The following is a 144,179-nucleotide window of genomic DNA, read 5'->3' on the forward strand; positions in this document are numbered from 1 at the left end:
GATGGAAGGAAAATATTCAGCAGTTGCACATTGAACAAAGCACTTTAAGTATATTAATTAACACCTATTAATGATTGAGTTAGTGGAAATCAGCAGAAAAAGTGTTACACAAGTAAGAACTAACTAGGTTTACAATGCAGTTATCTCCTTGCAACATTGAGCCTAGCATATTAATACAATACTTTTCTAAAGTATCGTTAGAAGTACATAGAAGCATAGATAAAACATACTCCCTTATGGAACAGCTGAAGCCAATTTTACTGTTAGTTCTGTCCGGTGTACTGTAGAGTCGTGTTTTGTTTACATTTCGTTTCTTGCTATTTCAGTAATCTAAATCCTTAACCAAATAAAACTATCTAATCGCAAACAATAATTTGTCCACTATATAAGAAACTGACCCTAAAACAAAATAAACAAATTGTAAACAAAACACGACTCTACAGTACACCGGACAGAACTAACAGTGAAATTGGCTTCAGCTGTTCCATAAGGATGGGAAACTACTAAGGGAGTATGTTTTATCTATGGTTTTATCTATGATAGAAGTACCATTGTATATTAGGCTAATACAATACTTTTCTAAAAGTCTCAAGAAAGTACATCTGTTTCTCGAAAATGAGATATATACACTTTCAGTATCCAATAACAACTGATACTGCCTATTTGCAGTATCCAAACTCAATGGTTCACATTAATGGAATTACTACTTTCAGTACCTATTCAAAATCTGCATTAATGGAACGTCTAGTTCACAGAAATTTAAAGTCTACTTGCAGTATCCAAACTTAATGGTAGGCCTATATTTTTACTGTTTTATTGTAAAATTATCGGATCTAAAATGCATATCGTATAGGCCTATAATCGGATGAAAGAAAAAGGTGGTCACGTGATTGTCTACAAGATGATTTCCCCTATTAAAACTGCCACAGTTTTTCTCTATGCGTTTAAACTTAGCCGTTTTCAATTATATCCAGTTTTAATCGGCTACTTTGCTACTTTATTCCCGTACATAGGACGGGCACACAGCTAGTTTTGTAGTAAATTATGCTCAATGATATTAATCTTATTGTTCTACCCCTTTTCTCTGTATGGTATTTGTAATGTGCTATTTTAGATTATTCGTTACCTAACATATGTTGTGACTCTTGTTTACCGTTTTATTGTTATCTCGCAAATAATGTCATGGCAACCAATTAACCCATAAGGCCCATGTTAAATTTCTAAAACTTTAAATTCACGTAGGGAAAAGCCCTGTGGTCCGATTTGTACCATTCAGATTTATACCTTCCCATGGTTGGTTACTATGACTGGGCTGAATTTCGTGCAGATCGCTTCAGCCGTTCAGGAGGAGTATTTGTAGAACAAAAACAGGAGTGTAGTATAAAAGACATAACTCAATAACATCACTTAACACAAGGCACACCAACACTGTATTACCAATACCATTGAACCTACTCTAAATCAGGAGTATGATAAAAATTATTGTGATGATAAAGCACATGCTAGTACAACATTGCATAATTCTATTATGGCTAATACAGATGCATCTTGAAGTGATATTACTGATGGTAATCAACTGTATTTGTTAAGGTATTTACAAATAATTCCAAAATGGCTAAGCAATGGATAATCTGGGTTATTGAAAGGAATGATAATGGCCGAAATTAAGTTTTCAATAGATTTTATTATCTATTTTACAATAAAACAAAAATTACAAAAATGTGATGAATAATAGTATGCCTAATAACATTAAAAATAGATTCAGTATCAAAATAACAAAAAATGCTAATTAAATGATAAAAATTAGGAAGCTGTAACGCAAATTATATAAAAAACATGTAGAGTTTCAAAATGCATTGAATCAATCAAAAACGTACATTCATTATTTCAGTTAAACACTTAATAGTACAATGCTATAAATATAGTTCTTATATTCGAAATGCCACCTGAAGTCTGAATATATCCTAGTCATCTAACCAACACTTCTACATTGTACATGACAATTTTATTACCGGTACATATATATAGAGGAACTCACTAATTCTTAAGTTTGAAAGAAAAAACATTTCAAATCTCAACATCTAAACATTAACTAAAACATAATAAATATTCGTAATTTATTCAACAATAGCTATTTGAAATATTCTACTTGAATGTATGATATAATAAGTGTAAACTATGAATAAAAATCACCTTTAACGTTAGAACCCCTCATAATACTTGGATGTTGGACCACATTTAACACAAATGCATAAAAATTAGCAAAACACACAACAAAATGAGGCTACAGTATGCTGAAAGACAAAATACTATGAGAAGAGTTTTTGACTCAAGTAAAAAAAGATGCTTAGGTGGAAACTGAAACACAGTTAAATGGTTGAATATTCTGGTCATTCAGATGACTCTATAAATCCTTGGTCGGATAGCGAGGAGCTCTAGCCATTGAAATGGATTCAAGTAAATGGAAAATTTAACTTTCATGCAATCTTTGATGCCTCCAGTACACTCTCGCCGAGACGCTCGCCGAGTAATTCAGGCAAGAACTTATACGAGGTAACTGTGTACACTCTCGCTTTGTCTAGCAGTCAAAATGGAGGCAAACGATGTGGAAGTAGCGCTCGCCACTCGTGCAGTCTCGGGTCCTTTGACTCGTGTCAAAAATCCGACTCCTGACGGAGTGCCAACGAGCACGAGGCTAGGCAAGGCGAGGCGACCCGAGTCAAGGCGAGAGAAGACGAGCGCACCGAGTACACTCTTGCATTAGCCAACGCTCGCCTCGCCTCTGCGAGAGTGTACTGGGGGCATGAAAACGATAACCAAAAGAAATAGTTCTAATGTAAAAACTCAAATTCAACACTTATTATCTGATTATTGCTTAGTACTTGTAAAATCACAGTCAACTATAAAGATGGACATCGAACAAGCACCGATTGGAAGACGGAACTTTATATACAACACTGGAATGAGTAAAAATGTATAAGCACATAAAAATATTAACATATTGCAACTTTTGTAACTAAGTCTTTGATTAAACCATAAACGACCTTGCTGAGAACTTATTTATAACTGTGATCACATAAAATGATTTGTAAATCTGATGTTACAACAGAGTTTACAACAATGTGTTTAAAACACAGAATGATGTAAACAAAAGTCTAAAACATTTTGTTGTCTAAATGTTTGGAAAAATTGTTGTTAGGAAGTTTGTAAACTTGATATCAATTTAATCAATAATAGAGTTTTGACTTTAATAACTTTACCGTGTAATAAAGTGTTTATGCGTGTTTTATATTTGCAGTCTCTATAATTCAGAATTTTAGATGTGTCTTTTTCATTGGTATTTTTTGCACTTTTAACAAATATTTGTTGACACTATAAACTCAGATGTGAGAGTTTAGATAAACAATATTTTCCTGGATTTTATGGATTTTATAAAAGTAATATTTATAATGAGTTACCAAAACAGAGAAATGTGAATTCACTTACTTGGAGGCTTCTAAACAACAAACCTACAAAACATAAAAAAAACATTGTGTGCAAAAATTAAATACCTATGAAACGATGAATTTAAAACATGTAAAATCTAACAAATAATATCAAACTATCTCAAAATTAACAATCGTAACGCAATGAGGAACATATTGAGTGAAGAGTCAAATAACCAAGCAGTAGCCTACCAATCATATTTCACCATTTATAATATTCTAGTAATTCAAATACTTAATGTAGGAAAATCTTGTTAGAGTATTATTTTGAACAAAAATTGTCATTACGTAAGCATAGCAATAGAAAAGACACCGAACTTTAAATTACACTACCTATTAAACAAAATTTAAAACTAAAATCTGTAAAATTCAGTAGCTATACTGACGTAGAAAGAAACAACAAATCAAAATAATCTAACATTAACAACAATTTAAGTACCCTAATTATTCTTCAAGATTATGTGATTAAATATTTTCACTTTGGCGTAAAATTGAGCGGCACAAAGAGGTAGTAAGACCCCAAGTGATGCATTTTAAGCTAACAATAACAATCGGCAAGGAAATTGACAACCTTTTATCTTACGTTTTAGTTAAAAAAACAACCTTTACACAAACTAAACATATGATATTCAGAATACAACACTGACAAAAGGTTGCAAATTGATTGAACAAATTATTACTTTAAAAACTTAAGTAAAATCAGTGGTACATAAGTAATTTTTCATTGACATATGTTTGCTTTGTTTACACCCCAACAATTAGATAAACCAGTTCAAAAGTAGTAACAACGTCCGATTCACAAGTTCAGAGAGCAAATCCCACATGATTGTTGAGTGCAGGGAGGATGGGAGGTTTCATCTGTAGTCTTCTCTAGCAGTAGTCGATGTACAGGAGCACTGGTCATATACAGGGTGTGCCAAGATGTAGGATACTGCAGTAGTGGTGGAGGATTGTCTCCAGCCACTGGACCTGTGTGGCATACACTACCTCCCAACCTACCTCCACCTATCACTCCACCACTCCCCTCCACTCACATCACCTATAGACAGACAATCAGTTGTAGTTATATACAGTAGAGGTGGAGGATTGACCCCGTATGCGTGTACTAGCAAAATCCCTCTTGCTTGGCCACCATCTGAAAAGAGACTTGATGACTGACCTCGCAGCTGACTTACACAATGCAAAACTTCTCCGTTGTAAAACTTGTTTATTTGCTATGGGAGCTCTATTGAGATTTTAATTCACAGATAGCCCTCAACAAACTATGTAGTTCAGGCCAGGGCCCGGGGCAGGTTTTTTTTCAGGCCCCACCCAAAAAACCCCATCCCCACCCAAAACAGGGTTGCGTGGCTGTCTGGGATACCAATTTACGTGAGACATAATCATCGTTTTCCACAATTGCAGCAAAATCCTGAATACCCCCGGGTCACAAAAAATTCCTTCCTCTTAAGTGATAGCAGTAAAATCCTGAATATATCCATCGGTAACAGGAATATTAATCATTTTCCTCCACAATCATGGTCAAATCGAGATTACCTTCTGCAGTTCTATGGACATCATCATTGTCTTATGTGATTTTGACAAAATCCTTAATATATATTTATTGATAGCGGAAATATAGTCACCATACGATATCCGCGATAGTGGCAAAATCATACTATTCTCTGCAATTGTGTCAATTGGTCTTCTGCAATTGCGGAAAAAGATTATCTCCTGCGGTCGTACATTTTATCATCACCGTCTGCCGCGAACGCGAAAAAATCCTAAATATCTCCTGCTGCCATGAAAACATCATCATCGTTTTCTGCGCCCAAGGCAAAATCCTGTATATCTCCTCTGGTAACTTAAATATAATCATCATCCTCCGCAATCGGCGCCAAATATTGACCATCCGCAACAGTCTCACAACATGATCTTCCACGATCACAGAAATGTTAAAAGCTCGAGCTAGATATTTTGACTTGGCGCTTGATCCCTCGAGCTTATACACTAGGTTCTGCTTGGTATAAAAATCTAGCCGCTCACACACTTAATACTATTTACGTCTATTTTTTTTAAACGTCTGGCCTACTTTTACCGTGGGACCCCCTAAAGCTGCAGCTTCCGAGGGGCCCTTCCCTCGCGCACCCGCCCCGGATCCCTACCCACGCGATGGCCCTGTTGTAGTTCCACTTAGTGTTAAACTAACCAATTGTCAGCATTCATTGATCCTGAGATTTCAAAGAATAACACTTCCTAGTAAGATTTGTGTTCTAGTCAAAACAAACTATTGAACATTCACTGATTGAAACGTCTCTTCTTTTTTCATGATAGCTTTTATCCACCATCTTCAATCAGAAACTTTTAATATTATATAGGCCTAGAACACTTTTTTAAACTTAGTGTTTAGTACTGAAAAAGAGATACATCTACACAGGCATTTTAAATTTCAAAAAGATATAATGTTGAAAGAGCAAACTCAGTATTATACCTGGAGGATTTGACTGGCCTCGAAGGCAGTTCCTGGCAGAAGCACTACTGGACTGGACACATGGCCAGCCTCTACACACACCATGTTGGGGAACTCATCATCTCCAAAGTCACTGAGCTCCTTGCTCTGGTCCACCCAGGGGTTCCATATCACTACAACAACAATCACTGTTACATCAGGGTCCCCACTTAAACAACAAAATTAGATTCTCAGTTTATCACAATTTTTACATGGTGAAATGTGCATATATTTTGTGACATTGATAAGGGTCAAGAATCTTTGGCCAGATACAGGCAAATTGCAACAAATCGTATGGGGCAGTAGTGTAGGGTCACCTAGCCAAGCCTAGCCCAAACACTTGGAACACCAAGTCAGAAAATTTAAGCTGAAATAAGAAGGAAGATGATGTGCATGCTCCCGAAACTGTAGATGTTCACAATTTAGCTTCGAAAAGCAGAAGACGACGATCCCGCTAGGACCACGGGAGATGGTCTTAATTTAGCTGCCAAAGCGGAAGTTAGTGCTGCGATTTTTGAGATGGATGTCTTGGGATGTTATAGCGATCTTGAAAACTGTACAGTTTGATCATATACTGCACTGCAATCGCAATATATGATCATGATTTCACTATGACCTAGCAGATTCTAGAATCCTTATTGAATCCATAGTCACTGAAGCATCAAGAATTGACAAACTTGATATCACCGATACAAAATGTTTTTAGGGATAAATTCTGCTCATCTTAATTATTAAGTATTTATAATGGTTTAAATACCTGCATTCAGTAATCCATTATGCTGCTTGTGGCAACTATAGTTTCGGTTCACAGGGAACCATCTTCAGGCCGTACAAGGCGTCGTTATTCACTTCCATATATGAAGGTAGTCATAAGTACATAGAACACGAACACACGAAAACACACATTGACACGAATATTTAACATTAAAAATACCGAGTACTCGGGAACACGAGACAGGTGACGCGACCGGGTGGAAGTTGTAGCTCGAACTCAAAGTTTCGAGTTACTCGAACTACAGAGTTCGAGCTACAACTTCCACCCGGTCGCGTCACCTGTCTCGTGTTCCCGAGTACTCGGTATTTTTAATGTTAAATATTCGTGTCAATGTGTGTTTTCGTGTGTTCGTGTTCTATGTACTTATGACGACCTTCATATATGGAAGTGAATAACGACGCCTTGTACGGCCTGAAGATGGTTCCCTGTGAACCGAAACTATAGTTGCCACAAGCAGCATAATGGATTACTGAATGCAGGTATTTAAACCATTATAAATATTCAAACGTAATCCGGAGGCTAACAACTCTTAAAAATTAATTATTAAGGTTTAACAGTGAAGCAATTAAAGGTCTTAAGGTTTTCTTACGGTAGAGTGAGTATCCAGTACATGTTTGACGTACAGAAACATTCCATGACTGGACACATTGCTACACAAACCTGGTTGGAATCTTGTCATCTCCGATGTCACTGTGTTTTTTTTATTCCATTATTACTAAAACATAATTTGGACTATTGAATTGACTATTGAAAAAAAAAACATTCTCAATAATGTAGGAGGGTCATTTGTTTTTAATTTGTTTATCAGTGGCTATATGCAAATTGTCTAAATAACATAATACGTAAAAAAAGCTTTTTTAGAATGAGTGCCAATCATTCTATAGAAAATCATCAAAGACATAAAATTCCAAGTAAAGAGCCTTATTTATTTATTTATTTATTTATTTATTTCCCAACGGATTGCACCTTTTTACAAAATATGTGTATACAATTTAGATGGCATTTGCAATTACTATCTAGAAAAGTAATAACAATGGTAATAACAAAGTGATAATAAATAGTAATGGAAAGTAATAACAAATAGTGATAACAATAGTAATAACAAATAGTGTAACAATAGTAGTAACAAAGTAATAACAAATATTAATAACAGAAGAATAAACTAAAAAGAGTATCAACAAAGAACATGAACAGCAAGTTTAAGCGATGAGAAGACAAATGTGCAGATGTGCTGGAGTGTGGTTGCTCAAGTGATCAGGGAGACCTTCTTTTTGAACCGGAGGGGCTTCTCGCCGAAGAAATCCAGTTGAGCAGCCGCCGTGCTACCAGCCTTGAGTAGACGGCTAATTCCGCTGTTGTAAGAGTAGTAGGCTGGGAGAAAGCGTCTGCTGAATATAGTCCTGGAGCGGGTGCCTCTGGGCGTGGTAATGTCGATACCACTCAGGATGTTGGGACAATCGACAAACCCGTTAACCAGCTTGTAGAGCATGAATATGTCGGCATGATGACGTCGGAGTGACAAAGGCAGAAGATCGAAGGACTTCTCCACATCGTCAACCGGGGTAGTGCGGTAGGTAAAACCAAGTCTCGGTCCAAGCATCCGTATGAAGCGGGTTTGTATGCTCTCCAGTTGGCTGACGTGGTTCTTCTGGAAGGGAGACCAGAGCCTACGTACAACAAAATTATCAGCGACGAGTATTCCTCGGTTGATTCCCAGCATAGATCCTTAAATGAAGACAGCTATTTCAATTTGAAGATAAAGAGAATTTAAGCCTCCTACATTTAGTGACTTACCAGTATCAGGAAAGTTGTATTTCTGTATCCTCATTTTGCGTCCAGAGACAACATTGGTTATTATGTGTTCCTAAAAGAAATACAATTAGATTAGAAAATTAATTGGATTTAATACTGGTTAGTATTCAGGTAAGGTTCAATATTCAATATTCAATGTTCAATGTTCAATATTCAGGTAAGGTACAATTCAGACTATTCTAAATAATAAACAAGTTTTAAGACCTGAAAACTCTCAGTTTATAATTCTAGTTTTATGCGGGATTTAATAAGAGTTACAAACTCTTTTATGACGCGTAGCTTGATATACCATCCATTTCTTCAGCCATCTTTTATCAAAATTGGAACTTGAGATTGAATGGAAATAATCTGAATTTCAAGTTGTCTAAACATACCTGCTATTTCACTACCATAGTGTGATATTAAAAACATTGTTTTTATTCCATTGTTGCTTATAACTAAAACAAACTAATTGTAGCCTCGAAGTATAAGGTGCGAGTCACCTGTTATAATTTGAGATTGCCACAATATTGCACAAATATTTTACAACAATTACAATTATGGCTTTTTTTAGCAATACTAGTTTAGCAAAGCCAACCAAAAATTACCTGTGCTGTGTTTTGGTAGATTCGGTCTGTCCACTCGTTTATGGTAACTGCTTCCCTCCCCTCTTGGTACATGGAGTTTTCTCTGGTCTGTAGAAAATATTTTTGTCATTTTAAAAGCCGTAGGTTTACCAAGTTGAACACTATGTAAACAAATTCACATGCTTGGTTATGTTTAAGTTTTTTTATGTGCAATGACATGATGAAAAAGATGGGGATATTACATCGCCTGGCAGGAATCGTTCCCAAAAGAGATAGCATATGAAAGTAATTAGAAAATTACAATCTGGAGGCATATTGATTCCCAAAAAATGGGCACACATTTAAGACTTTTCCATGAGTGGGTCTATAAAAGATTCTCAACAACCCTTTAAAAAAAAAAAATTTTACTGTGCATGTCAACTTTAGTTGGCATAACAAAAATATGAAATAGGTTTGAGTAGAAAGGGCTTATTGCCTGAGAATAAGGGAGACAAAGTCCATTGACAAAGTAAACATACATATGAACCAATCAAAGAAAGTCAAATGTTTTACCTTGTCAATGAATGTACAGCCATGTAGTCCAGTGATCTGACACCGTCGTACGTCTGGTACCTTGAAGTATGTGTGCAACAACAGGTTGAAACTGAACGTCAGATCCTTGCTGGGGTTGTACACTCCGATGTTGAAATGCAACTCTTTCTCACGTAAAATCAGTCTGTAGGTCAGTCGGAACCTGTACAAAACACACAGCAATGATTATTAAATTAATTCTTTGAAGTTTATTGTTTGTGAGAAGTTTATGTTACTTGATGGATTATTGCAGGCACTTTTAACACCCAGTTTTGATAATTTGGCATCTGGAATCTAATCCCGTTTTCTTGGTACACAAATCCAGCTTAAGCTGGAAAATCACAAAAGAAAATCCTCACAGAGAACTGTATAGTATACAGGATACTTAGAGTACAAAGTAATAAAATACTAATAATTGTGATGAAGAATTTCCACACAAATCCTTATAATAACTGCACATATATTTGGTTACTAATACATTATTTCCATTGACTACACATAAGAATTCTTAGCGTGAATTAACAAATACACTACCGGTACTAATACAGTTTAATTAGGCTCTAAGCAGTCTAGCTCCAAAGATAGAAGACACCCTGGAGCACCGAGAGATCCTTGTGAGGCTATTAATGGACATACAGGATTCTTTAGATAACGTTCCTACAACTGCATAGCAGATGCAGTCAGGAGCAAGGACATTCTTCCGGATATAGCATATTGGATTGTTGATCTTCAATAGCAGAGAAGTCAGCAGAGATTGGCGGTAACTCTGAAAAAATCGTGGCCATCTTGTTCTTATGTGGGGGCTCTGATCGTGGATGACATCTTGAGGGATCCCGAATGCAGGGACATTGACCTTCAAGCTATTGAAGTTGACTGCTTACTGTCAGAGGGAAACGTGCAAACACTGTGAAGAACCTCACCCGGACAAAACTGGGCTAGTCTCCTTCGCAAGGAGAGTAAACCTGCCCCAGAAATTAAAGGAAAAAAGGTGAATACTGTGAAGGAAACAAAGTTCCTAGGAGTCTTCCTCGACCTGAAACTCAAATGCCACCTCGACCATCTTAACCATGCCGAATAATGAATAATGAAGTTTATTTCCCACAAAAAAAAAACACAATAGTTCAGGAACCTTTGGAACCTGTAGAAGAACCTGGGGTCTGTGGGACCATGAAACCATTCCTGACAGCAGTGCTGGAAGCAATCTGAGCATGCTTCTGTTGGGGCAGGAAGTCAAGAAACGTGCTGCCATAACATCCCTCAATATGAGTAGCAGTGGCGAGTTAAATCCTCAATGAGGGACTGGACACTTGTCCATACCAATGGCTTTCCCGGGTTTGGATATCGAACTAAAAAAACAACGCCAGGAATGAGACAGGAGCAACTGGCACAGAGTGACCTCAAGATGGCCAGGGCATGCCTTGTATACTACACAGAGGGAAGTCGAAAGGATAGGAGATCGAGGGTGGGGGGTGTATGGTAACAAACCAATATCTCCCTAGCCCTGGGTAGCACATCAACAGTCTTTCAATCAGTGGTCCTGGCAATTGAGTGCTGTGCAAAAACCATCCTAGACCTGAGCAATACTGATCCTCTCAAACAGCCAAGTCGCAATCAAGGCAATTCTGTCGTATGTGACAGAGTCACAAACAGTAAAGGGGTGCAAAACACCCTCTAAAGCAAGACCACATGAAGTTAAGATTGAGTCAAGAAAGTTGATGCCCTGGCCAGGAAGGGTCCAGATAAACAGCTTACGGGGCCAGAATCCTACTTTGTTACTAATGTTAGTTTGGGAGATACCAAAGTTCATGAAGTTCCAGAAGGCAGAGGCCTGGAGGACTAATACCGGCTTAAGGTCCTCAGAAATACTGATAGACCGTCAAAAAAAGAAATTGAAAGGCATACTGAGCCAAAAAGGGCTAGAATACTTATCCAAGGAAACACTTAAGAACTATTGGAAAGTCACTGACATATCAATGCAGATTCTGCAAAAACAAGGTGGAAAAATCTGTACACTTATAGCTGAACGGTAGGGCACTGACTCAAAGAAAGTTAGAATCTCAGGGAAGGCCACAACTCGAACTAGGAGAGATGAGACGTTTGGGCGTCTTTCAGCTGCTAGACTTTGCCAAAAACCTCAGGCTGCCCACTACAAAAGAGTCAGGCTGGGCAGAGGGGCGCTATAAAAGATCAACAGATCAAAGTAGTTAGGGGTAGGACTACCCCAACCATCCTGCCCCACAAATACAAAATACAATTGTATGCCCAAAAACAGTAAAACAGAAATTGTAAGACCTATAACTGCATTCTAGCCTAGCCTATGAAAATATTTCTGCACGACATCAAATTTCATGAGACCATTTTCAAGCTGTCTACTTTAAAACACACAAGCCAATTAAAGTCCAGATACTTCTAAGAAGGGGTCATGACTGGTATGTTCTTAGATTGTGTCTCAAGAAGCTTTAACCATATTGATATAAAATGCTTAAAAATCATACTAGTCATCATAAAATTAATAATGTTTTTAATTTAATTAATAATTTGCAAAACTTTTCCAAAATTTGGTAATTTACTTTTCTATTCTTTAGGTGCAGTGGTAGAACATTATATGGCTATTGTAGCATTTTATACTTATATGCCAACCCCATACGAAGGATGGGTACTCTGCTAGTACGTTTATAAATTTATCTTATACAGCTGGTTATGCTAGAAGCCTACATAATATATGATTGGCGATTTAATACCTTCAAAGGTAACACCTCCCACCAATTATTTTCACTAAGTACTTTTATAAGTAAAGTATCCAAGATCACGAACCCCAATAGTTCCTAACAGTTCTACTCAAATTGCGCCAAAATGCCAACTGTCTGCTTGTCACCAATCGCATGAAAAAACTCGTATTTGCATTACTTCCACCCGTCCAAAAATCTATCTATTTAAACTCCAAATCCACTAACGAGTATTATCTATTTGTTAGCTAGAATCTAACTGAGTATAAGTTATTTACAGTAAATTTACAAAATTAACGAACATGATTGAAGTTAGCCAAAAAACTAATGAATATCACAAATTGTTAGAATTTCTATTCGTTATTCCCAGCTATGGCTACTGGGACTACTCGGAAAGCAGGAAAGGTTTTCCCATGTCATATCCACAAAGATTTCAGTGCTTTACTTCTTTCTCTCAAAAGCTTTAGGGATTTTTTGCATTATTCCTTTGGTGTAAGTGCTATGATAGTTGTACTGACGGATAGTTCCACATGGAGCGTGTGAACTCATTGTCCATGATAGAGAAGATGGCTTCCACATCTCCACTGGTCAGTCTCTCAGGAGCTTTCTCCAAGTTCCACCTCATGATGCGAGCGAAGCCGTGCTGCGGGCCGAAACTCCACGGGCCGAACTGGGCTGTGAACGTCAGTAATGAAAATGGTTAGTTTTACAAGATCAATACAAACTAAATTTATAAACTGGTATCAATATAAACTATTTTATACTTTCTAGTCCACAAAACAAAGAGTTCATTTAGACCTTTAAAATTAAAGGTTTAACCAAAACAGCTGTTATGCTGAGGCACATTCAAGTTGCCTTTTGATGAATACTCTTCCAATGAAAAGTATAACTTCACTTTGACGTTTTACATAAAGTTAATTCATTTTATACATTGATAGATGCACTTTGATTTAATTCCCAAACATTTATCTTGCCAGTAGTCGGTTTATGCCTTAAGAACCTAAAATAACATCACTGCTTTGATATACTAGCCTAGTAAACATTGAACAAAAATTTTTTACTGATTAAGTCATTACGAAAAAGACTCATGTTACAAATTAACAAGGGTTAAATGGTCAGTGTTTTTACAAAGATTAAAAAAAATTTAAGCACCAAAAGACTAAAATTGTAAAAAAGAACCAAAATTATGGGTTTTGAAGTTGCAAAGTAGACTGATAATTTCCACAATAATTAATATGAGTAAATAACCCATTCATTTCAACAGCAATGTTTACCTAAAATAATGTAGCTTTTAACAAAAACTTAAAAAAGGCAAGATTCGATTTAAAATCAATTATTTGTTATAGGCCTAACAAACAATGTAGTAAAATACTTTAAAGGATTTTAAAATGAAAACTATTAAAAAGTTTATGACAGCATCAAAAGAATCTGAAGATGTTTAAAAAGTCGGTTCATGTAAAAAAGTACTTACGAAACACAAAGGGAATGCCTCCTCGAATAGCTTTCTTGCCATCGAACAAAGCCTGTTTGCTGAAACAAAAACACTCAAATGTAGCCATTTAGTTGAGAAAACATAGCTTAAAAAGGTAACATTTTAGCGAAAGAGTAAAACAATTTCTCAGCACCTGCACAACTTCACAAAAAATACTTTAGGCCTACTTGAAACAACCACAGATAATTCCTTTGGTGAAATATTGTTACTCCAGGTGCTGTACCAATCTGAACAATTACTCAGCCATTAAATGTAAAAATAAAATTATATTTTATACAAAAATTCCCTGATATAAGTTGTAATCTTTGTTTGTAATAACTTAGATTCCATAGCGGTTTTGCAATCTTGCAGTAGGACTAAATCTCTTATGGCAGTCCATGCCAAACTTAAGGGTAAATCTACTTCAATTCATCATAGCCTAAGTCATTATTTCGCCTATTTTTTAATATTAGGCTACATACAATGGTTGTAATGATTTAGATGTTTAAAACTACTATGTTTTTGATTACTTTTCACTCTTACATTGAATATTAGTTCCCCTTTTTCATTTAGACATTCTGTAATGACCAAACGTCTCTATGAGATCATTTTCTTTAAACATTAATATTCAGGAATAAAAGTCTATGGTCACTCTCTAGTAGCCTACTTATAGATAGCATAAATTATTGATATGTACATTTTTTTGCATTTATTAGTAAATACAATCCCAGGATCAAATTTTCACGATCAACAAAAACAAATGTATAAAAAACCATTTAGGTTAATACTTGTAAAAAATGAAATTGATAGCGAGAACAATGATTGGACAGGAAAGAAAAGAGAGATTACATAGTCAAGATTTCTTAGGGTGGGAAGTAAATCCATAGCAAATTTAGATAATGCGAGAAGAAGTAAAAACTGCTCGGTTGGCTAACTTCTGGACCACCTGTGTGGTACACTGTTATAGTGTAGCTATACAGAATAGAAACTAGATATTGTAGTTGAAAACAATATCAGTGATGTAACTAGGGTTTTTAATTCCTCATATTGACTACCCAAAACACTACCAGCTTATACAATGCTATATAATAAACACTATCAAGGTTACAAATAAAAAAATGAATAATAAATTAATGTCTTTCAAAAACGAAAGCAATTTTGATCATAGCTGGAAATAATTATAGACAATTTGTTTAATTTTCCTCAAACTAGTGAATTTTTTGGTTTGTTGGTGGAGCAAAATAAAAAGTATTTAGTTAGCCAGTACTTTTGCAAAATAATGGTAAAAATATAGCTAACGTTTGCTAGATTGTTATATTTGCAAATATTAAATGTACCTACATTCTTGTAATCATTATTAGTAAGCAAATTTTAGAAATGTTTCAGTTTTATATTATTTGCCCACAAAACAATTTTCAACATTTTAAATTCACAAAAGAGGATATCTTCCCAAAGCTTACTTTTTACCTCGCCTTATTAGCATACGATATGGAGAAGGTATTGTGTTAATATTGCTTTAGAATTTATATTTGTAGAAACTGTTCCTGAATATATTGCTGTGGTTGAGACGTTTTTAAGATTCTGAAAATGTCTGTTTGCTTGAGGGTGGTATTTTAATTTCCCAAGGACTAAGCTCTATAAACGAATTTCATAACAGAAAACCATAAACATCATAAACAATATTAAGGTTCCAGATAGGGCTACCATTTTAATAAAAGTTTACAGATAAATGCAAATAAGTGTGAGAAATACATTCTCCAAAACTAACAGAAATACCAACGACAAAGACGGAGGAAATAACAAGATAAAGATAATTTTAACTCTTTATCAGTTACTAAAACTTATTTTCACAAGTATGAAACTATAAATACAATTGACCATTCGATATGCACTATTGTGCACTGTGTAGATGTGCAGATGTGCGTTGTGCGGTGGATAACTAATTAGTCATAATGAGAGTATTGATCGCAGCAGAGCGGGCGGCCCGGCCGCGCACAAAAACGTTTGGCGGCAAAAACGTCGCAGCGGCGGCGAGCTGAGCCGGGCTGCCGCGCTTTTTGTCGACCGTGATGAACGAGCGAACGGAGGGCGCAAAAAGCGCGGGGCAACAAACTCAGCCGCCCCGTGTCGTCTGCTGCTTACACTGACACTATAGTCGGTGCACTGGCATAATGTATACTGGTGCTGTATAATACAGCAGTGTAATAATACAATGCAGTATGAATGAATGCAATTTTTTGCTACCGTTATCTAATACGCGAGATTTGCAGAACTATTGGAAACTTGCCTAATAATGAATTTTCTAAATGCAATTGAGAGTGAAGTACACCGATGTATGAATTTGTTAATGTGTTAATCACAAACGGTGTATCTAGAAATCAATGTCGAAAGATTCTATTTTCTACCTAAATAAAGGTTAGGAATATGTGTAACGTACGATGTCCCGTGTATCAGTTACTTATTATTTACATCATATTCGAGTATGCGGTGGTTTTATAGAATTAGTAATATCTATTCGCATCTATCACAAACACGAAACTATAATAATTACTTCTTGAAATGAGTCTTTATTAATAAAAGATAGTATTGTTTAATCTCTAGCCATATTTCGAGATTAGCAATCGTCATTAGATTTCGCGATATTCTCGGCCTATTTCAGAATTGTTTGTTTGTTGTGCATGGTTTTAATCCGATTTATTTAACTTTTTATTTTGTCTGCTGGTAGACTTTAAACTAAGCATGGTTTCATTGTATTGTTAACCAATCTCTGGTGATGATTGTATTTTTATTAATGGAATTATGTATATTAGACATAGCCTATTATGTAATGTTTAATGGCCAAATACAAAATTTGAATTTTAATTAGGCCAACTTTCATTGGGGAAGGCAATAAATATCTTTAAACTTTTAATAAATAATGAACAACTCTATATATTTTTGGGATTTGTTGTACACAAAGATATCGCACTAGCGCTGATATCTAAAGTATGACTACATCGCGGTTTTTAATACTTCAGCCGTTGCTTGTGAGCAAGCCCTTATTGCTGCCTTAATGTTTTTTCCCTACCTTCACATCTTAGGACACTAGGCTAGGTTCTGTTTGATTGGCGGAATTTTAACCCGGTTCCTCGAGCTCCGAAGCCCCAAGCTCTACCACTAGACCACTCAGCTTGTCACTCAGCAACAATTAAACCTGAGAAATACGACCGTACGAAGAGAAGATACATGTATGAATTGCAATTCGATGTATGAGTGATGTCTGTAAATTTACGGTTTCCATCAAGTTCCCGTCGTGGCCCTGCAGACAGCTGATAGGTCTTTGTGTGTACGACCATAGATAAAACATACTAACGATTCAATAGATTTAATTAGAAGGGAAACGTTGAGAATATATTAAACAGAAGAAAATGGTAGCATACAATCTATACTTATTTAATACGCAAGCACGATTTTTGTGACAATTACTCCTCCGAAACTACTGAACCGATTGACATGTTTTTGGTGTCATTGGAAAGAGGGTAACGTGAAGTTGTGCAGGAAACTTTCTTTTTAGGGAAATAATGAGAGATTGAGGCCCTGGAGCCCTTTAAAGTTTCATATTTCTCCATAAGGATAACATGGGAGATTTTTGGTGTCATTGGAAAGAGGGTAACGTGAAGTTGTGCAGGAAACTTTCTTTTTAGGGAAATAATGAGAGATTGAGGCCCTGGAGCCCTTTAAAGTTTCATATTTCTCCATAAGGATAACATGGGAGATAATTTTTATTTACAGAAACATATGTTTGTTACTTGAAAATAGTCAAAGTCTACTACATAATAATTGCTGTGTATTATGACTCTTAATGTATACCTACTACATTTCAATCAAGGATTGTGTACCTTAAAGTTTACCCATAATGGATCTTACTACTTTATTTTAATGCTGGGAATAGTAAGATTTAGTGGAGAATAAGTTAGGTACCATGATTTAAAAACTTTACTATGATAATTTATGTATTTAAATCACAAATCTTTGACATTATTAATTCATTTGAAACTAAACAGCTGATCGACAAATCAAACATATCATCTACTTCATGTGAATAATGTTATTACACAAACATAGTTTTTTTAACCAATATCTTGATTCTTTTTTACTTGTGGGTGTATTTTGAGTTTGCAGTTATGAAAGCACCAAGCCAAGTAACTTTTTTCAAATTTTCTTTATAAACTAACAGTATTAATGAATTACTACATGAACTTGACAAGTCAGGAAATTAATTGTCAGTTTACCAAGGGGAAGAAGAGTGGGTCCTTGAAACAGACGAAGGCGCAGACACCCAGTGGATTGCCAAGACACAGATTAGACTAATAAAAGGGGGCAGTGGTTTTATTGATGAGGAATATCAATACATCAAAAAGGGCCTTATTAATGGCACAAGGCTTTGTGATCAGAATGGTTAACAACTTAAAAGAATGTAAAGTCTTAACTGGAACAAGTGAGTGGGGACATATTTTGATTTCGAGGATAAAAATTTACCCGTCTGAAACAAACTTACCTTTTAAAATGGAAAGATGCTAATTTCTGTTACCTTTGGCATTTGCAGTGCTGTTCTCACCCAGACCAATTTTAGTCATGAGCAACTATATTATATGTTGTTTTAAGTAGGCTACATCTATTAATAGGATAAGCATATTCGTTAAGGAAAACTCTGACCAAGGTAATCTTCCTGAAGGTAACTTTAAGGCTAAAATCGTAGTATTCATGGAAGTGCTTTTGTGATAAAAATATTTTTTTTAGTGTTTGTTTTCTTCAAGCAGCATTTTTATGACCCTCAAAATATGCTACATAGGCCTATTGGTTTGATATGATAAAATGTTTTTTTTTTTAAATGTGTTATAAAATCTTTAAAACATAACTACCCTATAACCTTGCTCGCTGCCTATAACATACTTGAACTTGAACACTTATTAATTTACTAAATATAATACACATACAGCTAGAAAATGGCTGGACAGCTTCCCTTCCAAGGCTTCATTATTATTGTACTGTATTTAATTTTCGACGTCGAGTCAATATATGATACGATGAATTTGTTTTCTAAATGCATATGTTATTTTGCGGCGCATTGAGCCGCACAGGTTCACTAGTAAATACTAAATTCAACATCAACCTACACATGATACTATTTTAACCCAACCTGCGAATTGATAATGGATAGAACCGTTTGTAAATAGTACCTCACTTTAAGCACGAAAACGTAATGTTTTATACAGTAAGAAATATTCAATAGTTAAGAAACATTTAGTTTACCTTCAACTTGTGAAGTAATATTCTCAAAACGGTTTGCATCACGTTTTCACATAAACATTTTAAACAGTACCTACATTATCGTTTGTTTCACCCAATGTCTTCCCCAAACTTTTTACAATATAAGATACCAAAAATTTCGTATGTTTTCTCGTACTCTCTACACGTACACTGCATTATGTACAAATTACTATACATTGAAATTCGTGAGTTGGTGTTAAAAAGTTGATGGTAATAATAACAACGTGGCGGCGCAGCTCAGTAACGCAAAGCTGATGTGATGTGTCGAGGCAAAAACAGCGTTTCTGATGAGAAGCTGTTCCCCCCTCGCCCCCCCCCCCCATTCACCGTAAAATCCCCCGAACCCCTTCTATCTCCTCGCACAGTCCCGACAAAACAGCCGCATTAGTGTTAATTGCTTTCTCAAATTTGTTTTTTCGCGACCGCAGCTTTGGGGATACGTTACAGAATATTTTGCGAATGAGAAATGTTTATTAAACAATTTATAATGCATTTCAAAAATGAAAAACTTATAAAAATACATACTATGTAATGTCATGAGTTACTTTCATTATATTGAGCCCATTAAAATGGGTTTGCAAAATTCATTTTTACTTTCTCAGCTACACATAGCGTATATGGAGAAAGTATTAATTTATCAAAATTTTTGAGTTTGAGCTTTGAGGATAATTTGTCGATATATCCGTTTTGGGCCTCCCTGAACTCAAAAAAGTGTTTTCAAAGTGATATCTGTCTGCACGTGTGAGTGTCTGTCTGTATGTGTTGATTTGTACAGAGTTACACAACACACCTGTAGTATGATTTTGATTTAAAAATGTCAAAGTTTGTCACCATTCAGAAAATAAAACATTTTATCAGGAAGAAAAAGGTAATACTGTATATCAAACTTAGTTTCTCATACAATGTAAAGCTAAGCATTCAGTATTACTGTACAAAGATACAAAGATCTGCCTTTCAAAAATTTCTGCAAAATAACAAAAAAGTACCTAAAAAAGCATGAGAAAAGGCAGAAGGGAAGCAAATTGTATTAGGCTAAGTATTTATGCTGCTTTCACATTTCACTTGCATTCATTTATTACTTTTCATCTCAATCTTTCAATATTGTATCAATATCAACATGTCAACCCTGTAAAAATGGTGTAACCGTAAAATAAATAAATAAATACAGTATGTGAAACTGAAACAAGTGCAATGCTTTGGAATTAGACTGTAAAACAACTGTAGAGCTCTACAACTCCAGGTTACGCAACAGTAGTCCATACATGTTAAAATATTTCACACATCGGGGTAAAAACAATAAAATCACAAAAATGTTTGACAATAAATATTAAGTCCTAGTAACATTTAAGACACTTTGTACAATGTCTAATATGCAATCATACTGGTCGCTAGGACAGCCAGTTTGGTGTAGAGAGATATGAGGTGAAGGTTACATTGACCTAGTCCAGTTATGCAACTGTGAGAGAGACAGGTGACAAGTCTCTCACCACAACCAGTCTGGAGAGTAAAGTGACAAATAGAAAACCTACATAACTTCCTAAGTAAATTATTCCATCAAAAACTATACATGAATTCATTGTCTTTAAATCTGTTACAAAACGGCGAGGTTATAACCACTTGATCTTCATTGTTGATTTAAATTTGCGTGTTTTCATATTTATTACGTTCTTTTAAAAATCACAAAGGAATTTTTCAACGGCTGCCACTCTTGACTAAGTTGTCTGCTTGAGCTCGGGTTTGCGGCATTGTACTTTACTAACAAAGTTCTTTAATTTCATGTCTATATCAACCTATGCTTAAGTTTAAGATTCTCTTCTGACTCCTCCCTAGCTAGCCGCCCCCCTGAGTATGTGGCGTATCACCGAGTAATGTTTTAAAATACAGTAATATTTATGTCCAGTGACTTCTTTCCAAATTTGTAACTCTATTTTTATTAATTTTTTGAAATATTTTATCCGTCCAGGGACATTTAACGGGACTTTCAATTTGTTAAAAATGTCCATTTTTTACTTTTTGTAACTTTGTAAATGATTTACTTTAACAAGACTAAAAAGAGGACAGTTCTTGATGGAAATTTATCGTACATCATCTTTAGAAATTAATTTGTTTGTGCTAAACCTAATTGATTGTGAGGTATTTATTAACAACAAAAAAAAGAAAACTACCAACTTTAACCCCCTCCTGTCAATCCTAATGCTTAAAATAGTGTTATTTTCTACCATACAATACAGGCACTATATTATTAACCAGTTTGGAGTCAAAAGTTAGCTTACACTTTTGGATGAAGTGTAGATCTAATTGTACCTTACAGTAGTACAGGCTTTGACAGAGCACACTGATTACCGTACTGATTTCTGTCAAGCAAGCAAACTTTTTAACCAAACCAATAATTTGAAATTACAACTTACTGCAAACTACAACCACCTTTATTTGTATCTTACATCAACGATCACAGTAATAATAACTAAAGGAGAAAATATAATTTTTGACTAAAGCACTATCTGTAAGTATGGCTCATTAAACTATGATTTTGTCAAAAAATAATAAAAAAAACCAGCTGTTTTACAGATGGGAAGAAGACTACTTCAGTATTCAAAAGACAATGATAAAATTAGGGATGGACGGGTCCCGAAATTACGGGAATTTTTCGGGAAAAAAATATTCCCGATTATCGGGACGGGATTACATTTGACTCGGGAATTTTTCGGGACGGGATTTGGTCCGATCGTCGGCGATTTTTCCGCTTCGCGAGTGCCGATAACGCCGTTATTGCGAGCGATAGGTCCGCGAACGCAGGAGACGAAGTCATACCGACGATCGCGCCGTGACCGCGGAGTCCTACCGACGATCGCGCCGTGACCGCGAGTCATGACGACGATCGCGCCGTGACCGCGAGTCATGACGACGATCGCGCCGTGACCGCGAGTCATGACGACGATCGCGCCGTGACCGCGAGTCATGACGACGATCGCGCCGTGACCGCGAGTCATGACGACGATCGCGCCGTGACCGCGAGTCATGACGACGATAGCGCCGTGACCGCGGAGTCATGCCGACGATCGAGCCGTGATCGCGAGTCATACCGACGATCGCGCCGTGACCGCGAGTCATACCGACGATCGAGCCGTGATCACGAGTCACATCGACGATCGCGCCGTGACCGCGAGTCATACCGACGATAACCCCGTGACCGCGGAGTCATACCGACGATCGCGCCGTGACCGCGAGTCATACCGACGATCGCGCCGTGACCGCGAGTCATGATGACGATCGCGCTGTGACCGCGAGTCATACCGACGATCGCGCCGTGACCGCGAGTCATGACGACGATCGCGCCGTGTTCGCGAGTCATACCGACGATCATGCCGTGACCGCGAGTCATACCGACGATAACCTCGTGCTTGCGGAGTCATACCGACGATCGCGCCGTGACCGCGAGTCATGATGACGATCGCGTTGTGACCGCGAGTCATACCGACGATCGCGCCGTGATCGCGAGTCATGACGACGATCTCGCCGTGACCGTGAGTCATACAGACGATCACCCCGTGACCCGCGAGTCACAAGTTACTATAGGTACCTGTAAATTGTTACCCATTTTTTGGTTTTTATAGATCAGTGCCACAAATGGTAAAAATTGATTTCGTATGTCTTTTTTTGGTAACTGCAATACAGTACTTTCTTTTTATGTACAGAAAAAAAATCCCGTCCCGTCCCGAACTAAAAATTCAATCCCGTCCATCCCTAGATAAAATGTAACGAAATGTCTGATTTGAGATTCAACTTCCACCCTAAGCCATTACTACGGATCCAAGGTGTCTCTTTCACATGTGAATTCCTCAGTTGCACACCAGAACAGACTGAAACGCCTTACACCAATCGGCCAAGGCCTAGCAATATATTTGCAGTAACACCACTTGTAAACCAAAGCCCCAGCGTAGTTTGATGAAGACTATTAAGTAGCAACATATTCGTATTGACAGCTTTTAGTTGTATTCATTAAGATATGTACTCGCACATATAGTTTGATAACTTTTTACCAATAAGTCTTTGGGGCTTAAAGAGTTAAACTTTAAATACTATAATTGATTCCACTAAATATATTTATGTCTGAAAACAATTCTCTCATCTAGAATCTGGAATATCATATTACCGTATGTTTGGTAATTAAGTACAAACAAATGGTACGTTTACTCGATTCTAGAACAGACTTCACAGGATAATCTACACTTTAAAACAATATTAAAGCTTTAGCTAATAGTACCCTGGGACCGAGCCATTGCTCGTTGTAGTTTATTTCCATTTTAAAAGCAATATAAACTCACATTTTATTTACAACTAATTTTGGCTTTCATTAATTTCAGTTTCAGTGGAATTTCAATATATTCTGATGGGAATTTTAACCTGGCAATTTACAACGCATTAATTTATTTTACAGTAGACGGTGAAAATCACTCGTTTATAAAAATTTCCCCAGTACTTCAGGGATTAAGTTTTGGTAGGAGAAAGCCAAGTAAAACAATCAGGATTTGATCAGAACTATTTTCACCTAGGCTACATTGAGTAATCTTCAGTGAAATCTTTGCTCAATAGTAACAACTGATGTTTTTCACTTTGTACTGTATTTTGTAATTGTTAAGGTAGACTTTGGATGGCTGTTATAAATTCATGTTTCAGGTCTTTTGTCTACTTTTTCCTCGTTATTTTGTTCAACCAACATGGCAACATATAGGGCTAATGTAAAAGATTTTTTACTTTCAATTTCATTTTTTACATAATTAGATTTTTTGGCAGTTTACTGCCAAAAATACAGTTAAAAGTTAGTGTTTACAGCAGTTTACTTGTTTTCAGGCCAGATTATTTACAACATTTGAAGGAAATTGTCGAAGCTGTTTTTTAAAAGATCTTTATTGAAGCATAGACCTAAATGTACATTCAAGCAAACATTGCTCATCTAGCCCTTTCGCTGCCGGCATTTTTTCATTCGTATGATCGAGAACCGCCGAGTCCATTTTGTACTTTAAACGCGATGCTTATATAAAATGGCTATAACTTTTTAATTTTTGCAAATATTTTGATAAAACTTGTTTTTCTAGAATTTTGTAATAAAATTACCTTTATAAAAATATAATATTAATTTATAGCCTAAAGGTTTGAATGGATTTTTTTTTTTTAGGTAGCCTACTAAATGTAAGTAAACAAATTTAAAATAGGGCCTAAATAAATAAAAACTTTGAGTACCGGTACCTACCTACAACCAAGAGATTTAACTACCTATATGAATAAAAAATATTTTATCAATATTTGTGTTATTTTTTATTACTAATGTGTATACACACATTTGTTAGTAAGCATGCAAAATTTGAAAGTCCTACCTTGAAAAATAAGCTTCTTTTTAGGGTTTGAAATAAATTGTCTTAAGAGCGTTTTCATGTGTCATGTCACTCAAATGCACTATAGGCCTATAACATCTAATGCTATATTATGCAAAAGAAAAGGAAACTTTATGCCAAAAAACAAAGATGGAACCAACTATTTATAACATAAAACTATACATTTACACTTAGCCTAAAAAAGTAAAATGGTCTAGCACCATCTAGCACCTATGTTGGCCAAAACACACAGCATGCGTGACCTTTCTGGCACTATAGTGCATATATGGTTCGGGAGACTACAAGATTGCGCCACTCATCCTACACTCATCTCCATTCATACTTGGCTTAAAATAGGTACCGGTACCTACTTTGTACGGTCGCCATTTCATTGAAAAGTATATTAACGTATTTAAGATTTCTTTCTTTTTTCACAGCTGACTGCAATAGCCGACTGATAGGGCTAAATACACAGCAGATTCTCTCTAATTTATCTGGTAACGTTTCCATTCCAAACTGGTCATTTTGCCGCTGATTGCCTACTCCTGCCATCCGCAAATTGTCTCCTCCCGCTAACTGATACTTATGGTCAAGCCACTCTTTTGACATATACTGTCAAGTATAGATAATGTGAACTGAAACCTAAGTTTATTCGTGTCTTTTCCACTATGGTTTTCCTTATATATATGAAGTACAAGTTCAAAATCATTCTCGAAAAAATGTGTAGCTTAATACAACCTTTTTTCTAATAGGCCTACTGAACAGTCTGTTGCTCATCATAGGTGTAGCCTATAACATCTGGTTTGAATGGTCAGTACCTCTTCCCATGAAGGAGCTATACAAATCTATTAATTTATCTCTGGTTTTTCTTTTACAATTATCTCATTAATTCTTACTACTTGCCTAATATGCAGCAGAAACAGTTAAACAGTTTACTTTACTTTGAAATGGCGATTAATAAAATAACTAGGCCTAATGATATTTGAAGTTACCTATACCGGTACCTCATTATTTAGGGCCTACCATCCAATAACATTTAATAGAAGTTTAAAATGGTAGAAAGCTTCTCAGATAAATATTCAATGATGTTGACTGCAAATTTTGCAGCTCTTTCCAATCTATTTCGCACAAATCGGAATTCAACTTTAGCCGGGGATAAGCAGCAAAATTAAACTTAACACGTTTGCTACCGCAATAGTACAAAGTTTTTCATTTATATGGATCAGTGACGCACATATGTAAAGGCTGGTTTCTACCCATAGACTGCCGTCACATTTATGCGACGGCTAGTCACATTAAAATAGACTGACGTCGTATATTTGCGTCGGTGTTCCAATGTTATCAAAACACTTATATCTTTGTAACGGTCTATTTGAAGGCACTGAATTCTCTGCAGTGGTCTACAGGAATGTCTGACGCACATTTGCGTCGCTTGGTATATGGATATGATGATTGGCGACGTCTTATGATAGTTGGAAAAGCTGTTCTTTACTTAGCTGCATCATTGTGTGCTGTATGTATGCTGCATTATTCCATATAGCTTCTATATTTGTTCAATAATCAACTGTTCTTGAAAAATCTGTTTTTTACACTTAAAAACATAATCAAAAATGAACTGTAGCATATATGCGGCGCTTTGGCTATTTCAAGAAAAATAATAATTTTCAATATTGTCTTTACTATAGACTGGTTTGCGACATTAAAAAAGGTTATAAAAATATAAAAAAAACAAGGATATATTATTTACAAACAAGATTGCAGAGTATTACAAAGTAAATAATGACTGTGTAACAGGTTTTCGCCCGTGGTCTGCGTGTACTGTTAACCAAGTGACTGCCAGTCTATGTGCAAGATTAAATTAGGCCTATAGGTATACCTCGGTCCGTGGCAATGATCGTGGCGTCACATGCTCGGTATCAAACGTGTTAAAAGGTTCAAATAGGTAGTTTAATCAATTGTTATTAATCCACGGCTGCCGATAAGTAACAACATTAACTTATAGAAGGAACAACAACTTAACTTGATTGATTGTGACCAAGTTTCAAAACTTTAGTTAAGTTATTGGAGTGTATAAATTAAGAATTCCTAGATTAATATCTTAAGATAGAAATAACTTGCTTTGTCATGAAAGTGCCCACCAAAATTTAGGCCTAGCTTATCTTAACATACTTTCTAACCTACAAATCATTAACTTAAAATGGACTAAGTTAGGCCTAAATAAGTTTATGTACTTAACACAAGTTGTGATAATAAACTTCTTACCTTACAAATAATTGTTCTTGATTGTTCACCCGCCACGACACTACGGTTGCGCCTGAAATAAAATGTTGTTTTAATTCAAGCAATAATAGACCAATCCATCAGCATGGGGAGAAACAAGTGGTTGAGATAACCTCATTTAAAAAAAATAAACTCATTTTACTTAATATTAAACCAATTAATTTAATACTTATTGATTAATTTTTTGTTTATTGTCATAAGCAAAAGTAAAAACTATAATGATATTAAATTACCGTGTAAATTTATAGTGCATGTTGTGTTATTGCCTCTATCCAGTACCACAACACTCGTAGCAGCTGCCATGTTTAAATGCGAAACCGCCTGTTTTCACACAGCCCCGTTGTTGTTGTTGAAGACGCTGATTTCTGGTTGGTGGGGGGTTATAAGAAACACAGTGTACGGCGAATGCGCGGGTTTTTCAGCCCATTTGGCCCTAAAATTATAATACAACTTTATCATAAACATCATATTTTTACAATTCACGATACTAACAATATTCCATAAACCTTTCACTATTTTCCAGGTATTATTTGGTTTAAAATTCTGTTTTGTAGAGGGAAATCAATACGATTTTTTCAAACAAGATTTCTTATACTGGCCTACTACGTTAGACTAAAGACACTTTGTGTTTATAAAAACAGTTATTTCATCTAAATTCTTCTCGTAAATAAAGTGATTGTCAATAAGTTTTCTAAATTGGTCAATATAGTTGATTAATCTTTGATTTGCAGTTTGTTAATAAAATATAATTCTTTATGAAGTGATGCTAAACACTAATTTCGGTCGTTGATGGGTAGAAAAAATAAGTAACAAATTATATATATATATTTTATTACAAAATAAATAAAAGCTATTTATTATTTATTATAAATATTAAAAGACAAATAAATCTAAATTACATATATTACTAAACATTTTGATTCTTTCAATATATATGTTGGATGCCTGCTCCAACTTCTATATTCTCTAATCTATAAGCAAAGAGGATGTTTGTATATATATTTGTTTGTTTGTTTGTTTGGCAGTGATAAACTCAGACACCGCTGAACCGATTGCCACAAAACTTGGTACATACATGCAGAATGTCATGGAATAGGTTTATACACCATCAATTTCGTGATCCGTCCAATCGGCTCCGCCCCAGTGGCTCTGGAGTTTCCCTTATGAGAAATGGAATTAATGAATCTTAACAGCTGTTTCAATTAAACAAGTTGGTTCTGTTCTATGATGTTCAATAGCATTAAAGTTACAAGGATTACCAACAGGGTGCAGCACTATTATTTCTTTAACATTTATGACAACAGCTAATTTGCAACCAAAAGGTGAGTGAGCGTAGCGAACGAACTTCAACCTGGGGCCCGTTTCATAATAAACTACAAGTTACAACTTGTAACTTGTAATTTCCATTAGATTTGCATTGGGCGATCAGCTGATTTACTAATAATATTAGTTTGTACTTTATTATGAAATGGGCCCCTGGAGGCGAGTTAGCGTAGCGAACGAGCTAACCTGAAGGCAAGTGAGCGCAGCGAATGAGCTCCAACCTAAAGGTGAGTGAGCGTAGCGAACGAACTTCAACCAGGACGTGATTGAGCCATGCGAATGAGTGAATGAGATCATCTTGAAAATTAAGAAGTTAAACGGGGCAAAGCCTGCGGGATTATAAATAGTCAAAGGCAAGACAACGTCTGCCGGGTTCAGCTAGTGTATTATATTATTTAAAGTGAATTTTCCTTATTCTGTATCAATATTGTGTTTATTTACTTTGGAACTTTTAGATTGTAGTACATACGTGGTACATACGGTAGCAAATGAAATAGGTAAACAATACAGACATTCTTTGTATTTTAATGGCTCCCAGATAGCACAAAACAGGAGTGTTGTTTCCAATACATGGTCCTGGCTAAATTTTTACTGGACTACAATAGACACAGATTCCAAAACACGCATGTTTCAAAATAAGGGGGGCTATAATAGCCCCTGCATTGGACCGGGACCCTAGGCCCTAGAAAAATAAGTTGAAACACACATTGATCCTAAAAACATAACAGAGAATTTTGGACACAGTTCTAGACATTAAATATGGCTATAGAAAGCCGCAAAAAAACAGCATGAAAATACCAAATTTTTGAGGGAGGATCCCTAGACCCAAGATGTATGGAGTAAAAGTATACAGTATGTAAAATAAAAGTATAAAAGTAGGTATGTATAAAAGATATATGGAGTAAACTTTTACTCCATACATCTTGCCCTAGACCCCCTTCCTTCTTATGGAGGCGTGAACCCCCTGGTAGCCGCTCTTTACAAGGTTGATGAACCACCATGCTGACAGCATTTTATAATTGTTTCTTCATCCTCTTGACCTATTGATATGTAGTAAGAGTAGGGGGCTGCAAATCTCACCTTAAAATAACCCGCACGAGCAAATACAATCAAAATAAGTTACAGCTTACATTTTTTATATAGTGTGGTGAATAAATGCCATTTCCACGATTAAGAATTCTACATTTAAACGGCTTTGACTAACACATGTTTTCAAAGAGGCACACAGAAACAGAACACAACCGAACCAAACCAAACGTCAAACTAGATTTAGGTTTGGAAGCATCGGGTGCAGCTGAAGCTGAAAATGCTTGTTTTGAGTATGATGAATGAAATAGAAATTATAGTTATGGGTAAACCGTTTTAATAGTTCGTTAATAACCGCGGGAACTGTTCTAATTTAGTTTTAGTACTTAAAGAATTGCAACTTCGTTGGTTGATAACTGTTTCTAAAATGCTGAAATTTGGAAGTAAAAGTGATGTAAACGTTACCTTCAAGTGCACAGTTCGGTTGTTAGAAGATACTGAAATTGTTGAATGTGAATTTCAGGTGAGTTCATAAATTTTAATCACGGTTATTGCAGTGTTTGCTTCCTCTGTAATCTTTTGTAATAACTTTAGTTTCTCTACTTAAACATAATGCATGTAAAAAGAAATCAAGACACATACCCTAAGCTTTTCTTTCACCATGCCTTGATTACAACCCTATGTAGCCTTTTAAACATACTATTTCAAACATAGACCAAATAATGTACACCTTTTTTCCTAGAATGGATAATAAAAATTTTTTTTCACATATCTTTTATGCTGGAACATGCTTCAAGTTCAACCAACCGTAGAATCTATTAGGCTAGGCCTATATCAGCAGGCCTAGTTCTGGAGCGTTCCGTTTAGTCTCTATGTTTAATAGACCTACATGAATAAAAATGTCTGTTTATTCTGCCATCTGAAGGCTGGCTGGTTTAATCCCAAATGGGGTGTAAGTGTCCTTAACTTATGTCAAGATTCCAGTTGTCATTTGGCCTTCAATTAAGCTTTAATGGGACCATTTAGTAACATTTGGACCTAATGATGGACATAATAATCAATGCTGTTCTTAAGATACAGCTAAACAAAACCTGACCATTGCAAATAAAAATTTGGCCCCGTTAAGCATGGGTTCTGTTGGCCATTGTTGTCTTTGAATTTCAAATCACTTTAGATAAGTTAAGGAAGATCTTGATTTACAATTTTAATAGCAAGCGGCTCTTTACATTTAATGTCAGGTGGACCTTTATTAAATACAACCAAAAGCCAAGGAAAGAGGGATTGGTGTGAAGAGTTTTGTCTTGCACCTTCATTGCCCAGTTTAGTTGGACGACGATCTCACGACCATTTAAGCGCATTTAAGCATTTAAGTTTTGAACAAACAGATTAAAAACCAAGGAAACATTTTGCAGCACTTTTGCTTTTGCTTTGCTAAAAAAATTCATCTCAGATTTAATTATTCTTACAGGTTCTAGTTAACCTGCGCAGTATTTTTGTAGGTTGGCAGATAATAAGTTTGGGGAAGGGGTAAGGGGTGGAATATCCAAAGAAAATATATTTTTTATCTTTGATACTGAAACTCTGAACACACTGAAAGCAAGCGTTTGTTGTGGTCACAAGTAACTTATTTTCATCGCTTGCTCCAAGCACTTGAGAATTTTCTTCATCGAATGACTACGTACGGTCATGGACACACCAAAATTACAAAAAACACAATCTTACCTTTATTAATCTTGTAATTCCTCCTTTCATCTCAAAACGACCGGCACTACAATCCTGACGTACACCCCGAACTAATTTCTAAAACCAACTGACTCCATCGACGCCAGGCTTGCCACTGTCGTGCTCCAAAGTTGAAAATTTTTCCCAAATGGTCGTGACGCCAAATCAAGGGACAGACTTATTTTGTCATGGTAGTCAGTTTGCAATGACAATAAAATTATAATATGCTCCTTTTAGCGAATTTCCCATATAGGGAATAAGCTATTACCATAGGTCTCATGGTAAGACCTAGACCCTGGACCGATTTACTTTTTCGTTTTGAGGTCCCCAGAGGCCAAAAACACCATCCGTTCAAATTCATATATATATATGTATATATATATTTATATATGTGTCCGTTAGCGCGATAACTCGAGCAAAATTGATCCGATTTTGATGAAATTTGGTACAAACGTGTAAACCTACATTTATTCGAACGAGTTCGCGAACCAGCATAAGCGGACCATGGGATCAGGGGTTTATGGGGGGTTTTATGGGGTAAAAATGGGTTTTTCTCATTTTTGACCCTAAAAACTTTAAATTTCTAAATTTCTCTCTAGACCATTTTGAAGAGCTTAAAAAAACAAATAATTTAGTATATTGAAGTGTTTTTGAATGTTCATTGACTACGGAGAAAATTCAAAAAATTGTAAATTTAAAATTCCCATGTTATTCTTATGGAGAATAAATAAACTGTTCTAGTTTGCTTGTTTATGGATATATTTTAATCAAATTTGGCAATTTGGTTTATTTCATACTAAGCTATCAATATTTCAATTGAAAAAACACACCTCAACATCTTCCCCGTAGCAGCAAACCTAACTACTCACTAAAATTAATGTTATTTAAATAGGAAATAAATCTGAAAATTTATAGGGAATATTTTAGTAGAAATCAAGCCGGGTAAATGGAAATTCGCTTAGTATGCAGGTTTGCTGCGACGGGGGTATTTTGTAAGTTTAATAACCATTGATGACATAAAAATATGGCGTGAAAGTTGGAAAATGTACCCTAGGGACATGTCATGGTCGTGAATTTCGAGACTTTATAAATACGAAAAAATACCTAGAACCTATTTAAAACCAAATAAATGTGTGTAACATGTTGCCCCCGTCCCAAAAAAAAAATGAAAACACATAATAATAAACTACAAATCCAGTAGGCCTATCTACGAAGTAAAAGGCCAGGGACATGAAAACGTACGTTTTTAAATTTTCACTCAGGTATGAGGGGTTGATAGGTAGATAGGCCTATGTAATGGTGTGAAGTGTGCTGCAAAAGCCTGGCGCATATCTAACGAGTATAGACAGGAGCGGCAGAAGTGGTCGTTTAGACGTAGGTATACTCACTATTGTACAGTTATTTCTAAGTTTCTTAAACTAAATCCGATTCAGCTTGAACTTGGTCCTTATGGGCTGTTTTTGATGTTTCTTTATATTATTCATATTAATAAGTTTTATGCAGGTCAAGATTTTATATGAATAACTAAAAAAAATATTTTCATCATTCTTAATTTACAATAACCTGAAGTGTAAGAATAGGTTAATTGTTTTGTAATACCCCATGGAGAAAACGTGAATACAATAGAATGTTTTGGGAGCAATAAATTAAGCAAGAGTCTACATTTAAAAGCATTGCGCTAGTTTGAAATAAAGTCTCCTACAATTAATTAATGTATTGGGCCTGTGTTTTTTCTGTAACCTTCTTTATGTAAATTGTGACTATAAATAAATTTTAATTTATAAGTCCAATTTGGAAATATGAACCAAAATTGACATGTGGAGGGTTTATTGTCTTATAGCCTACTATAATATCATTCTAGCTGTCAAGATATAATTGTATTAATCCATTTAGAACCTTCTTAAGATGAGAGGTTAGGGAACTTGAACCACTTGAAAACATCTGAGTTGATTGATAAACAATACACAGCCAGTGTGGAGTATGTGAAGTACTGGTACTTTATTCTCATGTAGTTTATGTTACACTGTGGTCAGCACATTTATTTCCAATTTTTTTTGTTAGAGTTGCCAGACTGAGATAAGTATTTTATGAGGTCACAAAAGACTCTTGCTCCCCCCCCCCCAACCCCACATCTGTAGTAAGCTGCATCGGAACTTAACATCTACTGTAAAGTCTGTTGTCATTTTCTTCCGCTGCTTTAAACTCCTCTTTTGTCAGGTTATTTTAAATACATGTTTTGATAATTTCTGTTGAAGTGTAACTAAGGAGTTTACTATCTTTATTGTGATAATATTTTTATACATATGAACTGTTATTATTCCTTACTGTATTTATGAATTTATTTATTGTCTCACAGTTGTTCTTTGTTTACCATTTACATTTTGTATTTGTATGTTGACTTCAGAGTTTATTAACCCTTTGAGTGCCAACGTCCGGGGAACCGGACGTTTTTAAAACGAGCCAAAAGTGCCGACGTCCGGACGACCGGACGTTTTTAGATCGAGCCAAAAGTGCCAACGTCCGGCTAACCGGACGTTTCGTAATGATCGAACAGTTGTCATAACAACCGAATGGATACTCAGATTCTTTTAACCCATATATTAACATTGAGTCGAAAGTTACTAGATGCGATACATCGATTTTCGTTGGTCGAAATATCAAAAATTCGATTTTTACGAAATTTTAAGCTAAAAATCGCCAGATCGAGCTCGGCATTTTTAGCGCGACCTTCGGGAAAAATCATCGGCATTTTTTGAGCGTTACTTTTATTTCTCGCCTGGCACCCTAAGGGTTAAAACCTATCATTAGGTCTATTCATAATGAGTTTTATTTGCACTTCAATTTAATAAACTCTTTTCACAAGTCATGGACAAACTCCTCAAGCCTGACCGATTTGATGTAGAGCCAGAAAGTGATGGTGCAGAAGAACAATGGCTGCATTGGTACCAGACTTTTACCAACTTCCTTGAGGAATGTGACTCTAATGCAACAAATGAAAAGGTAAAACTACGTTTACTTGTTAATCACATTAGTCCATCTGTCTACAAATACATCTCTGGAGCTACAAAATTTGATGAAGCTATAGCTATTTTAAAAGAACTCTATATCCGTCCTAAGAGTGAGATTTATTCCAGACATCTTCTAGCAACTCGTTTTCAGAAGTCAGGGGAATCAGTTGACCAATATTTACAAGCTTTGAAAGATTTAAGTAAACCTTGTAATTTTTCCCAAGTTTCTGCAGAACAAAATAAAAATGACTATATTCGTGATGCATTTATCAGAGGTTTGATTTCCCCAGTTATCCGACAAAGACTTCTAGAAAATAAAACATTAACTTTGAATGAGGCTTTTGAGAAAGCTAGAGTTTTGGAATTAGCTCAGTATCAATCAGAATATTATAACAAGCAACATTCTCAATTAAATTGCATACAACATTCTACTACTTCAGAACCAGAATCTGTCAAAAGTAACATGTCCTCAAATAATGCAGAGGAAACTTGTTTATCAGCCACTTCCTGGAAATGTTATTTCTGTGGTTCCAGTAAAAAACATACTAGAAGTGAATGTCCTGCTGCAAATCATATTTGTCATTCTTGTGGCAAGAAAGGACATTTCATGAAGGTTTGTAAGTCAGGAAGTAATTCATTACCTCATACAAAACTTGACTCTAAAAAAACTTTTAGCAAAAATCCAGCTACATGTGCAGCTGCACCTAAATCTTTATCTAAATCTACTATTACGATTGAAGTAAATGGGATTAAAACTGATGCCTTAGTTGATACTGGTAGTTCGGAAACATTTATTAGTAAATCTCTAGTAGAAAAGAGGGGAATAACAATCTTTCCCACCACCGTTAGTGTTACTATGGCTTCTACTTCTTATCAACCAGTTACAGCTGGCTACAGTCTTGTTGATTTGTCGATTCAAGGTCATATTTACAACAAAACTAAACTCCTTGTTTTAGACAGCTTATGCGCTGATATTGTCTTAGGACATGACATTTTCAAGGAACACTCAAGCGTTGAAGTCTCATTTGGCGGTAAGAAACCTACGCTGAAGGTGTGCGGACTTACAGCAGCTAAGGTTGCACCCGTCCACTTGTTTTCAAACTTAACTCTTGACTGTAGACCTATTGCAGTTAAGTCACGACGTTATTCAGAAGAAGATTCGAAATTCATAAAAGAAGAAACTGAACGCTTGTTGAAAGAGGGTATCATTGAACCAAGCACTTCACCTTGGAGAGCACAAGTACTTGTAGTTAAAGGTGAAACAAAAAAGAAGCGAATGTGCATTGATTATTCCCAAACAATAAATCGATTCACTCAACTTGACGCCTACCCACTTCCCAGAGTTGAAGATGTCGTTAACAAAGTTTCAAAGTTCAGTGTTTTTAGCACTATTGACCTTAAGAGTGCTTACCATCAAATACAAATTGAAAATGAAGAACGAATATATACAGCATTTGAAGCCTGTGGGCGCCTTTACCAATTTTGCAGAATTCCTTTTGGTGTTACGAATGGCGTCTCCTGTTTCCAAAGAGAAATTGATTCAATCATACAAAAAGAAGGACTTGAATGCACTGTAGCTTACCTGGACGATGTAACAGTTGGAGGGAGGAATAAAGATGAACATGATACAAATTTGAACAAGTTTTTTGATGTAGCCAAGAAGTACAACTTAACTCTGAACATGGAAAAATGCTCTTTTGCACAAGACAAAATCCATCTGTTAGGATATGTAATAACAAAGAACGAAATCCGTCCTGATCCAGACCGTCTTCAGCCGCTCTTGAAACTACCACTTCCTCATGATGGCCAATCATTGCGTCGAACCATGGGCATGTTCGCTCATTATTCAGACTTTATCAAGAGTTTTTCAGAGAAGATTCAGCCCCTTTCATCGACTAAAAGTTTTCCATTATCAGAAGAAGCAATTAACTCCTTCAATGAATTGAAAAATGAAATAGTAACTGCAACTAAAGCCCCAATCCAAAATGACATACCATTTACAGTTGAGACCGATGCATCTGAGTTTGCAATCGGCTCAACCTTGTCACAAGCAGGACGTCCAGTAGCTTTTTATTCAAAAACATTATCAAAATCTGAAAAGAACCATTCTTCTGTTGAAAAAGAAGCTCAAGCAATCGTAGAATCTCTTAAGAAGTGGAGACACTATCTTATTGGCCGGCCATTCCTACTCATTACAGACCAAAGATCAGTTTCTTTCATGTTTGACAATAAAAGATTTGGAAAAATAAAGAATGAAAAGATACAACGTTGGCGTTTAGAACTGTCTTGTTTCAAGTATGATATCGTATATCGACCAGGCAAGGAAAATGGAGTTGCAGACACCATGTCACGATTGTGTGGAACGATTTGTGGTCGTCCAAACTTAAATGATATCCACACGAGCCTGTGTCACCCGGGAGTGACAAGATTTTACCACTGGATTAGATCGAAAAACTTACCTTTTTCACTGGAAGAAGTTCGTCGTACTACAGCTCAATGTCGAATTTGTGCTGAACTTAAGCCTAGGTTTTGTAAATATGAAGGTACGTTAATCAAAGCTACAGCACCTTTTGAGCGACTAAACTTAGACTTTAAAGGACCAATTCCAAGTGCTACGCAAAATAAATACATATTAACTGTTGTAGACGAGTATTCACGATATCCATTTGCTTTCCCCTGTAGAGACATGACTTCCAGTACCGTGATTGAGAAACTGAAAGAAATGTTTACAATTTTTGGTATGCCTTCATTCATTCATTCAGACCGAGGAACGTCATTAATGTCAGACGAATTAAAGTCTTTCTTACAAACTCATGGTGTTGCGTCAAGCCACTCTTCTGCTTATAATCCTAGAGGGAATGGCCAAGTAGAGAGATTCAATGGCACTATATGGAAGACTGTTATGCTTGCCCTCAGAACCCAAGACCTACCCGTAAAGTATTGGGAATCAGTTCTTCCTGAAGCACTTCACTCAATAAGATCATTATTATGTACATCAACCAATACAACACCTCATGAACTGATGTTTAAGCACCCCAGAAGATCGTATTATGGAGGTTCAGTTCCAAGCTGGCTGTCACAACCCGGCCCAGTGCTGTTGAGAAAGCACAACAGACCCAGCAAGTATGACTCACTTGTAGAAGAGGTAGAACTTATTCAAGCAAATCCAGGTTATGCTCATGTGAAACTCCCAAATGGACAAGAGAAGACAGTATCCATAAGAGATCTGGCCCCAGCACCTGGACAATCATCTTTAGAAACAGACTACCAATTGCCAGAAACATGTGGAAATGAACAAGTTATTCAAGAACCGGAGGTTTCATTTGATCAAGAACAAGTTGAAAATGATTCTAGTGGGACATTAAGTGACACGAATGTACCAGTTGAACATGCAAACAGTTCTTGCAAAGACTCAAGTTCAGTGCCTTCCAAAACGCATCCACAGCGTATACGGCAAAGACCTTACTATCTAAAAGACTACGTCTCGTTTTAGGGTGGGAAGAATGTGATAATATTTTTATACATATGAACTGTTATTATTCCTTACTGTATTTATGAATTTATTTATTGTCTCACAGTTGTTCTTTGTTTACCATTTACATTTTGTATTTGTATGTTGACTTCAGAGTTTATTAAAACCTATCATTAGGTCTATTCATAATGAGTTTTATTTGCACTTCAATGTATATTGTTAATTACATTGACATCATTGTTCTCAAAGAATACATAGGCCACAATAAAGACCATTGTGATTGATGTAATTTTATTTACCGATAAATGTTTTTAAATATATGGACTTTTTGGAGAAATATGGTTATTTTTCAGTAAACTACAGTTTTTTAATATCATTAAAAACTTAAAGTATTTTAGCCTCAATTTGTAAAGTAAAAAACTGAGAGTTCCAAATTTTTTTTATTTTAAGAAATATTTATTGTTCCTTTTTATACCATGTACAAACACAAAGATACAATACATACACAAAACAATAACCACCTTAGGTTAGAACCTATGTCGGTGGGTTTAAACACTTAATAAAGTTCTTCTCTTTTCTCTACGTTTGGTGATCTAGGTGCCAAGCTTTGGCTTGATTACACTTTATTGCTCTAAAACTAGATCATGCTAGGCTACATAAAAGGCTAATTAAATAGGAGATAACATCGACAATTCAATAGATAAAATGGATCCTTATGTTTGTTCTAATTACTTGAATTAAGATAATTTTTATTTAATAATTTTGATTGTAGATAGGAATGAATAGAAAATCAATTTTGTAAATATTGGTAATCAAGCTAAAATGTTTGATAAGTTACGTATTATTCCAAGCCCCAAGCGCTTACTTTCCTCCATTTAAACGTTGCTTTTTCAGAAGTGTTGATTAATCTGTTTGCCTCTCTTTGACGTTAAACAGAAGTATTTCTCAGTCCGTTGACTCACAAAAGTCCCCCCCCCCACCCTGCTCTACCATGGGGGAGATTTGAATGGCTTTTGTCATAATGTGGGCCAGTAAAACCTCAATCTTTATTATGATGGCATATCACCCAACTTAAAAAAAATATTCGTTTGAACTTATTTTTAAAATCAAATTAGTTTTTAGCGTTGCTTATAAAGTTTTACATTACCTAAATTTTTGAAGCTATAAGGCATTAAACTTCAATGGTGATATGTTGCTTATAACTTGCTTAGATCAATTTTACTTCTGTTAAAACGTACAAATACAAGAGTAAGCTTGGATTACTAGTACTTTTTACTGTCAAAGATGAAAGCAACAAAATAAATCTTCACTTTAGTGAATTTCCATATAGGAAAGTAGCTATTACCGTAGGTCTCATGGTAAGACTTTAACCCGGGACCGATTTACTTTTAATTTTAATGTCCCCAGAGGCGAAAAACATTATTCGTTAAAATTTGTATACATGTATTTATATATATTTATGTATATATATATATATATATATATGAACACGATAACTTGAGTAATTTTTGTCCGATTTAGGTGAAATTCAGCTTGCAGGTGTAAGGTGGATTGCTGGCTGAGCTCGCTAGCCCGAGCCGAATTCAGTGGTTGCGTTCTGCACTTGAAGGCGTCGGGTAGGGGCAAGAAACCCGCACGGTGCTTGGGTTTTACATCGCACTACTGACGCTGTGATAGCATATGTTTACCCTATTTTAACTATTGATTCACGAAAAATGTTCATCGGGGGATATTTTGACTCACTAATATTATAAACCGAAAGTATAGAAGTTAGTAATCAATTAATTGCTATACAGTGCAACGTGTATTTACATTGTTATAAAGTTGGGCGATAACATAGTATTTGTATTTAAAAAATTGCTTGGATGGTTTGGGTTATGGGTTTTATAAAAAGGTTGATAAATTAAACAATAAAAATACAGCACAGTTGTATAAAAAACATTTACTGTATTTGAATACAGTACCACACATAGTAGCCTACATTTCACGCATGATTAAAAAGTACTAATTTTGTTAGCTTTTGACGAATACCAACTTTTGACAGTGCAATGGTTTGCTCTTTAGCATGACTGTAGCAAATTATAAAAAAAAAATTTTCTATTAACTTTATCAGCTTAATTTTGTGTGTGTCCTCTGCAAAGTCAACGTTAGACATATGGGTGTAGCTACTAAATTGCATTCGTCAGCTGTCAAAAGACTAACACATTCTTCACATGTTACTGTACCTAATATTTTTCTAACAATAAAACCAGACATATAATATTGATACATTATTCTTGTAGTATGATCCAGTTTCCGCAGATACCACTCTTTAAAAGTCAATTGCTCGTTTTCTTCACAGTCATCAACATCGCAATTAACAATTGCCTTTGTCTCTGTATTTGTATGCCTTAGGACTGTAAAAATAGACAGTGAGTGCAAATTCTTTAATTTTTTCTGAATACATGGTCCTGAATTTACTGGTGTTACTATTTTTCATAGAATGAGCAATTAAATCTAACGGAAATCCTGACAACTTTTCCTCTAAAACCTCTATTAACCTATCAGGTGCTTTTTTCTTAAACATTATAATCATTTCACGCATGGATTTTATCCTAGCATCTCTTCTGTTTAGCCGCGGTTGAAGAATTTTGACCTTCCGTCTCAGAAAAGAGATAGCTCCTATCCATTATTTGTCCATTTAAAAATACTTCCAATTCAACACATATTCTTTTATAAAGTATTAAGACTTTTTTATATTCGAAGTGGGAATAATGGAACAAACAATCTTTCATACAACACAAGAAGCAACAGTCAAAGATTATTTAGATTGCCCAAAGTAAACAAATCAATATTTAGACAGTCTTATCAGTACAGTGGGCCAAAATATTTCAACCAATTACCTCACGATATCAAAAGCAGTGCAAATTTAAAGTCATTTTCTATTCAAATAAAAAAGATGTTAATTAAGACGCCAAATATAGATTTTTAAAATAGTGTTGTAACATAGAGAATTTTTTCTAAATCTTTGCAAATTTAACGTTTTGTATTGTAATTATCAAATCTGCATATCTTGTTTTAAATTGTCGATTTACATGATTTTATACTGCTTATATAGGATTCATTTTTTAATATATTTTTATTGTAAATATCTATTATTGTAATAATATTGTTATTTTGTTTAATTTAACAACTGTCATCAAGACGCCACAGAGAGCGGCAAGGTGTTTTTCATGTGTGGACTGGACTGAAAGTTTATAGAATGTACTTTATGTTGTTAATTTTTATTGAACGTTGTCACATTAACTGGATGCTGTGGCAAAGTAATTCCAAGTTTTTATTAAATTTGTATGTAATGTAATTATGGTGGGATAAATCATTATTTCATATTTCATTAATAATTCATACATTGCTAACCAAACTACCACGTGAAAGTGCTATCCGTCCACTAATAACTGGCAGGATGATTCATTCACAGGTGGTTTACTTTTGCTTCTTCATACATGACCTCGAATTGTTAAAAAAAACTATTATAGATTTAGCGGGGTTGCTAGTGGCGGAATAATTTTTTGGTGGGATAGTTCGTTGGCGGGAATAGCAGCGGGCGGCGGCGCGAGTTGCTGTTTTGCCCCTACCGGGCGCCTGCAACACCGCGATACGTCCCGCCACTCACACCTGTACGCGACCGAATTTCTCTACACAGCTCTTATGGACAGCGCGCAATCCAGTAGTAGTTATATATCGATGGTGTAAGGTGGGATAAACTTGAATGAGTTTGTGAACCAGCATGATTGGACTATGGGAACCGGGTTTTAATGGGGTAAAAAATGGGTTTACTCATTTTTGACCTCAAAACACAAAATTTCCCAATTTATCTCTATAGACCTTTTTAATGGTTTTGGTTTGGTAATGAGTAAGTTATTCCTGAAATAGACCGTCCTAGTTCTACCACTGACTGGGACACCTAAGGGAAATTAGCTAAAAGCTAGTTGATGCTGAGAATGTAGTCTCCATGTCTGGTCATCTACATCATAGAATTTTGTAGCATTTTACACAAGTTACACTTAAAGTGCAGCAAAAATTATTCTATAGAATTAATTTGCACAATGAAAATCTTGATAGCTTTTTTTTTATAGAAAATTAACAAAAAACCATTACGAGCCCACCGTCAGAACAAAAACGTATTGGATATAATAATATGGTGAAAATTCTATAAAATATTTTGTTTACACTAATAATGTGCTAAAACTAGAATATATAAACATTATGTGGTGACGATTTCACTTCTATTGTTGTTTTTTATGAAGTTACAAACAGAGAAAACACTTACCCCAAAAACGCACTTGCCCCATCCCACCTTAGGCCTATAGATTTATTTTAAAAGGAACATTTTTAATATAACTTGAAATTGTTATTGCTACTGGCCTTAAGTTATAACGTACATAGAGATAAAGGGTAAAAAGATACTTTCTTCTTCTTTGCTTGTATAAAGTTTGATAGACAGTAAGATGACTTACCTAACAAAATAAAAAAAAAAAAAAACAGAAAATATTTCACATTTAAGGTAAACGGTACAAGTATTGATATTTTTTCGGATTTGCAGTAATTTTTTTGTTTTTGATTGTTTATAAATCTAGAATTTTTTTAAAATAACTCCCCGCTGTAGCTAACATCCATAACCAACCAAACTAGGCCTATACAACAATGTAATTATTCTCCACAAGAATAACATAGAAATTTTAATTTTGTTTCCTGAATATTTTGAGTCTAAAACATATAATGTTTATAATGTTCAAATAGATACGTAATAGATTATTCCCTATATGAGAAATTTGCTAAAATAGTAATTTTTATCAGAAACTGTAAAATGTAAAATATTAATGTTGAGACAGATGTTTTTTATTTTTGACAACTGCTGAATCTTCCAAAGGTTCAATTTACTTCTGTTTCATTGTAATACCCCCGCCGCAGCAAACCTGCCGACTAAGCGAATTTCCATTTGTCTGAATTGATTTTCAGTTAAATATATTTTAATAACATTAGGTTTAACGAGTACCTAGGTTTGCTGCTACAAGGAAACTAATAAAGTGTGTTTTTGAGTAAAATATTGATAGCTTAGTACAAAATAAATAAATTTGCCAAGTTTGATCAAAATATATCCATAAACAAGCAAACTACAACATTTAACAATATTCTCCATAAGAATAACATGGGAATTTTAAATTTTAAATTTTTTTAATTTTCTCCGTTACTAATAATCGAACAAAAATACTTTTATATACTAAATTATTTGTTTTTTAAAGCTCTTTAAAAAGGTCTAAAGAGAAATCGGGAAATTTTGTGTTTCGAGGGTCAAAACTGAGAAAAACCAATTTTTACCCCATAAAACCCCCCGTAAAGCCCCGTTCCCATGGTCCGATCGTGCTGGTTCGCGAACTTATTCAAGTTCAACCCGCTTTACACCTTTAAACCAAATTTCATCAAAATCGGACAAAAATTACTCAAGTTATCGCGTTTACGGACGTATATATATATACATATATAAAAATTTGGACGAATGGTGTTTTTGGCCTCTGGGGACATCAAAATGAAAAAGTAAATCGGTCCCGGGTCTAGGTCTTACCGTGCCACCTACGGTAATAGCTACTTCCCTATAGGGAAATTCGCTAAAAATAACCTAAAATCCTTTTAACGAGTTTAAAAGCTACTTGTGCTATTGCTTAACTGTAAATGACTTACTTTATCTAAGCTGATACACAAACTAGATACTCAAAATACCAACCTGCATTGATTGTTTTAGTTATATTTTTCTATAACTTTAAGAAATAGGCATAGGATTAAGCATAGGAAAATTAATTATTTTATATTTATTTCATATGAGTTTATTGATATCTACTCTTCAAAAAGAGTTACATGCCCCTCAAAAAACAGATTATTTTTTTAAAGTGGAGATTGAAAATTTAGGTGGGATTTTTTTTCAGGTAATTATAATATGCAACTAACTGTATTCATATTCTTTTTCGTATTATGAGTAATTTTAAAATTATTAAATGGTTTATTCCGTTATATTTGCTACATAATACAAATGTTTACAATAATTTTTACTCGGTACCGTACCATAAATGTTTACCAGTACAGTACCACAAAAGAAGAAATAAATTGGTTTTAAATTTGGCTGTAACTCAAATAAAAGTAATTAAATAGTTGTTTATATTATTATCATCCTGTGATTTATGTAAAAAAAGTTTCCAGTAAATGACAGGTCTTATTTAGATTGAATTTTACTCTGTGGTGTTTTATGTATCCCTTGGTGAAATGTGTAATCGTCTGACTTTTACTAAGTGATTGTTACAGAAGGAGCTTGTCTTAATTTGGAATAAAAGTTTAATTTGGTTTATTCTTCAACAGTCCCTAATTTATTTTATTCCAAATGATTCCTCTTGGCATAATATTCATAAAGTCTGATTCCTTACTACCCTTATATTACCTTATACCTTATTACCCTTTTTAGAAAGTTACATGGACGTTGTGGTAATGTTAGATTGATATCAACAGGTAGGGGTGTGGTGCCGTGGTAGCCTGTCTCTGTCATACCTTCGGTAATCAATAAAATGCCCATTTCATTACAAAATTACATTCCCTTCTGATACTATACTTCCTGGTTAATCTTTAGGAGATAAAATATTTGCATATACTGTATGCAAAAGAAATTTATAATTTATAAAAATAAATTAAATTATAATTTTTTTGTGTAGAATGTAGCGCATTATTTAGCCGAGGGTGTACAAATTATTTGCAGCAAAAAATTTTTTTAAAGCAGTAAAAAATCTGCAAAACTTGTTGTAGGCATCTTGGCAACGCAGGAGTAGTTGTCATTCATGTGCTCTGTTTGAGCTATATTAGCTTGTAGCTATAGTCAACCTATATTGGTAAAAACATGTTAAGCATCTTAGGTAATAACAAGTACAGAAGTTATTCAATGACTTCTATAGTAGGTTGAAGCTTGCTGGTTAGATCATAAGAACGTTCAAACACTTTTTAATATTTCAAAACTGGACTTTTACCAAGTGGTTCTGGCTTTAGAACGTCATGGTTTAACTATTAACTGTTTTTTATTAAATTACTTCTTGATCAGCATTGTACGTGTTATTAAATTTACGGAAAGTGAATAAGAGAAAAGTCTTATAACACTTAAAACATATATTTACGCTTATTAGTGTTACTCACAAGACAGTAAATATACATAAAAAAAGGTAAGTGGTGATCGATTTTGATTGGACACTCCAATCATCATCAGACCCAATAGGTAAATGACAAGAATCTTGAATGGCGTCCTTACTTACACCCTATTACGTACTAATACATACCGGTAAGTAGGGACGCCATTCAAGATTCTTGTCATTCGCCTATTGGGTCTGATGATGATTGGAGTGTCCAACCGAAATCGATAACCACTTACCATCTTTTATGTATATTTACTGTCTTGTGAGTAACAGTATAAGCGTAAATATATATTTTAAGTGCTATAAGATGTTTCTTTTATTTTTATTGTAATTCTCTCTATACACTGATATTATAATTACTGTAACCTTTAACTTATATATACAGTATATTTTGTGTTCTGTTTAAAAAAAAAAACAAGCAGCGTAACTCGCCTAAGCCAAATAAAACACTGAACAACTCTTCCTCATCTTCCAGTTTAATAGCAATTTGAAATACAAAATTAGAGCAAAAAATGTTGAAAGTAAGCCAAAAACACTCAAGAGTACTGTAAAGCGGCAAAATAGTATTTTTCAAAATGAAAATATTAATTTGAAGTACTGTAGTGAAGACGGAGGCTGACAGAAGTAGGACCTGTCCTGTTGCATATGAGAAGGGCGTACACTGGTTCGCTCCACTGGCCATGAACAATTTCCTCTGTGACCTTCATGTGAAGTGTGTCATACAAGCCCTAGCATCTTCTACCATTGGGCCACCTATGTAGTTGATACCGAATAAACTAGCAGAAAATCTATTAATTTGATGAATTGATTTCGTGTTCTGGATTTCTTGTGGTTGGTTTCCTATTTATTTCCAGGGTTGTGAACAAATAATTTACGGGCTTAAATTTGACAATATATTAGTGCTAAATTCAATTCTCAAGACATTTAAAGCGATTACTATATTATTAGCTTCTTAAACAAAAAAAAAACTATGATGTTCTATTAAAATTTCCATTCATCAAAGGGGACATACATTTTAAGGACCCTAAAAAGGATCATTTACAGAAATAAAAGTTATAGACAAATTGTGTCAACCTTTTTTTGTAGTGTAAGAAGTTATTATATGCTATTACATTATTCAACATTTCAAAGAAAAAAATAATACCTACCTAGTTCAATTTCAGTACATTGATAAACGGTTGCAATATAAGGTTGAAAAGTGGGATAACAAATTGTTTATTCGGCTTCCTTTCTTTAGCTTTGAGTCAGATTTCATCTGGACTTTTTGGAGTAATGTTGCGGAAATACAAACCATTTATTTACTGTGTGAGCAGAATGTTGACAGATATTATATTTTGAGGTACTTTATAACGTCTAAAGACTGATGATAAAAATAATAAACTTACTCTGTGAATGTAAATTGTTTACATTATTATAACAATGTATTTTAATATTATTTTGTAGTTTGAAAGACATTAAAAGTCTTAACTGTTTAAGTACAATTTTGTAATCAAGTAAGATAAAATGAATGTGACTAAAAACAAATTTATTGTTCACCAATAGAACACATAATTGTAAATTCAGAGTCAATATATACTTCAAGTATTGTTCAACATATTTTTTTGTAAAGTATAACTTGTGCAAATAAAATATGTAGAAAAGGTTATCCAAAGTGCAATAGACAATAGTATTTTAAGGTTTATGTTTTTGTACACACTTATTTTTGTGTTGTCTATATATTAACCTCTCATTAATGGAAATTGTTAGTAAGACATTTTTTTTATTATTTACAGATAAATTTCTTTTAAATGTGTATCAGAAGTACAATAGTAAAAGAAAAAAAAACAAAGAATACCAATTTGAAACCAATATTGTTTACTAGTGTAATTTCAATTCATGTATTGTCAACAGCAAAGTTCCGTTACTATTCAGTGAGGTATTTAAGTATAAGTGGTATTGTATGTTAGGCACTCATTAAGTTTAAAGTTTGTGGTCTTGTTGTGTAATGATTTTCTGTTATTATTAGCCTACTTGTCGTGATTCGGTCTCTTAGTTTCATCTCAACTGTGACTTTTGTAAGAATATTTAATACGTAAGGTAAATGCAATTGATTTTAGATACCTGTAAACATTTTCTGCTCATTTTTGTGAATTGTTCTTGTTATTTAAATTTAAGCCTTGGATACAAGCTAAAAAATGTTTCAGTATAAATTAATTGAAGAATAATTGTTTTTATCCAATTATTGTTGTCAGTAATCTTAGCAACCATACAACCTAGTCATTCAAATACTGTAGTATTTTGTCTAAAAAAGCCGAGGTATAGAGTTTTGTTCTTTTGCTAGTTGTTATTTCAGTAAATATATATAATTTGATTGATTTCTTTTAATAATTATTTAAAAACCTTTTTGATTGAGTGTCTCCAGTAATTATTTTAACACACTATGGTTGTTACCGTGTCTCGTTCAGAATAAAACATAGTTGATTGTTAATTATATTAGAATAGATTTAAATTAACTATAAATACTTTAAATATTTCTAAGATTTACTTATTAAATACCAAGTTTTAAGACAGTTTTAAAGATTAGTTTTAAGACACCCTTACCACAGCTTAGAGTTATTGACATATTGGAGCAGAGTTTTAACATTCTGCTTGCTTAGGCAAGTCGGAATCTCTTGGCACAGAATGTTATGTGCAATTTGTCATGGTTCATGAAATGTTTTATTTATTGTTCATAGGGCTGTATCAGAAATTAAGTGAATTATATTTAATATCATATTGATAAATACTCTTCATTCTGCTTTATCCACGAGAAAATTTGTTTAAATATCTAAAATATTTACCCATTATATGATCAACATATTTTGGATACTAGTTCAATTCAAATAAATTAAAATTTGTGTTCAACTCAGTAACTAATGAATACAATATCAGAGGAAAATCAAAATTTTATTGACGTATCACAGACAGAAATTTAGCAGTATTTTAAAAACATGACATTATTTTATTTAGAAGAGTATGCTAGTACCGGTACCCTATTGATAAAAAAAATAAATTATTACTTTTGATATTAAAATTTGGTAAATTACAGGATTCTTTTCAAAATTACAGTAGTGTGTGTTAATATTGTTTTGATCATGTACGAAGAAAGCAAAAATTAATTTTTCAACATGTTCTAATGTTGTGGGGTTAACTTTAAATTGCTAGGAAGTAATGCAATAGGCACAGTACAGTTTATTCACAATTCACATGAACAGTAAGTAATCACATATGACAGGGGGAGTTCCTAGAGGGAGAGAAGGGAGGTTGCTACCCTTCTGTACTCAAAGGTTTTATTGGCTGACACTCATGAGGGGTTTAGGATTGTGCAACTCTGTCTCAACACCACAAAGAACCACTTTGTGCATTGTGCAACATGTATTGGGTCTATTTGCACAGACTGATTTATTATTGTGCAAATACATAGCCCTAGTCTACATTCGCAAGCATGACCCAAAGATTTTAAATATGTTCTCAATTAGGTTTTGGTAGAATTACATATGGCAGATTTTTGTTCTGATCAAGCATCTAGAGGTTAACACTCAATAAAGAAGTATTTTCATTTAATCTGTTTTAATTGAACATAGTTTATTGATCTTTTGTAGATTTTTAATTAATTAACCCTTTTTTAATTGGACTTTTCTTAATATTTGTTGTTTTAAACATTGTTTTCATTAATCACAGTAATTACAGCAGTGGTTGTAGGTAAGTGTAGTTTTCTTGTATTTTTTGTGCTTGATCTTGTCATTTTCTAGGTCTTTTCTTATCAGAAGACAGAATCAGATCTTGATAAAAACAAATCAAAATAATTTATTGTTGTCGACATTTTACAATGCATTAACAATCTTACGAAATACATAATGCTGTTATTAATACAGCAAATAAATACTTACATCTAATCAATTATTGTTGGACTTTCACTCACGATCTGTATAAGCTAGCATGTAACTATTATTTTTATTTAAGTCTTTCTATTCTGTATCAATTTAATTTGATATTCATGAGTTTTAGAGTAAATTCCACATTTAATATGCTCTCCCCTTTAATAATAAGATCTAAAATTAAAAAAATACAGGTGTAATTAAATAGAAATATTTCGACATGTAAAAAAATTCTCTTCTGTAAAACCTTTTTTGCTGTTTGGTTTTAGTACTTGGTGTTGGAAGTCTACAATAATATTTAACAAGATCATGCCACAATTAACAATGGAATACTGCATTACAAAATCATTTTTAAGGTCCACCACAAAAACAGAAAACCTTAGGCCTACATATTTTTTTAAAGGAACGCTATTTCTTTAGTATAATTCAAAATAATGTATTGTAAGCAAGTTTAAAATCTAATAACTTAAACAATTGTTTAAGCTAGTAGTTTAAGCTATTGTTTATTTGTTACAGCCGCAGCACAAAGGGAAGTATCTAGTAGAACACGTTTGTCGGCAACTCAACCTGATAGAGAAAGACTACTTCGGCCTGAGATATGTTGACTCTACCAAGCAGAGGGTGAGTTTAACTCATCATTCACTTGTGTAGACCTAGTACAATCCAAATTAACCATTGTTGGCAATGAATTTGTTTGCTTTATTGATAAAAATACATGGGTTGGGTGGTTGGTGGGATTTTACAATCCTGTAGCTTCAAAAATTTTAAAACGAAAATTCAATCTCTTCGGCTTTTAAAAAATGTTGTGGAAAATTAAATATGACTTAACAGACTTTCGTCTAAGGGTACTCATGTAAACAGTAGCAAAAATGGTTGCTTAGATGAAAATTACTAGGAGTCCATTATTAATGGTGCATTTAAAATATCTAAATCCTTTAATTATTTCATAAAGTAACATCTATCTAGTCTCCTCTTAAACAATGTCTCTTGCAATTTCACAGTTCATCCATGTACTAAACCATAAAAATTCATGTACTAGTTTGAAGTTATATTATTGTATGACACCATTGTTAATTCATGACATAACTACACATAAAGAATATTTTGATTTAATTTGATTCGAATCAATTAACTGAAGAACCAAGTTGGAATTTAATGAGTTAGTTATAGTATTCTGTCAATTTACTACACAGCTCACCCACTATCTTAGGATTACTTAGAGCTAAGATAATAGGCATCCATATCACTGTGAAAGCACCTTGTTGTGTAATAAAAAATATTGCATGTCAAATAGATTAAAAGTATTCAATTTTGTGGCACTGAATTTTCTTAACAAACTTTCAACATTTAGAGTTTGAATTTTTGCCATTAAATAAATTGTTTGTTAAAAGAATACATTCAAATTTGTGTTCTCCATACGAAGGTTATTTAGCCTAGGGCTGTTCAAGTGTCCGGTTATTGGTGTAAACAGTGGGAGAAATGTATAGGACGGGTTGGAGTGTGATGAATGTAGCAAACACTACATGGAAGGGGAAACAGTGTTGTCTCGTGTACTCAACGCGTAAAGAGAACTGTGTGCTTTATTGTGGAACCGTCCAAAAATATACCTTAAAAGCTGAACGTGGCAGGAAATTGTATGATAATGAAGGATTATTCCTACCTCTTATCATTTTTAATACTTAATATTTTAGGTTATGACTCTACCATGTTCTTGAATCTTGAGTTGTTCTTAATTTTTTTGTTAATAGAAGCCAACATTGTCTTCATATTTTCATCTTTCCATTGAGAATAGTTATTTGTGCAACTAGTGAGAAAAGTGAGCAATTGACTCACTCGAGAGAAATCCTTACTCACGAGCCGTAGGCGAGTGAGGAATGGTTTCTCGAGTGAGGCAATTGTACTTTGAACTCGAGTTGCACATTATACTTTTCCTATAGTTACCATAAAACAAATAAATTTGTGAAGAAACATAACCTATTTTTACACAGAAGTGAACTTTTAATATAACATTAAATGTGCAGTGACAAATACAACAGTACAACAGCTGACCAGCTGATTTACAGCCAGTGCTGCCAACGTATTTCGCGCGCATACGACGTTGCCTGCATGTTACGCGCTCACTATTTCGTGCCTTCACGTTGCAAATCTGGAGTGAGACAAAGTAATTAGAGTGAGACAATGTTAACATTGTCTCACTGATGAGCGAATTGGCCACTTTGCTTTCTCAAATCAGTGAGAGAACATGTACATTGTTAGGTAACTGTAGGAAAAGGTACACAATGCCCACAATGCTATGGGTTTTTGATTGTTGGGGTTTTAATAGATAGTTGTGTGTAAAGAAACAGCTGATCTTTAGTCAGTAACAAATCTATATTGGTAACCTCATCTCACTCCATTCTTTACTCCCTGCATTCATGTGTAGTTTAAAAGTGTCACTAATATTGTAGTTTTTTTATGCTAAAAATATAAAAATTATTTATTTCCTGTGGCTTTACTGTTCATAATGAGCAAAGTAAATGTTCCAATCAACATATTCAGGTATCAACCTCTACATTGATTTAGAGGGGAGGAAGACAGAGGAAAATTCTAGTAGAAGTCAGACAGCAAATAGAAAGAGTTAGTTACTTTACACAGTCCCATTGTGTGGCCGGGAGGTGCATTAACGCTGATGGAATGCTAGTTTACCGAGCCCCGCCCTCTCTATACACCTGCCTTGTTGATTTTTGTATTTACAGTGACACTGTTTGACGAGCACTTGAATAGTGCAGTTATATAAATCAATTCGGCTTAATTTCTGGACTCAAACAAAGTAATGTACTTTTGGGTAATGTGTGAGTCTGATTTTTGTTAGTAAAAAATTAACTAAAAAACTTCAAATTTTACTAACATTTCAAACATGTCAATCGGTTCAGTAGTTTCGGAGGAGTAATTGTCACAAAAAACCTGCTTGCGCATTAAATAAGTATAATATATAGAATAGATATGAAGTTCGATGAAGAAAATCCTACCTCATGAGTGTAGCAAATGTTAAAATTGGCTCACAAAAAATTTTAGAACTTTTTGTTTTACACAAGATTTTTTTTACCAAGTACAAAATCCTCAGTTTTGTTTTTACAACTTTATAGTTGAATTTTTCTCTTAACATGCCAATGACGCGGTAGTACATTGAACAGGATTAATCTCTGGCAGTGGCAGTACAGTATGAGGCTTACAGTTTGCGCTAGTATGAAATATGTGCGTCTCTGGTTATTCTTTTGGAATATTGGGAGTGAGGGACAAGTGGAACCCAAGTCGTGCATACGTAATGGACGAAATACGATCTCTCAATCAATATCCACCGAGTCTTCTCATCCGGCTTGAGGAATCAGCCGTTATCGGATTAATACAGGAATATGCTGCGTTACTGATTATAATGGAGCGATTACATTATTGGTTTATCTTTTATAAACTTCCTTGAAACTGATGAATGAATTTGTGATCGATTGACTTTATTGAACATCAATGAGGCAACTTAAATTTTACACTAAGTGTAGTTTAGATTTTTATTCAGCTGAAAATTGATTTTGAAACTAGATAGTTGGATATGGGCCAGACAAATATATAGTGTCGCATGCTTTTTAAGAAGAGAAAGCAAAAAGCCAAAATTTACTGTTTTATATATTTTAAAGCTTATGGTAATTTAAAAAGTGTTTAATACTAAAAACATTGGTTCAAACAGGCAGTGGTAAATCTTATTTTGAATGTAGCACAAAAAACATGATTTAATATATTAAAATTTGTAAATGTGTAAGTACGGTAACTTATTAAAAAAAAGTAACTTCTTAAAAAAGTTTTATTTTTATTAAATAGCCTAACATAAATATAAGGTTTGTTTTTCTTTTCCACACCGTTTGCAATTTTTGTATGAATGCTTTTTAGGAAAGTGGTCCAAACCCATATGCTTTGGGATTGTGGGCATGCCGGGAATTGGGAATCTTTATTTCATTAAAGTGTTGTAGCTAAGTCGATTATTTACCAACCAATTTTTAAATTGTTAGTGGTTGTGTGGTTTTGAAGTAAGCTTGCTAGGACTCATCTATTGAGCTTGACTGCCTTCAAGTATTTTAAAAATTGATATGGGACTAATAAAATATTTTTTAGGTTAAAAGTTTGAAATTTTGTTATTTACTAAGAAATGTTTTGATTGCATACTTGTGTATTATCATTACGAATATCAATGGTAGGTCTTTATTTAAAAAATATTCTGTGTAAGTCCAAAATTTAAATGAATCTTTATGTTTTAACTAATAAACTTTGGTAGAAATTATAGTTTAAAAAATAATCACTTTTGCACCAGAGAATAAATTGTAGAAGGCTGTGATTGTGTGTGTTGTAGCAACATTCATCTTACACAGCCACTTTGATCGCATGAGAGGTGTATTTTCATGAGTGATTCAGGATTGAAGGGATTAATGTCAGACTACAGTTACCGTCTGTCTCACTTATATACTGTAATGAATTGTATACCATTTAAATCACATTTATGCACTTACCTAGATAGAAGCGAACCAAATAAATTACTTTAGGATTTTAAACTTTTTTTTATTGTATATTTTAAAAGTTGTAACCATTTCATGGGACATTTGGCTGATTTACTGTAAATACTAACATAAACTATAGACAAAAAGAAGTAAATAAAGACTGTCAGTTGTGCTGCGGTTACCATAGTTACCATAGGTTCTGGCACACACCGCTGGGAGCGCCAAGTAGTTATGTAGCGTGTACGCCGTAACTACACAGCGCTCCCCAGTGTGCGCCAGAACCTATGGTAACCGCAGCACAGCTGACTGTCTATATTTAATTCTTTTTGTCCATGCTTAAACCCACCACATTTCATTTTTGTAAAGGCAGCAAACCTAATCATCCATCAAGCCCAATATTATTCATGCTAGAGGTAAAATTCAGTTTACTATTATAGGGAATATTAATCAGCCCAAGATGTTTGCTCAATTTGTAGTTTTGCTGTGTTGGTAGTATTTTATTTGGCTGTTTTTGGTATAAAAATTGTTTGTTTGTGCAGAGATTAAATAGGTTATCAGACACAAAAATGTTTATGTTATTTTATTATTTTTTTGGTCTCGCTGAATAACTTAGTATTTAGCTTGGTCTTATGGGGTTCTGTATCTCAGACCATGGTTGGATGAACAGTTTAAGTTATGCAGTCATTCATAGGTGTTGACTCTCTTATCAGGGTCAACTGATTTGAATTAGATGAATGACGTCAAACCTTTCACAATGATTACCTGATGTCATCATAATTCTGCGTAGAACATTGGACTTCTATCATGTGTTATACAACACCTTACTCTTTTACGAGATTTTTTTTTTTTTTTTGCGCAGTAATAAATACTATGTTTTTACAAACTATGTTTTTTTTTTCACTAAAATATGAAATTGCTGCTATATCCCGATATTTTGTAGCTGAGCCATAGAATAAATAAACAATATCAAATATTCAGTGTACCACATTCATCTAGGTTAAAACAATAACTATTATCTTGTAATCTTCTTTTTATTAGGCAGAGTAGGGATTGGGTTATTAATATGAAGTTTGTATTTATGATTGCCTAAACAATCCTTCTACAGAGATTTAGTGTAAAATTGACTTGATTCAACTTTTAAGTGCTGGGTTATCATTACTGTAGTAACATACGGATGAAAAGTCATTGGTGGTGATTAATTACAGTGTCATAAATAGTTATAATACTACATTTTTGACTTCCATATTTTCGTTTAAATTTATTTATACAATTATTATTCATAATGTAAAACAGAAATTCCTCAACATCCCTTTTTTTGAATATCTAAACCTTCAAACATTTTTTAGGGGAAAAATAATGAAATGTCAAGTAATATTTATCTCTGTTCCAGCATTGGCTAGATCCAGCGAAACTGGTGCTGAAACAAGTAAAAGGTTAGTTTTTGTTGAGTTTCCATTATTAGAGTTTAAAGTAACCATGCAGTTTGATATTTTTGAGAAAAAATATTGTCAACACTATACATGTTTGAACAACAACACAATAGCATAGAAATTAGTGTTTTGTTTTTAGTTTATACTAGTGGAACCCCGTCGAAATCGCCGGTTAATCTTGAGGTTTTATGTAAATTCAGCTAACTGCGATAGATAGAGTGAAGTCATTAAAATCTTATTTAAATGAAGGGAGGATAAGCATAATAATAAGTATGACGATTGTGTTCCCTAAAAAACGTGATTGTTGAATTCGTTTAACACAATATTTCCTACCTTTTTATCGGCTTTAGGTTGCCCAAAAGGTTTTTTAGGAGTCTTTATAATTGTTCGTTCATGAGTTTGTTTTAAGTCAAAGCCTTCAAAGCTTTCACTATATGGGAGAATGAGTTCATATAATTAGTCTATCATGTTACGGAAAGAGTCAATATTTATTACTAACAACTAATTCCATCTGCTTTAGAAAAATCATTCAGATTGTATCCAGATTTATAAGTAAATCTTCATCTTTGGTCATAAAAATACAGAATTTTATCACCATTTAAATAAGTTTTTTTTTGTATTTGATAAAAATATCTGATTCTCCAGATAGCAGTAACATTCTTACTTCGATCTAAGCAATTTTAATTCCTTCTCTTGCCACATCGACCCATGTATTTAATCATCCTGTTCTTACTTGATAATTCATTAACTTATGGGGTAGTTTTGCCTGGCCATATCGACCACATAAAGCTGTGCATGTTTTTGGTGGATGGAATGAACCATAATTGTAGGAAATTTGATCACAAATCTTGAACATTTGCAGAACCAAATCCATAACCTGGTCCAGCCTTGATAACAAATCATGCAATTGCGATGAGATGTGATGACACTGTTGTGTTTCCGAATGTTTTGTATGTAGTGAGGTTTAGATGCATTGTTCGACCTAGCTACATGTGTACATCAAAGTAAAAACCCTGTAGGCCTACACTTTTTTTAAATACCTGAATTGACATTAGTTCACCTACTTCACCAAAACCATAGATGAAACATACTCCGTAGTTAGTCTATTCCAAAACTTGAACACAGCTCTCATCCTCAACGTAAGTTACTCATCTATGACACAATTTTCAACACGATTATCGAAAACTTTCATACCAATAAATGAATTTCTGGTGTTCTTTCTTGAATTTCAACCTTACAATATATATAAGATAACCCAATAAGGAATAATAATATGTTCCTTTGAAAATAATATGTCACACTTATTTCATAATTTAAAATTTTCTAAGATCAATAAAGCATAGATTTTTGAACAAAACATTTAAAACTAATCATAAATTCATCATTTTGTAGAAACTATAAAAAACTTGCCATGCAGTGGAGAATCAATATTTAAAATCATAAATAATAATGTAAACATTTAATTTTGACAGTTTCAGTAGACCTTTGAATACAATTTTAATATTAACAGCTGGTTCATTAATAGCTGGTAGTGTAAAATTATCCATATGGTCATAATGTAAATACAATTGCTGAGTGAACTTTAAAGGCCTCTGGGGCAGAGCCCCAAGGAAATTTACCTCGTTTCTCTTTTGAGGGCTCACCTACAGACCAATACCTTTCTTTAGACACCCCTACCAAGTTTCTACACCCAGCCGTTCTCTCAAATTAGCTGTGACAAAAACCCCGTTTTCCTCCGGCCACTGGGGCAGAGCCCCGAGGGAATTTACCACGTTTCTCTTTTGATGGCTCATCTACAGACCAAGACCTTTCTTTAGACACCCCTACCGAGTTTCTACGACCAGCCGTTCTCTCAAAATAGCTATGACAAAGAAAAACAGTTTCAAATTAATATATAGATATTCCTACAATTGATTGTACAATTTAAAATCGTACTGTAATTTATCATTCACTGTATATTAATTATTGTCTTAATTGGTTTTAGGTTAACTTTGATAATTTTTATATGATAATCACTTCACAATGAATCCATTAAAAGATTTAATTTCTTTTGCAGACATGGACCCAATTTTATTTAGCTTCAGAGTGAAATTCTACCCACCAGACCCTTTCAGACTGAAAGAAGAAATAACTAGGTAAATATCTAATATAGTTTAGGGGTAAATGTGCTCGCCTTACAAATAAAAGGTTGCCGGTTTGATTGTGAGAAAAGTTAGTAGCTTTTTGAGGGTTTGAAACTGGACCCAGCTGTTCCTGATCATTGTGCTTTAAATACATTATACTGGCTGATGAAACAGCTGATCTGCTACACAGATCCTCTCATACCATTTCATACTCATCCTTCACTACTCGTATTCGGGTTAAAAAATGCACCTAGGTAGCGTCCCCATCTACAAATATTAATTAAATATCTTACTAATACTGGAAAGAAAAAGGCTCAGTAGCACTGGATCTAGGTGTTACCAAGACAGTAAAGGTACTTCTCTATAGGGAATTTCGCTGCAACAAATCAACATTTTGAAAGCCGTCAGTTTGATTTAATCAAATTACTATTACCAAGGAAGTGTAGTGTGTGTTTGACAATCGACCTCCTTCTGATGACTTTGTGTGCTGTTTCTGGTTAGTGTTATAAATTCAAAACATGTTCATCAGATTGCCTGATACTTGTTTAGGTACCAAGTATACCTGCAGCTGAAGAGAGATTTGCTACACGGTCGGCTGTACTGTACATCGAGTGAGGCAGCGTTGCTTGGTGCCTATATTGTTCAAGGTATGCCATTATAATGTCATAGTCAATTAGTGTGTATAAAAATTTTCAGTTATGTCGGCTACATTATAGCATTTTTATTCAATCTTTTTAGAAATAAATTTTTATTCTACCTGATGAATTTTTATGATATACTGGGTAAAGTTTTGCAATATCTACTTTGCTAGCCTACAGATGTGGGTAAATTGCAATCTTCACATATTCTGTGTATTCTACAGTAGTGTATCTAAATCAAAGACTTGGGTGTGTTGCTAGCCTAGTAGTTAGCGTCTCGGACTTTGGTGCGGGAGGGCCGGGTTTGATTCTCACTTCTCGGCACATCCACAAAACTTTTGGTTTGGATCACTAATGCCACTGGCGTAGATACAAGATAAGAAAGGTGTTATATTAAACTCTTTCCTAGCCAGCTGTAGGCCTAATGGGGCTGCGCCTAGGTCAGACTTTGTTACGAGAGAAACATGTTCTTTGTTTAAAGTTCATTGTTGGTGATGGTAAGTTAATGTTGTTCAAAGGTTTATTGCGGACATTTTTCATCACGATTCCCCCAAGAGGGGGGTTGGAATACCCTCTGTAGTGTATTTCAACTTAGGTTGGGCGTTTGTGTATTGTTAGTTGTAATGTGTTAGTTAAGTTTTTTCACCTGAGGACGGGATCAGATTCCAGATGTGTATTGTATTTTACAATCGTGATGGAAAATGTCCGCAACAAACCTTTGAACAACAGAAACATGTTCTCTCTAAAATTGTTTCCTAGCACATCTAGAATCATTTTTTTGTGTTTTGGATGACTTTCTCTTAAAACTTTTTGTGATTCCTTAACTTATAATGCTACTAGTGAAGAAATTTAGAAGGCTGGTTATAAGGTTTGGCATACACCTTAAACATGTAAAATACCATAGGAATAAATATATTTGACACATTATTGAATGAAAAACTTAGCCAGTAAAGAAGAGAACTTATCAGGAAACAAATATTCAGAAAGTTCCCTGAAGGCAGAATACTAGTTGTAAGTCCCCCAAAAAGGTTCTTGAACCAGGTCCGAAAGGATATTAAAGGAAGATGGGGCTCAATAAGATGCTGTGGACCACACCTATGGATAGGTTGATGACGAGTTTTAATTACTAACCAAGGTACAAATGGCCACTTCATTAAACAAGATGCAATTCGCCAAATCAGGTTGATTAACATTGGTAGTTATTGTTGTGTGTACTGTAATCTTTCTGAATAGTACAGTTGTACATAATATTGAAAAAAGATTTTTCTAATAATAATATAATAATGATAGTTTTGTTTATTGATTTGCAGCGGAGCTTGGTGATTACAATCCCGAAGAACACGTGGAGAACTACCTGAGTGAGATGAAGATTCTGCTGAAACAGACCCAACTGATAGAAGAGAAGATCATGGAGTTGCATCAGACACAGATGAAGGGGCAGACACCTGCGCAGACTGAGAGTAATTTTCTGCGCAAGGCTTGCACACTGGACACCTACGGAGTGGACCCTCATCCTGTTAAGGTGGGTTTGTAGTCTTTATCGTTACTCTACCATAAGTGAAGACGAAACCATTAAATTTAGCGATTTTGGGATGTTGATAATCTTCTTCCTACTTACAATAGGCCATTGAGATTATCATAAAATATAGATAAAAACACAATGCTGCATGTTTTAACTTGAAAGTGAGTGCAAGAAGAGTACCTATGTGAGATGCATTTTATACAATTGTTTCTGATACAGACCAGCTCTGTTTCTCTAGTCAAAACTTTTTATTAAAATCCCTACTAGGGCTAGTGTTGAACCATAATAAAGCTGCCGACTTTTCTGAGAATAGAACTGTCTTCTTCTGATTAATAGGTGAGCCCTAAAATCACTATAGTTGATTCACTCAGTGACTCAGAATCATTTGCACGCGACTTTTGTGTGTTTTGTCGAACAAAATGTATGTTTACTTATATTTATCAATGACCACAGGATCATAAAGGCAACCAACTCTACCTCGGTATCAACCACTTGGGCATTTTGACGTTCCAAGGCAGTCGGAAAACAAACCACTTCCGCTGGTCTGAGGTGACCAAGATAAACTACGAGGGGAAGATGTTCATCATACATCTCGTCTATCAAGAGGTGATTGAATTGTGTTTGTAATACAACACTACTTACTTACTCTTGACCTTGTGTACCCATGATTACAAGCTGCTTGTTTTTAAATCTTCTTTATGCATTCTTATCTTCGCCATATTTTTCTTTACTTCATCTCTCCAATGCTATTTTATCGGTATAATGGTTACTTTTCTATAAGATAAATAAAGTAAAATAACTCTAATATCTACCACAGTTGCAGTTGATGATGGTAACTGAACATAAAAAATATGACTTGAGTTTTAGCTTTTCCAGGTGATGAAGAATCTTGCATGTATTATGAGTACACATTCAGTTAATAGGCTAAAAGCAATCCAAATGATTTTCAATATGTGTAGTTAAGTTTATTAATATGAAAAAAAGGAGGAATTCTCTAATAATAAACTTGCATAAACACAACTGGACTAACTCAATTTTTGTATCCACTGTTTATGCTTTCATTAGGACCCAAGAACCAAAGTAAGTAGTATAAAAAAACATCTAGGAGAAACTTGTGTGTAAATATTAAAAAAATCCGCTAAAGGAAATATTATTTAAAATAAAGTTGATAACTCTTAAACTTAATTATTAAAGTATTAAGTATTTACATTATATTTTGAATTTTGATCTAAGTTCTAAAATTATTTTTATTAATTAGACTGGTTTTTTTCACAGAAAAAGACAACAGTAGGATTCAAATGTCCCACGGGCTCTGCTTGTAGACATGTCTGGAGATGTGCCATCGAGCAGATGTTGTTTTTCACGTGAGTATCTTTATTATATTGCTTTATTATATTTATTATATTATTTTATATTTCTTCTACCCAACATAGTCGAGATTTAGTTGATATTAATAAATAGTTATGGCAAGAAAAACCGCTGGTCTAAATCAGTAACAACGCTTTATAAATGCTTTAACCTATCCCACATTTATTTATACATATCTTCCTATATGCTACAGTTAATACCTGCTTTCCCATCTTCTTGTATTCTTTCACAGTTCCTCTTCCTTCACAATCTTCAATCTCCCTTCTTTTTTTTAAAGAAAATCGGCTACATCTGGTCTGCATATTTTCAGTCCACAAATGACAGTACAGTACACTCCTGATTAACCGAGGTTGTTGGGACTGAGACTATCTCGGTTTCTGAGAATCTCTGATGACACGGAGGTGTCTTTGATTTTGAGGTAGGGGTTACAGTACCACATTAGGAAGTCAAAGACTTCTAAGTAGGCTTGAATGTTTTAATAACAATGCACAGAGAATACAAAATTATCTATAGCTGGTATTTGAATGGTAAATGTTTTTTAAATAAGGCAGTGTTATTAAGGAAAACAATAACTCAAACATGCTTAACACTTCTTAAATTGTCTCTGGAATTTTTTTTAAATACAGCAGGCCTATTATTGATGCCAAGCCAACACTCTACAGGTGTGAATAAAAACACAATAAGGTGGATCCCTACAGTTTATAAAGTATAAAATTATTTTGTTTGAATTTGACTTGAACTATACTTGACTCAATCATGTCAATAAACTTTGTAACGACAAACACTGACAAAAGGCGATATAACCCAACAAGGTGGTAATGCTAGAGCAGAAGTGCTAACTTACTGCCACTGCTTTTGTTGACGTTCTGCAGACGATTCGTCCAGCTTACCAATGGTTAGCGGTCAAACTAGTACAATGTGCTGTGTGTGATTTTCATTTTCTAGGTCATTGCGGATAATTTGCACGTTAAAATAATACCTATTTATAGTTATTTAAAGTATTCAATTAAAGAAATTTGAAATTACTTGCTATTTCTACTTTATTTTCAACAGACATATTCCTAAAAATGTAATTGTTGTTTTCCGACCGGAAATAAAAAATATATATATTTAGGCCTAAAACGACCTCGGATAACTTGGGGGTTTGAATGATCGAAAGTGTACTGTAGTTAAACTCCGCATGTAGAGTGCTATAGTGGTTGCTCTATCTCCGCAGACTACCCAGCAGTGCTGACGCGCCCAGTGTTGTGACGGGAGGCAGCTTTTTCTCCTGGAGCAGCAGCAAGTTCCGTTACTCAGGTCGGGTGGAGAAGGAGATCCTGGAGGACCCGGCGCTGCGCAGGGATGAACCCAGCATAACCCGGGGAAGCTTGCGACGCAAGGCCAACAGTGTTCCGGCCACCCCCTCTACACCAATCACCAGTGACTTGGGTATGTGCTGCGGTGTTGCCTGTCAAACATTTCCTCAATAATGGTTGGGTTAACCCTCTAAGCGTTGACATTTCCCTGGAGTTTTTTTGTATTTTGGACCGTTGGTCTTTTCTAATTTGGTGGGTCATGTTTTTGCCTGTTCTTCGAATAAATAATTTGAAAAGTTGAAGAGCTTACGGCCCGACATTAGAATTGTTATTTGGCGTGGAGTGTCTGAAAATTGAAAACAAGACTTACTAGTGTTCTAAAATTGGTATTTTAAACATGCTGATGTAGTAAAATATTCTCATTCTCGGATCATCTCAATCCATTTCCCTGAGCAGATTTACAAATTTGTTTAATGTTTTCTTTGTTCGCACACCCAAGTACCAAATTATAGTAGTTTTCAAAACTCAAATCTTTCACAAATATACTAATTACATGTTTTGAAAAATCCCACACAACCATATTGTGAAAATACTAAATTATAGGCCTACAACTAAATCAAACTGGCAAAATGAAAAAAAAGATAACCAAAAGCTGTAAATAAAGATTTTTGTTAAGATAGAAGCCATAGCTGAGTAAGAACAAGTGAACTCTGACGCAAGACAATATTATACACACAAATTCTAATATTTAAGTGGTTATTGTTGAACCGAAGACATCTCCCTTCCCAACTTAAACATTCCGTGGTTTAAAAGCTGTCGTTGGCTATGAAATATTCTATTGTTTGTGTATTCCAAGTTTGTTGCTTGTGCCAGGTCGGCTGTTTTCCCATTCTGGTAAGCCATCCTTGAAATATAGGCCCTTGTGTATTACCATATAATGTAACAACTAAGGTTTTATGTATGTGTATCAGTTGTCCTTACAGCAGTGCGTTCAGGAATCCCCGCTGTAAGAGACAGAACATGAATGTCAATTAACTCGTGTTACTCAGTTGAGGCCCCTCGTACAGTTTACGGCTACAAAAAATTATCAGTTGCAAAGCTCCACGAGATATGGTCAATTGTAGCTCAGAGGGTTAAAGCCCAGTTCTGTCCCACAGGCTATAGCAGTCTGCCCAGATCCAACCATTCAGCAGACTGTAGGTTAGACTCCACCATTGTCCCTGACATCATCACTCCAGACAGCACCATACCATTGGAGACTGTCTCTGAGGACCAGGAAGTTAAGCAGAGAGCAGCTGGTAGGTAGTTAGTCACTTTACCCGATTTTGTTAATTTCACTATTTCAAAGTTCATTTGTTACTTCCTGTCAGTTTTATTGCGATTCCTCTACTCTCACTGGTTTCCTCAAATGCTTATACATTTTGATATTACTGTAACTTATTTTGCAGTAGATTTCTTAAGTTATTTGTGGGATTGATTGTTTACATTGATATCCCTCTATTGAAACAACATAATAACAATATAATTTTACCAACATTTTATATCTTGACATTATAGTCACATTTTATACAGTAGGGTGAATGGCTAACCCCCAATATTGTGTAATTTGAATGAATAGCCATGTTGTGAAAGGTTAGGATGAGGGGTACAAAAGAAACTGTACACACCACAACACTGAAATTGTATCCTGGTGAAGGTATGGTTGAGAAATGTCAGACAAGGTTAAAAAAATCACAAGATTAAGACTAAGAGTAAAAGATAGGGATGGATGGTATTGTACGTTTTGTTTATGCAGGGCTGTTTATGTTTTCTTCCTAATTTGAGGGACCAAAATACATGGTATTATCCCTCCAAGTAACATAAAAACTCAACTCAGTTGGTTTTAAAAATGATCTTGGAGACAACCTCATCTCCTCTCATAGCAAAGAGCTCCTCAACATCTCTTGCGGTTGCAGAGACATCATCTTCTCCTGCCATAGCGGCAAATTCTTCAACATTTCTTATGATCACGGAGACAACATCATCTTCTGTCATTGTAGGGGAACTACTCAACACCTTCCGTAAATGCGGAGATAACATAATCTTCTGCCATCGCAGAAAACTTCTCAACATCTCTTATGATCATGGAGATAGCGTCATATTCTCCTGCCAAATTCTTCAAGGTCTTCCTCAATCATGGTGACAACTTCATTTTCTGCCATAACGGCGAATACCTCAACATTTCTTGGGATTGCAGAGATAACATCATATTCTCCCACCATACCAGTGGTGATCATCTCCCGTGATCGTTCATTATTTCCACACTTGATCACGGCACATTAGCTGACAGTCTGAATGAATCCCATCCCATGATAATCTCGAATTAAATGTGATCCTGCCCGAAGATTAGAGTTATACTTTTCACAAAAATTTCTCAAAATTTTGAGATCAGTTTATCCCTAGGAACAGACATTTCGCTTTCAAGTGAAAAGTCCCATGGTAAATGTTTAAACAAATTTGGAAATACATAAATTAGTCATATAACGTTAAATATGTACATTTTATTATACAGTGAAAGTTTATAATGGGAGATTTCAATAATCTCTGGTCAAATATTTGGTGGACGCCACATTGATAGGTGATTCTTGTTTTATATTTATTGTTGACATGAAACAACTTAAGAAAAGCTGACCTGTTGGGTCACAACGAGTTAGGTTAAAGAAACCACAGATGCCTCTTTTAGATTCCAAGTTAAACTTATAATTTAGATTACTTGTTAAAGTTATCTTCTCTTCGTAGTAATAAAATCATATTTTTTTTACTCATAAAAACTGTGAAAATATCTTTTCATGTCTTAACTCCAAGCTTTACAAAAGTGTCCAAGTTACACAACTTTTATGGAAAAATCTGGAAATCATTATGTAATTAAAATGTTTTGAAAATATATTTGGCAAGTCTAATGACTGCCATACTTACAACTTGCAATTTTCAAACATTTGCGTGTTATTATTTTTACCTATGTGTGAATTAATATTGTCCACAGAAGTATAATAAGTATTTATAACAATTCAAATGTTTCAATAACAAAGACCTCTGGAGGCAGAGTAAAGCTGATTCACTCATTACATTTTTCACATGCTTGTTCGCTTGTTGATGACCACATTTCCTCTTCACTTAATTGTTTGTTTAAAATCCGATCCATGTTTTTATTCATGTGATGATCTTGGGTGTAGTTTTGTTCCCAATTGTTGCTGAACCGAAATAAATAACTTTTTTTATTCAGGGTTAAATTAATTTGTTTATTGTTAGATCTTTCTTAGGAAGTTTACAGCAATTAGAATCTTATCTGAGTCTCTGGTTTTAGATATTTTTTAAACAAATCACAAAATGGTACTTTTTATGTACATATTTTGATCATATTTTCCCTGTACTTGAAGTGTGACGAATTTAACAAATAACTGTTATAGATAAATGAAATATTACCTCTTGTACAACATATAGGTAGTTTAAATGTTGAAAACTACACCCAAGATTGCATGGCTTGTATCCTACTGTTTGGTTGCTGCATGTTACTGTGCCTCTAGGTGAACGAGTCAACAAATCCGTGTCCGAGCCCAAGCTTAACGGAAAGATACTCGTCAAAGGTAAGCGAAACCATTTACGCCCTCTGTGGAGCAGTTTTGTGTATTAATCCATTTGTTCATTTTATTGTGAGTGTGATAAATGTTGACTAGTTAGTATGGAACTGGTCGACTGGTGTAACTGTTTACAAGCTGTGCCTTTGTGCCTTTGTTGTGATATTGTAGACAAGCTGTTCATTCATTGGTCGTTTGTTGGTGTTTCAATGTTGTGGTCGTTATTTGTAAGATTCACCATAACTCAAGTAGAATACAAGTATTGCTTAAAGTTTGATTTATTTAACAGCTGTACATGTTTTTGGTTTTTATGTTTCATTTTACAATTACCGTATCATGGTTTATGTGGGCTAATTAAATCGTAGGTACTCTAGGCATAGTTTTAGTGAATTTCCCATATATGGAAAAAGCTATTAACAATTAACTTCTGGTAGGTGGTAACTTTTGAAAAAATCTGGAATTTCTTTCCTGCTAAACAATTTGACAGAGAATGAAACATAAAAATAGTCTAATAACTAAAACGAATAATACATAACTTAAATTGTCAAATATGTTGAATCATCATTGTTATCGCTAATGTATGATATGCTCCTCAGTCCTTCCGATATCCGACTTTAAGGTCGTTCCAACTATGGCCCGGCCGGCCCGTTATGATCAGTTATGAGGGGTTCTACTTTACCTAAAACATAATAGGACCTCAAGATGCAATTTATTAAATAACAGTACAGTAAAAAAATATCAGTCACTGTAATATTGATTGATTAAATATTTGTAAAATACAAATTTATGAACATTTTTAGCTACTGTAACTAAATTTGTTTTTCATGTTTTTACGGTTATGTGCAGTACATTTACTACAGTCTGTTTGATGCGACCTGTCTTCTGACTCCGTTTACCCAGCTTTTAAACCATAGTTCCCAGGTGGACAGAGGGTTGAGAGACAGGTTTTGTCATACAGACTTTAATTGTTTATTGGAGTTTTTCATTGAATTGTATATAACAGATTCATAACAAAACCAATATTTTTCAAGCTATTATCACGTTCACCCTATAACAGGTTTATCCGTCACGTGAAACTACTCACGGGAGCGCATGACGGGTTTACCAGTCATTGGGTCCCTTCCAATACATTGATTCATTTTGAGCTCCGTGTTTGCCGGGGAACGTTATAATCATTGCCTTAGAATGTGAGCTTTATTTTGGTGTAGGTTGGTACTTAAAATTTCCCATTAAATCCCGTCTGGCAATGCTTTTGTCCCGGTTTCGGGGATTTTTTCTCTTCAAGCCACATTACAAAGACACTGACCATAGAACCAGGCAGTCCTGCTACCTTTGGGTGTTTCAGTGAACTACGTCCACTCTCAGGTTATCACAGCACAACCACCGCTGCTCTTTTGTTATTCGTCAGACTGAAATATTTGAATGCCAATTGCGTTCGATGATTCGGTTGTGCTCCGGGGCTTCGCCCGGGCCTCGCCGCCATTGGTGAGCGCCTGTTTGATGTATGCCGCAGTGAATGTTTTAAACTGTTAACGTAAAACATAAGCTCTCACAGTCATAGTTTATTTAATTTAGTTTAAAGTATAATCTTCACCGTGGAATCTTATGGAAATGATTCAAGTTGCTTAGTTGGCAAAAATACTGTCTAGTCTCACCGATATGTTGCAGTGATTCATACACAGAGCAAGCTAAAATTATACAGAATTGTATAGAATTTCATTATTGTGTACTATATAAACTCTAAAACTGTGGCTTAACCTGTAGGATTGCAGGCAACGTACATGCAATGTCATCCAGTATTTTTGTGATTTTTTACAATCACTGGAATCCTTCAATGAATGTCTGTAACCTTACAGGTCTACACAAGGACTCAGAGTCGGTGATGGGGAACTTCGGAGACTACTACTTCCGGGACTCGATGGATCACTCGTCGTCTGAGTCACAGCTGGTTGGTGCCTCTCATAGGTCCAGTAGGAGTCCGACCCCTGTACTACGCGGAGGTCGTCTACCTCTCCCCCCCACTGCACCACTCTCTCGGCCCCCTCCCCCCGCACTGCCTCCGCGCACCGTCACGCGACGCTTCAAGTTCATCAGGGTCTTTATACCGTCGGTCGTCATTGCTGCCATTTCACTCGTCACAATCGTAATTCTCGCTCTGGAGACAGAGATGCTGGGCGGAAGTTTACGACGTGCGCCAGAAATGATTGCTATACGCAGACTCTACTACGAACCTACAAAAGAGTTTTTCAAGTCTAAGTTCTCTTCGAGAGCCACTTAGTGGAGTTTTGTGGTTTTGTAACAACTCAGCGGGTTCCACCGATTGCTACCTCGAATCACAGTTTTTAAAGTTAGATCTTTTTAAAGTAAGATTAAGTGAATTTTTAATGAGTTGACGTACGTGTTATCAAAGTGAATGTTGGTTAATTCAAATTTGTTTATTCTCTGTTTTAAAATGTTTACTTGTAAACATTGATAAAATATTAATCAGCTTCAGTAGTGATATGATGTCAAAGTTAAAACCAGTAGAATGGCAATCTTTTAGTTTGATTTCCAATTTTCTGCATAAATAAAAAAAAATTAATGACAATTTTGGACATAAGTCACAAAATCTATTTGTATAACACTCCTATTAACATGTTCACTGCACATGACAAGTAATCTCGTCACCGCTGGCGCTTTCCAGTAGTGTGCGACAAGTATACTCGTCAAACCGCCGTTTACAAACTATTGTTCCATCCAAGGTTAGCCACTGCCGCGAGGCGTTGTTTCACGTGCCGCTTATTATGCCTGTGTTATACTTCAATCTGTTATAATTTGTTTTCAGATCAGACCATTTTATCGGAGGTAGGGATTATTAAAAATCTATTGTAGTGTGGGGTTTAGGCTTGGATCTAATGACATGTAATAGAATAACGATAATGAATGTACTGTAAGCACTGTGGAAGGAACCTAACCTCAAAATTGTGTTTGACCACTTTTTTGCGTTCTTTAGTGTATCCGGGTATTTCAGCCCTGCTTTTTCCCTCCATTTGGCAATACCAGTATTTGGCTGGCTAGCAGAGTATTGTTTAGTGCTGCTATCTGTTGGGTTCTTGTAAAGCTACGTTTACAAAGACTGGGACTTAGTATATGCCTCCCATTTGGATGAAACCAAATTTAAACGTATTCCCGCACTCATCCACCCAGTGTTTAGCTGTTCGCGCCGCCGCATTGAACGTGTTAACACCCCAGCTTTCATTAATCAATCATTGGGCTTAATAAATGGTCCTGCCTTTAAAAACAGCTGATCTTAGTCTGTATAAAGCTACACAAAGCATCCCACTCCATGTCACACTCACCGTACGTTTATATTTGAGTAAAAATACGCCCAGTAGGGTTGCCATGTCTATCGGTAAAAAATCTATGTTCATTGCTGATTATTTAAAAATACATTTTTATAACACATAATTTACCTAAACTAAAGTATATTGTGCTGTCCTAAGGCTACGGCCACACGGGCTTTTTTTCACGCGGTAAAATGTAGCTTATTTTCACGCTGCTTGAATTCCCGCTGTTGTATGCCACACACGCGTTTTTTTCACGCAGTAAAATGTAGCTTATTTTCACGCTAGTTGAAGTCCAGGAACGGGAAAATACACTCGGAACCCGCAGTTGATTGACGAATTCACGTAATTATGTTGTATATCTTCTTTATGACCGAAATAGTAACCTTGTTTCTGACTAGTGAACAAGAAATATGAATGGTATATTAATGTTGGTACATTAAAATTATTTGATTTGTTAACCTTTCATTTAATTATTTACATTTAGTATAAAAAAATAAATATATTACAACTATTTTTATGACAAGATTTTCATCAGATCTTTGTATATCCTACTACATAAATGCCATTTTACATTTTTTTTTTTTAGTCCAACCAAACGCCTTTCCTTTTAGTAAAAAATTATTAAGTGGTCCAGTAAGGTCGACCTATGTTTAAGATCCTACTGCGTAATTGGCTAGACCCAAAAATATTTTACGCTATCCTGGAAAAAATTAGATACATTTATTTATCTTTATTTAACTTGCTAGGACGACTTGATCAAAGCTGCGTGTTGCTCCCGCCCGTGTGGCCAGGGACAGAGCGTGAAAACAAGCTTCAAAAATGCACCCCAGTCCATCCTTCTGCGGGCCCGCGGCGGGTGATTTTGCAGACGCGCCTTATCTGCGTGAAAACACACTCCGTGTGGCATACCTCATTACATTTAATGCTGCCCATATTTCTCGCGTTTTTTCACGCTGCGTTCTTGCGTGAAAAAACGCCCGTGTGGCCGTAGCCTAATAGGAGGTTTTAACAGCAAAGAAATAAATAAATTGGTCTCGAAATCTGATACTGTATGTATTTGAACAATATTTTTTCATATGTGAAAACTTATGAAAACATATTATTTCTATGACTGTCAAACCAAATCTGTCAAACCAAATTTCCCCAAATAAAAAAAAAATTTGATAACCATGATTATGATTTTTTTGTCAGCTCACTGCTTTTAGTTTCCTTAGCATTATCAAAGCATTTGATGTGGAAATCTTGTATGTAGTTTTTTTATAATGAAACGTTTAGTTACATTTAAAAGCTGAAGGTAGGTTATCGATTAGGTTTTAGTGTTTTTTTTTTCAACAGAAAAGATAATTATAAATTTAAATAATGCCTTGAAAATATTCAAAAAACCTTTGTTATACTACTCTTTGTTTAAAATTGCACATACAACTTTTATTTATGTGATGAGATTACTTGAAGTTTTCTCATGATTGTGAGAATGACTGTAAAGCTAATGATTTATTAGTAATAAATAATGAAAAGTGTGAAGATAAAAGATTGTTGTGTAACATATCTCTTAAAATCATTCCCGATTTCACATTAAAATATAATTTTATATAAAGAACACTAATTTTCATATAAAGTGTATATCACATGTATATTGTAAATAGCTTTGTTTTAAAGAATGCATTGAATGTAAAACGGTTCCTTCTTGTTTTTGAAACAACTTAAATTTTATATTTTGTACCATAAACCTATTTTTATATTTCTATTTTAATTTTATAGGTTTGTTCAGCAAGAAAAAGAGCTTTAGTTTTACTATATTTTCCACTCTAAAAGGGTGTCTCAGTCCCAAAAGTTTCATTTTTAAATCTTTGCAAGTCCATTTACAAATTGCTGTTAGTGGGAGGTAATTGCTTTTAAACACATGTAATACAGTACTTGGAAAAGAAAATTACAATTTTTTAAATGAATTACGTTTTGACACAAAAACAGTGTGTTTCTAAAAAAAAACATACAAGTTTGAATTTTGTTGTGATGGTAAACTTTTTAAAACCTTAATTTAAGTACAGTGCTTGTCAATGCAAACAAACTAATCAACTATCTGTTCTAGATTGTGAACGTTAAATGGACACAGTTCATCAATTCACTTCTACTTTAGTCCGTACAATCAAGTGAGTGCTTAAGTTTCATTTTCCAATTACACAACATAATATTCCACTGATTTTTCTATGACATTTTTGGGACTTTATGGATAAGTTTTATTCCATTTGTATTGTGTATATGTATTGATCCAGTGATAAACTAGTGATAAAAACTGAAAAAATATTGAATGAACATAAAAAAGAAGAGTGATGTCTGTGTGATGTGTTAATTGTAAAATTGAATGTCTTGAATGCCTTTTGTTATAACACGGTACAAACACTTATTGTTCTTCAGTTTAGTAAACAAATTAATTAAAACACATTCTTTTATTACTTTTAAGTGAGTTTGTATTAAATAGTGTAAAAAATGAAACAAGTATTTTTAAAACTGCCATTATTAGCTGCCAGTAATGTTTTAAAATTTTCTCACTCAATTTTGTGATTTGTATTAGGTGTATATTTAATTAATTACATAGTATTTTAATTTAGGTTGGAGATTTTTTTACTAAATAAAAGTTTAAAAATCTTAAGAAGCAACATTTGTCACTAAATTGAAATAACATTACGCTTTAGTTATAGGAGAATTTAAATGCCAACTATCTTTTTTTCTTTTCTTGTTCTAATTATTATCATGAATCCATTTTTGGTCATGGTTACTAGTTATAAAATGTTATTTAATGCTTTTATGAATTTAGCAAGGACAAAGGTTTGACTGACATTATATATTCTGATAAATGCAACTAAGAAACCGTTATTAAATTGAGTACGTATCTATGTCCTTGAAGTCCAACACACCAAATTACATGCCAACACTATTAACACATTTTTTTAGGTAATCAGTGTATAAATCTAACTGTTGGATCATTTTGTTAGTACAATTAATATGAACAAATATTTAAATTTTCTACCATTATGTATTTTTAGCATAAAACCTGCATGAATACAAATATTATTTACACCACAAAAAGCTAACTTTAGGTTTCGAAATTCGATATTAGTTTAATTTGCTTTTCTTATGAAATTCTAATTGTCACTTAAAGTATTTTTTAGCTTAAAAGAATTGTTAACAAAAATGTTATTTGAACTTTTTAGTAACTTTTTTCTCTGCAGTTTTAAAGTGTTTTGTTTAGGTTGTGGTTTTAATGATTAATCTGAGCACTTAATATTGTTTTCAGAGTGGAATTATTTAAGCTTTTAAACTCACAAAATAGTTTATTTCATACTATACACTTTGTGTAAATATTAATTTTTATCAGTCTTAAAAGCTTTATTTTATTTTGATAAACCAAGTAATATTTTTTAAATTTATACTTTACCCAACTCGGGTATAAAAATTTGTGATGAAAAGCTTTGTTAAGTGATATTAAAGAGTGCGTAGCACTTTTAATTGAAATGCATTATCCTTTGGTTGTAAACCTACCTAAATGTCTTATCTGTCGATTCTCGAAGCTAAATAGCTAATTTTGTTTTTACTTTAGTAGTTATGCTTCAGTTGAGAATGGGTGTTTTGTTAATAGTATGACAACAAAACTTTGAGAATTGTTAGACTTTTGTACTTTTATAGGTGTGACTGCTTTAACCTCATTAAAACCAAAATGTTTATTTTGCAAAATATTATTTTACACTATAATAATCTAAATTTAAGATAAACAAAATGTTGGAGACATTCTTCAAGCAACATGTTGTAAGTTGTTTGGACTTGATTTATAATGTTGGTAAGTTTAAGATGTGGTCTTGGGTTTACTTAGCACATGTACTCTCAAGCAAAATCTTTTTATTTGATATTGATCTCACTCAAAATACATGGAATTGTACAGTATTAATTATGTTGTACTAGTTTTTACTGACTGTTTGAAATATTCTTTGTTGTTATCAAGAAGTGCTTTCATAGTGTTTCCAAAAATCCAAAGTAACATTATTCATAATTTTATGTTGGTTTATCTCAAAATAGTCAAAATCATTATGGCAATAGTAATTCATTATACACATTGTTTTCAAAATACTCATTTTTGATAAAAATATAACTATCTTTTTTATTGTAAAGAACAACTTTGCTTTATGATAACTTGACATAGGTACCTTATCCAAATATTTCCGACAATCCATATGAAATTTTAATGTGTTTTATCCAAATTTACAATCATATATAGTACTTGGATTTATATCTTTTTCTATTAATATTAAAAACTGATCTCAATACTTACTTATGTATCTAAGTTGCTATATTTATTATCTTAACTATTTTAAAGCTTGTAGGAATAATAAGGCCATGACCAGAGCGCTTTGAATCGTTTGCACAATTTTAACTATCAAATATAATAGTCGCAACAAAGGTTAGTTCCTAACAACATTCCATTTTATTCGTTTTGGAAAGTCCAAGTAGATCTAGGCTAGTACAAACATTACCGATAATATTGTTTTTGGTCAATTATTAGGTAACGAAATGTTAACATAAGTAGATTACGCTGCCTGTATATATTGCACTCTTGCTGGTTCGTAGTTTTGTACAGTTTATATTCTGACTTGGTGGCAAGTACAATCTTACGACCAAACTATTGAAACTGTTTATAATAAATCTTGTATTCTCAATAGATTTTCTTGATTTAATTCCCTATTTTTCTCTTTAAATATACAAATGTCTGTACAATTTATCACATACTTATCCGGTAAACACCTATTTTCCTAAGTACCGGTAACGTAATATACATTTTCCAACAGTTACCTGACAAAGTGGGCTTCCTTGCACTATGATTATAGCATGCAATTGCTATTTTCTCATTAATTCTGCCACACTAATTTTTACCGCACTTCAGTGTTACAACCAAACAACACAAAACAGAGGGGGGGGGGGTTTATTAGGCACGAAATATTTGTGTACGCTTGGAAATAAGTTGACTACACTTAAAGATACTACAACTACGATCAGCTGGTGCAGCGTTTCCTATTTTGTTCAACACTTGGATTTAACCTAACCTAAAAACGTGTTGTATAGTGTTTGAAAAACTAATTATTTATATGCTTTATACAGTAGTAACTGTAAGAAAAATATAATGTGTAACACAAGTGCAAAGTGCCACTTTACACAATAGTTACACAAATAACGATTTCCTCTACAATGTTTATGTTATTGCTGATTGCAAAAGTCCAAAATGAATTATATGAATCTTATGTTTGTGTCAATAATCAATGGAAATGTAGAATGTATGTTTTTGTTTTTTAACAGTACACAATAGCTTTTTCTCATAGGTAAATGACTATTTATCAACGAAAAAACTTATATTAATAGTGGATATGGTAAACTGAGAAATACTGTTAATAAATATAAATTTATTAAAAAGTTCACAGTAAGACATGTATACATTCTGACAAACATATCTAAATTAATTGGATTGGCACAGGCATCACTTTATTTTATTACTTTATTTATTTGTTGGACTGATTAAGGTATGTAACCTTAATTACTTTGTTTTATCTGATTGTCAGGATAAAAATTGCTTATGATTTTACCTTTTTAAGACTTTGTCTCATGAATATTGCCAAGCAAAAACATGAATCCAAAAACCAAACCAATTGACCTAATGAGTTTTCCATATTATTTTTAAATACAATATAACAACTTAATGTATCACTATAATTTAATATTCACCTTAATTAATTGGTAAACTATCGTTCAATATCACAAAAAATATCCTTTCATGATTGTCTTAATCTAGTTTTCTTTTAAAGGAGATCAAATCTCGCAAGATTTAAGTTGGTACAGTTTAATAATGATTATTTAATCCAACAGGGGAAGTGTGAATCGTAGGCCTAATATGAAGAGTGGATATTTTTTTTAACGTGCTTAATATTTAAGTGTTCATTATACTACTCAGGTTTATGGCTCTGCTGTAAGAAAAATCTAGCTTTTTGAAGATTCACAACTGTACTCGGCTACCCTCAATCAATTTTAAGCCTCTATCAATGATCATGACTGAGAAATCGAGTTTGTAAGAAAGCTACCAAAATGTTTACACCAATCATGTGTTAATATTCTCTTAAAAATAATGAAATTGAAAATGGCATTAAAAGAAAAAGTAGAAGAAAAATTTTACGTGAGATTTTTCAAACACAAGTTTATTGAGACTCGTACTTTTCTATCTGCTTCACATTCGCCTTTACGGGTTGGCAAACCAGCATGATCAGACCACGGAAACAGGGATCTATGGGGTAAAAGTTTTCCAAAATTTGACCCTATAAAAAAGGCTAAAATTGATTTCCAACCATTTTATAATGGTCTTACTAGACAATTTACTTCCAAATGTTAACAAACTTTTACATAACAATGTGTTGAAAGTTTAAACAAAAAAGACAATGCCACCATCCAAGTTACAAATACCATCAAATCTGTAATTGACAGTTATTTGCAAATGACTTGTAGCCTTTTGCGTTCTGAAATATTAAGATGGAACCGAATTATAAACTGAAGTAATTTTTAATTCTGTCAATGAAAGTAGACGTTGCACTTATGATTCACACTTCCTCCCGGTGTTGTCAGATTCACTTGAGGTTCTTGGTGATCCAGCTCATGAAGTGTGTCACCCTGGTGTAGACGCCGGGGTATTGCCCCTTACCACAGCCTATGCCCCAACTAACAATCCCCACTTGGGTCCAGCGCCCCGCCGTGTTCACCATCAGGGGTCCGCCACTGTCACCCTGTAAACACACATATGAGTTACTACCAATAGTAAGGTGCCACGATGCAAAATATCTTGAGCTCCAGAATTTGCTTGAGTTTCCAAAGTTGGATGATGTGAATTATAAGAAGGTGTTGGCTTTTGGATACTAGTGTAGACATTCCATCTATTTGTGTTTGTGAGTCTACGCTAGTGGAATTTTTTTTGTTTTGAAAGGGAACGGTCCAAACCCTGGTCTTGTTACTATCTAACATCGACCTTTTAGTGAATTTCCCTATAGGGAAGTAGCTAAGAAATATTTGCATTTTGCCGCAATTGCAGGAGACGATTACATGGCTACCGTGCCTATTTTTCGGCCCTGTGGATAAGGATGAACCTTAAGATGTGGCAGTTGCCACAAAACATTGAGTTTGACCAAACAAGGATAATGTAAGATAATTATATGTTCTATCAAAACCACCTCCTTGGCAGGATGAACTTTGGTGTAACTTACACTACAGGAGTCCTTGGTCGCTCGTCCTGCGCAGAGGAAATGCTCTACAATGCCTCCTGGTGCTGCGTTGCCGTACTTGAGTTTACACTCCTGGTTGGTCCACACAGGAATGTTAACCTCTTGTAGTACAGCTGGTTGTGGTCCATCTGTTGACATAACACTGGTTGTAGAACAAGAACTGTCTAGGATTAGCATTAGCAGCCTTTTGTTTTTAGGCTAGGATTATACTAGGACGCTAGCGTCCGGGAGGCTGGCGTCCGGGACGCTAGCGGGGCATTAAATCAAATGGGGACGATTATACTAGGGATGCCAGCGTCGGATGCTAAAAAAAAGCCACCGGACGCTCGATTAGTTTCTCTTCGGGTGAAATTGGTCTGAGAAATCTTGTATCTTCTTTAAATATGTAACTTTGGATGTAGCCTAGAAGCTCTTTGAAAGAAGGAAGTGACATTCTAAAGTAATTAAAAAAATCTTGTTTCACTATTGCAAAGATCATCAAACAATGTAAAATACAGGCTTTTAACACGTCGGGCAGCAAAAAACGGGTCTACACTAAATCTTTTTGCACGACGCCTTCTTTTCTTAATTAATAACATAATCAGCAACATCTCTTCATTCGTTGGTGCCATATTGATGACTGACAAAAAGTGACAAAACATTGATAAAATAGTAGTCCGAGAGGCTAGCGTCCCAACACAAATCACGTAATTTATCGGCTCGAAGTGGGACGCTAGCGTCCTAGTATAATCCTAGCCTTACTTTTACACATTGATTAGTAGGCTAAGCTTTTTTTCAGATTTGAATTCAAGGAAAGATAAGTGAATGTTAAGGACTGAATTATATTGATGGTGACTTTGTTTATTTACAGGATCGTCTCGTTTCTTGAGCCAGGTCCATTTTTTAAAAGCCCAATGATCAAGGACAGCGGCTAGGACAGTTTTTAACCATCAAAAAGCTTCTGATTTTTCTCAGGATTGATCCGGCATCCTTCTGATGAGTAGGGGACCACTATATCTACTCAGCTACTCTGCAATTCAGCAATACATCAGGTTGTAATTACAAGAACCAACATCTAGCCTTTATTTTACTGATATAGAATGTTTTGTCTTAGGGTAAACATATTTATTGGGAATTCTAAGCACTGCATCAAAACAAATTAAACCTCAATTAAATTCTATCATAGACCAGCGCACTCGGAGTACAGGACAGGTAAACAATATTACTAGTAATTGCTTAGTTAATACATTTATGTTGCAATAAGTTATTTGTATTATGCAAAATGTGTGTTATTAAAATGAATTAATGAAAGTTGCAAATTAGGTATTTGTTCATCCCAAAGATGATTAGATCCCAATTGTTAGTCTTTTAATATTAATGTATATGTTTTTTATAAAATGAAACTTGACATTTTCTTTCTTAAAACAGTGGTCGAGGAATCCTCCCTAATCGTTTCAAATTTTTAAAGCACATTTAAATTAGTAGTAACGAATGTGTTATATTTTTTATTTTATATACTTATAACATTCTAATTATTTTCTTTGGGTAACATCAGAGAATCAATGTTCAAGTTTTTTATGCCTGCATTTTTTTATTCTGATACAATCAATGCAGAACTAATGTAATACTTTATATTTGTTCAGCTTGAGGTGACAACAATCAATGTGCAGCTTGATCAGACTATGATTCTAAAGTAAGTGTGTGATTGTAAAGTAAATGTCGCTACATAGATTACTTACTTTCTCGCAGACTGCCCCAGCCAATGACAGTTGCTGTAGCTCCATCAAAGCGAGCCTGAGTACCAGTTGTAGGGAGGCAGACACTACGTATTGTCTGGGTGAAAGTTACTGGGGAGTCTAATGTGAGAATAGCTATGTCGTTGTACTGTAAGAATCAAGAAAAATATACATGTAATTGATATTCATACTTGTTATGTAAATTAATAACAGTGATGAAGTATCCAGTTTGAAAGCGTCAACAACATTATCAGTTGAAATTTGCTATCATGTTTCCACTTCCTATGAAATGGTATTTTTAGTGACTGAGTTCACAGCAAGTAAATATAGTACTGGTATAGTGAATTGCTACTGGTGGCAAACTTAAGAAAACATTGATGAACTTTGACAATGGCAGTGAACGTTTCTTTATGAAGATTACAGTAATTCCAGCTTACTGGCACTACTAGTTGAGTGGATAAATTTGTATGAAATAAGAAATTAAAAACAGTGTTGACATTTTAAAGACAGATCTAAAAATATCTTTCAGCTTAGCTGAGTAAGTTATTACTTTGGATACTCAAGCAGTCTTGTTGTTTTAATACAAAACCTGAAGTATATTTTATGTCCGTTTGCGTTTAATTGTGCTGATGTGTACTACATTTTTATTGTGGTTACAGGTTATATAAAGTCAATGCTTTATATTGTCTATTTACAATACCAGAGAATAATTAGTACGATAAATTGATTGCATTTGGCTGAAATATTTTTAAGTTGATACAATAACTACAATTACAGCAAGCATCAAAACTATCAACATGTAATGAGCAGTAAACTTCCGTCTGCTGATCTAAAAGGAGTATTAATCTATAACATATTTTGTTAAGAATGTTTAAACAATGTGTACAAGTACGAATATCCAATATGACTCGTAAACCGAGATTGTGTTCAATCAGTAATTCACAAGTACTTAAGTTTAAACTTGAATCACAGATTTCGTAATCTCACCAATGTCCTCATGTCAAAGTTACGATGCCTCACGACTCTCTTCACTCTCTTCTCTACATGTTTCACCTCAGAGTTGGTTTTGATGTTATGATCACCCAGCCTCACTGTCAGTCTGGCCACATCCCATGAGGTCATGCTGCCAACATTACAAATTATATTTAAATATCCCCGCCGCAGCAAACATGCAGACTAAGCGAATTACCATTTCCCTGATTGAATTTTCACTAGAATATTTCCTTAAACGTTTCACATTTATTTCCTACTTAAATAACATTATAGTTTGCTGACTTGAAGTTAATAAAGTGTCTTTTACAGTAAAATGTCAATAGCTAAGTATAAAATAAATCAATTTTCCAAATTTGATCGAAATGGATTCATAAACTTGCAAAGGACAACAGTTTAGGCTACTTATTTTCCTTGTATTGTATTCAATGTCAATAAAATGTATTGTATTGTGAGAGGGGTGGACTGTGGACTTTTGGTCCAAACACTTCAACCGAAGCTTTATTGTGCATCCCACATGCCACTAACTGGTAAGCCTATGCCTGTGTCCTTGACTAGGTGCAGGAGCTTTTGCCCAATGTTAGCTTCTGGTTCATCATGTGGCTGTTTTAGACCAAACAGAGCCCTTCTCCTAGCCCCAAGTTCATCGCAATCCAGAATAATGTGTTTTACAGTCTCATCGGACTGGTTACAAAGTCGACACTCCTGATTGTCATTGATATTTCCTAGAGCGTGGAGATGTTTCCTGACATGGCCGTGTCCATTGATAAGAGCAAGTACCTGCTTGACCTGCCCTCTCACCAGCTTTGTCAGCCAGCGAGTGAAGAGGGTGATAGGTTCTGAGAGCAATTTCTTGCCAAATGATTGACCAGGATAATTACGCCAACGCTCTAGGTGTTGTCCCCTGGACCATTTGTTGATGCATTACCGGTAGCTTATTTTCTTTAAGAATAAGATGGAAATTTAAAATTTACACTTTTTGCAAAATATCTGTATACTCTACTGTATAGCTATACTCTATAAGCACTATACTCTATAGTTATACTCTAAGCTTTATACTCTATGTACTCACTGGGCCACACAGTGAGCTGCTGTAAGGATGTGTGTGTTGTCTATGAGTGAACCTCCACAAAACTGGCGACCACTGTTGAACAAAGCTGCCTGTAAAATGAAACCACGACTAGCTATCACTATTCAACATACAGTATAAACTATCCTACTGCTACAAATGAATCCTATCTTGATAGTTGACACAAAAATGTGTACTCATTAACATTTTGCAACAACATATTTTAGGAATAGTTTGATAGTTCATAGATTTTCTGAAGCTATTTTTAAAAACCTTCAAATTAAGTCAAGTATTCATTTACTTTTAAAGTTTCTGTATTGTGGTTCATCATCTTGGTTTATTTACTAAAAAACACCCAGGTAGCCAGGGTTATGAGCCTGGTAAAGATCCTACAACTACCTTTCTCGTACACACATGTGCCAGGACATGATTCAGTCCATTTCCAATAAAAGAAAATACAAGGCATACATGCCACAAAACAAGGTATTTGTCTTTAAAGAAACAGTACAGTATTTAAGAAACCGAACACATAAATAAAAAGGGTAAGTGTATTTATAATTATCACCCCTCCAAACTTACCCTAATGTTTTTACTTTCTCCTCGTACATACATTACGGGAACATTTTTTTCCAACACTTTTGAATTTGGGTTCCAGGTATATATGTTTCGGCTCCCCATGAACCCAAAAAGTGGATTTTGAAGAGATGTGTGTGTATCTGTACAGAGCTAAAGACTTAGCTATGGTCCAATGTTGATGAAATTTGGTATGCGGGTACTAATCTATGATATCTCCACAGTTTTTATTATTTTTTTTAATTTTTATTTTAATGGGGATTTTTACAGAAACTTATAAAATGTTTGGATTAAAATTACAAATATTTTACCTTTTTAACTCTAAACAAAATGAGACCAACCCCTATACTGTTTTAAAAATTACTGTTCAAAGGTTCGCAGTTTTTGAGATTGTACCTATAAAATATCTTTAACTCCCGCTGCTTACCCCATTGAAAGGGTCATCACTCTGATACTGTTTATTTATTTTCACTATGACATGCTAACCTTATGGAACTGAAATTAAACACACTCACAATCCAAGGCCATTCATTAGGGTCAGCGTTTTGGCCTCCTACAATCCTCTCTTGATCTTGGAACCCATTTTTAGCTCCACAAGAAGCATCTCCAACAGCAGCAGGTGGCTGGGTGGGCTTTGCAGGCACCTCAGGAGCCACAGTGGGCGGCTTAGTAGCAGCAGTGGGCGGCTTAGTAGCAGCAGTGGGCGGCCATGGCTGTGCAGTCGGAGGATGGGTTGGAATGGGCGGAGGCCAATTAGGTGGTGGAGTCGGAGGCTTTGTAGGTTTAGGCGGCTTAGGAGGCTTAGGCTTAGGTTTCTTAGTGGTAGTCACGGGTTTCTTGGTTGACGTTGGCTCGATAGGGTAGCCAGGACTTGGAGGATGGGTAGGTAGAGGCGGGATGGTATGGTCGGGTGGATGGGTCGGGATGGGTGGAGGCCAGTTGGGTGGGATGGACCCTCCACCGTCCTCACCCGTCGCCTCTTCTATCTCAGGAGGAGCTGCGGCAGGAGGCTTCTGTCCCACTGGGTTTGTGCAGCAGACACCGAATTTCTGGAATGATTTTGGGTTTTAAAGACTTCTCTGTTGAGCAGATGCAAATATGAATCATTTAGGTTTGTTTGGCTGAGGACAAATAGTATATGACATTGTCATTTGGTTCCGTAAAATAAAGTCTTCCTGTTACACCGCACAGTAAATTTGGAATTGTTACAGCCTCTTTTGAAGTATTATTTCTTATTTGTTTGATTATAAAATTACAACAAGGATTGGACAAATTGTACTAGGATGTCTTTTACACTCAGATTTCAACACTGGCAGGTTTACAAAGAAAGGCATTATTTTGTACACTACTATTTATTTTGCTTTGCATGTTCTCAGTTCTTTAATTCCATGTATAAGTTTACCTAATTTATCTCTCATGTTTTATAAAAAATCATTATATATATCAATTATCAACCACTGAGATGAGGGCGTCACCTATGTGCGTACCTATTTTATCCCAAGTTTGAGTGAAGGATGTCAGAAAATGGAGTTAGATGAACTGTGTAGCTTTATTACAGACTTAAATCAATTGTTTCACTAGTGTAGTTGATTGGCGTTGGATAATCTTTTAAGCCTCAATCAGAAACAGCTGGGTCCAGTTGTTGAGATGGCAGTTGTTAGATTATCCAGTAGCATAATCCTTTCAACTGGACCCTGGAACTGCAAAATATTCGTCCGGTCCCCTTTTTCGGCTCATTAGGAACACAACCTAACAATTTGTTTGGTTCTATAAATTATGTACTTAGTTTGATAATACAATCCATTCTAAAATCAATAAAAAGTTAAACCTAAATGCAACAATCTGTTTACAACCATATTAGTCACCTTAAACACCTAGAACCCCTTCTCCTCCATCGTCCATGATGGTCCCTGGATTTACCTGCTTGGCTATACAACCTCCACAACAACTTCAGAGCAAAATACTGTAAAATACTGCTAATCTTTGCATGCACTTTCAATAATCTGGTACCGGTTTGAAGGTAAACGAAATTTGTTTAATGCTGTTTAAACGCCACTTAGCGCGTTTGGCGCTTCTGAGCCATTGGCAGAAGTCAGTTACATTCGATTAAAATTCAAAGTGCTTTATTATTTTGGTAATTTCTAGCATTTTATATTTACAAGCAATATATACGACTAAAATAAAACAAAATCAATAAAATAAGGAAAATGGCTCACCAGGCTAAGATTTATTTGGGTGTTTCCCCTATAGTCCAGGAGCTGAGGGGGTTTGAGCATGCATGAAAGTAGTACGCAATGTTATTGCTGATTATTGTAATACGGACTGCGGTGATCAAAATTACGTATGTCGCCTATTTCAAAAGTGGTCGATAAGGTGGGGGGGAGGGGGCAAACATGGCGGTTTGCGCTATGCATTAAAACGCTGATATTTCGAAAACGGTAAAAGATAGAACATCGGCTAAAACGTCGTTGTAATTCTAAAAATGCGGACTACAATAATGGTTTTTGAGTTCGAGGTCATATCTCTATAAATAAACAAGTTATTGTATAAAATGTGTAAAAATGGACTTTTCATGTAGTTTTTTACCGAAAGTATAATTAATTTGTGAGTGTCGCAAAGAAGTAATATCAAATATCTTTGCTGATAGTTGTAATATGGACTGTGGTGATAAAAAATACGCATGTCGCCTACTTTTCAGGTGGTCGAGAACTTGGGGGGAGGGGGGCAAAGATGGCGGAACGCGCTATGTATTGAAACGACTGTAGCTCGATAACGGTACGAGATGGGACATCGGTTAAAACGTAGTTTTAATCCAAAAAATATGGCCAATAGAAAAGTTTATTGGCTAAAAGGTTGTATCTTAACTAATAAAAAAGTTAACGCAAAGCGCAAACCGCCATGTTTCCCCCTCCCCCCCCAACTTATCGACCACTTTTGAAATAGGGGACATACGAAATTCTGATCACATAACATCCCCATATTACAATAATCAGCAATAACATTGCGTACTACTTTCATGCATGCTCAAACCCCCTCAGCTCCTGGACTACTAGTCTCAAAATAACAGGGGTTTTTAATTTAAGTTCATTAATTAGCCATTTTCAGTAATCAAGCACCACCAAAGTCCCAAATAAATAACAAGGAAAAAGTAAACGAAGGACTTGTAAGTTGTATGTCCACAGTATACTAGCAAACTAAAAATACAGTACAAAAGGAAAAACATCAGTTGTTACTATTGAGCAAAGATTATACCAAAGATTACTCGATACATTGTAGTCAAGGGTAGAAGTGTGGGGTGTGGGATCTGTTTATGAAGATTAGATTACGGTATCTGCAATCCTTAAATGCTTTGGGATGGGTAGGAAACAGGTCCGCAACGTAGGAAGTTATGAAGGAAGTAGTAAAGGCGAGCAGTCCGGAGTGTGAGAACTGTTTATGACTATTAGATTAAGGTATTTGCAATCCTAAAATGCTATGGGAAGGGAGAAAAACAGGTCCGCGACGTAGGAAGTGGTGAAGGAAGTAGTCAAGGCGAGCAGTCCGGAGTGTGGGAACTGTTTATGACGATTAGATTAAGGTATCTACAATCCTAAAATGCTTTGGGAAGGGAGGGAAACAGTTCCGCGACGTAGGAATTAAGTGATGAAGGAAGTAGTAAATGCGAGCAGTCCGGAGTGTGGGAACCGTTTACGACGATTAGATTAAGGTATCTACAATCCTAAAATGCTATGGGAAGGGAGGGAAACAGATCCACGACGTAGGAAGTGCCGAAGGAAGTAGTAAAGGCGTGCAGTCTGGAGTGTGGGAACTGTTTATGACGATTAGATTGAACTGGAAACAGTTTGTAGCAGTTAGAATAATATGGATCTGCAATACTGAAATACTATGAGAAGGGATGGAAACATGTCCACGACACAGGAAATTGTAAAAGAATTAGTAAAGGCTAGCAGTGCGGAGTGTGGGGAATGGATTCATGTATCTGCAATACTAAGACTGCTTTCAGAGTAAACTAATGATTTTCCCCGAGCAAAGCTCGGTCCCCAGGTACTTTTTTGTAAAACTCACACAAGATAAAATGTTTTGTAGGAGTATATCATTAAAGCTACCGCATCACATAACCTGACAGTTACCTGTCTTCCGGTGTTTGTGAGGTAGGTGCAAGTATCATAGTACCCGAGCACCCATGTCTCCCAGGTGCCTAGCTGAGGCAGTTTGAAGTACGGATAGCAGCTGCGGAAGGATGTGCAGCGACCAAACTCTCCTCTGTCTGAGAGACAAGGTCCTAGAGGCACCAGACCTCCTGGCCAGCTGATCTGGCGATCACTCCTGCTCTCACCTACACAGACACACACATTTACACAGATGTTTACAAAGAAAGAAGGTAAAGGAACATTCATGTACCACTCCTCCGCCTCTAGGATACCCCTACACTGTGCAAGATTGGCCATCTACCAAGGTTCAGGAAAGTTTTTGGGTGTACAATATAGGGAGCACTTATTGGCCACATGCCAGCAGAGATAGGTCGACTGATCATGTATTAAGTCTAAGCAGAAAATCGTTATGATTATTATTACTTTTGAATTAGCACACTGGCTTTTTTGACATATACAAGCATACAAGATGTAAAATGAGGTGAGATGATATTTGTTGCTTTGTTACTGGCTAAGATAAGCTGAGGCTAAGATCAATAGCCATCAGGAACTATTAAAAGGCCAATTATGAAGGACAGATTCAGTTGTGGGCCATTAAAAGGCTGATGAATTTTCTCAGGATGGAATTGATGACCTATTTTATCGCTGAGCACTGACTATGAAATAAAATGAAACCAGTGTTTTATTGACATAAAAAAAAAACAATGCATAGTTAACAAAAATATATGTTTATATGAATAACACTTCAATATACAAATCATCTAAATACACCCTTAAAACGCATTCTTGTGGTGTTTTTAAACAATTATATTAACTTGTATAGCACGCAATACCGGTAGCCTAAAGGACTGTGAACTGTCTGATAGGACTGGCACTATTGGCAGCTTTCATGTTCTTTATAATATTACAATATATTCCCGCCCTACCTTATTCTTCCTATTTCCTGTAAAGTTGGTTGGCAAACAGTAAGTTATCAGTATCATTATCATTGCTTTTGGGACAGGAACGCCACATCTTGCATCCTAAGCTGAATATGAATGCATCAAGATGTAAGCCTATGGGATTATGGTTGTAGCTTTATTACTGACGAAGACCAATAGCCAGGACAATCTATTACAAGTCCAATGATCAAGGACAGTTCTGTGCATATATAGTTTCAATCTATCACGCTACTGATTATCACAATGATCAAATATGAGGGTAGAATAGAGTGAGATGATCGGGCACTATATAATTACTGGGTCCACCACTCAGCTTTTACTCTCTGACAAAGAGAGTTTAGTTAGGTAACGAAGAAGGCCGGGAGGCCTTGTTTGGTCGCAAATTTTCATGTCTGATTTTTTGTTATTGTTTAATTGTACTAAAAATTAGAGATACAAATATATAAGAAAAAATGTTTTATTTTGAATATTAAGCGAGATATGGAGCTTGAAAGTAGTAAATTTTTAATCTTTGGTACCAGTTCAAAGGGAGAATGGGTAATGCGATTCTCACCAAAATTTGCATTCAGGTGTGGAAAAATAAGATAATAATCACTAGCTATTTAAAATTAAAAAATTAAAAAAAAAATTTATTTTTTATTTTTTAAAATTTTTTTAAAAAATTAAAAAAAAATAAAAATTTTCAAAATAGCTCTTTGTTTTTGGGAAAAATGGATCTGTATGTTGGAATTAAAAAAAATGTGATATGTTAACTCGTTTGGGCTGTGAATTCGTACCTTTGATGCCTTGCGCTGTCGGAGCACTACTCGTTGAGAGTTTGTACACTAACACCGGGGCTTTAGAATACTTTAACATCACGTAATTATTAACATCCTTTAACATTGAAAGAATACGTTTATCGTTGTATTCTAAAGCCCCGGTGTTAGTGTACACACTCTCAACGAGTAGTGCTCCGACAGCGCAAGGCATCAAAGGTACGAATTCACAGCCCAAACGAGTTAACATATCACATTTTTTTAAATTCCAACATACAGATACATTTTTCCCAAAAACAAAGAGCTATTTTTAAATTTGTTTAAAAAAAATTTTTAATTTTTTAAAAAATTTAGGCTATAAAAAATAAAAAATAATTTTTTTTTAAATTTTTTAATTTTAAATAGCTAGTGATTATTATCTTATTTTTCCACACCTGAATGCAAATTTTGGTGAGAATCGCATTACCCATTCTCCCTGTGAACTGGTACCAAAGATTAAAAATTTACTACTTTCAAGCTCCATATCTCGCTTAATATTCAAAATAAATAATTTTTTCTTATATATTTGTATCTCTAATTTTTAGTACAATTGAACAATAACAAAAAATAAGACATCAAATTTTTGACCAAACACCCTTAAGCCCCGTTCACACGGGGCGAGTTTACAAGCTACACGCCGGCTTTTTTACACGCAGCTAGTAAAATAGCTCAGTGTGAACGACGTACTCGCTCAAAAGCTGCTTGTAAAAAAGCTCTGGAAAAAGTTGACGCTGCCGCTACTTTACACGTCAACTCGCCAGCTTTTGAGCGAGTAGGCGTGTAAAGTAGCCCAGTGTGAACACAGTTGCTTGTGCTTGTGCGCTTGTTACTCAAAGATGTTGGAGGATTTGGTTCAAGCCAGCTACTGAGCGAGTGGAAAAAGCATCGTGTGAACGACTACAAGCGCACTCGCCGACTCGCCGGCGTCTTTCCACACGTCTGCGAGTTGGCGAGTGGACAAGCTCCGTGTGAACGAATACAAGCACACTCGCCAACTCGCCGGCTTCTTACACGCTGGCGAGTAGCTTGTAAACTCGCACCGTGTGAACGAGGCTTAACCAACCACACTTTTAACCTTAGAATACCTTTCTGTTAAGGCGCGTTCACACATGGCGACTAACTAGCCGCTACTTAGTCGCCGCTACTTTAGTCACCGCTATTTACTCGCCGGCAAATTTTCGATCTCTGTTCACACATCGCGATTTGTAGTAATTAGTACAGTTCGATGATTCGTTGTGAGTAGGGTCTGCTGTGGAAAATATCTGTAGGAAGGCGAGAGACTTTGAGACGTGTATTGAGTATCTGTGTCAAGGAACTTTGTGATGAATTAGTGAATAAATTAAGAAATAAAAGAAAACGTAAGTGGGTCCGGGAGTGGATAGGGACATCTTCAGTCACTATTATTCCATTAAGTCTGAGTTCATCAAGCAATTTGGCAAACGCCTGTTGCTTCGAGTCGCGTTTTAGATATTCAGGTGACCTAATGTCCCACAAACACTCATGCTTTCTGTAAATTTCCAGGAAAGTAACAATTTGGTCACTACTCCACTTCACACTATCGGCCATCTTTAGTATAGAATCCGTATAAACTGACAAAACGTTATTAAAAGGAGCAAAACACAACCACGAGTCACGAGTCGTCAGATCGCAAGCTACCGGCTTCTAGTCGGCGATAACACTATTCACACAGGGCGACAGGGTTGCTACCACTCGCGGCGAGTGTACCACGTGACACTTCAAGGTCAGCTACTGGCGACTACTCGCCCCAAAAGTTAAACATGTCCAACTTTCCTCGCGAGTGATTTTTTACTCGCCGGCGAGTGCTAGTCGCTATAGTTCACACATAGCGATTAGTAGCCGCTACTCTAGTCGCAGCGAGTAAAGTCGCCATGTGTGAACGTGCCTTTACACAAGATTTGATATGATAAGGCAAGGACAAGTTGACTGATCATGAAACCTAAAAAGTAAATTTTGAGGCGGCCGCTACTGTCTTCCCTTGATTTCAATCGGCGACCTTTTGATCGTTGAGCACAAATAACTACTGTGCCATCAACTAGCTTTGATAGAGGACATTTAACATTAAAAGAATGCAGGAACATCCCTTACTCACCCTCCCCTAGAACACCCTTCTGTTAAGCATGATAGGCTTCCAGCCATGATAAGGTGACAGATCATAAAACTTCGCTAAAGAAAAATTTTCAGTACCTACCAAGAAGGTTATGTTATACACATTAGTTACCACCGCACGACCCCTAAGTTACCCTTCTGTGCTCTGTTACGCAAGATAGGCTCAGCTGTGATGGCAGCAGGGATGGACGATGGACGACCTTGAGTGACCACGCCCTGTTAGAGTCAAGGTCGCAGCATCTGGTAGCAAGATAAGGTAACTGACCGCGAGCTTGCAGACTAAACGATAACTCTACTGGGAACTCGCTGGTCAGGTTACAGGACGCTGATTCAATTGAAGTTTGTAGGAAATGTGGAAATTCCGAAATAAATTAGGTTCGAAGACCATAGTTGGTAATTCGGTCAATTTTTTATTTCTAAACCAAATTGGAGCGCAGTTAGACGTATTTCAACACAAAAATAAATTAAATATGAGTTTGGGATGGGTGAGGTAGGTTGCGTAGCTTTTTTCTGAGACCAGACGTTTCCTTGTTAGTCAGGGATCAATATTGGATATATACGATTTCTTGCATGTAAGTTGTTTGTATCAGCCTATGCATTTCACCACCTTTTGTGGCATTTTCATGGGCCTTCTTGTTATTCAATCTTCTTCTCAAACACCGTTAGTGATCGGACCGGAAATTTTCTCCCAACATTACACCCACTCTACCACTCTACCCAATCCAATACCATAGATAAAACATACTCCCTTGTTGGTTAGTGTATGGCAATACTCAAAAGACCAAGATCGGCTTTGTCCAGTTTAACTACTCTCAGTATAAAATTACACAAGTGTCTCATCAATGATAGAAAGTGGGCTAGTGTGGGCTACAGTATTTAGTTTCTGTGCTTTAAAGTGGACCGACTAATTGCTTGCCGTTGAAACCCTTCAATACTTGTCTATCGATCTATTTATGGTTCCATCAGTGGTTAGATGTTACTGAAACATCTGCAAGGAATCAGAAAATAGATTCACATGAAAGCGAAAGATATTGGTGAAAGTACTGAGTGCTTATCAGGCTTCGATGGTTGGCCCCCAAAGTCTCAATCTAGGATTGGGAACAGCTTGAAATAGCGTCGCATAACCTTTTCAATATTACGTTATTGCAAATTGTAACTCTGACATTTAACATCACTAATGTTTTTTAGAAAATCTCTATTCTTAAACTACAAGAGATCTGGTAAAGAGGGCTTTTAAACAGTTGTTGCTAATATCGAGAACATTCTTGGCCAGGTACCCAAATATTTATGTTTTCATTTCATTTTAAATTATTGGTTGACAGCTAGAGTATTATCAGAGTTGAAATTTAATTTCTCGTAGCTAATTTGACTTCTTGGTCGTATAGTTGAAATTTTCTTGCACACTGCTAAATGTGTGGTAAATGAGTGCTAAAAATTCACATTTAAACCACGATAAAGAAAGTGTTGGTCATCTTAACTGGATCTTTGAAAACGGACTTTAGAAATCAAGTAAACGTGAGGGGCAAAGCCCTAGAGGAAATAACCTTTTTAATTCGCAGGTGCGTTAGATCATAAGCTTTTTAATTGCATCTCAATTGTTAAAATCCGTTAAGTAAGACGGCTGGTAAAGGGATGTAACAGAGAAAAAACAATACTGTATTGAGTTTATAGATAAATGGGTTTTTCCAATACAATACAGTAGGCCTACCTACCGATACCTGTACAAATTGAATTTAAGTTGTGGCAAATTGTACGAGTAACCTCCCATATTTGATAGTAATTTTAAATGAGTAAAATGTAAGTGTAAAGAAACTACTTTTTCTCATTTAACGTGTCGCTAGTGGAGAAATGAGGTGGGGATCGCATCTTCAATGAAGCGGTATATGTTGTCAAGTGAATTTTGTCGTATTATATTGCCAGATGCCTTTTTCCGGTCATCCGGTCGTATACAAGATGAGCTACTCCAGTAGCGGACCTCCGCTGTTCTGTTCCAGAGGTTCTCTGTCGTCTGCAGACCGGTTGTTGACTGATAACGCAACCTTGATCTTAACCCGTCTGTCGCGACACCATGTGGAAAAACCAATTGCAAAAACTCACAAATTACTTGTAGCCTGATGATGAATGTAAGTAGAGCGATTCGCACTGGAAATTCAGCTGTGGATTCTCCTCAGTGGAAATTTTCATAAATAAATAGGCCTGAATTTCGTAATGTAAATCCTGTAGATAGTCTATCTGTAGATAGTAGATAGTGGGTGGGTGGGAGGTAAATAAATGTAGACGTTGGATGCTGAAAACCTAACAGCATTTCTTGTTCATCGTATACAAGAAATCTATATGAAAATCCAAGATTTAAATTATCATGTATTATGGAATAGTTATTTGTGCAACTAGTGAGAAAAGTGAGCAATTGACTCACTCGAGAGAAATCCTTGGTTTCTCGAGTGAGGCAATTGTACTTTGAACTCGAGTTGCACATTATACTTTTCCTACAGTTACCATAAAACAAATAAATTGGTGAAGAAACATAACCTATTTTTACACAGAAGTGAACTTTTAACATAACATTTAATGCGAAGTGACAAATACAACAGTACAACAGCTGACCAGCTGATTTACAGCCAGTGCTGCAAACGTATTTCGCGCGCATACGACGTTGACTGCATGTTACGCGCTCACTATTTCGTGCCTTCACGTTGCAAATCTGGAGTGAGACAAAGTAATTAGAGTGAGACAATGTTAACATTGTCTCACTGATGAGCGAATTGGCCACTTTGCTTTCTCATATCAGTGAGAGAACATGTACATTGTTAGGTAACTGTAGGAAAAACATATTGTTGAATTTTCAGTTTATAGGTTGCCAATGATCATATTGTGTGAACAATTTTAAGTAGTTTTTCGGACAGCGAAGCTCTACATGATTTAAAATTTACGTTACAGCTCAAACCTAGGTCTTTAAATATTGTTCCATCCCGTTATTATCACCGCTGGTGTCCTGCTCATGGCGTGATGCTTTATAAAAGTTGTATTTTAGTTCGCGAGCAACGTCAATACTTATACAAAGTTTCATGCGTAATTTCAAACGGAGACACGACTTTATACCTTGTGCGCACATATTAAAACTTCAGATTTCCAGTCTTAGAATTCGCAAAATTCAATTTTAAGATGTTTGAGTTTTATCGACATGATTACCGAAAGTAGGCTACCTTGTTAATTTTTGTGGACCTAACTTTCGAACATTATACAATTTTACTGGACGTTCCATCGGAGGCTTTACGGATTGTTGTTAAACTTCCCTACGCAAACCATTCACCATATGTTTTGCACATAGGAAACTGTATCTAATCAGCTGGTAGAAAGTACTTCAATGTCGTGGGTGGATCATTACACATGACCTAGTGGCCTTGTACAATGTCAGAGAGAGGCTGATGAAGATATCGTATCGTGATCTCTCAGATATCATCTCTCATCTCAATCAGCTGATCTCTGATGACAATCGATCTCCGGTCAGATCACTAGGTCAGCACAAGACTGTGAATATGATGCAGACAGCGTTCAACTTCCCGAGATTCAAGTATAGATCACTGGATCTAATAAGGGCTTCAGGACTTTGTTCAATAAGTATCTGTTGGAAACCAAACGGCAATAGACTATGTAGCCAAGTTGGGAGATTGACGATTCAATCCTGAGAAAGGTTGATTTCATTTCAGTTATGTCATTGGTCTTAACAGCTGGTTATCTAATTTGTCTTAATAACTTGTAGATAGTACATAGTATAAGACCAGGCACGGGACCGTTTTGAAGAAAACGCAACCATTGGTTTATTGTAATCACAATAAACAATAGCAATGATGATGTGACTAGTTTTAAGGGTTAAACAGAGAAATCTGAATCCGAAGAATACATGTCGCTTGGTGTCGAAAAATGAAACAGTATCATTATTTTGTGGATATAATTTTTCATAGAAACCGAGTACGGTAGTAGCTTAGGAAAACTTAGAATATACAAAACAATAAAATGTGGGTTTTACATTCAAATAATCCCATTGAATATCGGTACACATGTTTTTTGAGGACTCCATTTACAATAGCTGCCAGGTGTATGTTTTGACGGCAAATTTTGTAACTGACAGGATACTAACTAACCGGTTGGGTAAATATTCATACATTTGAAATCGATCCATAACCAACGGTGACAACAGAATAAAGCGGTTCATCGTAATCAATATAGTTGCCATTAGCTGTTTGGGCTATTAATTAACAGCTGTGTCTAAGGAACATGTCGGCCTTAGTCACTAACAAGACTACAAGATTGCGCCACTCATCCTTCACTCATATTTGGGTTAAAATACGCACATAGTGGCGTCCCCATCTTAAATAATTGATAATTGATAGCCGTTCAAAACTAAATTTCCATCCATAAATACATATGATGAGTTTTCTTTTAATTAAATTCAATACAATTGAACCCTCTATTAAAATATACAATTAAAGAACAAAGAATTTATGTCTGAGGTTTGCTAATAGGATGACAACAAGTATTCAAAATGGAGGCCAAATCTAGAGCGATTGTGAGTTCCAAATATATTCTATAAAAAAGACAATTTGTCAGTTGATGCTATAATTTGTTACGGATAAGAATCAAGAAACCGGTGTCGCCAAGTCCTCATGAATAATTTATTCATTTAGTAGCGATGGAACTGCGATCTGGCAAACAAAGCATCGGCAGCCGCGCATACCCATGTTTAAATATTTGCAATGTTTAGAATTTATTAAGAATGCTGTTAATCTCGTACATACACTCAATGAAGTAGTTTTATAGTGATGATATAAGTAACCTATAAGTAGTAACCATTTGTGATATGTTAAACGGGTTTCCTCCATCACATTTTTTCATGTAAGCAAATACGTGTTATTACCGCTAAAGAGTGAGAGGATAGGAGTAGCGAAAATAATCTATGTACTACATAGCTTATGCTGATATTCTAATCTAAAAATTCTGCGGCATCAGAACAGAGAGAAAAGTAGGTCCAGACCGTTCCCTTACAAAAAAAAAATCCAGGGGTTTTGTAATCACACGCAAACGGAAAACAAGGCCTCCCATCCCGATAAAATAGACAAGCTAGGAACAGGACTGAGCAGAATAAAACACCAAGGATTGTAATGAAATCAATATGTATAGATAAATTGAGAAAATGCCTTCCTTCTAAAAAAAAACAGCAAAAGTCACTCAATTTTGTTTATTGCTGCTTGTATACTTTAATTTATTCTACTAGCCAGTATAAAGAGGGAATTTTAAATTTGGAACTAAAGTAATAATTGCACTTATGTACCTATTCAAAATTTTGCCAAAGTAACAGATACGCTGACCATTCACAATTAATTGTGCTAAATTATTGCATATATAGTATATCTAATTGTTCCTCAGTTTTCAAGATCTCTGCTTAATCCGTTTCTTGTCCGCCTTCAACGCAAGTTTCCTAATGTTCTCGAGACACTTGGCGGCTGCTCGCTGTTTCTTCAGGACGGTAGATCCCGCTGCCTTGATCAGTAAGGGGACTACGCCGCTCTGGTGTAGAGTGATGCAGTTGAAGGGGTCCGACGAGAGATGACTAAGAGCCTCGATAGTTGTTGCTTGTACGTCCTCACTACTGTTGTACAAGAAGTTCATGAGCGGAGTGACTGCTCCTAGGCGTCCAAACTCGAAACAGTTCTTACCCCAGTTGCAGCAGTTGGCGATGGCAGAGGCGAGGTGTTCCTGTAGGAACTGATCATCCCCCGCAGTCTTGCACAGCTCAGACAGTATATTGACTACTCCCAGATCTGTCACTATCGCGAGGTTCTCCTGGTCAGTTGCCACCTTGGCCAGCGCTGCGCAGATGCAAGCTACGACACGACTGTCTGGAGATTGTAGGAGTTTCACGATCAGCTCAATACCTCCTACAAAGCTCCGCACCATCTCACCAGACTCTGTCGCGTTCTGGATGCAAGGCACGAGTGCCCAGGCCGCCTTCGCTTGGACCTTGGTGGACGGGTTCTTGAGGAGTGACCAGATGAGTCGCACAGCGTCGTGTTTCTCCATCTCCGCCATACAGTCGAGATCCCAGGCGCACTCCCCTAGCACGTGCGCTGTGTTGGCCAGGAGAGGTTGGTTGGTTCTGTTGAGTAATGTCACTAGTGGAGGTATCCCCCCGGCTCGCTGGACTACGGCGGCGTTGTGGTCAAGTTTCGCACACTCAGCCAGCGCCCCTACCGCGTGGACCAGCACCGTCTCGTCGTCGTGATCCAACAGACTGACCAGTGTAGGGATTGTTCCGACCGTATCCAAGTGTTTCACGTTGTCCTCACTGATGGCTAACTTCCAAACCGCTCCTGTGACCGCAGTGATCAATTCTGTGTCACCTCTATCCTTCTGCAGAACACGCACTAACGGCGTTAACCCTTCGTGTTTGCGAACTAACGTGCGTATTTTATCATCATCCGAATGTCTGAATATCGCCAGAGCACAGAGTTTCTTTAGCTCTTCGTCGTTGGATTGGAACAGCTTCACAATGTCCTTGACCAAGTCCATAGTGTAAATCGCCATTTGGAACTCTGGCAGGTTGCCACAGTTCTGCAGAATGCCCATGGTGCGGACGACGATGTCTTGGTGTCGCGACTGCATCAGTTTGGGCAACAGTCCGATGATGCCTGCCTTGTGCATTACCGCCTTGTTTTGATTTGACTGTGACAGCGACCACAACGCTCTTGCTGCGTCTGACGCCACTGCTACCTTCTCTGCCTCATCCATGCTCAGTTTTGACATAGAACGACGTAGCAAACTCTCGTTTATGTCCAACATGTGTACCAGGATAGGTATTCCACCACAAATCCTTACCTCCTTGCCACTTTTCTTCAGTTTAGCGACGTTAGCTATCACAGCGGCAGCCAACTTCTGCAAATCTCTCGCTGGATCCGTTAGCAAGTCTACCAACAAAGGAATTATTCCCAAGTTTGTCACTTCGTGCTGGATAGCGACGTGTTGTGTAGCCCTACTCAGAATTATCAAAGCTAGTTTCTTGCACCTGAAATCTCTCTCCGACGTTTCCAGGATGTTTGCCAAATACTCTAGCGTGTTTCCTTCCCGTAGCGCCAACTGCATGAATTCGGAGTCTAAATCGTAGTCGTTTAGGCAGCCCAACACGACGGCTGTGGTGCTTGGAGTACTGCCTTTCAAGTATTTCAGCAGTTTCTGCATCTGCCAGTATTCTGGCGGAACCTCGTGTGAAGGTAACACGGTCTGCGGAGTCCATGTGAAGCCGTCTTCTTCATCAGAACTGTTAGACTCTACTTCCACTCCCATGGGCGACTCCATGTCAAACATGAGGTCACCTATCGCGTCCAACTCTGAAGCCATCGTTAAAATAAGCCCTATAAATTCCACCAACTAAAAAACTTAATTTGTTATTGCGATAAGTCAATTGCAGAATTGATTAGGAAATAGATGTAAAGTGTTTATTTGAGCCGTTGGTTAATGTTAGGCTGTTTATTTATATTTATCAATACGTTAACCAGATGAAATTTGACACATCTTTAAAAGCATTGTGATATAAATTATACAAAGAGGAAACATCTGTAAAATATATCAAATCTTTACAACATTGACACGTTCTTATCGTTTCCCATGCAGCATCTTTCTAGTTTTGTTGTCCTAGGTAAAATACCTGATATAACACACCAATCAAATTGATTGACATTTCCAAGGTTCAGCCACTTGATCTTTGGGATGTTGGATTTTTAACTTCTACGAGCAAAATAAAGGTATTACGATGGATTAAAAATTGATGATGAGTACAATGAGCACAATACTGAATAAGCCCTTGGCCATTTTTTTATGAAGTTAGACAAATTAATTATAACCTAGCATCGGATTGAGGATAAAATTAATTGAACTCTCTAACTAAACGAAGCATCAAACTCATTATTACAATTAACATTTGTAACCAATTTCCCTGACATAAAAACAAAATATCTCTGATGAAAAAACATTCTGAAAACAATCAGTCATCAATAAATACACACTTGTACCAATAACAGCACCAAATGAAACCCAGTTTGAGCATTTCGCATCCAACCTTACATTACGCAAGAGAAATAACAGCTTGAAAATCAAACGTTTGTGATTACTGTGATCAGGTGTAAGCGCTGGTTGCAACAGCACGTGAAGAATGACAATTTGATTGCTGTATCGTTAAGTACACTATGCAGGAGATGTAGTATTACTATTAGCTGTTTGACCACAGTGTGAGGGGGTATAAGAGTATTGGATAGCTTAAACGCCTCAGGTCAACCGGTCAAGCGGTCAAGCGGTGGTAACAATCAGGTTACCAAAACATTTAAATATTTTAAATGCAAAATTATATTTTACAAACACGATTTTTAGAGTAGAATTATTTCCAGGGATCAGTAGTATTTGGTCCCTAGGTTTATGTGCAAAACTTCCAAGAGAGATTCACAATGTTCATTGTAAAGTGTTTGAAGAAAATAGCATTCCAAGATGTAAAATTACAAGGGTTGTTCTTGATGTGCTAAACTTGAAAGCGTAAGGAAATACTACTTTCCCAGAGGTGTTTGCTTGGAGGCAATATAGCCACAGATATTCGCAATGTATAGGTAAAAGGGTACCTAATATAAAAGGCTAGTTTGTAAGGGATTATGCTTTTTCCAAGGGGTGTTATTACAATGGAAGTTTTTTTCCAAACAGTACTTGTGAGGTTGAAAAACAATCTTAGGCCAACTAACGTTTGATTCAGGACAGTCAGTATTTTTGTTGAATTCCCTTCAAGAACTGCTGCAAATCTGATACTGAGCTTTCCACAATCCTGTAATCCCCGAGCGGACTGCAGGTTCCTGACCGCACGTCCTTGGGTCATTGCCAGGGTCGTGGTTGTCCCCGTCGGTCGCTTTGTGTCCTCGTGACAAATGGATCGTTGGATCGCAGATTGTTTCGATTTAGCCGAGGAAATGGCGGAACATCGCCGTCAACTGCCCGTGACTTGACGTGACCGCGGTGACGCGTATCATACTAGGCGTCGTCCTGTAATCCATCTAGGCCTACTATAGGAGGTCACGAATTGTGGATATTTATAGGCATGCACTGTGGAAGCGATATTCCCTGGTGTGGATTAACGTCCGCACTAGTGAGTACTACGACTATCCACAGTACTATCCTGATAATTAGACCAATTAGTTAATACCAAGGCAAAAATGTGGTTCGGATTCAACTATTAGTTTCCATTAGCTGTATGGGCTATTAAATAACAGCTGTATCTAAGGAATATGTCGGCCTTAGTCACTAACAAGACTACAAGATCACGACACTCATCCTACACTCATGTCCATTCATACTTGACTTATACCTACATTGTAAGGTCGCCATTTCAATGAAAAGTATTAAAGGATCTGTCAGGAGCCGCCAGCAGAACTGGGTGGTATTAACCCACGCACCACTTCTTTATTTTTCAAATGTTGAGTTCTTGATTTTAACACAGTTTTTGAGCAACGCAATAGTATTGGATTAGATTATAACCATGTGACTCCAACACCAGGGTGCGTATGTATCTATCATATTTGTTTATTTATCTAAATTATCAAAGTCAGCTAAATCCAGTTTCGAACCATCGAAAGCAACCATCTCAGGAATGAACCGGCAACCTCCTAACTAAATAGCAGGCGAGAACTAAATCTATTGATTTGAATAATATCTATGAATCAGTCAATTGCCAGAATCTTCCAATTTATCTGAGGAAAGGTGGTACTAGGTGGCACTATCGGCAACATGATTAAAATTATTGAATCTTTACTTTTATAACTATGAACTTTACTGTTAACGGGAGAATTTTAGTAATGCTTCAGGCACGTTAGAATCTATCACCATATGAGATGTGACCATACATACATTTAGAAATGTCACGTAGTGAAAGTGAGAGCAGAAGGCCAGTTCGTTATCAATAGCTTACATGTATTAAAAACTATAAGTACAGCCTAAATGAAGCTGGATAAATACCTAAGTGTTCCGCTCACATTCAACCCGAAAATCAGTCAGTTTGAACTTCAGATTACCGATTCTATTCACAATAACGATTTGTAAATGGCAATTTATAAACTATATTTTCCAAACAACAGGTCTACATTGGAAATAAACAAAGCCACGTTAAAAAGTGTCTTTACAAAACTGCAAAATGTCCAATAAATAAAAATACACAACTAACTGCAAGTACTGCGTTCACTTGAATATTCTCAGGACAATTTGTTTCGCGTGTATTTGTCAAACCAAAACAAGTCCAACTCCTCAAGCCGAAGGATCGCTATTCACATCACGTCCTGTGTGTTGACTCGCGCTGTATGAAGAGTGAGGATGATTTTGACAAACATTTGCTCGCATCTGCCGCTAGCCGCCCACCTTGCATTGTTTGTGTCAGCAGGAGCCAACAACGAACATTCAACATTGAAACACAATCCACGCACTGACACCGTTCATTGACATTGACATCCACGTGGCCAGCCAACGCCAGAACTGCTCGAGAGCTGACAGCTGAAATGTTTGTGGATGAACTACTCAATGGCCTGATTCATATGTTAGTCAAGTCTTCGGATCTTAATATCTCATTCGTCTGAAGATGTAACTCATTGATGAATTGACTCAGACCTATTACAAATCTTGGCTTTGAACATGTCAACCTCTTTTGGGGTTTTATGTTCCCAGTTTCTTACATCAAGTCCGTAAAACTTAGGTTTCTTGAAGAACTGCACTAATGAGATTTTCTTGATGCATGTGTCTGACTCTTTTTATCATAGGTCCAAGAGGAACGAGAGTGCTGTCCCTTACCCCATTCAGAGCGGTGCAGTTAGCAATTTCATGAGGTCTTATTTGTATTGATTTGTTTATATTAGGACAGCTCATATATTTAGTACCCGAAGACGTCAATATCATAACGACTCGTCAGGTTTAAAATGGAAGAAGTCAACACCAGAACATTTCAAGACTAATATCCCAAAATCTCTGTACAAAAAGATGGTCTGGTCAACACCTGAAGACGCCTAGACCAAAACAACTAGCCATATAAATATCTCAAGATGTCATAGAACAGTCCTTTAGTTCACATTTCGGTATATTTATTCATCAAATAGCAAAATCTCACCATGTTACATTTAAAGACTTCAAAAACAAAATAAGTTCAGTTACTTAGCTCAACCTTACTATCCATGAAAATTAACAAAGCTCATATAGGTTACTATTAGAAAGCCCATCAGTTCAACACGTGAACAGCCCAACGTTCTGCTCTCAAATTACTAGGGATACTTTGGCTAACAACTGTTATTACAGGTTCTTGGAAGCTCGAGACATTACGAGCGTGAAAATTCGTTGAAGGCTTTCAATTACGATCCTTTAATTTTTAGGGCTATCTTCGTGGAATTACGGGTAGTCAGACTCTGAATCACTCATTACGAAGCAGCCGTATGCAGAGTGCAATGACCAGGGTTGGAGAAGGAAATCATTTAAGAATGAGAATGATGTTCATAATATCTTTTGTTACCGTCCAAATTCATAACCAAGTCAGTTTGATAAAGATCTGATTGCCAAGGCAAGCTGGGTTATTAATTTCTGCACGGTTCATGTGAAACGCCCAAGGTTTCTTGGAAAGCTGGCGCTCCTGTTATTTTGTGATAAGCATTATTGAAAGATGTTCATTTCTAGCGAGATAATTTATGTACCTAATGTGATTGTAATTCTATCACTTATTGTGCTATGAGGAGGTGCTTATTGTGCTATGTAGAGGTGCTTATTGTACTATGAGGAGGTGCTTATTGTGCTATGTGGAGGTGCTTATTTTGCTGTAAGGATGTGCTTATTGTGATATGAGGAGCGCTTATTTTGCTATGTGGAGGTGCTTATTGTGATCCCTCGAGGTGCTGATTGTGATCTAAGTTCATCTTGTGATACTCTTATATACTACTCTAACTAAATAAATGCATGTAAATGCATACCTATAGACACAAACTCATGATAAGTTTTTAAAACTATCAGAAACAAGCCAAAAGAACACAATTGACGCGGTGAATCTGTGCCAACATTTTAAAGATCCTGAATGAAACCTCGCTATGAACCTCAGGTGTGATTTGCGGTTTGCGACGTCCGTAATAGGTGTGGTAAATGAAACGTCTCTCACCGTTACAGGCGTGGGCAGATGTAATTAGGCCAGATGTATGATCAGATCGTGGCTCAGATATCACGAGGAAAACAACATTAAACAACAAGCTTATTGTTGGCATTGGACATCCATAATTTTGTCTCTAGTTTAGTCTCTTTCATACATACGCTTGAATAATTCACGTTGAAAATAATACGCTTGATGTCAATTGGTCTTCAGCTGATCCATAAAATCTTAAAGGCGGTATCATTAATCTATTAATAAAGAACAAGGTATCTATTATTAGGTATCTCTTATTATTATCTTAATCTATTATTAGAAGAAGGGGGGGGGGAACTCTTGGTGTTCCAACAACGATTGGTTCATTTCTTATCTACACTTCTATACCGAGTAGAGATCAACGATCACTGGTCTTATGTGATCGTTGGTAGAGATCAATTCCCTGGAGTGGTGTTTTAATTACTCCCGGTATCTCCTGTCACACGATCCTTAGTATGAATTCTATTAGCATATTTTTCGGAAACACCAATAAATCATAATTCTCATTCCCAATGGCCGCCGGGTGGGGCGGAGTCACTTAAAGAGATAATGGTCACTTAGAAGACGGTTCTGGGAGGTTGGTTGATTGATGTTAGAGATCAGCTGTTTAAGTTCTTCGTTCCCTGTGGCGGATCAGCTGTTTAATCTTCGCCGTTCCTTGCGGTGACAGCGCAGACGTTCCGCGAATCTAAAGGTCACTGGAGTGAAACTGGCAATGAACTTGAACTGTTGACGGATCAACCAGGATTTAGTTACTCAAATGAGTAGTTCTTTGTGAAGAGAATCGTTTATAATATCATCTTTAGCTTTGATTAAGTGGTAGATTCCAGTTATTTATGGCGACAAGATAGTTTCCTAATCTAGTTTGACATGTGAAGTATCTAGAGTATGGATTAAAAATGCTACCTTAGAGATCCGCAATGCTTATCGAGCAGTTGAAGAGAATTGAAGATATGTTTATGTCCTTGTTCGTTTTCACACATTGCAATTATTACTACCAAACAGTAAAGCACAGTTGTAAAGAATGCGAGAAAAAGAGAGAGACTTTTAGTTGACACTTAAATTTTTCTCTAAAATTTCGAGTTTATGTCAAATGATTGGTGGATTATATTTATTTGTGCAACTAGTGAGCATAGGGTTACATAGGTAGCGTTCCAACATAACTTAACATGAAACATTGCACAATAACCTGTGCTTTTAACAGCATGTACCATCTTTCGATAATAATTATTAAAGATAATGTTTGAAACCATTTGCAAGGGGAATGAAGAACCCATTATTTTAATATCCAATATCAAACCGGAAAGTTCCAGGGCCAACCTGTTACTTAGATGGAACCTATTATCTAAGTCTGGAACCAAATAGCGAACCTGTGAATTGAGATGAATGGCATCCTGTAGTAGATACTGTGACTAACTTACATGTTAACGTTAGTGTACCCACATTCGATAGCTCGATCTATGTAGATGTGTATATTTATTCTGTGTGGTTTTTCTTTTGTGATTTTTCAGCTTTGGCCTTTTTAGATACTTTCTAACCGTATTACGGGATCTGAGCCCATATATCGAAACGTCATGAAAAGTAGTAGTTTTTTTACTAGCAGTGATGGAAAATCCGAGAAAAATTCCTCAACAGGAAACATACTCAACATCCTCTCCAGCGCTGATGAACCCTGGACCTATAGACCTCCTACACCCAACTGGGCATCAGTGGGTGCCTTGGACAAGAGCCATCAGATTATACCTTCCTCTACAGTGAGTATATCAGGCGCGGCGATGAGTCTACTGCCTATGACTCGTGTCCCAAAACACATTACGTCATATACATAAATACACTGAATATTGCCATGAATGATTTGCTAGGGTGAGTTTGAGGGGTTAAGCACCTCAGTTTATTCCTGAAAATCGTGTTTTTTTTTTATCGATGAAAAATACCTGACATGGCAAGTCAAAAAAGTAAAATAAAGTGATATTTAACTAAAAAGAGTATAAAATCTTCTTGTATTTTAGTGTGGATCCTTTTTTCACGGTTCTTTTTTAACATTTTTGTGTATACTCGCTAGTCCTGTATTTATACAGAAGACATGATTTTTCATGAGCAAAACATGCACAACTGTACATATGTAGTTATTGATAGGTTGTACAATATTCGTAAAAACCACACTGTACTTTTTGATAGAAATTTAAGGTCTTTGTCGAAGAATATCATTAAATTTGTAACCTATTTTCTGTTCATTATTACTCTCGTAAAAATAGGCGGTGATGCAGACGTCGCTTAGGAAAATAAGTGTAACATCATTAGGTTTCACGGGCCTGCCTTCCAGTGGGCAACAATAGCTTTACGTCATATATTCTGTTCTCCGCTAGAGAAATATGTTTATGTTCTATAGTTACTGAATTGAATAATCAAACAATTATAATAGTGAGTCATTCATTGAAATTATTGCCCATTAAAACTGAATAGTGGATTATTTAAGGAGTGCCTCACCTCTCATACCGTTAAAGGAAAATGTAAGTCCCTCCTAACGTGTCTACTATTGCGGAAGAAATTTGTTGAAAACGTTTGACTCAGTTTTAAGATCAGCACAAATCATTAAAAGCTAGGGCCTCGTTGATAGTTATTCATATAAAAGAGAGATAAATAGTACAATATTAAATGAAGATAAGCTTATTGTAATTCCACCAACAATACCACATGATTTGCACAGGACACGTAATATAATTTGACAAGCAGCATATCTGAATCAGCTGATTGCTTTATTCAACAGCTGATTTGATTGTTCGCCATTTGACCCAGCAAACCCGAATGGAAGAAGACAAACACCTCGGATACAATGGAGGACGGGTTTGTTCGTTCTATAGGCTGTCTATTATGAATGGGATGGTTCCCCATCATAAAGAATCACAACCATGTTTCCATTCATTTATTTTAAACATGGATAAATTTGTATACGTAACGTATTTTTTGCTGGATGAACCGTTAACTTATATTAAACACCTCAGTCGAGCGGTACAGTGTGTCAATCCTTATTATTCAAAAACCCACTTTCGCTTATTTTCATGTAATAATTAATTGAGTGCTTCTGGGGTTTCAATGTCTACAGTAACACTGGCTCCCATGGCAGATATGAGCTATATTACGTTAAAACCCCTTTGACCGTTTATATTTAGCCTATAGCTTATTCAGCTCGAACCGAATGACTGTATGTATATTACCTGTGAGAAATGCTACTTCAGTCAAACCACGCGTTGAAGTCTCCTGCTTTACGGCAATTGATCGCCAATTATTGGTGTTTTATTCAACAGTACTTTAATACTCAACCCCGTATACAATTACTCGATGGCTTAGGAATAGTTATTAATTAATAGAAAGCATTAATAAATTAATCGAGGTTGTTTTATAATCTCAATATCACAACTTACTATGAAGTCTATTTTTTTAGTATTTTGATATAGCTTACATGTAAAGTAAATTTGCCTTTAAGCTCCTGAAATACAATTTTCTGACTTTAAAAGCTGATTGAAAAGTGAAATCTTCAAAGTTACATAATGAGCCTTCAAATTCTATAACGGGGTGACCGGGTTAATCTAGGAAAAGCCTGCGAGAACTAAGTTTTCAGCACGTATTTCCCAAATACTTGATTATTTACAAGTTCTTGCAGATTATCGGAACTGTGAATTCCTTTAAAATAGCCAATGCGATTTTATTAAATTTAAAAAATAATTATGTGACTTATTTGTAAATATCCAATTATTATGAGAATGATTTACATATTGAAATTCGTATTAAAGTCGTGTAGAAAGGATAGTTGGTTAATTGTATGAATAATCTTAGTTGTATACAAAGATATCAAATAGTTTTGGCTGTGTTGCTTTCAATATATATAATGTATTTTTCAAAATAACACGGATATTTACAATACTTTATTATTAATATTGATTTTTTTTACTTTTCTTGTCTGTTAGGCCATTTTCTGCAAAGGTTTTATTCTGCAGCTCAACCAACATAGCCTAATGAAATTTAATCACAAGCTAATTTTTCTGCTGTCCTTTGCATCGACTTGGTTAGCTTATTGATTTCATGCACAACATTTTGAAAACGAAAAAGTTTTATTTAAGTAAACGGTTTCTTAAACCCTGTTATGTGACGTATAAAAGTCAATCGCCCAATTGCATAAAATAAACTGTTACCGAACTAAAGATTTTTTTCTAAAAAGTATTTAATAAATATTGTTTCTATATTTCCGAATCGTATAAAAGATGATGTTTTTATATTTCCCCTTGATCCAAAGTTTCGTCCCATCTCTATTTTTTTAAGCCACAGCTCTTGTATTATAACTATTACCTCCTACATTGTTATATATAATGAATCCGAAAACTCACCGGTGTTGGTACTGTTGGTATCCTGGGTACAGAGAACCGAGGTCACGAGGACGAGGACAGACACCAAGACATGACCCGAGGACATGGCGGCCTCACTCCTCACTACAGACTGAGCGTCTTCACTCGTCCGTCCTCATCGCTGCGTCCTCGCCACTCTAGAGTCAATGACTTCTGTGTAAACAAACCAGAAGCTCACTACTCACCAGTCAAGTTCAAGATCATTGGTGGCGGCGTTTATCAAGTGCTACAGTGTTTAATGAAGGTTGTCGTTGAAGAATTTGTCAGCTCTTATGTGCAAGAATCTAAATATATATTAGATTGTTTTAGGCTAGAAAGTTGTTTGACAAATAATGTAAATCTTTGTAAATCACAACAAGTAACCTTCGCATAGGTTTGTCGAAACAACAGTTATGGGGAAAATGTGTTTTTCCTAAGCTAAGAAAAAATGATTATTTGCGTGGAGCGGAGCTCAAAGAAAAAAACTCATAAAAGAGCTAAAGGGATTTACGTTTTCATTTTTTGTGAAAATCATTATTATGCATTAATCCAATCAAATGTTTGACACGCTGTAAAATAGATTTACAGTTACAAAAACTCATGCTCCGTTTAGCATGAGGTTTTCATATGTTGCTGTGTGTCTATCTGTAAACCACAGCTAGTTATGTGAGGTAGATTTTGATGTAGTTAGAGTTTGAGAAAGAGTTTTAGAGTTAGAGTCTAAGTCCACGTGTGTGTGATGGGTAAGACGATTGACATGCCGCACCCGTCCCACCAACTCACTCCAGGTATGCGCTTCTATTTTGAAACTTTCGCTTGACTTTAATCATCAACTTCACCGTATTCGTATCCGGGTGATACTTTTACTTTTACCAAGAAAATCTCAATAGTTTGTGTAAAAAACTGGTACGCGCAAAAATTGGAACGAGATACAAGATTATTTTATACATAACGACCCTACCCGTCGAGCGTTTATGTGATTTTAGAACATAACAGGTGTTTATGAATGTATGGCTACATTTTTTGTTTATGTAATAAACATGATTCCAATAACTAAGCTAACTTACCTCCGGCTGTACAGAACGAAACCTTAGAAGCCCAAGAGCCGAAAATTCACAGCTATCAAATCGGTTTGATGATGCATAAGAGACAAATCCACAGAATGCAAATGAATGCAAAATGTGTGTAGAGTGAAGTGAGATAATTTGTGTACTGCGAGTTTTTACTGAATACTGCTAACATGACCAAACAATCAGAAAGAATATTTAGGTCTAGCTTAGGGTAGCCGAGTGGTTATAGTGCTCACCTAACAATCAAAAGGTCACCGGCTAGATCCTGAGAAAAGTCTGTATCTTTATGATGGTTCGAAACTGGACCCAGCTGTTACTGATCATTGGGCTGTATATAATGATCTTGGATAATGAAACAGCTGATCTTAGTCAGCAACAAACCTACACAGACCATCTCACACCATTCCTCGCCCATACTTCACTCGTATTTGGGTTAAAATCCCCAAATACCTAGGTAGTATCCCCATCCCAATGATTGATAATTGATCCACCAAAAAGCCACTGGATTTTGTCTGATCGAACAGGCAACCATATGCTTGTTAGTCGAACAAATTCGTATAAATATTTCTCTCTTCACTTAACATCACTTGATGAATGCAATCATGAGCATTGTTGTTTTTGACATCGCCTAGCAACTAAGTGTCCGAGGTCCAGGATAATGCCAAGGACCACGCCGGGATCCGCCCAAGAATTCCCAGACCAATCCACAGCCAAGGTCCAATGCGGGGGCGAGACTTCAATATCAATATATGCGAGATTAGTAGATCTATCAAAGGATAACGATCAAATGTATTGATCACAATGTCACAGATCAAAGGATAATAACGACATTTGACAGTTAATATTCAGATCGATAGGACGTAGATATGATTAAATGTCAACCCTGGTATGTTATGCTCGGTTATACACGGCAAGTCAGCAAGCTCTTATTGGGGGTTTTACTAGCTTTCAAACTAGCAGTGTACTCGAGTAAGTACTCGATAGCTGCTGTTGAAATCAAGCTTTACTCTCTCGGTGACTTTAGACCCCACCCAACGGATTTTGAGTGAACTAAATTGTAAAACTATTCTGATTTCCTACAGGTTTATTCTTTTGCACAAGCTACAAAGTAGAATTAGTCTTGATGATGTCAGAGGAAACGGGAGAAACAGGAGTTGTATGTCGTACTCGTTTACTCGCTGGATACTCGCTTGTAAACTCGCCCCAGAAGCGAGCCGAGAAAAAATCAGTCATAGACAAAAACCATTGTCTACGATTCAGTTGAATCCATTGATTTTTGATACTACAGAAGACGTCTCAACATAAGCAACATCGCTCGTTCACTAATTCTCGACACTAATTAAAATATACCATACAGTATTTTCAAATCGGCTGGTATTCTTTGTTTGAAGTTCATTGTTGGTGATGGTGAGTTAATGTTCCTTTGAACAACAGCTGGTATTATTAGATTTGGCAACACCACACTGTCCTCATTGGCTCCTTTGAAGTCACATGGTAAATAGGCTCCTCCCTCAACTGCAGACTCTCGTGGACCGTACTATAATATACAACACAGTTGAATGAGCTGTGTGCAAAGTGTGTTCCTGTAAAAATTATATTTTCGTTACAGTCGGTGTTGACGAAAGGAATCAGTTGATGTCAAACCAATGTCAGAGGCTCGATCAAAATTTGATAATGCTGGGCTACAGTTTTGACATGGGGAATGTATCAAATCAAATGCGGATCTATTGCCAATGAATTGGCATTATTACAGTCAATTATTTCAGAGCAGTTAACATCAGTAGTTAAAAAGTGTATTTTTTTCTTGCATAGGTCACATATATAGGTACCTAATTTCATATTGCTTAAGCATAGGAAACCCCTAAGATCAAAATGGTATGAAGTATTTCACAATAATCTATGAATTTGTCACTTTTGTAAGATAATGATTTAAAAATCACAAATTATAGAATCCAATAAATCTGTAAAACGGGATTACCTGGAGTTTAATTTACCTCGTATATGTCTGTTATAGGGTTTTGATTCATTATTCGTGTGTGACTGTCGATAATAATCTAAACTTTGGCAAATAGTTACACTGAAACGTTGTATTTACCTTCTTGCTGAATACTTATTTTCTGTTTATTTGCACGTACACGATCAAGGTTATGACATCACCTCTGCTACCAGGGGAGGTTTACTTTAGGCTCACGTGTGTCTTCCGACTTCCAAGCACCGTTGTAGAATTATACATTGTGATTTATCCTTTCACACGTTTTGTCTATTATTTACCGACTCTCAATTGCAGATTGTTCACAGAGTTATTGAGACTGAGTTCAACACCTCCAGATGACATTCCTCTGTCCTGGGTCCCGCGGGGCCGGGAGGGGCGAGTAGACCAGTTCTGCAAATCTGACCGTTAGTCAGCTCAATCTCGAGTTTCGCGACTTTGACCTTTATGGGCGGCCAAACCCGACCAATTTATCGGCCAGTTCGCAAATTTTTGAGTTTGTTTTCCTCGAACCAGTTTTGTTGTGGTTTCCATGCTCGACCGGTCCGACGGAAAAAGGAACATTGATTGAGATATATTGAACCATTATGTTATGCACTTCTCACGCATATGAAAGAATACTAGGTACCTGTGAAGACGGTTAGTTTGTTAGGTATACTTACCGTGAAGTGTACGTTCATTTTGTATTTTGTTGTTGGCAGTTTGTCATGAAAATTAAATTAGTTTAATTGATGCACCGGCACAATGAGCTGTTGCAAATGCCGTTTTCTTATAATAAAAAATCTCTTATATGTGAGGGTTGTTTTTGTGAACAAAACTCCTCCGTTATTTCTGGACCGATTTTAACGTTTGAGATGTCAACTAATTCGTCTCAATTCGTTTTGCATTAAGGTTTTAGAACTTGAAAATTCTCTTCCTTAAGGGCTCGAGACGCTCTCAAAGGTCGCATTTTCCCCATAAGAATTACATTGAACAAATTTAAAAACAAAAACAGCTGTATATAAAATGAAACTCACCAGCTTTTTGGGAGTAAATATTGATGTTTGTAATATTTAGGAGGTTACAAACAAATCTAAACAGTTAATCAGTTTTGTTGGAAGAACAGAAAATTTCTTGAGTTTAAAGGAGAAATATTGAAAACAGGAGGAGGAGACAATTAATAGGAAATCTTATATATATGAGAAGAGTAGAGGAGAGGCCTGGTCTCACAATAGGGAATCCAGGTAGGCCTACACAATAACTTGGAGAGATGAATCATTGTTGCCAGTTATGCTAAGCAAGTTATTTTGGAAGTAAAAAAACCATGAATAATATACACATCATGTTGTTACAGTGGTAAAGTAAACCTACCTAATGTCAGATCAAATAAATACATGAAAGTAATGTTTACTGGTAACAGCTTTAAGTCGGGAAACATTTGTAGAAAACGCTAAAAAATAAGGCCGGGTTTAAAAAATGCAAAATATTTGTACAAGAAGCGTTTATTTTCAAAGCCCCATTAAATAGCGTGAGTATTTCATTTAGTTACATAAGTTTTTAGTCGGGTCTTTTAAACTCATCGAAAATAATTATGACTGTTATAACTGTAGTTTTAAAATAACTTCTGTATAATACCGGTACTTGACAATTGCTCGAATTCAAGCAACAGGTACACTAGTTATACTTGATTTTATGACTAACCTACATACCAAGTTTTATAAAGATCGGTTGAAAAAATCCAAAAATAAAAATGTTTATGTAAAAAATACAAAATCTGGTTGACGAAGGGATTTTGGAAAAAAGTTATTCTTGATTTTCTCTTTATTTTGACCCATAGAACCATTTCCCGCTGTATAAACTGTTATATTGTTGCTATGAATTGTTCAATTGTTATTAATATAATATAAAAATTTGAACGAATAGTGTTTTTGGCCTCTAAGGATATCAAAATGAAAAAGGATATCGGTTCGGGGCCCAGGTCTTACCGTGCCACTTAGGAACTGCCTGAATGAATATATAGGCTAGATGCACATATAAAACTTTGAACAACTAGTGATTTTAGCCTCTGGGGGGCACAAAAATGAAAAAGAAAATCGGTCCTGGGTCTAAGGTCTTACCATGCCACCTGCTGTAATAGTTACTTCCATTTAAGGAAATTCGCTTATTTCTAATAAGTCTGCCTCGGAAGATAAAAAGTTTCTTGTATCAATCATAATATAGAGGATCATCATAGCTTCTGAAGTAATATTTAATGACTCTGCAATGAATTCTGCGTAGAATAAAACTATTTTTTATATGGAGTCAACAAGTTGTGGGAGGATGAGTGTTTTTTAATGGAAAACATCCATTAACACACTCACTAAAAAAACCATTGGTAAGAACAAACATGCAAAAGAGTGTGACCTGGGAGGGTTAACCAAATGAATCATATTTTTTAATTACTTTATTAAACTTAATAATGACTAATCTACGATGGCAGGTTTTTCCGGAACCACAATAGGACATTGGGAAAATTTTTATGAAACAGAGTCCACATTTAAACCCCAATCCATGCCAAACCATGCTGAAGTCCTCCTTATACCTTCTGGATATGAAATGGAACATAATGTTTTACCTCGCCTTGTGTACTAATCATCACCGGACGTTCCTGGAATGTTCTACTGTACAGTCACCATGACTCATTGGGAGATCCCCTAACACAGCGACCCACAACATGTTGGAAAGAACGCACAATACAGCCTAATGTACACGCTCACTAAAAGGCTTAGAAAATTTCTTTAAATGATTGTAACAATAAGCAATTTATTTCCAAACTATGTTGCAGAGATTAAAAAGAGCAAATAATTAAATGTGTTGCATTGTGCGCTAAATTATCTAAAGAGAAGATTTCAAAAGGGATAAATTTACATGCTATTATTTTGGAGTGTAAGTAGGTAAAAGTAGTTTGCTTGTTTGTGGATGTATTTTGACCACATTTTCATTGACATTGTTATTTGGTGGTTTGTATATACTCCGTTAACAAAATTTTTACGGAGTGAGGGGAAACGATTCCATCCCTCCCCAAGGCAACACTAAATCTCCACCTCACCTTAATTTTAAAATAACAGCCAACAGAAATACATTAGGCTAAAAAAAGTTGGTGGGGGAACCCAGGAAACCTTCCTCCCAGGCAGCCAAAATGTTGTGTACAGCATAAAAAAATAACATTGCTAAAATTTGTTGCTAAAAAATGATGGGTCTTTAAAGTCGCTATAGCTCACAAAATAAGTCATTCTATCAGTTTTAATTGGGAAAAAGTTTGTGTATTCAATAGAAATTAGTAATTTAGATTAGCACAATATTTCCGTGGCTTACATTAACTACACGACAACTTTCTAATTTTGATCAAAAATCGTGACAACCTAAGGCTAACACGGAAATGTCTAGTTGTATCAATAGTCAAAGATACTATGCTTTTATTATTTCACTAAAAACAATCTTTGCTACCTTCTCTGTAACAAAAAACCTCTTGTTAGTCTCGTTAAACTTAATTTTGTTTTTTTAATCGGGAATGAATCTGAAATCTGACAAGTTTATAAAAACATTTTAGTAGAAAGCCAACCGGGCAAATAGAAATTTGCTAAGGCAGCAGGTTTGCCAAAGTGGGGGTATTTTGTTTGTTACCTTGTGTTCTTAATGATCCTATACAAGATACACAAATAGAACAAGAATTGCAAATAGAACAAGAATTGTTAAAAGTAATTAAAACTAAAACTTGGCAATACCGCAATAGTGTACTGTAAATTGTGACAGTTTATAACAACAAAAAGACAAGCAAAACTATTTAAAAAATATTTATTATAAAATAAAGCTATACAATTTTATGTACAGGTGACTTAAGTTCTAAAAATACCTATTTTATATAGAAACTGCACAGTTTGAGCAATCTGTGGAGTAGATAGATACCATAAAGTGTAATTTTTTAATAACTTTTGGGTTACATAAGGTTTTTTAATAAGTAGCAATAAAGTAAACTTACCAAAAAATATTGAGAGAATCCTTTTGTTTTTGTAGGAGTGTGTCAATTTGTAATTCAATTGTATAAAATTCATAAACATGATAATGAACACATAAAGATATCACAGGTTCTCACAGGTTTCATTTTGTTATAGGAAAATGTTAAATTACTTTATAAACAGTATAAAATATTGTAACACATTTAAGTCATAAGTAAATTAAGTAATTACATTCTAAGAAGAAAATATAAACAATAAAACATTCTATATTATGAAAAGTATTTTTAAGTTTCTATAAGTGTACTATGAAGTCTAGAAGGCAATGGAGAAAAGTACTTTAGAAATCCATAAAAATAACTAACATTACAGAAGAGTCAATGAAAAAATTTGTGACTTTATTATACAGTGCTATTTACATAACTAATAACAACAGATTCCTAATTAATCAATAAAAACTTTGTTTGAATTCGCATGAGAACAATAATTAAATACTGGTTTTCTGTTGTATCTTAATGCCTTTTCTATCTTTTCAACACAAAGATAGAATGTAAGGTCGAGTTGTATAAAATCAAATAGTACATTAAACTATTTTTTCTAGTTTTTAGGACACCTTAAAGCTAACATTTAAAAGTGTGCTTCAAACAAATTTACTATGTTCTGCTCTATTTCAACAGATAAACAATATTATGTGCAAAAATATCACACAAAAATCACCTAAAGGAGAGGATTTAGTTCAAAACTGAAGTAAATAATTTTAGGATGAGGCAAAAACCAAACTAGATTGTTTAAAAAGAGGTTCAGTTGACCATTTGCTCTAAGGAAACAAATCGTAAGCACAGTATCAAATGAACCTCAGATAAGAGTTTTTAAACTGAAATAATAACCTACAATGTAAGAAATCAATATGTTTTTGAAGACACTGAATTCTGAGAATCATTTGGAGTCCTGAAGATTGACTTCGGTGTAGCACCCGATTTCAATGTTTGAACATTACTGTGTTCGTAATGTCGCAAGTTTACAATGAATTACAACCCGTACAGTCAGTATCACTAGGTATGGCAACATTTTCACTGCACAGCCATCTTGCTGTAGCCTGTGCTGATAGTTGGGGCTTGGTAAACTGTGTTCTCCTCAGGTTCTGAAGCAGCTATAGTGAGATCCTCCGGGATTTGGGCCAAGTCCAACCTGGATTGCGGTGTGTGCTGAAATACAACATTTTGTTGCCAAATTTTATTTTGAAAACCGAAACATGATATAAGATTCTATACTGGGGCCACTACCTGGGGAGAAGTTTAAAATGGGCAGTAGATCTGCCGTAGAGATAAGTTAATAAATTAATAGTTTAGTTAAATAAAAATGAAAATATAAATGATGAAAAATGAAAATGAATGAATAAATGATTAGTTAAATAGGCTACAACTGGAGCTGGATGGAGTCCTTTATTTGTTGAAACCCCTCATGAAATACACTTTTGCTGACAAAAGAGAGGGGTTGTAAGAGAGTTAAATTTAGTTGGTTCTGTACCTGTCCAGCTTAATTTTCCTTTGATGTTTGTATTTTATGCATTTTTTCATGCTCTATTCTGGAGATGGTTTTTATGAGCAGGTCAAAAAGTAAACCGCCTCAAATGATTCAATGATGTTTGAACCCAGTGACAAGACCTGTATTTTGCAATAATTTATTTACCAATTAACTTATTAAATGATTAGTTTATTAACAAGTCTATCAAGTCATAAATCCATTGCTTTTAAAACAGATTGGGTCAATCTTTTGAGGAACAAAAAAATGCTTAATCTCAACATTGAATACCCATAAGCGGTGTAATCAAATTTCCTCCAATACTTGTTCTTAATTCAAATTGGGGATAAAACAAGTCCATTTGTGTCCCCATCTTTTTTGATAGTAATCATTTGAGTGAAGGTCTTGACTCGTTTCATCCCCAATTTGAATTAAGAACAAGTATTGGAGGTAATCTGATTACACCGGGGGTTGGGAATCAGCTATAATAGTAGTGAATGAAATAAGGAACACAACGTTGATCTCAGATTTAAACTTGACCACTTGACGCCCCTTGACGGCGACAAAAGGTCAGTGGAGACCTTGACTTAGTGAGGCTTAGATTAATTTATGAAAGCGTCTTAACATTTTGGGTATATTATTGTTCAGCGTACCTGTGCTGGTATCACACTGGCTGGGGCTGCCACTCTGACCTCATGTTTTGCCGAAGCTGCTCCCTCAGTATCTGACAGCCCGTCCAGTTCTTGACTGCTTGCATTACTCTCAGCTACCTGTCCCAGAAAACAAACGTACATCAGTTAGTTATTATAACTCTAAAGCAATACATATATTACAAATTTTTGTTGGTATAGCAGGCTTACCTGAATAGGCCATACATCCTGACTCAAGAGACACAAAACACTGTGCACCATAGATAACAAGTTAGAATATTTATGTGTTACTAACAGCATTTTCAAACTAGGAGAGTTTGAGTTTGAAAGAGAGATGTCTTCCAGACCACTGCCTTGTGAGGTTCTTAATTTTTTTATTTATTGTGCCAGAATAGAATCTTTCAACCAACTCTTTCCCATTCAGATGAGATAAGGATGCTACCATGACATACTCCTCAAAATTTAGGCCATTTTGCTTTATATTATGTTATTAACAACAATACATGCACATCCCTTAGACGTTTTATATTTTGTATGTCGGATGATGTGACATAAAATATTATAATTATTTACAATGTTATTCTTCAGTTTAAAAGTTGGTGTATTTGAAAGAAATCACTAATTTACATCAGCGCACACAGTTAATGGTTTTATTCAACTTTACTTTGATTATAAAACTCACTACATGAAGTGTCTAGTTTTATCCAATGTCAAAGTAAATACCCCCACTGCAGCAAACCTGCAGACTAAGCGAACTTATATCGCCTAATTTAATTTTCACTAAAACTTTAAAAAAAAATGTCAGATCCATCCTTTATTTATAAAGCAAGGAAGGTTTTGAACATTTGAGAAAACCATAAGCCGCACACTGATCAACTGCATACTTGAAGACAAAGGTCTTGATGTGAAACTTCCCCAAAATATATATATATCGTTTTTTGATAAACCCTCTCCTAAGGATAGGAACCTGAATTTAAGGGCTGTATTTAATTACATTTAAAATATTTAAGATATTTCAGCTGTTAGATTTGTTTTGATTTTAGTTTATGTATTTTTACTTTTCCTTTAATTAACCTTTTCATTCTACTATGGCTCTTGATCTGCAGTCATGGTGATTGCCAGTGTTGTTACCGTCTTTCATCTCGCGAGGGAGCGACAGGCGATCTACTGCAGGAGATCTGAAGTAGACAGAGAGACTGCTGCCAGAGAAGAACGCAGTTTTAACCGCTGGCAGTGTGAATGGGACACTGAGTCTAAGGGACGTTGGACCGCCAGGCTCATGCCTAGCATCCGACCATGGGTGGAATGGGAGCATGGTGAGGTTGGGTATTTCTTGACCCAGTTTTTGTCAGGTCATGGTACTTCCGGACCTTTTTGCGGGAAGACCGACAGCCCGATCTGTCTGTACTGTCCCAGCATTGCAGACACGGCCGAGCACACCTTCTTTTTTTAGCCTCCTTGATCTCTGAGATCGGCGTCGACATTACTCCCGACAACATCGTTGGAGATATGCTCCAGGGTGTGGGATCCTGGAACTGTGTAAAGCAGTTCACTGAGGCCATACTTCAGGATAAGAAGGTCGATCTTGATCCGCCTCAGTTTTCGGAGGAAATAAGATGTAAAGCCCTAGTGGCATAATGTAAAAGGTCTAGCCCGAAGTAATGTGCTTAACAGTTCCAGTCTAGTGCCCTAGGAGATGAGGGGTTTTTTAGCCGGTAGTCTGGGGACATTGGGCCCGCGGGAGTCTGGCACTACTGAAAGGGCATTTAGGATCTCAGTCTGCGTAAATAAATTTTTACCCCCTCACCACAAAAAAAGTATGAAATAAATAAATTTGCCAGAAGCAACACGTTTGACACGGCCCGTCACCACGTTTGACCACGGCGGTCGGTGGTCTAGTATGTTGTGCCGGAATTATAATTGTGATAAGCAAGGAAGAGCTCAAGAGGCAAACACTAGGAGGAAATCCCTATAGCACGGGGCACAGGGTCTTCCTTTGCCGTGCGTTGCAGCATACGAGGGAGAGGGTGGCGGTTTGACTTTGCCCTAGACACCAGTGACTGTGATAGACACTTCTTAAGTGTACCATTGAGTCTTTTCTCTGTACCCTCCTTCTCTGTGGAAAACCCCTACTATAACCCTGTTCCCATAGTCTGATCATGCTGGTGTGCATACTTGTTAGAAATACCGTATATTTTATGAATTAATGTGAACAGATGGTGCTTTTGGCCTCTGGGCCCTCTGGACACATCACAATAACAAATCGGTGCTGGCCTATGTCTTACAATGCGACCTACGATAATCTAGCTTATTCCTTTGCTAAAACTTCAGACAGCTATGAAAAAAGCTTTACCTCAACAAATGTTGAGCTTAGTTCTCCCCTCAGTCGAGATAGCTTCTCTGAGTTTATGTCGTACATGAAGATCTCCTTTCCTTTCTCTGATCCATCGGGTCTGCAAACACAACAGTTAAATAGATAGCTTCAACTATTTTGTGACAGGATTAGGTAATATTTTAATATAGCAACCTACCTAGACAGACTTTATATATACCGGTACTTTAAAAACATAATTTGGTTGGAATAAGTGGAGATATTTTTGTTTTTCTGATCAGCCTGAATGTGCATTTTAGTACACACAGATATGCAATGCTTTAACATATCACTTAATGACATCCATGAGTAGAATTACCTCAATTTAGTGTCAAAATTTTAATCTGTTAAAATCTATGGAATTGCTGAAAACTGTTTAACACTTATTCTAAGTCTTTTATCTTTGTAATAATAATGAGACAGCTTAATGGTTACATACTATAAATACACAATGAATTAAACTAAACTTGGACTTTATTCACACCCTGTGAAGGGGTGTTTTTAAAACTGTAGCCAACATAGCTAACTCCTCTCCCATGTAAATATGAGACTAAAATACTTCTCAGAATAATGTGTTTGTATTTTTCAGGTTTCTCTCCAGTGACATAGCTCATTTCCACCCAGCCTCATTGCAAAATTGTTCATCATTTTATTTTGTTTTATTTTGACATAGTTGGGCTTACAGGTTTGGTTAAGTCTTAATAAAATGTTTTGAGTAATTTATTTTAATGAATGAGTGAGTAAAAAATACTTACGAAACCACTAGAAGCACAACACTTTGTCGATCAGCTGGATGACCTTTTTCTTTTGCTAGCCACCGCTTATAATTCTCCTTTGTAGGATCTTTGATGAGCATCTTGAGGATGTTACCAGCAATGAACCTCACACCTTGCACCTGGACTGGTGCTGATCTTCCCGTTCTTTCTTCCTCCTCTTCAGCTTCTTTGACAAAGTCATAATCTACAGGAGCCAAAACAACCACACTGTTAACTTTTTTGCCTGTCAAAATTGTAGCGTCCGGAAGAGGGAAGTTAACACCACTCACTTTTAAAGGTAGATACCTGTTGTACTTTGAATCATTTAGTATCACTGAATCCACTTGGGTAGCATCGTCCTTTATGTAGGAATCCTCTACTTTCTGTCCCTCTTGTGTTGAAGGATCGTATCTTACCACTTTCATCTCCACATCTTTAGACTCTGCTGGAGCATTGTCCGGAGCTACAGCAGCGACTGGAGCACTGTCTGGAGCTACAACTGCTGGAACTGGAGCACTTCCTGCTCCGTAGAAATTCTCCAAGGCTTCAGGTGGTAGATTTTCAATAGGAATATCTCCCACCTTATCGTAATCTAAGATTGAAATGTCAGCGTTACTCAGGATACCTGAAGATAACAGTTGTTCCCTGATATCTTCAGGGACTTCATCAGGCAAAGCCGCCAGATTCTCTTTAAACTTCTTTTCTTTTTCTGCTTTTGTCTTAGGATCCTCAGTTGTGGAAGTGGGTGTTTCTTCGGTGGGTGTTGGAGTTGTCGAAGGTGATTGTGAATATACTTGATTGTATTTTGTTTGATAAGCGACAGTTGTTGACTTGACCGGTTGAGAAGTTGTGCTTACAAGTTGATTTGGATGAGAGTATTGGGCTGGCCTCTGGTGACTTGGTTTTGCAGTGTACTGGTTTGATGAGTCGCTGTTCACAAACCGTTGTTGTTGTTGTTGTTGCTGCTGTTGTTGCTGCTGTTGTTGGTTCTGTAGCTGGAGCTGAAGTTGTTGGTTGTACTGTTGATTTATCTGTTGTTGGGTCGCAAGCTGCTGATTTATTTGTTGCTGTTGCTGGTTGGCTAGTTGTTGAGTGTACTGCTGCTGAGCAAGTTGCTGACTTCGTAGCTGCTGATTGAGTTGGTTTATTTGATCAACAGTAGGTTGAGGGTTGATTTGCACATTCTGGTTAAACTGATTCTGCAGTTGGTGTTCTTCTGCAGCAGAAATTGATTTTATGATTTGACCGCCAGGGAAATGTGGAGCATTGTGTTTAGCTTCATTACTAATGGGTGACGGGGAAGTCAGTTGATATGATTGTATAGGTTGTGAAGTAGGTGGTTGACGTGGAATGTTCACTGTTGGCTGGGGAGTCCTGTACTGCTGCTGTAGAGGTTGTTGTTGTTGGATGGGTTGGAACTGTTGCTGGGGTTGGTGAGTTGATGGAATAAAGTTCTGGCGTTGTTGTTGTGCAATACTAATTTGCTGTTGGTAATGATGAGCGTACAGTGGATGAAGTGGTTTTGAAGGAAGGGGAATAGGTGTGTTCAAGGGTTGAGAAGACTGGAAAGGTTGTTGGTTAAATCTAGTGAGATCTTGATTAGGAACATTGATCGGTTGACTTCTAAACTGATTTTGTGTTACTTGTTGTTGCTGCTGACCCAGTTGTGGGTATTGAGGTGAGACCTGAGGCTGTTTTTGGAACTGCTGAGGATTATTTAGTGGCTGAGAGAACTGAGTAGGTCTTTGTTCAAACTGAGGCTGATTACCCCTAAATGGTGGTCTTTGATGAGGATTTTGTGTGGGAGATTGTAGTGTAGAATACAGATTGTTTTGTTGTCTCGGTACTTGTCTCTGCTGTACATTACTGGCTTGGGTCTGGAACTGTTGTTGGAGTTGGTGGTTGTTTGGCCTGTGGTTGAATTGTTGATGATTATGTGGAGTGCTACCAAGGATATTTCCCGTGTGCTGTGGCCTAAATGATGGCTGTTGTTGTTGTTGAGTAGGTGCCTGTCTTGGGAAAGTGACTTTGCTTTGCTGGGACTGATGGTAGTGAAGAGGCTGAGTATTTTGTGCCTGGAACGAGTTTTGCTGAAATCTCCCTGTTGGTGTTTGAAACGTCGGGACCGGAGCAGATGAGCCAACTTTTGGAGGGTTTTGATCATAAATCTCCTGAGGAATTGTTTGATAAATCCCTTGTCTTTTGATGGGGGAATGGCTGTTGTGGCTGTTCACTACTGCATTTGACTGCCTACTTTGAGCTTCTTTCTTAGGCAAGGCTATAGAAGGACTGGGTGAGTTGGATTCACCATAAGTAGCATCAGATGATTTTATTTCCGTTTCCCCAAAGGTGACTTTTAGTCCTGATCCGTGATATATCTCTGAGTCTGGGTGAATCACTGTTCGAAGAGTGGTACTTGGAGGTGGTGATGCTGTAGCTGTCTCATAAACTGTGTCTGAAAGCTGTGGGGAAGAATCGTGTTCAATCTCCTCATCATTTGTTGGAGGAGTTATTGCAGGAATTGGCGCTTCGTAAATTATGTCGTCTTCCCCCTTCCCATGTGGATTTTTCTTATATTTGACGTAAAACACATGGACAGGCTCTTTTGTTGGCTTGACTGGTTGAACAGGTGGTGGTGGGGGTGCAGGTAGCGATTCATTGGATTCCTTGATAATAATCTCAATAATTGGCTCAGGCTCCTGATAGTAGTGCTGGTGGTGGTAGCTTGGGTCGTAACCATACGACTCTGCCAGATTAGTTCCTTCAGAGTCGTGGTCGATCCTATGTACCTGTAACATGGAAAATTACATTCTAGAGTTTAGAAAACTAAGAGGGGAAATACTAACTTCATATTTTTGCATTACTTAATATAATATCTTTTAAATCATATTAGATTCTTTCTGTTTTTTACGTGTTTGTACAACAGGTACATTGAAATAAAGCCAGATTCCTAGAAATTGGAAACAACAGCAGTTTATGAATGAAGAACTGTTAGCTGCTTGAAGAAAGACTATACATATTTCTGATGACACAATATCACATGGTTATGTAACATTTGTTTTGCATGCCATAGTGTATACCGGTAATGTAATTACTGTGTTAATCTTTTGATGAATAACCATAATTACTTAACGCGACAATTTATTTATACTCTTTTTGATTATTACCTTCCATCCTATCCCTCTATTCTACTCTAAATATGATTGACTTTGGATTATTTGCAAGTAGACTTCATCCTTCTTTTAAATTTTATGTTCTGATTCTGGATTCATGTTTCATATCTGACAAGGGTTAATTCACCCAGGTATATAATGGTTTTCAGGTTATATTCACTAATATTTTGACTGAATGTTTTTCCATCCAGGGTACGTTTTACTATATAAGAGCTAAGAGCTTTTCTCTTTGATCATTACCATGCACTGTCTTCTGAAAGAGAGGCAGTTGATGATAGAACAAAATCAGTTTGCAACAGACATAATTTGATATCCTCCAAAGAAGCCTCTATAGAAGGAAGTATTAGTTGGAAGTAGTTTTTTTTCCTCCGGAGGACACCCACTTGTAAGGAAAAAATCAAATAAATAATTATTTTTTGTGTGCAATCTGCTTTGAATGTTAGTAATGTATCCATTCCATTTTATTTAGGACAAAGTCCATAGTGTATGTTTAAATGACCTCACTCAACAGGAAGAAAACTCAATTATCAACAAATTATTCTTTTACTCCCAGTTTTATGTGCTCTGATCAGTGGCGGTTCTAAGACCTATTCAAGAGTTCGGGGGTTTTCATAACCTGAATATTACAGGGGGCGTAAGAAAGGAAGGGGAATCTGGGGATCCTCCCCCAGAAAATCTGGTAGCAGTTTGGTGACTTTCTAAAGCCCTTTTTAACATCGAACTGTGCCCAAAAACTTCTGTTACGTTTTTAGTACAAAAAGTAATTTTAAATATATTATTCCAGGGTACAATGGAGGAGCTTTAGCCCTTGTAGCCCCTTCCTTGGAACCTCTACTGCCTCTGCTTCCTTCAATAACACTATCCTTTACAAATGTTTTATAATCTGACCTTATCCTCAATAGAGTTGTCCTTAGTGAGGTTCGCCAGCCGCTGCTGATGATACAGAGGATCTCTCTGTGAGTATTGCACCAGTGGCTCCATCTGTACAGCGTAGGGAGGAGCTGTCAATGTAGGTCTGCTCCTCCTAAGTGCCTGAGCCACCTGAGGTGTCCTAGGGTGGAAGTGGTTCACACCTGCGCCTGCCTGTATATGCCTGCTCTGGGCTCGAGGCTCTACTGTCCCCTTGGCCGAGCTTGCGTCGTCTGTGGTGATTGCTGAGGCCAGTGTGAATGCTACTCCACCTAGGAGTATTATCTGAAAAAAAAGTTACATTATTTGCCTACTGTACTACCATAATAGGGGTGCGCCTATTTAAAATGACAAGTTTATGGGATTTTACTGTTTTTTTTAGGATTTTTATTGTTTAGCTTTTATTTGGCAGGTAGTTTTATTTTCATTTTCCCTATCACTATAGCTTGCCTGACGAATGTTAATTGCCCAATACTTTCACTGACTGTCCTGCCAAGTTCAAAGGTCCAACTTTCTAACAACCACACCTGATTATTATTTACTACAGATATCTTGTACTGCCATGACTACGAAACGAAAACTTGATAACAATTCTTTTCTCAGGATAGAAAATACAGTAATATACTGTAGGGCCTATGCTACCGTTTTATACTGTTAATACTGTTGTTAATATTTATATTGACAAAGTCTAAACTTTAATCTCTGGTCTATCTTAAAGTAAAGCAATACCTTTGACAATAGTCAATGGTAATACTAATACAATTATTTTCCAGAATAGCCAAAACAAAAATTGTAGCAACCCAATAATACCTGACTAATGCTTATAATTCTAGTGGTTGTCGTTCAACCCACAGTGTTAACAAATTATTGAGTTTCATTTTTTAATGGTAAATGATTTCAAAATTTCAAATATTTTATATTAATATTCATTTTTGGACATAGCTGTTGTAGAAACTTTCTTATTATATATTTGTGCCAAAGATATGTAGCATGGATTGAATTATGAACGAAACGTGTACTTCGCAAAAATTGAATTTATGGCAATAAGTAAATACAATAGTCCTAATTAAGTCAACATTTTAAAGTATTACAACTTTTTAGTCCAAATACTTTAGACTACATTTAAATTCAGAGAGGGCAATTAGTATCTCCAGGTACACTGAGTCTCTTTAGTTTTTTCGTGTTTTTCTCGTTTTTTGTACCATTGTACTGAAATAATAAAGAATTCATTAATTAATTAATTAATTCATTCATTCATTCTTATTTAAAAACACGATATCTAAAGCATTGAACATAATAATTAAGTAAGGTAATATTTATAGAATCACAACGAACAATAGATAAAAAATGTAACTGAGGGATGCATGAGATAACCGGTATGTCAACTTTGTTTTAAATTAAACTATAAAAGATGTATTTGAATAAGAATCTGGAAAAAACGACAACATTGATAATCTTGACCTTGATTGATAATCTCGCTTTCATAGTTGTTAATTGACAATTTCCTTGTCAATTGGCATTTTATGAAATACCTAATGAAACTGCTGAATCCATAAATCTACACAGATCAACTCTATTCGTCAACTCGTTTTATTTCCAGACTTAAAATAGGTACGCAGAATTGTGTTCACATTTCAATGATAATAATGATGACGTAATAATCAGTTCCTAAAGACTCCCGAAGACGATTCCAACAGCTGATAGTCGATGTCTGTCTGTATGTGGTCGGCACGCGTCAAGGAGAGAAAGCAAGAGACTTTCTCACACATTACCATGGAAAAGATGGACCCAAGCCAGTTGTATAACAGGTGCAGTTGGAATGTGCCGGCGTCTGGCTAAACCATTGCCTTTCGGATACTGAAGATGTCTGTATACTACCAGCTGGGGTGAAGTTTTTGCTAAAAAAATAAGTAGTTGGCAGTTTGTGAGGCAGTTGAAATTCTATTTCCTATCATGGATTTTGTTGTGTCACTTGTGGTTACTTAATCATCTTCTTCTTTTTATATACAAATGAATGAATGTAATTCTGCCCTTTATACGTTGCCAAACCATTTATCCGATCGTCATGAAACTTTAGGAAGTTGCTGACGGAGATATTTGTGTGGGATAAAGTTTTGACATCTCCATCAGAACTCTGACCCAGTGGTATTTAAAGTCCCTATGTTATCCGATTTGTCTACAATTAAACAGATGAATTAATAAAATTAATTAATAAAATGAATTAATAATTAAGAAAAAAGCTGGTGAGATATAATAATACCCTTCTGCAGCAAACCTGCCAACCAAGTGAATTTCCATTTGCCTGGATTGATTTGTAATTAATCTATTAAATTAACGTTTATATTTAACAAGTACCTAGGTTAGCTGCTACAGGGAAACTAATAAAGTGTGCTTTTATTAAAATATCTATAGCTTAGTTTGAAATAAATAAATCCACCAAGTTTGATCAAAATATACACGTTAACAAGCCAACTACAACATTTTAAAATATTCTCCATAAGAATAACATGGGATTTTTAAATTAACAATTTTTAAAAATTTCTACGTAACCAATGACCAATTGGTGATTGGGTAATAGTATGGCTTGGGTGTATATCTATCAATATATTTACAAAGAAGACTAAATAGCCTACAAAACTGGGTTTTCTTTAAAGATTTACGTGTAACAGGTAGTCTACGTCAAGAAGATGCATAATTTCAATAGTTTACGACGTGAACTGTTATTTTAGTATATACATCCAGGGGTTTGATCTTCATCAATTCTGAGGCATGATTTGTAGGCTACACAGTTAACGTAAGAAGAATATATTTTTGTGAAAAAAATAGCAACAATGTTCAGTCTGTTTGATAATACTGTATAATGATTGGAGGTTAAAAAAATAATTTTCCGACACATCTTTAAATTAGTTGAGTAAAAAACCTCATATAGTTATAAATTATGTTTATTGATCCAATATTAATAAACCGTTATCGCCAAAAGTGATTTATGAAGAATTAAATTGATTCTTTGTTCAAAGCCAAGGCGTATAAAAGATTGTATACTTTTATACGCCTTTGTACAAAGCTATTCCACTGTTCTACTGTGTAACACCATATATGAAGTAGGCTAATATGTTTTTATTTCATATATGGTACCACAGCGTGTCTCGTGTGTTTCTGTCGTAAACAATCTTAACCAAAGTCTGGTCTCCCACAAAACTACTATTTTTTTACAAACAATTTAGACCTCTTCATTAGATCATATAGAGGTACTACTGTAGGCCTACCTTTACTGAGGTACTAAGGCACCTTTTACATGCTCGTTTACTTCAAGCTAAATAATCTGTTATATCCTTCACTATAATATTGGAGTAGTTTAAATAGTACAAAGATTATAGGAAGCGTATTAAATAATTCGTTTGCTTCAGAAATTCACAAAAAAACATCACTAATTTGAAAAAAAACATTGTATTTTCTTAGTTGAGAAAGGCGATCGTTCCAGTTCTCTAGCATAAGCAAATCCTGGAAAATAGTTTGTGAACATCTTTCAACCCGAAACCAACACCCTCTCACGACTACAATACCTCTGAACAGCTCAGATTGCTTTTGCCAGTAGTAATACAGTACTATAGAAACCATCTTTAATCCCCAACCAAGATTCGTCTTTCAGCCACTCGTAACAAGCTGTGGTTGTAGTGATAAGTTTCCACCACATTTCCACGAACCTTGTACTATATAATATAATTGCTGAGTGATTTTGAAACTTGTCCATAGAGGATGATCTGAGATGAGCTCCGAGCTCCATGTCCCAGATGCAGTGGCTCACCTTGAAAGCGACTCTTCCTTTCTCCCGTAAACACTGTCTTTATGTTGCAAAATCCCCGTCAATGGCGTCAATTCCCACCCAAGAGGGAATTTATCGCTTTTTCAACAGAGTCGTGTTATTTAGTGCCAATGGAAACCAATAGATTAATCATACTCCCTTATAAACTTTTCAAATTTATTCAAACTCTTTCACCGTTCAATGACTACGTTTGTCTTAGACAGTTATTAGATGTATAAAACGACTAATTTACAATTTACAAATTGTGCTTTACAGTTTGGTTACAAGAACATAGTTTTAATTGTATAGTTTGAGCATGTTTAATCTATGGTTTTGTTGTTTAAAAATTGTTAAAAAATAATATGAACAACAAGAAACTAAATAGTAGTAAAAATAAAAATATATACAAAAACTGTACAGAATTGACCTTAAAACTGTCTTCAGCTGATCGTTAGGATTATAAATTTAATAAATAAATAAATTATAGGATGTTTAATCTATGATAATATCGATATTTAGTGACATTCCAATTCTGGCAGGCTGGAAGTTGATGTTTGAGAGGCTTACGTTGAATATGCAGTAATAGTCAATGGTTTTACCTAAGAGAGATTTTAAACTTCTTGGGTAGACCCAGGTTATGACGGTTTGCAAAATGTGATGAGCGAAGTTGATCTAAAATTTGTCGATGAGACGATGTGCTGCAACCATAAATCAAGGTCAATTCTCATACATAATTCATATCTACAGACGATATAAGACTTGTAGCAAAACCTTAGGCACGTATACTAGCGGCCAGTGGTATTTTAATTCTAAACGATTATCTAAAATAGCTCAACATAGGTTCAAGTTAGTATAATCATGGAAGCGAGGGGGTGGTCACCGCCCAGACAATACTTTGACCGACTTTGATGTCTGATAAAAGACGCAAACGATTAAAAAACGAATGACCCGAATCATGTAAGTTTCAGAGTCTTGTAGCATTAATTAATTTCCCAGTGAAGGAACTATGGAGCTTCCGGTTGAATTTGCTAGGTTTAACAAGAGGACGAACGGATAAGTATACGATGTTCCAGTCCAGTGAGCTGAAACCCCACTGTACTGAGGCGGTTCTAGGACCATTTCCTCTTCAGCTTGCAATAAGATGTTGAGTTAGGTTATGTACAGGAGACTGCGGCATATCCCTATATGAATGACACGATTAACAGTGAAAGTGAGGTAGAAGATGTCCCGGAAGTTCCGGTCATATCTCACAAGGTCGTGGTCCATCGGTCCAACGGTCTACCTTTCCCTGTGAAAGCTTTTGTGAGAGCCCAGAAAAGGTTGCATAACCCTTTCACGCTAATGTAGAGAATTTTATCTGCATCGATTCATCTGAGAGCGTAAAATATATTAGAGTCCGAGCTCCATTTCTTACATGAAAAACTAGCTCAGTGCCTTATTCTTAATTGACGATAAATGACTCTCAATAATAGTAGTGTTTCAAAATCCAAAAGTTAATTTTTTTCAAGGATGTTGTATTTCTTTGACCTCTACACACGAAGGTGCGTATTACAATTCTAAGATGAGATGTGGAATGAAGAAGGTGATTGATAGCTTTTACTCAAGGCGACTTGGCCTTCACTGACTTCAGATCAGCTGGTTCGCAGACAAGATCGTAGACAGTCCATTTTAACACCAGATATTATAACTTTTCTCGCAGTTGGACTAACAGGAACAGCTGAAATCAGTTAAAGTCCACTATCATCCTTCAGGACCTCATCGTCCTGAACAGACAGGAAGCAATTAAAATCCAATACAGAGCGGCGATTGACTGCGATTGTCAGTCTCAGCCTTATACAACACAATCAACAACTGAATAAGCTAACGTTGCATTCACGTGTTAGGTTATGTAATGCAAAATACGAATCTAGAAATCGATTTCGTCGTAACTGCTCCCGGATTTTATGCAAGATTGAGTTCAATTACGTCCCTTTTTGCTTGATAAACGCTGAGCAGAATGAGATTTGTAAACCACGTAAACAGACTGTGCAGTACAAAGCAAAGAGAAAGGAATTGAGCACAGAGTATAGAGGTTGTATACACTTAGCTATAGTTACTTACTCTGTGGTCAGACATGATAAGGTTTTATTGCAGAGCACGGTACGTTGCAAAACAAGTAGTCATTAGTTTGTTGGGCGCATTGGTTGGATTCGACGTTGGAGAATTTCTTGTACTTTATTTAGAACCTTTGAACTGCTAGCACAAGGCACTTGCAAAGGTATAGACTTTTTAAACTACGCTCTAACCTGAGATTGCTTTATATATTACTTCAGGCTGCGGCATTATCACTTAGCACTTAGATAAAAATCCATTGTGATTGGCGGGATTTGAACCCAGGACTTCTGGTACCAAAGATCCACCTTTAGTCCATCTCACTCTTGTGTATCATAGAAAAAGAGAAGGCAATTTAAACATTCGGAGGAGCCAACTACTAATGTGTTCGAGTTTTTACAGACTGCTCGAATTCCAAGAATGATAAACTAGTATTTTACATGCCATTCAACTTTCCTTGTAAAATTTATGTTTTTAAACGACGTAATGGTTTTATTGGAATTAGCTTTAGACAGCGAGTACATTTGACATAGGGAAAACACTTCTGACTTAGATATAGATTATAGATCGAAGAGGCGACGGCCAGGAGGATCCAGCTACGATACGGAAAGACGAAATTAAAATCCTAAAGAAACAATAATAATAAACACAGTTAGTTCAGCAGACTATACCTACTGTAATGCTATATACGTACTCGTTGCAGCACACATGAGGTTTTCCGGTGCGAGATACTCATCTACCAAGGTTCGGTCACAATAGTTAAGTAGTTTAGTTAATTCTCAGAGATTTGCCGGTCAGCCGGAAGTAGTACTTTCGCTATTTACTTTCACCTTTCTGTCCTCTCGAATTTATTCTCCCACATGAGACGGCGGCTCCCCACAGAGCTTAATTACACCCAGTGACAAACGAAATGTGGCATGTGTGGTCAGTCAAAGACGGTGGAAGTGAAATTTCAAAGATGTTAGAATGTGAGATGTATAACAGTTTGATAGTTGTTGCACACATATGATTTCTAGGTAAAAATTGTTAGTGTGGATCCATGGATGATGGAGAAGACAATTAGGACTTCAATTAGTAGTTGGACATATGCACGGTGATTTGGTTCGAGTGTGGTGATAGAATTATCATGTAATTGTACACGACTTTTGATACATCAAGTAGATTTTTTTCAAGTAGAACACGAAAATGAAATCGTCTAATCAAATCTATTTACAGGTAATTGAGAAATTGCTTGATTGTGTTTAAAAAACATGCTTATTTTTGGAAAACTTAAAATAATTCTTTGATAAGCTAATTTTTAGACTTGGAACCTCTTATATGCATCATCAAACTTCATTTACTTTGTACTAACTCAGAAAAAATGTAATACTGATGACTAGACACCCTGTGAATCCGATTTCATGACTTATGAACAAATCATATTTCTTCAGGTTGAGTCATGCGACTTTTGCCTTTCATTCATATTTCCCGCCAATATATCGGTTCTGGCGGGAAACTGTTCGAGCGTATCGGTCATATCTGTTGCACACGCCTTGCGTAATTGACCATAACATTTTTATTGAAAGGTTGAAAACTGCGGCAAAGTGATGTGTTTAAAGGGTAACACAACTGAAGTAATACAACTGAAAGGCAAGAGGAGGCGTTTCTTACATAACCGATACATTGTTTCTGTGAGCCCTCGTAACCGGAGATGTAATAAAGGGAATTACAGTAGTGCATTGTAAGTAGGAGTGAGAGTACGGAGCTTGTCAATTTAGTTTAGTTTTGAAATAGGGTTTATTACAATAATATAAAGTTTATTATCTTCTATATATATAAAAGGCAAAGCCCTCACTGACTCACTCACTCACTCACTCATCACTAATTCTCCCACTTTCCATTTACCTAGGAGGCTGAAATTTGGTACACTGATTCTTTAGGGATTACATAGGAAAACTAAGTAGTTTTTATTCTGATCGGACTCTCGCGCTCCGCCCCAGTGGCTCTGGAGTTTCCCATGTTAACCTTATGAGTACCCATATTTAAATGTAATTAATGAATCTTAACAGCTGTTTCAATTAAACAAGTTGGTTCTGTTCTATGATGTGCAATAGCATTAAAGTTACAAGGATTACCAACAAGGTGCAGCACTATTATTTTTTGTTATTTATGACAACAGCTAATTTGCAACCAAAAGGTGAGTGAGCGTAGCGAACGAACTTCCACCTGGAGGCGAGTTAGCGTAGCGAACGAGCTAACCTGAAGGCAAGTGAGCGCAACGAACAAGCTCCAACCTAAAGGTGAGTGAGCGTAGCGAACGAACTTCAACCAGGACGTGATTGAGCCATGCGAACGAGCTCACTTATGAAAAAACGGGGCAAAGCCCGCGGGTACAGCTAGTATAATATAAAGTTATCACATTGCACTGTTTGTAAGAATGGAAAATCGCTTAATCAATTTCCTACAGTTTGCATACGCAATTAAATTAAACACAAATTTAAGTCATTAAAAAAATGTTGGAGTAAAACTGAGCCTCACTCACAAAAATTGACTGTGCAGTAACATTAGTCTTATTATTTAATAGACTTCCTATAATGGGGCTAAAACCCCCCAAACAATCGTTTTACCAGAATGGTTTAAAGAAACTATGTAAAATTTTCCTTTAAATGAATTATGAAGGAAAGAATGACGAAAATAAGTTATCTGCTACAAGTAAACCTAACCTTACATAACCAGATAAAATTTAAATTAAAATGTATTACCGCTGGTATGTGTGTGTTTTTCAGTAATTTAGAGTGCAATTTAGTGAAGGATATAATTAAGAAACCTTAAACATGTTTGGAAACCCTGTTAAACGCGATGCTAAGGCTTAGTGAACTATTGAAGTATAGTCAATGTAAGGAAAATCTAGAAATCAGAAATAGATTATGTTAAAAAAATACGCTCGGGTAATTTTCACAATAAGAAATCCGACCACCGCACTTCCTCATTCCACATATGTAGGGCGAAGTAGATGCTCAATATTCCAGTCACAGTTCGGTCCTAATTGTTGTGATACATATGCAAGTGTGTGTGAAAGTACCGCAGAAACATGGCTGCAGATGGACTAGACATGACGTCATCATGGACACATGTAGAAAGGTGGAAGGATATTTCAATGATAATACGTCACCCACGTGACACAATATCGTGCTCAGTATCACAGTCAGGTATATGGGTGAATCGATATTTATAATATCTTGATAAGGACTGGAGGGAGATCCCCCTAACAGAGAAAGTCCTTATTGTATAAAAGAAATATTTTCTGTTCTAGAACCACTCAGGCCGAACCAACGGGTAGGCCTACTGGTATTATTAGGCTACATATCTGATTACTATGAGTTAGTGTGCGATAAGACCAAGAACAACTAGAACAGCCGATCGAGAAATCATTGATTACTATTACCTATGAGCCGTGCGAATACTTATGAAGTTAAACGGGGCGAAGCCCGCGGGTACAGCTAGTAATACAAATATAACAGCACATGGGACAAACCTCTTTTCTGGATTTCGTTGTGATTGACAAGGAGCACATTCCTCAGTCGGTTTCCACTGGGTACAGTTTTGTTAATAAACAAATTTTTTTCTCTAAAATTCTTTCAAAATCCATGGCATGGGTACCTTTAAGACGGTCCCAGGGTTAGTTAAGCCATGAAAGTTATCACGAAATTGATGGTGTATAAACCTACTCCATGACATTCTCCACGTATTCACCAAGTTTCGTGGTCGTCAGTCCAGCGGTGTCTGAGTTTATCACTGCCAAATATATATACAAATACACAAACCAACATGTATATTTTTCTTATGGATCTTTATATGCAAAGATGTCCCGATATGTGATGCCAAGCCTCAGACGTTGATTATACTGTACAGCTACATGTGTATGTTTTAATAGCCAGAATAAAAACGAAATTTCAATTTCCCATCGCCGCCTCTACGAGTCTACAGGTGAATGTAAGGTTAAAGGGTGGAAGGTCGCGGGTTTCTCCCAGTCGCTGCTTTTTCTCGTCCTTCTCGTCGCCTTTCTACTGCATGCCGACCATCCCGATCGTCTACGTAAACTACGTTGCCTAAAGAAAGCACCTGGACGATTAGATGACTCTTTAGTAGATACTTATCTCATAAGAATCAGAAGTTAACAGTTATGATGATCTGTTATTCAACACACAAACTTGTATATAGATATTCCTACCCGACGATGTGTTTTACACGTGCTAGCTAACTTTGTTTATTACACCTTTCGCATTTTTCAGTTTGGAAGTTGGCAAAATCTTTTTTTTTACCTAAACGTTGGCCTTGTGACAAATAGCAGAAAGATCCAGACTTTAGAATTTGAACCAGTAATCTTCTGATATTTAGACGAGGATTATGATTGTTGATTACCCAGAAAACGTATCCAGTTTACAAAATACGACCAACGCGTGTGTTGAGCAATCTGTCGGAATAGGACAACGGAATATGGACAACAACGCTTTTAGTCATTTTCATCTTTGGATTATTCCATTCACTGGCGTAAATTAAACTATGCTACAAAACAGTGAAAGAGGGGGCTATGAGTTAATAATTTCAATGAGTCACTTGACCCAAAACTAGTAATCCTCTAAAAACAGAATAAGACAGAAGACCATAGATTAAAAGATGTCTATACTCCTTTTATCTATAAGAAGACGGACAAGGTACGGTTACCTTGTTTAGTTCCAAATTGAAAGGACAGTGTCTCTCTTTTGGTTATATGATGTCTTAGCCTAAAGACTCAAAAAATGCTATTAAATAAAACGACCATAAAAGTCCTCTAAATGACTCTGCAGCAGAACGTTCTCTGAAGCACCGAGGTTTTAAGTAAACACAAGTAATCGTCTCGTCCTTTAATCTAAAATCCAAAGTAAACTGTGTCTATATTTACTTTGTATGGTCGCCATTTCATCGAAAAGTATTAAAAAGTATTAAAGTATTCAAGCGCTATATTTCCATAGCACAACGGAGCCCCGGACACATCAATGTAATGACAATACACAGACACTAACAGCGAATGTATCACAATTATCGTTACGTGTACCACCGTCCTGTTAGCAGTTAGCGACTTGGCGTGTGGCTACTTACGTAACTCGCTAATTGGTTCGTAACGGGATAACGAACCACACATGCCCAGAGCGTTACGGTGACCGAGTGCGTGACGTAGGAGTGGCACACACACGAAATACTCACAGCTTAAGACTAGTCTTTAGACAGAAAAAATAAAAACACTCAACATATTGATCTTATTCATGAGTCAAAACTAGAAACAAAAACAATAATAATCACAACTTAAAAGTCAGCTGCAATTAAACAACGTTACAAACATTTCACTTCTTTCCACCAAGTCTAGGCTTCTTCAGTTAACCTCCTCTGTGGCCTAAAGGTCCTTGTTGATCTTCGCAGCTGAGGAGGTACATTCGGGTGGGGTAAAGCTTCCGGAGGGGAAGTTCTAGATCGTAGCTGAGGAGGGACATTCGGATGTTGTGAAGCTACTGCAGGGATTGCTCTAGGGCTAGGAAATACAGCTGGTGATCCATGGTTTTCTGGATTTTGTATTTGGAAATCTGAAGAAGACAGTAGCTGTGGTAATTGTTTAATGCAGGGGTCGTCTTCCTATTCCGATTCATTGTCTTGGTAGCATTTATGAATTTGACTTGTATGTCTTTTAGTGTGTCCATTAGAATCAATCAACTATGTGTTCCTACCTAACCGTCTAAGTATGGTTCCTATTTTCCATTTTACTTTCCCTTCAACAAAAGTATGAATGTACACTTTACTCCCAATGGAAAAGTCTCTGGATTTATTAAATCGCAGCACTTCAGAAGGTTTATCTCTTGAGTTTATCTCTTATGAAGGTTTGATAAAATCTAATTTAGTTCGCAGATTACGACCCAAGAACAAAAATGCAGGTGTTTGTCCAGTTGCAGTGTGAGGTGTAGCTCGATAGCGAAATAAAAATGTCCTCAAGTTGTCTGTGAACAAGCTAGGCTCTTTATTGTAATGTAATTTGTTCAGAGCTCTTTTAAAGGTATCTACATTTTTCTCCACTTGTCCATTAGAACTTGGGTGAGCTACTGGAGTCGTAATATGTTTGATATTATTGCGCAGGCAGAAATCTTTAAAACCTTGCGAAGTAAATGGAGTTCCGTTGTCTGAGACGATTGTTCTAGGTATGCCATATTTACACAACAAATTCTTGAGCGCTTCTATTGTCTTTTCTGTTATAATAGAGGACATAGGTACTATTTCTGGCCATTTCGAGAAAGCGTCAATCACTAAGAGAAACATTTGTTCGTAAAATGGTCCAGCAAAATCTAAATGGATTCGACTCCAAGGTTCACTTTCTTTAGGCCAGTTGACTAGATGTGTTTTACTTGGTAAATTTTTAGCAAACAAGTTACATTCACGGCAACTGTGACACGTCTGTTCAATTAGACCATCCATTCTTGGCCACCACACATGACCCCGAGCCTCAGACTTCATTCTGACCATGCCATTGTGAGATTCATGCAAGTAGTCCATGATGTAAGTTCGGTATTTAGGTGGAATAACAGTTCTTATTCCCCTCAGAAGACAGTTATTATGTAGAGTCAGTGCATCTTTCATAGAAAAGTAAGGCCTCAAGTTCTTATCTGGACACTTTTGTCAAACTTAGTCATAACGATCGCACAGTCTACTTTTAAGCTCGGTTACTGTGCAAACTATTTTATGCGATATCTTTGATCATGTCAGGTGGCTATTGGAGTTGTAACCGACGTGGAATTTTGTGAACAAAATTTTAGAATTTATCAAATAAATAGATTAAATCGGAATATATAAGCATAGATTAAAGGAGTAGACAATGTTCTGCTTTAATCTACGATAAGGTGTGATTAAGAACAGATAACACTTTTAGAGTAAATAGATAACCTTCAAACTAATAGACCTACTAAGATCCTCAAGTACCTCCTACTAAGTATATATCTCAAAATATGAAGTGCCTTTATAAGTAGATTTAATCATTAAAATCAGCTCTCTTAAGTGAAAAAAAACACTTATTTAAATTAACTGCATGGGCTTATTCTCATCAGAATCTCATTCAACAACACACACTTATAATCCTAATGACACTAATAGAAAATTATAGCAGTGGCTTTATTGTTAATGTATGCAAAATTGTTATTCTACGTATAAGGGGAGCATGTGATTACAGTCCTGACATTAGTTAATTTTTAGGTTAAATTCGTTGTTATTATTTGTTAAATGTCTTCAAGGAAACAAATTACAAAGACGATTACCAAGAAACAGTCAACTTTTTACAGAGCTCCAAACATAATTCACAAAACAAAAACCTCCGTATTTAATTGTATAATTAAAGTAAGGAATGACTCGAGAGTTGTACACATTAAGAATTAGACGAAATCGGGTATGGTTTATCCTTATGAAATGAATTTAGATTGAAGTGAGATGTCTTGTGTAGCTTTTTACCAGCATTATTCAGGTCCATACCAATTCCTTAATTTTGAAACCCAATGATCAAGGACTGCTAGGTCAAATTTGGAACTTTCAAAAATTTACTCAGTATCGACCAGTGACCTCCTGATTACCAGGCGAGCATTTCACTAAGCTACATGAAGTTGTGCAGTTCTTACTATCCTTCACGGTCATTGGTACTACCGTAGATCATGCATCATTGTAGTCATTATCATATATATGTCACTCTGATCAGTCAACGACCAATGCAGTCCTTATTCAGTGTGAAAGTGTACACTAGCCAGTATCCAGTCTCGTTTTCGCATCTTCTCGGATTTTCTCTCCCAAGATTCTTCTCTGCTTACTAAATTCTGCTTACTTTCCACCTCGAGTGAAGTACTTGATACTATTAGTTTTTATGTCAGCAGATGTCTGTGTATTTTTCATTTTAGATTACCTAGTTTATAAGGTTGATAAGTTAATAAGGGAACATGTGAATTGAGGATTGAAATCTAAATAATTATTCACCTTAAGGGTTAGGAAGCAAAGTATACTCGTTGGTAAATAAGATGGAAAGCTCAATTAGAAGTAAATAAAACATTCGAAAACCCCACAATTAAGGTTGTATTTACATATAGTTTGTTTGGTATGGTTAAGCTGTACACGTTCCAAACTCTTTGAAGCATGAGTTAAAATATTTACCGAAAATTGCGTCAATAAATCAAAGGCTTTTTCCATACGTGGTGACCTATTTTGAAAGAGGGTTCATCAACATTTAATAGGAATACTTTAAGTTTTATTTTACTAGACTTTTTTTATTTGTCAATATAGTAATTTTAATTAATTTATAACAATATTGGAAACTCATAAGCTTGGTAAAAGGAAACGACTTTTTATTTTATTACAATTTAACAAAAGGTAAATCGGCCATTTTCATTATTGATTATTTGTTTCTTTGGTTTAACTATTTAACACTCGTAAGACTTTAACACTAAGAGGTGTTGGCGTGTTTGATCTAACTACATCACGTATTTGTTTGATCACGTATTTTTACATCCATTTATCTAAACATCAATTTGCGTAACTTATGAGTCGTCTATGAAATTCATTTATCCATCTATTCACCTTTGAATCCATCTAATAATCTATGTACCGTATCTCTCTATGTACCGTATCTCTATGTAGCCTATCCATTTATCTATGTATCTATATTTACTGTTAACGACCGTAAATATAAAAAAAATGCCTAGGATGAAAAGTTTGTTGTTTTAAATTATTGGCCTACTTATGGAAACAACCCGCTAATTGGCAATACACATAGCAATACATTTATACAGGTTTGTACGGTGAGATTTAAGTTGATGGACTATATCATTCTCTTGGAACTGGAGATGTTTACCGTCTTTTAAGTAAACTATTGGGGATGGTTTTTTGCCTTGCAGTACAAAAATAGATCTTTGAAGTTTTAAGCGGTAAAACAATAAGTGTATGTGTACTAGTGAATATAACATTGATTGTGGTGCTTGAAGTGGAGTGGACTTCTTATCTACCGTATGGACCGCTTGTATAAAGCCAGTGTTCACTCAGAGTTTAACTAGCCTCTTGTAGAATGGGAATATGTTAAAGACCTTAGTTGTTCTTTCTATGCTAGTTGATCGGGATGTAAAATGCCATAGTTTACTCTTTCCAGATCGTACATACTCTCTCAGTAACTGACTAAACTGAGCTAAGTTCTTTTTCATTCTAAAGTGACACAACCTTTTGCATCTACGCCAGTGGTACTTAAATTTTAACACAAACACGGCATACTAATTTCACATTTAGCTAGGTCGATTTATTAATGGTATTGATATAGGCTAGTTCATTTATGCAACGGGCTAGTACACAGCGTTTGTTTTATTCATGCAGTTTATCATTATTCCGAAGATAGGTACACTAAATACTGCTACATATTACAAACAAAATTAGAAATAATTTCACCATAGAAAAATATAATACGAACAAATCCAAACTAGTGAAAAATAAACAATATACTCCGCCTCGTGGGAACAAGCATGAAATCATAAAACTTTTGTTACACACGTAAATAAAAATTTTGTATTTTAGATGGTAAATTCTTTCAGCACCCCTTATTTTTAAACAATAATGATTTCATAACTTATAATGATTTCAGTGAAAAAATTATAAGTTTTGTTGTAGACACTCAAAATAAAAATGAGAAAATCTATGATGAAAATACATTAACATTATTAGATTAGGTTTTAACTGTTGTTATTTACTTACAGAGCATAGTAACCTAGCCATGTTGGACACTTAACACATGACACCACCGACCACACTGAATCTGTAGACAGCTTTCTGTCTCTGCTTTCACTGCCCCCCCCCCCACATTGGACCCCTAGGGGGCTCACCACTTCACCTACAGTCTCTTCGGAATACCGGGGTTTGGTCAAATGGTCAAATATTCGTGAACCATATTTTAATCTGTTGATTCAAGACAACATTTGTGTTGAAGCTTCGTTAAGCTTATTTATTTACTTCAAGAATAATTTTAGATATAAACAATATAACATTTACAGTAATCAGCTGCTTCATATTCAACCAATATTAAATCTGTAAAGCATGATCGAAGTTGTTTTTTCCCATCACATCTGCCAAGTGCCATTTTTATAGCGAGATACCAAGTATATTAGAACTGAACCCGGTTTGGATCATAAACCTAAACAAATGACGTTACTGGTACGAATTATCTACTAATAACATCTGGGTTGGTCGTTTGTTGAGAGGTTCATTCAAATAATAATACGAACATGTTTACGCCACACTACTCTGTTTTAACGAACATCTCACGCTAGGATTTAGTAAAAAAAAAACAGCTTGCCTTCAGCTTAATCTAATGGGGTTTCATTACGTCATGTCTAGTTCATGTACACCACACTGGGCGCTAGTGTCGACGAAATTTTGTTTCTATTATTTTAGGGTTAATTTCTTGATTTGTGCTTTACTGTTTGGTTAAATAACTAGGGGACAACTTATTGTTTATGATTAGATCGTATTATTTGGTTAAACGAGGTTTTAAATGACTGTATTAACGGGAAACAAATTGTAAACAAAACACGACCTCTACACAAACCGTACAGAACTAACAATAAAATTTTCTTCAGCTGTTCCATTAGGATGAGAAATCTACTAAGGGAGTATGTTTGTATGTTTTATCTATGGTAATACCATTGACTATTGGATATAGTGCAGGAAAAAAGTGTAAAATTTAGCCTAATAGTGGAATTTTAATTTATCAGGCTGAAAATTGGTGGAGATGTCGTACATACAGCAGGGAACATCATACTAAAATTCCCAAAAAATCCCACTTGGGAAACATGCCGCCATCTTGGAAAATGGCCGCCATAATGGATTTCCCCCCTTGTGTCACATATTCAAGCATAAAACCACTCCTAATTGTGATAAAAACGTGCAGTTTCTTCAAAATTATTTGTCGGGATGTAATTAAAATATTTAGAGCCATTATATATAGTTTTGTATGGAAATTACAAATCTTTATGCTAAGAATTAAACAAAAATAATTGGAGGGTAATACTGGTCTTGCATTCAAAATTGATTTAAGACCTCTTTTACTCATCGGGGATAAAACTTCTCTGATTAAATCTCATAGAACAAGTCAAGGCACACAAGAATATGTAATTATATTTGTTTTTGGTCTATAAGTATGCCGTCATATTGATGTTGAACTTGCGATTGCAGCCTAAGTTTTAGACCACGTCGTGGTGGAGACTGTAATATAATGCTGTAAATGAAACGAGTTCTCATGCAGCATGCTGAAGTGAGGGGATATGTTTCCACATTAAAACCCTTTAGGAGATCAGACAAGATGCAGTCACATTTAGCCATGGGAAATGTGGTCGTTGTGCGGGGTGAAACTATTTCTATTAGCCAAAATTAGCTATTCTATCAAATTATGTGTCTTGTCCGTAATGATTAACAGTTGTAGACATGTTTTGAATACGAGTTGGCACCATTACCAACATCATTATTCAACGATGGGACCAATAGAAAACCCAACAATGCTGCGTTAAGGATCATGAGGGAGAAATTGTGTCCTTCTACGGATTGTCTTCCACTAGCTTTAAACCTTGTGATAGATGGTGGGCATCTTCTTCACATAGTAGTCTGGCAAAAACCGGCTATTTTCTCTGACATTTTTGTAAGGCGTACCAGACATACATTGTAAAACATTACGGAAATCAAGTCATTGTTGTTTTCGACTGATTCCAGGAAAGTACGATGAAGGATGTAGAACACGTTAGGCGAACGTTTAAAGCGACATCTGGCGAAGTTCTTGTTGGTTCTGATGTGCAAGAGGTATCCCAGCAGCATCCATTCTTAGCCAACGCAACCAACAAAACAAGGCTCATTGATCAGTTAGTAAGCCATCCAAACAGAAACTGAATACAAGCGGTCCATGCGAAAGCTGATGCAGACCGTCTAATTGTCCAAACAGCCATCCTACTAGCCAATGAAGAAAAAACTCTGCAATTGTTGGAAAGAACACTGAGGCATTCGTCCTTTTATTGACCCTTACTGACCCTGACAAAAATATCTTAATGCTCATTCCACTTTCAAAAGCTCATTAGCAAAAGATATTTTCATCCACAGCACTGCAAAATAGTATGGACAATGTCAACGAGCATCTTGTTTTCCTGCATTCTATGTCCGGTTATGATACCACGCCAGCAACCTACAGGAAAGGGAAGATACAATCATTCAATGTTCTGGAGAAATCACCAATTCTTTGCCAACCAGTGTAATTGTATGTGTTCAATCGGGCGGAATCCACACGGATGGAAATCGTCAAAGCTGGATAGGAATTTCTTGTAGCCCTATATATGGAGCAAAAAGCGGTCAGGGACTGAAAAGAACTCGATACAAACAGTACCTGAAAGTAATATCAAAACGTCTTGACTTTTAATTTGACCTTTCAACACTTCTACCAACTTCTGAAGCTGCTAGAGAGCAACCAGATTGTACTACCAGGGTCAAGAATGGCTAGGGGTTTCTCTTCCACCTACAGAGTGGGGATGGAAAAAGAACGAAATAGGTACATTTACTCCAATTCATACTTCAATGCCCCTTTACCTGACAACCTCCTCAACTTGATAAGATGTGCATGTAAGACTGGATGTAACAGGTATTGTGGGTGTCTGAAAATGGGTTATCTTGTTCACAATTGTGTATCTACTACACCAACGGCTGTGGTCACGGGATCATTGCCACATCAGTCCTAAATTAATGAAGAAGGGGACATTAATGTACCTGATTTACCAACCCAGTTCCGTTCTGACCGGGAAGTCAACACAACCGACATCCAAATGATTCCATTCCACTTTGCAGCAAGAGGAAAAAGTCACATCAAAGAAAATAGTTTTTATAACGCACAAACTTATCAATTGTCAAACAGAATATATTCAGTTTTTTTGGAGTTTATATAAAAAAGAAAAATATTATGTATCAAATAAAAGCAAGTTATAAAAGTAATACTAACACAACTGTTTATGTACTATTAGTAATTTAATTCCATTTACATAATTTTATTACAGTCACCACCATGATACAGTCTAAAACGTAGGCTGCAATCACAGGTCCAGCGTCAATATGACGTCCTAGTTTCACCCCGCACAACGACCACATTTCCCATGGCTAAATGTGACTGCATCTTGTCTGATCTCCTAAAGGGTTTTAATGTGGAAACATATCCCCTCACTTCAGCATGCTGCATGAGAACTCGTTTCATTTACAGCATTATATTACAGTCTCCACCACGACGTGGTCTAAAACTTAGGCTGCAATCGCAAGTTCAACATCAATATGACGGCATACTTATAGACCAAAAACAAATATAATTACATATTCTTGTGTGCCTTGACTTGTTCTATGAGATTTAATCAGAGAAGTTTTATCCCCGATGAGTAAAAGAGGTCTCAAATCAATTTTGAATGCAAGACCAGTATTACCCTCCAATTATTTTTGTTTAATTCTTAGCATAAAAATTTGTAATTTCCATACAAAACTATATATAATGGCTCTAAATATTTTAATTACATCCCAACAAATAATTTTGAAGAAACTGCACGTTTTTATCACAATTAGGAGTGGTTTTATGCTTGAATATGTGACACAAGGGGGGAAATCCATTATGGCGGCCATTTTCCAAGATGGCGGCATGTTTCCCAAGTGGGATTTTTTGGGAATTTTAGTATGATGTTCCCAGCTGTATGTACGACATCTCCACCAATTTTCAGCCTGATAAATTAAAATTCTGGAATCCAACACTATTTTCCTGCACTAATACTGAAGTTGAATGGAATGTCTACAGTAGTTGTATTAATAGTCAAAGTTACTACTGTACTGTAATGAGTTTATACCGGACACCAGCTGATTAATTTGGCAATGAGTGGATATAAACAAAAACATAACCTCTCAGAGGTTATGAGTAGTGATTGTTCTTTAGACGGTGGGAATATACGGCAAACCAGTAAGTATGTATATATTTATAATCCAAACTGCTTGTTCTAAGATCGATGCGAGGTAGGTCTACTAATAGAGACTACAACAAAAATACTTATAATAAAATATTATGATAGTAATGATTATTATCAAAAGTCTAATGATCAAGAAAAGCTGAGCCCTGTTTCAAACCGTCAAAATACTACTTTTTTCAGGATCGAACCCGTGACCTTCTGTCTGTTAGACGAGCAATATAAATATTCACTCCACTAAACCAGTTATAGTAACTGCAGTTTTACCATATGATCAGAGATATGTATGTAACTGCTACGGTATATTTACAGAACTAAGTTGTTCCATGGTCATCATCATATTTAAATGCACTTGTAAATCAACTGAATTACCATACATCATTAAACATGATCTTAACACACACTTGGTGAAGGAAATGTTGCATTTATTGTGGTAAACGGCTTTGGAGATCGCTTCATAACTACCTTTAATAATATCATTAAACTTTCGATTTCATCTTCTCCGGTCGACCCACATACTCGCTCCCACACACGTTCAGTTTTCTACTGTTGTTTCCAGTTAAGAGTGAATTTGTGGGAAGTGGATAATTAAGTTGAAGACGCCACAACAAACTATCGGACGGGGTAATTGATACACTGCAACTGCTACACTAACCTAGTGACTACATCCGTCAACATGTATCTAAACAACTTGCACCTTTCAAAGTCAATGTTATCCCTTGAATTAATATATTACGCTGTATAGTATTCTAGACAATACACACGGTTGAAGTTTCAGTTATTTTGAGGGTTTCATCGCATTTTAAGCGATGGTAACATTTTTCATTAGAGACTGTTTAAGCTCTTGTCTTTTTACTATATAAAGCTAGCCTTTCGTTACTTAGCTCCATCAATTCAGACCAATGAAATTATTTATTGTACTGATATGGTGTACTAAATCAGTTGATGGGTTAATTAAGTCAAAGGCAAAAATATTGTTGTATAAACTATTAGATTAAACATCTACGACTTCAACACACCAGTGCTATTATAAGACAAGATGAGCAAATGATTAGCTTAATGAATGTGATAAAGACTTTGTTACTGGTTAAATCATTTGATTTTTAGCCAAGGTAATTTACTTAAACCTTTATATGATTAAAGAATCTTTGGGTCCAGTTTGAATAAATCAAAATTGCTTCTGACTATCGGGTTTGAACTGATTAGGCCAGTTGGTGTGCATCCTAGGTGTGCACTACATCTACTCTCCCAGATAATATGTTAACACTAATCATATTAATTATATTACACAGCCTAGTAATCATAGCTTTACGATTCAAGAAACGTGTCAAACATCATCACCGTATGTGGTATTCTGACTGTTACATAAGTCTTATTCAACACACACTGGGCCCAGTCGAATGGCCCAATAGACCGTTAAGTGGTTTAACATGTTATTTACCCTGTGAGAACCAGCGTTGCAAAATGAATTGTAGTGTCAGTGCGTGGGCTGATTTTGTATAGGTACTTTGAAGCAGATATGTCCGTAGTGTTTATCACTACGATTAAGTTGCATTTCTGACATGGTAACATCCTTGCATACATTTACATTTAAGAAGTTCAGACTTATTATTTATTTTAAGATAGTGTTGAGTTCTCTAGAAACTATATATGTACTGTACATGCAAATTTTCCATAAAAGTCAGGCAAAGTTGTTTATAATTCAAGAATCAGTAGTAAAGGATGAGACTATTGAGGAGAAGTCGATAAACGAAATCCGAACGCACGTGTCTAGTAAAAACACAGTGTCGCTAGAATTAGTAGTTCATTATTACATTACATTGAGAATCAATACAAATTACAATAGATATTCGGTTTTAACTTTTCATAAATCATCTAAAGTTGACATAGTACGTCTGACAGCCTAACACATCATCAGCCCCCCCCTTCCCCCACCAGGCCAATTGCATTGTCATATTCATCTTTATGTCAGTGCAACATGAAAAATGTAGTCTCAGCTGACAGTCTCGGTCCGACGCGCTAAGCATTGCGTTACGTAAGTGACGTCATACACCGTGACGGTCTGTAACGCACTCGTCTGATGTTGATATGATCATCAGTGACGGATTATAACGCTTCTGGACAAGGAACGAAAGATCTGCCGCGATATCATGCGGACGCAATCATTGACTTTGGATACTACTGCATGTAAATCCTGTTACAAAATCTTCCTGGTTTTTTTAATGCGAGGGTTTTGATCTTGGCTTCTTTCTACCTTAACACTAATTGTACGTTTGAGTTTAATTTCTTTAAATATCATTGGGCTGTTAAAGCACTCATCACTTTTTTTAAATACGAAAAGAAGATATATGTATAACTGTGTTCTAAAAATATTTATATACTAGCAGAGTACCCGTCCTTCGTACGGGATTGGCATATAAGTATAAAATGCTTATTGCAGTTATACTGTAGCTTTTGCGTTTAGAATGGGGGAGGACACAGTTTGATAACATTTCATTCTTTAAATTTACGGTATACTATATATTACCTTTGACTATTCGGCAATGGTATTACACATCTACCATAGCCATAATGTTCTACCACTTCTGCTAAACAATTAGAGAAAAATAAATTATTAAAGATTCGCAAAATATCCCAAATTATTCATGAAATTAAAACATAAACATAAGTGTAAACAATCCAACTTTGACAGTTCTCATTGCGTATCACGGTTTTTTGTTGCTGCTTGGTTCAATTTAGCTGTTCTCATAATAATGAAAAAATAATAGTGCTGCACCCTGTTGATAAATCTTATAACTTTTAATGCTTTTGCATATCATAGAATACATTAACTGGGGAGCGACCTAGTCTAGTGGTAGAGCGCAGGGCTTCGATTCCCGAGGTCCCGGGTTCAAATCCCGCCAATCACCAATGGATTTTATCTATGAGACAATGCCGCAACCCACTAGTACTAGCCCTGTAATGTGTAAAACAGTTCCGAGCTAGAACTAGCGTCTAAGGATGTACAGGTGGTACAGTACTTTAAAAAAATAATTTAAAAAATCCCACATCAACTGAGACGTATTCCAGACGATAATCATCCACAAAAACCAAGGAAGCCTCAACCTACCCCTCGCAATCGTGTGAGTTGAAGGTTAAGTTATTAGTAGCTAGTAGCACTTTGATAAGACACGTTTTTGGTTACATTCCTTTTACCAGACGTCTAGACACGACCGTAGACGTTTTAGGGAG

At 35.8% G+C, this 144,179-nt stretch overlaps 4 protein-coding genes across 6 annotated transcripts; 1 reads left to right on the forward strand and 3 right to left on the reverse strand.

The window, feature by feature from the left end:
• Positions 1 to 1,664: 1,664 nt before the first annotated feature.
• LOC129005222 (uncharacterized) lies at positions 1,665 to 27,165 on the reverse strand. The gene is made up of 9 exons (XM_054434056.1): positions 27,089 to 27,165; positions 26,838 to 26,889; positions 13,894 to 13,952; positions 12,941 to 13,097; positions 9,679 to 9,859; positions 9,148 to 9,234; positions 8,543 to 8,612; positions 5,956 to 6,107; positions 1,665 to 4,524 (listed from the first exon to the last, which is right to left on the reverse strand). Exons 1-9 carry the CDS (start codon positions 27,156 to 27,158, stop codon positions 4,516 to 4,518), a joined length of 837 nt encoding a protein of 278 aa, XP_054290031.1. The 5' UTR covers positions 27,159 to 27,165; the 3' UTR covers positions 1,665 to 4,515.
• A 2,354-nt stretch (positions 27,166 to 29,519) lies between these two features.
• Positions 29,520 to 68,679, forward strand: LOC129005183 (FERM domain-containing protein 5-like). Of its 3 annotated transcripts, XM_054434012.1 has the most exons (13): positions 29,520 to 29,727; positions 49,021 to 49,125; positions 54,415 to 54,457; positions 56,511 to 56,589; positions 57,127 to 57,224; positions 58,526 to 58,737; positions 59,191 to 59,343; positions 59,803 to 59,817; positions 60,013 to 60,101; positions 61,322 to 61,536; positions 62,561 to 62,701; positions 64,967 to 65,026; positions 66,874 to 68,679. In XM_054434012.1, exons 1-13 carry the CDS (start codon positions 29,632 to 29,634, stop codon positions 67,293 to 67,295), a joined length of 1,728 nt encoding a protein of 575 aa, XP_054289987.1. In that variant the 5' UTR covers positions 29,520 to 29,631; the 3' UTR covers positions 67,296 to 68,679. The 3 variants fall into 3 exon arrangements, with proteins under 3 accessions (XP_054289987.1, XP_054289989.1, XP_054289988.1); XM_054434014.1 differs by lacking the exon at positions 64,967 to 65,026; XM_054434013.1 differs by lacking the exon at positions 59,803 to 59,817.
• Positions 68,680 to 73,789: 5,110 nt separating this feature from the next.
• On the reverse strand, positions 73,790 to 104,703 carry LOC129005190 (serine protease 44-like). Its single transcript, XM_054434022.1, has 8 exons — positions 104,613 to 104,703; positions 84,122 to 84,327; positions 80,507 to 81,040; positions 79,422 to 79,510; positions 78,347 to 78,482; positions 77,363 to 77,507; positions 75,627 to 75,772; positions 73,790 to 75,152 (listed from the first exon to the last, which is right to left on the reverse strand). The coding sequence occupies exons 1-8, from the start codon at positions 104,695 to 104,697 to the stop codon at positions 74,997 to 74,999; spliced, it is 1,497 nt and encodes a 498-aa protein (XP_054289997.1). The 5' UTR covers positions 104,698 to 104,703; the 3' UTR covers positions 73,790 to 74,996.
• A 6,800-nt stretch (positions 104,704 to 111,503) lies between these two features.
• Positions 111,504 to 136,746, reverse strand: LOC129005227 (mastermind-like protein 2). The gene is made up of 6 exons (XM_054434062.1): positions 136,681 to 136,746; positions 120,999 to 121,304; positions 116,938 to 119,726; positions 116,165 to 116,264; positions 113,815 to 113,931; positions 111,504 to 112,845 (listed from the first exon to the last, which is right to left on the reverse strand). The coding sequence occupies exons 1-6, from the start codon at positions 136,699 to 136,701 to the stop codon at positions 112,711 to 112,713; spliced, it is 3,468 nt and encodes a 1,155-aa protein (XP_054290037.1). The 5' UTR covers positions 136,702 to 136,746; the 3' UTR covers positions 111,504 to 112,710.
• Positions 136,747 to 144,179: the final 7,433 nt, after the last annotated feature.

Source organism: Macrosteles quadrilineatus, unplaced genomic scaffold (genome assembly GCF_028750875.1).
Source record: "Macrosteles quadrilineatus isolate MER2022 unplaced genomic scaffold, UCM_ALF_1.0 Scaffold_17__1_contigs__length_3442018, whole genome shotgun sequence".
NCBI classification, from domain to species: domain Eukaryota; kingdom Metazoa; phylum Arthropoda; class Insecta; order Hemiptera; family Cicadellidae; genus Macrosteles; species Macrosteles quadrilineatus.

Coding starts and splice junctions, on each gene's coding strand:
- LOC129005222 (XM_054434056.1), bottom strand. CDS start 27,158: ATGGCAGCTGCTACGAGTGTTGTGGTACTGGATAGAGGCAATAACACA. Junction 26,890..27,088: donor ATGCACTATAAATTTACACG/GTAATTTAATAT, acceptor ATTTTATTTCAG/GCGCAACCGTAGTGTCGTGG. Junction 8,613..9,147: donor TCTACCAAAACACAGCACAG/GTAATTTTTGGT, acceptor TATTTCTTTTAG/GAACACATAATAACCAATGT.
- LOC129005183 (XM_054434012.1), top strand. CDS start 29,632: ATGCTGAAATTTGGAAGTAAAAGTGATGTAAACGTTACCTTCAAGTGC. Junction 57,225..58,525: donor TGGTGCCTATATTGTTCAAG/GTATGCCATTAT, acceptor ATTGATTTGCAG/CGGAGCTTGGTGATTACAAT. Junction 61,537..62,560: donor ACCAATCACCAGTGACTTGG/GTATGTGCTGCG, acceptor TCTGTCCCACAG/GCTATAGCAGTCTGCCCAGA.
- LOC129005190 (XM_054434022.1), bottom strand. CDS start 104,697: ATGTCCTCGGGTCATGTCTTGGTGTCTGTCCTCGTCCTCGTGACCTCG. Junction 78,483..79,421: donor GCAGCTCACTGTGTGGCCCA/GTGAGTACATAG, acceptor TAATGTTGGCAG/CATGACCTCATGGGATGTGG. Junction 77,508..78,346: donor ACTTTGACATGAGGACATTG/GTGAGATTACGA, acceptor TGATTCTTACAG/TACAACGACATAGCTATTCT.
- LOC129005227 (XM_054434062.1), bottom strand. CDS start 136,701: ATGGCTAGGTTACTATGCTCT. Junction 121,305..136,680: donor TGGCTAGGTTACTATGCTCT/GTAAGTAAATAA, acceptor CTTTTTTTTCAG/ATAATACTCCTAGGTGGAGT. Junction 113,932..116,164: donor TAAGCTCAACATTTGTTGAG/GTAAAGCTTTTT, acceptor TTTCTGGGACAG/GTAGCTGAGAGTAATGCAAG.